Genomic DNA, 144,179 nt, shown 5'->3' on the forward strand with positions numbered 1-144,179 from the left:
GGATGAGGGGGAAGGCCAACGAGGCAGATATCCTGCTGGGAGTCTGTTATAGACCACCCAACCAGGATGAAAAGGTGGATGAAGCATTCTACAAGTGGCTGGCAGAAGTCTCACAATCACTAGCCCTTGTTCTCGTGGGGGACTTCAACTTCCCGGACGTCTGCTGGAAATACAACACGGCAGAGAGGAAACAGTCTAGGAGGTTCCTGGAGTGTGTGGAAGACAACTTCCTGACACAGCTGGTAAGGGAGCCTACCAGGGGAGGTGCCTCGCTCGACCTGCTGTTTACAAACAGAGAAGGACTGGTGGGAGATGTGGTGGTCAGAGGCCGTCTTGGGCTTAGCGACCATGAAATGATGGAATTCTCGATCCTTGGTGGAAGTAAGGAGGGGGGCCAGCAAAACCACAACCATGGACTTCCGGAGGGCGGACTTTGGCCTGTTCAGGACACTGGTTGAGAGAGTCCCTTGGGAGGCGGTCCTGAAGGGCAAAGGGGTCCAGGAAGGCTGGACATTCTTCAAGAAGGAAGTCTTAAAGGCGCAGGAGCAGGCTGTCCCCATATGCCGTAAGAAGAACAGGCAGGGAAGATGACCGGCCTGGCTGAACGGGGAGCTCTTGCTGGGACTCAGGAAAAAAAGGAGAGTTTACCGCTTGTGGAAGAAGGGGCAGGCGACTCAAGAAGAGTACAGGGATCTTGTTAGGTCATGCAGAGAGGAAATGAGAATGGCAAAAGCCCAGCTAGAACGCAATCTGGCCGCTGTCGTTAAAGACAACAAAAAAAGTTTTTACAAATATATTAATGACAAGAAGAGAGCCAAGGAGAATCTCCATCCTTTATTGGATGTGGGGGGGAACATTGTCACCGAGGATGAGGAAAAGGCTGAGGTACTTAATGCCTTCTTTGCCTCAGTCTTTAACAGTCAGACCAGTTATCCTCAGGGTACTCAGCCCCCTGAGCTGGAAGACAGGGATGGCGAGCAGGATAAACCCCCCATAATCCAAGAGGAAGCAGTTAACAACCTACTACGCCACCTGGATGCTCACAAGTCTATGGGGCCGGATGGGATCCACCCGAGAGTGCTGAGGGAGCTGGCAGAGGAGCTCGCCAAGCCACTCTCCATCATTTATCAGCAGTCCTGGTTAACGGGGGAGGTCCCGGACGACTGGAGGCTTGCCAATGTGACGCCCATCTACAAGAAGGGCCGGAAGGAGGATCCGGGGAACTACAGGCCTGTCAGCCTGACCTCGGTGCCGGGGAAGATTCTGGAGCGGTTCATCTTGAGGGCGCTCACAAGGCATGAGCGGGACAACCAGGGGATCAGGCCCAGCCAGCACGGGTTCATGAGAGGCAGGTCCTGCTTGACCAACCTGATCTCCTTCTATGACCAGGTGACCCGCCCAGTGGATGAGGGAAAGGCTGTGGATGTGGTCTACCTGGACTTCAGTAAGGCCTTTGACACCGTCTCCCACAGCATTCTCCTAGAGAAGCTGGCGGCTCACGGCTTAGACAGGTGTACTCTGCGCTGGGTCAAAAACTGGCTGGACAGCCGGGCCCAGAGAGTTGTGGTGAATGGAGTTAAATCCAGCTGGTGGCCAGTCACGGGCGGTGTTCCCCAGGGCTCAGTTTTGGGGCCGGTCTTGTTCAATATCTTTATCAATGATCTGGATGAGGGGATTGAGTGCACCCTCAGTAAGTTTGCAGACGACACCAGGCTGGGTGGGAGTGTTGATCTGCTCGAGGGTAGGAAGGCTCTGCAGAGGGACCTGGACAGGCTGGATCGATGGGCCGAGGCCAACTGTATGAGATTCAACAAGGCCAAGTGCCGGGTCCTGCACTTGGGCCACAACAACCCCATGCAGCGCTACAGGCTTGGGGAAGAGTGGCTGGAAAGCTGCCTGTCGGAAAAGGACCTGGGGGTGCTGGTCGACAGCCGGCTGAACATGAGCCGGCAGTGTGCCCAGGCGGCCAAGAAGGCCAATGGCATCCTGGCCTGTATCAGAAATAGTGTGGCCAGCAGGAGTAGGGAAGTGATCGTGCCCCTGTACTCGGCCCTGGTGAGGCCGCACCTCGAATACTGTGTTCAGTTTTGGGCCCCTCACTACAAGAAGAACATTGAGGTGCTGGAGCACGTCCAGAGAAGGGCAACAAAGCTGGTGAAGGGTCTGGAGAACAAGTCTTATGAGGAGAGACTGAGGGAACTGGGACTGTTTAGCCTGGAGAAAAGGAGGCTCAGGGGAGACCCTATTGCGCTCTACAACTCCCTGAAAGGAGGTTGTAGTGAGGTGGGTGTCGGTCTCTTCTCCCAAGTAACTAGCGATAGGACGAGAGGAAATGGCCTCAAGTTGTGCCAGGGGAGGTTTAGATTGGACATGAGGAAAAATTTCTTTACTGAAAGAGTGGTTAAACATTGGCACAGGCTGCCCAGGGAAGTGGTTGAGTCCCCATCCCTGGAGGTATTTAAAAGACGAGTAGATGAGGCGCTTAGGGACATGGTTTAGTGGGCATGGTGGTGTTGGGTTGATGGTTGGACTCGATGATCTTAGAGGTCTTTTCCAACCTTAATGATTCTATGATTCTATGATCATGTACATATGCTGCAATCTTACCTCCAGGTATGCAGTGTGTGTGGTCTGAATATTTCTCTGATACCCAGAGAAATGAGAAAACTTCAGGTTCTTGCTTTAAGTAAGATAGAATGAGTATTTGATGGTGCGTGAAGAGAGCACCTCATTTGCCAGAGCGATGAAAGCAGCACAGTATTTCCAGATTTAGAACTTACTAGATTCTTTTGATAATGCTTCAATAAATAAGATGATTGCAGTCAAAGGACTATTAATGATTGTTTTCTCAAGTGTGGCCCAGGTCTGTGGGTGGAGTGTCAGCAAGGAGCAGTTCTCTGACAAGCAAACAAGCTGACAGTGTTTAGAACTCCCTTAGAGACACGGGTCCTTTGTTTCATTTCTTACTCCACAACATGACAGAGGAAAAATTTAGGTGGAGCTCATGTAAACTAGGAAAACATACCATGATCTTCCTTCAGTTTGCATCCTGGGAACATGAAGAACAGGGTCGTACAGATGATGAAGAGCATGCTCCTTCTCCTCATTTTGCTGGGAGTAGTATCTGGTAAGAACATGATTTCATTACACTGCTAAAATTAGAACACTGTTGGCTGTTATACTTTCTCTTGGGAGCTTTATAATACATATTTAGGGATCAGACACAGATGGAAAAAATCAAGTAACAATTATTTTCCTACTGAAATAGATTGAGCTCTGTGGTTACAGCAGTATAATGAAGAAGAGAATATGACTCCTTGCTAAGACGCTTTGCTGGATGAGGCACTTCATGTGCAATAGCCACTGCTCAGTGTGACAGTGTTGGAGTGGGAAAGGAGGTCAGCTCTCCAAGAAATAATATCTAGTATTAATACTCCAGTATTCTCCTTTCAAATATTGATAACATTTCTCTTCGATGAAGTAAAACAAACAACCAAACAGGACCACACAGGAAAACACTTGTGGAGAATATTAGTAGGGTAATTTCACTATCTTTGCCCAGCGTAAAAATGTGGGAGATTTGCCAATATGAATATGTGCACGTTAGCAACGTAAAGTAGATCTTCAAACTGCAGTCTGTGTGGCTCATGGAGCACTTGGTGTTGCTTGTAGTAAGCTAGCTGCTCAGGTAGCGTCACTTTGCACTCAAGGAGTTCTGTCAACCCTCAGGAACCTGTCAGTATTTAGTGGTTTTCCTAATGTCCCTGAAACTGTGGTCAAGACACTGCATGTGAATCTCAGCTTTCCTTGAAAAATAGTGTTTTTCTAACCTGCATGGTTGTGGAGAGAGAAAAGGTTGAAGGTGTGACTGAAGCACGCTCTAAAGACTAACAAATCACAGACAAATAAGACTTAAATATACATATACTTCTCAAAGCCAGTCTCATGATTGCTCTGTCTTGGACTCAGCATTTGTCAATGTTTGGGGTTGGTAATTCTGATAAATAATGTACTAAATTGCTTCAGGCATGTTTTGCTCTCCAAAGTAAGGAGGTAAAAAAGGACTTGTGAATATGTAAGGAGGGCTTTTGTAAAATCAGTTGGAAGAAGAAGAAGCCATTTAGATGCAGTACTGAAAATTTCAGTTAAAAATAAAGAGCAAGAAGTAAGAACTTGTGATTTAGAAAGACAAATCCTGAATAAACAGTCAATGAAATCTTTCAAGATAATATAAAAATAGCAACTCCTTTCTTTCTACATTTCTAAACGTTATGAATGATTTCATGGATTTTATGAATGGTTTCCATTAATGAACAGTGGCTTGCTGAGGGAACTGGATTCGTCAGGTACTGTCCACAGGAGATTATATTCGAAGTTCAGCTCCATTTATGGAAATGTATCCCCAGAAGCCCCTCTCAGCCCAGTCTCATTTGCATGGGCAATTTTTGTTGATGATGTTTACCAGAATCTATAAGAACATTGATAAAAACCCAGTCCTTCACCGGGTCCTGCTTCCACTGACATAAATCAGTATCAGTAACAGCTCAACTGAACAGCTCAGCTGAACTCAGTCCTACCGGAGTGTCAGTGTGACCTGTTCAGATTAACTCTTACAGGCAGTTCCCACCTCACCAGTCTCCCACATCCCAGCCTGTACCTCACCCGCCTGCAGAGCATCTCCAAGGCTTTTTTTTCCATCAATACCAGAGTAATCCCAGCCAGATCAGTGATCCATGGACCTGCTGTATCTGGAGTGTGGGAGCATGGGAACCTCCATGCAGCTGTGGAGAGGCTCCAGGGAAGTGCCTCAGCTCTGCCTCTTACCAGTGAGGCCCTGTGCTCAGAAGAGGTCTTCCCAGAGACAAACTCTCCCACCATAGCCTAGTATGGCTGGTTACGTGAACAACACCCCCTGTGCTCCCTCCTTCTCCTCCCCACAATGCAGTGAGTCTTGCAGGCTGCAAGAGGAAGAACTGGAGATGTCTGATGGAGTCATGCTGCTCTAAGAAGTGCTCCAGGAAACACTGCAAGGACAAGTGCCGCCTGGGGTGGGATGCGGAAAGAGGGGAGACCATAGGACTCCATGCTTTGTCTTGTGGACTCATCTACTGCTATTAGTTTTGCTTCTTATGTAGCAAAGGCACTGGGATCCTAAGTCTTCTCTGATCCTATAGGGAACTGTTATTTGAGAGGCCAGTAATAGGAGCAATGTCTATCACACAAAGGCTATATGTGGGCTATCTCCAAAATGCTCCAAAATTTTTCTAGGGATGTAGGGAAACAAGATTTTTTGATAGTTTGGGGAAAAAGTCACTAAGGCTTCTTCTAATGTCATTGGAAAGTATTGGAGCTGAACTCTCCCCCTCCAGATTAGAAAGCCTGCTGCAGTTGGAAGTGCATGGAGTGCCTCTTTGGTAGCTTATGTGGGCCATCCTTCCCCAGCCACATGAGAAGGGGCAAAGGGAGATGGTTCTGTCCCACACCACAGAGATGTTGCAAAGCAGCAGATTTCCCCTTGGCATTGCGTTCCCAAGCTCCAGGCTGAGCCTGAGCATCCAGCTGGAAACATGCTACAGCCTTAATGGCCTCAGATGAGTTCCCAAAGCAGCTTTTTACCTTGCAGCTGCCCAGCAAAAATAAAGACTTCATGGAGCTTTTGCTACAGTAATTGCTGGTGTGTGAACAGCCTGGCCAGACCCTTGAGTGAGCAGTATCTGCCTCCGTCTTGGCACACAGTATGTTGGAAGTTTGACTGAACACAGCCAGCTTTCTTGGCAAGTGTTTTGGACAAGCCAGCGAAGCCCCCCCAAGCAACATTCAGCCCTGCCATAGTCTCATGTTGAGGTACATTGCCAGGTTAGGGATGTCCTGATTTATGTTTTCTAGACAGTCTTCAAGAGATAAAGCACTACAGGCCGTTGTTAAAATAATAAGAACCACAAGGTAAACAGCAGAGCAAACACAGGTTTTGTTCTGGGGAGTCCAGAGGTCTGACTGAGAAACAAGGACCTCATGCAAACCTGCTGGATGTCACAGTGCTCTGTGCTGCTTCCAGGCAGTTTTGAATGGTAGGGTGCTTTTGTGGGCTTGCATCTCCTCCAAGGAATGGAGGTTGCTCTTCCATGCTCAAAGCAGAAGACACAACAGCACAAAATTCCAAAGTTGTAGCTAACTCACACTACTGACGAGCCAGCCATGCACATAGCTGTGCTAGAAAGAATAAGAATAGGGAAAAAGGAGGAAATAGGCGCTGCAGATGGCGTAATTCACGAAAAAGATGGCTTCTTTAACATCCAGCCCTGTGTGATTCAAGGTGCTTTTTGAGGTGATTAGTGCACAGAGGCAGCAATTAGCACAGGGGGTGAAATGAAATAATAGAAACATATTCAGTTTCTTTGCTTCTATAAAAAGGCATATATGAAGGCAAACGATGCAGTAGCAATACTACTTTAACATCAGCCACTCTAGATGTATAGTATAGTACTGAATTAGAGAAAAGATTGATTCTTTTGCCATTAGCACTGGATTTACTACCGTGCAATGCCACCATTCATAAGCAAAAAGAGAATCAGGCCATTTTGTGCTCATTAATGGAAGCTCTTGGCACAAGCTGTGTGCTCCTGCTAGCCTAAGATTCCCAGAAGTAATTTTACATTCATTTTCATCTTGCAGGAAGAAGAAGCCAGTTGCTTAAGGGCTTACCTGCAACAACCACTGTTGAAGAAAATGCAGCAGCTGGTGTTTCAGTTTATACCTTTAATGTAACTGTTTCTCCATTGTCTTCTGAAGGTGTTGCAATACCTACCATAGTAAATTCAAATCCACTTACAAAGGCTTTTGATATTGAACCAAAAGGAGATCTTGAATACAGGGTGAGTTTTACGTTTAGCTTGAGCAATGTTCAGTCACGTAGGCTGATGTTTCCTGGATTACTGAGCACTGACAGCGTACAGTGACTCATCTTTTAACCAGAAAAGAGTTGCAAATGCAGACTGTGGTAGTATTTGGACATGCTGTAATAGATATGACAAATGAGTAGCAATAGTGATTATAATTTTTAATTACATCTAGGCAAAACCCACCTATCACAATAATTCCATTTATTCTGTGATAGAAAAAATGTGATTTTTGGAAAATAAGAGGTGAAGAAGGACATATAGAACCTGCTTCTGTTTTAAGGATTTGTCCATAGTTTTTCAACTGAATTTATATGAAGTCACTGTGAATTTAAAGTGGCTTAGTTAAACAACATGCAGCTTCTGTTTGGCCACTCTCACCTAGAACTAAAATGAATTTGACTCACTTCCAAAATAAAGTAAGCTGAGTCAGATCAAAGTCATATTTAATTCTGAACGAAGGCTGTGATACATGAGGAAGTTATCTTGAGGTAAGAAGTTATCACACTTCCGCACATCTGTGATCTATTTCTATCTATTGCATGCTCTTGTCCTATGTCAAATGCAAAGCAATTTCTATTACTTCAGGGTAATTTTCATTGCTGGATAAATTAGCAATTATTAGCTCACATTTGTCACTGGCAATGAGTGTTCAGACGCATGATAACCTGTCATCCCATTGTAACTTGCTTGTATGTCTGAGCCTGAACAGTGACACTGAAGTGTCTTCAAAAGATATGGATAGACACTGAGTAGAGACTTACAAAGTTAATTTGAATACATTTTTCTGGGTGTTTCCAAGGAAGTTCAGGTTTTCACAGAACTGATACAAGGGCTCCTTTCTTGTTCTCTTTGCTGATGTTTCTGGGAGAAAATTTGGGGAAAGTAAGACTGTGAACCCAGGCGGTTGCAGCTCATTGATCCAACCTGCCTGGGAGAGCTGCTCGTGTTCCATGTTCCCACCTCCCGGAGGAGTACAAAGCTCAGTTGTGCCAGCTCTGCTGGTTCTTTAGCTGCTTCCCAGCCAGATCAGTGAAATGGTAAAAAAGCCTCTCAAAAAAGCCCTCTTTTGCCTGTGAAGCATAGCATGTGGCTGCACAAACACCTGAACTGGCTCAGCTGAGGGGATGTAACAGACAGATGGAAATGGAAACGTCCCTTAAGCTGGCTTTGCTAAACAGAGAATTCATAATGTGGGACTCCTTTCCTAGGCTGTATTTTGGCATTTTGAGTTAAAGCTATCCCTTCTGCTGCAAAACGAAGCCCTTTTCTATACCTGCTTGTTCCTGTCCCATGCCATCTCTATACTATGCAACATAAGCATTTTATGTTGGTGCTTGTTGAGTGGGACTGACAAATTAATCTGGAGGAAAAATAACCCTGCAAATAGATAAAAAGTCTCTCCTTGATTTTTTTCATGGCAGGGATGATGGAGAAATTCTTGTTCTAGCACAGTGCAGAGAGTGACACAAAGATGAAAATGAATGGCCGAGAAAGGTATAGGCTGGAGAGTGCTTCTCCCAAAGTGCCAGCTTATATCCATTTCATACCACAGCCCCATTACCAGAATGGCCTGTGAGAACCTGGTGTGTCTTCCTTGAGCTTTAGTTGTTTTCAGGGTTTCCTAGCTCACTCAAGGGACTGAAACAAAGAGGTTGGGCCAGTGAATATCAGTCATGAGAAAATTATAAAGAAAGCTACATACAAATTCTGCAAACTAGCAGTTGAGTGCTAATTACAACTTGTAAAGGAAGGATAAATACACGAGTGTCCTTAGTTCATTTATTTGATGAGCATTGCTACTTTTAATTATTTATGCTATGTGGTAGCAGATTGGTACAATATTTTGCAAAAGTAATGTGATCCAAAATGAGATACCTCAGCGCTACTTATTGCCATTAAATCTTTGCTAAGATATAGAAAAAGGAAATATTTAATGTATGAATTATGGGGTTTGCAGATTAGCAAAGTACCTGTTAGCACAGGCTCTTCTGTATTTATGAAGCACATTTACTCCTGTTGCAGCAAGCCAAGGCAATATCACATTTCTTGATATGTTTTGAGATTTCTGAGAAAGTCACAGTTTCTGAGATCTGAGCCCTGCCCATTCCTCCTCACCTTACTTGTTTAAAGAATCCCATGGGCAGAAGATGTGTTGAATGCATGAAAACATACTGATGCCTGAAACTACCTTGATGCTGTTAGTGATGCTCCCTCTGCATCCTGGGAGTGAAGGGGGCAGCAGTAAAATTCTTAGGTGGAACGAGGGATAGACAGTTATGGGGTGACTCTAGACCCCCTTTCACAAAGTCTGCAGCTGCTTCTAGTGTGTACAGTGCTGCCTTTATTGGTAAGGATTGCTCCTACCTGGAGAAGAGGTGAACTATGGCTCACAGCCTATGCCAGTGGCAAGCTGTTCTCAAAAGCAACCTATAAAGAGACCGTCTAGATTCACATCTTCACTTACAAAGTCTCTATAAAGGAGGGTGGAAGATGTGTTTTTAGGCAGTCTGGCTGTAGTTACACCACCAATGAAAATATTTGGCTGTGAACTGGAGGGGTAGTCCCCAGAGCACATAATTTCTGCTTAGAATTGGACAGTTTCTCATTTTGAATTCATTGCATTTGTTTACTGTATTTAGATCTCCAGCAAACATACAATTTGGAGAGCAACCTTCCCATTGGTGTTACAAGCTTTTGTAGAATGTTTTTTTCTGTGTCAGTATCACTTTTATGGGAAACTTCTATCTGCACAATATAGGAGAGAAGGAGACCATCCAGGACACAGTATTGTAACAAAAAGATCCACAAGGTTCCAGAGAGCAGCTGTTTGACATACCAGAAGGCATAAAACATTTGTGCTTCTGTTCACTCTCCTCCAACTGTCTTTGTTAATTGGCTCTATTTTGGCTTCTGTCTTCTAATTGTGCTGACATCACTTTTGCATTTGTCCTCTGGCCATGGCATCTCATCTAAAATCAAGGATTTATTTCATCGTTCTCCTTCTGCATCCTCTCGAGGCTCCTCCACTCTGCAGTATTTTGAATACACGGACACACTCCTTGTCACACACACTTGTGATCCCCAATTCTTCTCCTTCTCCAGTTCCACAGCACCCCCGCTACTGGTGTTCAAGCTTCAGAGTTTTTTAGCAGCAACTTTAAGAGTCATCTTTTCCTTTCATGTCCAAGAAAGGAAAGTTCTTGTTTCTTTATTAGTTTCAGCGGTGAATATCGCGGCTGTCTTGGTTTCAGCTGGGATGGAGTTAATTGTCCTAGTAGCTGGTATAGTGCTGTGTTTTGGATTTAGTATGAAAATAATGTGGTAACACACTGATGTTTTAGTTGTTGCTAAGCAGTGTTTATACTAAGTCAAGGACTTTTCAGCTTCCCATGCTCTGCCAGTGAGGAGGTGCACGAGAAGCTGGGAGGGAGTACAGCCAGGACAGCTGACCCAAACTGACCAAAGGGATATTCCATACCATGTGATGTCATGCTCAGTATATAAGCTGGGAGGAGTTGGCTGGGGGGCAGCAATCGCTGGTCGGGGACTGACTGGTCATCGGTCGGTGGGTGGTGAGCAGTTGCATCAATTTTTTTTCCTTTCCTTGGTTTTATTTTGTTTTTCTCTCTCTCTCTTGTTGTTTTACTTTCCATTACAATTTTTATTATTAACTATTATTAATTTTAATTATTAAACTGTTCTTATCTCAACCCACGAGTTTTCTTGCTTTTGCTCTTCTGATTCTCTCCCCCATCCCACTTGAGGGAGGGAAGGTGAGCGAGGGGCTGTGTGGTGCTTAGCTGCCAACTGGGTTTAAAACACAACAGTGGCATACAACTTTCAGCATCCTGCTGTTGCTCTGGACTCATCCTAAATCCAGAATGAATGTATTTAATGTTTTTTCATGGAATGTCAGTCTTGTGCTTGTACATCTTCTGTGTTAAGAGGTGATGTGCAGAGCTGGAAGTCCCCAAAGCAAACGTTTGCCTTAAGGCCTATGTTATTTTTTAATTAGTTCAACATTTTCACCAAACAGTTCTGGTCCCTCTCTCATACAGTGTGCTCGTGCAGCTCCCCCCTTTCTTTGGTTTCCTGCAAGTCTTCTCCCAGACACAGCTTATACAAGGAAGGGACTGGTACCTGCTAGACTATACAGTCCCCTGCCCCCACACTCCTTATTGCAAGTAAAAGGTCTTCCCCCTCGTGCTCCTGACTCATAGAAATAGTGAAGCTGCCCTTGCGTCTTGCAGGGCTTCCTCCCAGTTTTCAGTCTCATCACACCTCGACTGCTCCTGGAGCTTGGTGTGGAAAGGTGAGGACTTGGCACAGACAAGTACCTGCAAGATGTAGTCCTGGCCTTGAAGGCAAAGCATTGCCTGTGAGGCAGGACAGCTCCTTCCAGACTTTCTCCTCCTCAAACTGTCACTCACACAAGAAGTCCTTGAGTTGCTCCATGAAGCCACAACATTTTGGTCTTTCCACTCTCTTTTTCTCACATTTCTGCCACTGACAAGAAATGTGCCAGCAAGTAGAAGATGATGTAAAATATTCGCTGCTTACTGATGGAAAGCGTTCCTTCACTTGTATTCACTCGTATAGACTATAACTTACAACTCTTGCATCATGTGCTAATAATAATTTTTCCTTTTCAGATTGTTACCACTGGAAACCCTGTCCTAGATTATGAAACTATGCCAAAGAGCTTTGATTTACAGATTTTTGTTGAAGACACAACTGGGAGAACTGATCTTAACATACTAACAGTCCAAGTAACAGATAAAAATGAACGTCCTGTATTTCGAGGAAATATGGCAATTCAAAGTAAGATAGTGGTGGTATTTGAAAAGAACAATACTTGAATAAATGACATCAGATTAAAAAAAACTATAGCTGCATACAGTGCCTGTAGCTGAAGTGGTCTAAGCATTTTCCTTTAGGAAAACAAGGGAGAAATAGGACACTGTTTTTATCAGAGCTTTATTTTACACAAATATTTTGTATGCTTCATCTCTGGAAATGCCCTTTTAGTTTTCTTGAAGCTTTGACTAAAAATGATTTAACCATTTTAAGGCACCTGAAGAATTATAAGAAAAAAAAGGTTTTTATACTAATAAATATATATGATTTTTTTTTATGAGATGAATACCTACCTAGAGGTATGTATTAGAAACCTGAAGTTTGCTGGGGATATAACCACTGAGTATGGGTACATGTTTCAGTAGTTTGTTGAAAACTGGACTGATTTGGAGAAGCAAGATAAATTTAACTTAGTGTATATTGTATATGTGCAAGAATTTCTGAGGGAAAACAATAAAAACATTGGTCTGTCACTGTTTTACACCTGCATATTGCATTTGCACCCGCAAATGAGAGAGTAAGTGGAAAATCAGTTTGAAGAGTGAGATCTCAAAGATTGTGATCTATGGTGGTGCAAATGGAAAGAGGTAGAGAGTTCTGTCTCCCGCGTGGGGCAGATGGCCTTAACCAGGTTTACTTTCAGACCACTGGCAAAGGTGCAACAGGGAGGAGTTTGCAGTAGCCTTAGGAATGAGGCTGGAGTGTCTGGACCCCGGCTGTCAGTGCAGGCTTTGCATGCCATGCAGTACCTAATACGAGTGACAACGCCATCAATAAGGACAGGAAATAATTGTCTTACTCTCTGAGCAATCTTACTTTGTTTATTTACTCATGAGAGGAACCTGGAAAAATTGTACCACGAGGTGACAGAGTATAGCAGTGTATTTATTATGTGTTCACACACAGACAGAACAGTTCAGGTAGTAAATAAAAATATGCTCTTATTATTTCATGAGGTACTGAGATCCTGTTTGAAGTCTTGATATTCTAACAGCACTGTATGGAAGAGCATTCAATAATTCAATATTCAATTTTTTTTTTCTACCCAAAAATATCAAACTGTGAGTGTTTGTGGTAAGTATTCGGAGCTGGCTGCAGACCCCTCCCCAGTTCTGGACTAGCAGCAGCGTTACGTAGGCTGTGACTCGCAGCCCTTGGAGTGGTCAGTGGTGCAGCGTGGCTGCAGCCTCGACTTCTGTCTGCTGCAGAGGGCAGGCCTTGTCTGCCCGGACAGGTTCAGCCCAGGCCCACTCAAATCCAGCCTGCTTCACTAATGCCTCCGAAGCACATTGACATTCCTGCTTCCATACAATACTTAGTTTGTAAAGCAAATTAGCTTCCCCTAGGGAAGAGTCTGTGTCATCTTCTCAGTATAGCTGGTGTCTTGCATATCATGGGTGCTGCTGGAATCTAATAATAATTAAATGTGACACTTCAGGGGATCGGCACAGCATGAAACACACTCTACGTGGGAGCTTGTTACAAATAAGTGCATCAGCTTAGTGCTCAGCTAGAGCTGCCATAAATTGGTGAGCACAGATGTCTGATCTGTCTAACTGTGTGGCTTTAGTTAACAGTACCAGCTACAATTAGACACTAATTGCGCATTCGCTGGTTATGAGAAAGCATCTCCCTCTCATTAAACTTTATATTCATACTGTTGTCCTCTGGGAACAACTCATTATGCTGCTCTGGTATTCCCACTGCTTTGATGAGAAGCAGCAGTCAGCAGGGGTCACAGTGGAAATTAATAGTCCAGAAACAGCGGGTCCAGCAGACACAAAAGGGCATAAAGCAAATAATGTGATCTAAAGATCTGTTGTTCTGTTAATCACTATACCCAAGGAGAGCTAAGCCTGTTGCCAGTGGCCCAGTACGGGATGGCCCAGCTGTGAGAATTCTGGCATGAAAAGAAATACACCTTGCACTGAATTAGCACCCTTAATAAGGCAAAAATTTAAGTCAGTGCAGACCATCCACTATTTATTCACCTCGCAGGTGTAAAGGAAAAGCAGAAATGAAGAGGAAAGGCTCTGAGGCCTCCTGGCAGGGGACAGGGGGTGGACAGGGAGGGGATGGCGATGAGGACCTAGCACAGGGCTACGTTCTCCCCTTCTGCATAGTAAAGAAAGACACAGGTGTAGCCCAAATGCATCATTTTACTCCACACCCTGTGAGCAGCTCAAGATAGACCGTATGTAAAGATCAATCTTTCTCCTGAAGGCGTAATTCATATTGCAGCTCACAGTGATGGTTGCCTGTTTACAGATATGCAATTGGTTTCTTTTTATCTTTTGAGTATTTGTGATGATTTTGGAATTACACTTGTGAAGTGAGAAGACGCAGCAGGCATCTGGACAGCTTCAGTGTATCAGTATGTTTGCTACCGTGTCCTTTATTCTTACCCAATTAACACTGAGTACACTTATATCCATGCAGCTGTAGCGATCTATGTCTTGGAAGGAGCACCTCCGGAATGCATTTACCAAGTCGATGCAGCTGATCCTGAAAATGCTGAACTCAATGTAAGTTGTGTTAAAGAAAAAAACCCAGGGATTATATAATCCACTGTATCTGAAATGCTAATTGCCAGCATCTTTCAACAAATGCCTTCCTTATCAGGAACACAGGAAAAGGTTTAGTCAGGAAAAAAGAAGCATTTTCAATAATAAACTAAGAAAACCCAGCCTCAATATTTGGACACAAATTGTATTTTGAGTTCTCAGCCCTCCAAAATTAAGGGATATTGAAGGCAGAGTTTGATATAGTTAATCAGAGATACAGAAGAAATTGTGTCTCTTTTAAAAAAAAAAATGGCTTGCAAAACATTTCTTGTAGATGAGAGTGACTAAAAGTAAATAAAAGTTTTAACCTTCTGTATCGCAATGTAAATTCTTTTAAATGAGACAGTAAGGAAATTGCTTACAAGGCAACTGAATCTCAGCTTTTTGACAATCCCAGGGCAAACTGTGACCTTCAGTTAAGAAAATGTGTTAGTTGATCTGAAAATACTCTTGGTATCAGCAAAAATTTCTGGAAAGTGATGTTTGTTTGCAATCAGGGGAAAAGTAACTGCACTTACCTAAGAATTGTGTTGTAGCTTTCTTTATTGGCTTTGGCTTTATAAAGGACAGCACATTCAAGAACTGAACCTGAAGATGCTACTTCAATGTGTAGCATTATTCAAGAGCACAATTACCTTGAAGTCCATCCTGAGGCTTTGCCCAGTCAAACCACCAAACCCAAGCTGGTGAGGAGGGAAGCAGAGGCCTGGGGTTTAGCTCTGCTTTGTTTCTGAAAGCAACGGCAGTGAGTTCCACATGCCTTCTAACCCCTGATGAAGCTCAGGCGTAATAAGATGCTGCAAATATAGAAATGCTGGGCAACAGGTAAAATAATAATCTGGAGAGTGAACTTAGAAACGTCAGCTGGCAAAAAAATTGTTAAAAGAATTGTAATCACCTACCTGCTTTTTTAAAGCAATTTCAATTAAATCTATCATTGTGGGAGGCAAGTTGTTTCACTCAGCTCTCTGTACCTCCTGTTTTTTTCCAAAAAGTAACACGAGAGCAGTTGCATCCCCTGGACAGATCTGCTCAGTGGATTTTGCAGAGTACTTGTACGGTGCATGACCATCTGTTGTTGCATACTTCAGACTTTATGAGTATTATTAGCACCTGCACTAGCAAAGGAAATGTCCTTGAGGGCTTATTTGTGATGGCCTGGCAGAGGCATGTGGATGATAGCAGGGAGGATGTGGTGGGCATGTGGTAGCTACCCTGCAGCCATGGGGATCAGGGTGCTGCCTTTCTCCCTACTGTGTAGGGTGTCAGGGTGCTCAGCTCCCTCCCACACCCATGCACTGGTGCAGTACCCATTTGTGTTGTGCAATGCACAAAGCGGCAGCTGCTACATGCCACCGCTGAACAGCTGCATTAACACCAAGCTGTTGTGAACACCTTTCAGCCTCACACCCTCACGTACTCCGTGAAAGTCCACTCTCCCCTCCTTGGCCTCTCCCATCATCTGGACCCCTAAACTTCACTGCCTCCTGCACGGTGTATCTTATGCCCCCCAAATCCAGCCTCACCCCTTCTTCTCTCTCTTCTCCTTTGTACAAAGCTGATTTTTGCCTACTGCACTGTGTTTCTGCTGGCTGACCTCTATGTTAAATTCTCATTGCAGAGCTGGAGTTCGCAGAGGTAGAGAATAGTGTGGGCTTTAATGTAGTTCAATGTCTGTGACTCTCCACTGGCTGTCAAGCAAAGCATGTACGACCAAGTTTGAGCTACTTCAGCTCCAATGATCAAGGCTTGTGCTGGCATCTGTATGTCAGCATGTTTCAATATGCAAAGTTTTGAGGCAAATACTGTACTATAATTTGGCCCATTTTACAAGGCAAGGAATGAATACAAAGACTAATTTCTTGCTCTCTTCATTTCAGTATTCACTGCTCCCTGCACCAGTGCCATTCTTGGTCTTGGAAAGCGGGGCCATTTTTTCTACGAAAGAGTTGGATTACGAGAAAGATCCACATTGGTGAGAATGCATTTTATTCACGTGGTCTATTAGCTTACAGTAGGCAGAGAAATGTTTTCCTACATAGCCACAGAACGATTCTTGTTTTGTTTTCTTATTTAACAGCTACTTTTTAAATATAACAGTGACAGATCCAGACGGACTCAGCTCATCTAAAACAGTGACTATAAATATAATTAACATCAATGATGAAAGACCTTACTTTACCACGTGAGTGAAAAACTTCTGTTGCACTCAAAATGTAGATGTTTTCCCAGCTTTACTGCTTTGGCACCAATGGGAGGGTGTAACATAAGGGCAAGTAAATATAACAACAAAATACTACTGAAAAAAGTATTTTAATTTTTTTATGATTCCTGTTCTTTTACTGGAAAGCTTTGCCCTCATCTCCCTCTTTTATTCTTATTTATATTCTTAATAGTTTCAAGTTTTCCAGGCTCTGCCTTCATGCTAAGAACATGCATGCAAGCTTGTTGTACTTGTTAGCATTTTGAGAGGTTAAAGCTATGCAAAGACCTTTGGACAAGTTCAGACAAGGAGATGAATTTCACCCTGTGTGAATACAATCATACAGAATTTACCCTTCATGCAGATGTGCATTTCACCATAACGATGTTTATTCATGCAGAAATGTCTAGACATAAAAAGGTCTCACTTTTGATCTGTCTTCCTCTTCTTCCCAGACACACACACTTGTAAACAATCCCAGTGATCTTTGAAACATTGTCATCTCTTACTGTGTCATAAGCAGAAAATTGTGTTATAACACACAAGTCAGAAATAGCTTTTGAAGACTAATGGAGTTTTTTAGTTGGAATCAGGAATATTGTTGAAAATTTGGAAAAGTGGGAAAGAATATACATGTACCACCAGCAGACTGTTTTGGGGTGGAAAGTATGATGGACGACTGTTTCTGAAGCGGGAGCTTGACATTATTACAGTCAATCTGCTTGTGTTGCTGATTTATCTTTGTCACTTGCATGAGACACTGATTGGATTCAAGATACTCTTTATGTCTCCTGATCCTGAGAGTCTACAAGGTCCCTGCTGAGAATATTTATGATGGCTGCCCTCCTGCTGTCTATCCAAAGGAGAAGACAGTGTAGCACCTGGGCCATGCCAGGAGGTTTCCAGCCACTTGTTTGGAACAATCTTCTGGGTGCTTTGTGGAGCCAGAACAATGCGTGGCTCTTGGGCTGAGGCCAAGGGTCTGGACCTTCCTGGGTAAAGGGGTGGAGAATCTGAAGAAACAGAAGAATGAAATGTTAGAAACAGACATGGATTTTTTTTTCTTGTTGCTTCTTATTTAATACTTGAACTTCATGTCTGCAATAATCAATAAGGTTAACATCTCGCTCCATATTACTGTACTGCTACAAGCAGAAGGAATCCTCTTCCCAGTGCCAACGTTTGCACATTGTGTTCTAAACTGATTATTTCCTCCAAATGTTGCCATTTCTGTTTATTTATCCTTATGTCTGGAATGCTAAAGGAGCTTTTTTAAGTATTTATCTACTTGTTTGAATTAGTGAAAGCTGCAGTGACTTGAGCATCTATAACACCTCAGGTCTAAGACTCAGTTCTCATATGGCACAAATAAGGCCTGGTATTTGTTTGAATCTTCTCCCTTTTAGATTGACACTACAGACCAAAAAGAGCGGCTCAGTTTGTAAAGAACTTTAGATTAAATTACACTTCATGAGCTGTCCTCAGTATGCGCGTGTATGGCCTCTCCCCTGCTACAATGTGAGCTGCATGCTGGGACTACATACTTTCTGACACTAAAATAATTAGTGCTGGGGTGGGAGCTGGGGAAACTTGACGAGTTAGCAAACCTTCTTTATTTTCTCCCGATCAAAGCTGTCAAGAATAGAGTTTCAAAGGGTCTTTTTAATTGTCCCCATAGTATATGCAAGCACATCTGGTTTTGGTGTTCACAACAATACATTGGCATTCAGCCTTTTGAAATTCTGGCTGTTAAAATCAATGGAAAACTTGTGGAGTCAGGAAAACAAAGGAGAAGACAAGAAAACAAACATATGCTTCTTTCACAATTACATTGCAGTATCTAAAAGGTCTGCTTGAACCATCCTGTAAAAAACCACTGGCAGGTGGCAGACAGATGGACAACAGGACACAGCTCAGATGTAGCTGTGTAGGAAGTGGCCCCAACTCCTCCCCAGCTGTACTAGTACTCGGTGCTACGGGGATGTGCTTGAAAACATCCTGTTTCTTCCCAAGAAATCTGGTGGGGACCGGACAACGGCCCATGCAGGGCGCAGGGGGGCTGGCAGGGCTGCGAAGATGGAGCTGTGGTGCATTTGCTGTTCACAGAGAGGTCTAAGTTGTGGTCCCTGTGGGCATAGGGAATTCACTACTTCGAGCCAAAACCAGTTAGAGCTGTCCTTCCCGTATTCCCCAGTGATCAGAGAGGCATTTTGGGGTGGCATTTTTGGTAGCAGTGAAAGAGATCTCTTGCTATTTGTTTTGGTTTTGAGTGACTCTGGAAGCAACAGGAGAACAAGGAAGGAAGAGATCCAATGCCAAGAGTGAGATAGAAATTTAGTAAATACACTGACTCCGCAGCCTTCACAAACTCCTTGTTCACTGTTGTAAAGTTAGGTGCTGTAAGTTAGGTGTTTTTACTGGGAAAACCCTATGTGATTTCTCTCCTGCATGCTTTTCTCTTTTCATATAAGCTGACAAAACAGTTGAAGATACTGTGTTTTCTTAGCCATTTTTAAAATTGCTTAAAATGTTCAAAAAGGATTCAGTCTTGAAACATACTCCTAATGCTTTTCTGAACTCTTGAGCACCTTCAAGTCCCTTTGATTTCTAGAAGCAGGAGATGTTTTTGTGTTTGTGTGTGTGTCAGTAGAATAAGTCAGCTGTCATAAATTCCTTGCACAGTGTTTGTGTGCTTGTCCATGCCTGCTTTTGTATGTGGTTCAAGTACCATAATTGCATACCTGAGTACCCATGTGAACATGCAACTGCAACCATAATAAGCAATCCTGCGCAATTGCCTGACAGACCATATCAGAGCTATAAAACTCACTTAATTCATGGGAAATTTGGGAGCACTGGCATACCAAACAGCAGCAGTAAAGAACCATTTTCTCTACGTAAAATGAATCAGACAGACAGATGTTGCTGGGAGTTTGGAGCATGTTCATCTGGTGGGCACCCACAGGAGTGCTCTTCCCTGCTTCCACCTACTGCAAAGGCAACTCGGCTTTTTAGTAATACTGTTGTCCCCCCAAAGCCTCCAGCATTCATTCCAAAAGATGATTAATTACATTACTGCTTCTACTTTTGTTTTTCTCTTGCAAAATGAAGGAATTAAAGCAAGTGGCTTTACAAGCTGGTGGCTCTGTAGGGAGATGGACTGCATGACTTAACAGCCCCTTCCATCTTCAGTTTCCATGATTCTGTGAAAGTCAAATTGTTTTTACCATGAAAAAGTTGCAGGGGAAGGATACGTGCCAGTTCAGCTATTGCTACATGTCCAGCTGGCAGAACCAGTGACTGGGATATTTACCCTGACATGCAAATAGCCATCTCTGAGCCCAGCGTGGCCATGGCTCTGCTGCTACAGGTGGCTGCTCAGCTAAGTCTGTGCTCAGCTGCCCTTGCAAACACAGATGTGAGCTTTGCTAAATTCTGTTTTATCTTGTAGAAAACAAAGAATCTACAGGATTCCAGAGGAGCAAAGCCCAGGCACCGTTGTTGCCAATATAACAGCTAAAGATCCTGATGATGAAGACTCTTCCGGCAGACTTTTCTATAGCATCCAGTCTTCTGATCAATATTTCTCCATAAATCCATGTAAGACAAACAAAAATGTGCCTTCTGACACCCAAAAAAGAGAGTGGCTACATTGGAGAAAATGTTTTTGCCTTTGTTTTAAATTGACTTATTTTATTCTGTGGCTACCCCTAAAAATAAGAAATGCTCAGTATGTTATCAGGGTCAAATTATTCTGTCAGCTGACCAAGATTCAGTAAGATGTCTTGAAGAAAGTAGGCTAAAGGTGACTTATTGACAAATATTGACTTATGGCTGGAGGGTGGAAGTAAGATTAGCTGCTTTCTTTTTAATCTCTGAGGACTGCAGTGACCCTTCTGGGGCTCTTGAAACAGCTGCACACAGTTAGAACATAATGTCCTCTCTCCTGCCTGAAATCTGCTCTAGCGTTGAAGTGCACAGCAAATCTGCACCTTAGCTTCATTGCTTGATCCATGACCCTCCTCAGGCAAGGCCATCCAAAAGAGTCCTCTCTCATGCTGGTCCTGTCTCCCCATACTCTCTGGGGTGCATACACCAGTGCCCTGAGGTTTTTGCTCCAGGGCTGGCATTCAGTGACTGCTTTGCTCCTTGTCTGCTATTGCTTTAGAACTGCTTATCACAGCTATAAGAGGTGCCACACAGCACAGTGCTGTGGGGGATCAGGATGATCCTTAAATGCTTTGGGCTCCCTATGTCCTTTGGCCAGGTATTGCCACCCTCCCCCTCAATTACACTCCAAAAGGCAGAGGATATATACACTGTTCCTTTACCTCCTTTGTGCTCTGGGAATAGTACTGTGCTCTGCCACAAAAACCGTCTCTTTTCGAACAAAGGCTAACAGAAGTGAAAAAAAATACTAAGTGAATGGCTGACCAGAGCACTTGGCGCAATCTGTCACAGCTAAGAGCAGCTCCGTTGATGTGTGAGTAGATTTAGAGGTGCTGAAGGATGCTTGAATGATAACAGTAGAGAGTGAAGCGGTCTTACTAGCTAGAGAACAAGGACAGCACAGGCATTAGCAGCTCATTGTCCTTGATGCTCTGTGACTGCACTCAACTCTGACTTGTACTAGCTCTTTGAAAGCGTAAGGGAAATCTAACTGCTTTCCAAGCCCTCTGCTGAGGCCACCAATGGTGTATTTTTGAGCAATGGGTATCTATCCATTAAAGTCTTACACAGAACTTTCAGAGCCATTTTGTATCATTTTAGAAAATAACTAAACCAGCCATGATTTGCACAGAACAGAATACTTTTTATTCTGCTACCTGTCTGCTGAGGTACCCTGTCCTCTTGCATGTACATCACGAGTTTGTTACTTCCCTCCATGGTGAGCATCTAACTTCTGGCTGCTTTCTGCCCAGCGACTGGAGTCCTGCACGTGACTGGGAGAATTGACCGAGATGCCCTTCCACTGCGTCTCCATCCTAACATCTCAGTGATAGTTCGGGTGGAGGACAGTCCCAGCGGTGGTCATGCCAGAGAAATGGAGATCACAATCATTATTGACGATATCAATGACAACCCACCAGGATGCAATCCTTCTACCTTCAGGTATCGATGCTTGTCATTGCCTTAGTGCTGCCTTCTTGCCCCAGACCAGTGTGCAGTCTAGGGCACATCAGTTGGGGTCCCCAGATCTACCACAGCTAGAAGTTCAAATGGACATTTATCTTTAAGTCTTTAAAGGTTAGTGTTCACTGTAAGTGTCTTAGGGCACAAAACTCAATTTCCTGACATGTTCAAACTGGAAATTTGGACTAAAAATATCAGTGTATAGTCAGATACTTTATCTTTCTTTCAGATACCTAAACCCGTAGGATATCAGAGCCATGTGCTATAGAGTTACTTTTCTGACCCATAGAGATCCAGGCTCCTCCTTTCTTACTTTATGCTAAACTGTGGGGAATCATTCACCAGGGAAAGCTTGCCAGTCAGTTCTGGAGTTTTATTTTAAACTTCCCGATCTTCTCTTCTAAACCTCTCCCTGGTGACCTGCATGGTTTTTACCTAATGCAATCTGTAAGGTCTTCAGAGCCCAGATCACCTCTTGTTATAGGTGACCTCTGTGCATAGTAACTTAGTCATGGACTTTACTATGGCTATGAATGCTCTGAGACCTTTGTGATGATCAGGTAGTTTATATTTGCAGATGAGGACATAACATTAACTCCATTTTACAGATGAAGTGTGTCATAGAAAGACTGAAGTCAAAATTGTTCATCTGAAATGTTTGATGTGCCTGGGCTCTGATCTTTCAGGGTACACTGCATTGCATAGTGCAGTTCTTCAGGTGCACTTACGGTAGTTTGACGGTCCTGCAGATAAAAATCCAGCATCTCAGGCCAAGAACCTATGCAATGAGGAATACCTGGTTAGTGGGTATCTGTTTAAATTGTTTGCTCACTATCTAATAGAAATGTCTTGCATTTAAATCACATACTTTTACATACTTGCAGGAAGAGAATCCAATTCTTCAGAGCCCTGCTTAGTTACATCATCCATGACAATAACACAACAGTCTCTCTGTTATCTAGTGAACTTATATTTTGATCTGAAGGAGGCAAAAATCTTCAGGGAAAAAATGTGATCAAATAAAGAACTAGTCTTATAGGGATTGCACAAGGGAACAAAATCAGGGCTTAATGATATTTCAGTTGGTTCTTCATTTTTTTGTATTTAATTCTCTTGATTAAAAAAAATTAAATTGACAGCCTCTGCCCCCAATTCCATTATGTGCATCACAGGGACCCTCGCTGTCAACAGCAGGGCCAGAAATGCTAGTTTCACAAAACAGCAGAATGGTCCAGCTATTAGTTAAGGAGAAAAGAACAAGCTTCTCATCAGGAGAACATTATAACATACTGAAGAAATGAATGTTGTAAAGATGTTTTAAAATACTGATTATTAATTGAACTAATCTGGAACATTAAGATCTCGTGGCAGCTTCTGAAGTTTAGCTGAGTTCCAGGTTTATGGTTTGGATCTGGCTAAATGTTTATGTCCTGCCCATTGTACAGGGCTGTTGTCCACCACAGCGTATGGATCAGACACTGGGTTGCTTCATCAGCTGTTGCCTATTTAGTGCTAGGATTTCACTTAGAAAATAAATGGAAGTCAATGTTTTGGCGTGTAATATATGAAAAGTTCAAGAAAAGAAATATAAGTTGCTCTGATGGGAAATGTGTTTGTTTTAAACAGGAAAGAGGCAAATGAAAATATGACTGCTGGGACATTTCTTCTTGGTCTTAGAAATTACTGTAAGGATATTGATGTTGATCCATCAAACAATCGATTTAATTTCACTGGATTATCTGGTTTTGGAAGCAATAACTTCGCTCTGGAGTCCACTGTGTCTGGAAGACTTGTGGTCAGTCGTTTGTGGCTTTATTTTAGATTGTCCCATTTCAGAAGTCAACTTATAAAATATTATAAGTTCTTTGAATTCATTGTCTGTACAAGAAAAAAAGAAATACTGTAATTCATGTCACAGTGGGTATGATGTGGAGAATGACTGTTTTGACTGGATGTGAACTACATACCCTTTGATAGGATGCTTTCTATGGTTTCTACAGAATTTGGTGAACAGACAACTGTTTTCTCCAGTTTTAAATAAATGTGCTAGATATGATTGAAAAAAAAATCCTTCTTTAGGGAGTGTGAAGCACCAAGTTTGATATGGATAAACAGAGAAATTTGATGCCATTTCATACCCATTTATTCATGACAGACTGTGGAAGATCCTTGCTATTCAGCATAAAGAATTGAAATACTTGAGAAACCCCACACTCAGTAACTACTTCGCAGCTTCATTGGTCAGAATTGTAAAACCACTTTGAATGGTAAATTTTCACAAAAGTGTGGTGGGATTTGCACTTGTGTTACTTTGCATGTCAAAATATGGGTTCCTTATGCTGATAGCTGCTGGCATATTTGCATTAGCCAGAACCCCCACCAGTTACTGGACATGTGCAATGGTGGTTGTTTTGTTGCTTTAAAAAGAGTCATGGACAAATACAGAAAAAGGGAAACATAGCAAAAAATAGGAATTCTGTCTAAAACAGGAGCAGTAAAACAATTTTGTATGGCTTGCTTTAATTTTTGATCTGAGGTATAGATGTCAACGAGCACTGCCCTTAGCTGCTTCATCTGCCAACATAAAAAGCATTTTCATTGCTGCACAGGATATGATTGTTGTCAGCCCTTTGATCACCGTGTATGTATAATGTAACAGGCTATCTGAAGTGTCCTGTCCCTGCAGGAATTTCCCTGTAGATGATAAACAGTGGATGCTTGTGCTTCCTGGTTGCCCCAGAGTTTATGAGGCTCCAACAGAAAGACAGAGAGTTCAGGAGATTAGGATTTAAATCTGCGTGAGCCACCATTTAGTAACAACTTGGTTCCTGGATAAACATTTCTGGCTGAACCTGATACCTTTAATACATGTCTGCAGGCATGAGCTCAAGGAGTAACTATTACTATTTAGCAATAGCAGATTCTTGTTGAGCCACCAAAAGGCACAGCAAATAGCCAGCTCATTACATACTCTTTGAATTAACCAGATAAAAGGTCAAGACCTTATGATCCAAATGATAAAACTTCCTGCACTTAAGGGGAAGATATTTTGTTGGCAGAAGGAAAGAGTTTTGAATTGCCAAGAGACACCAGGGCGTGAACATGTAGAAAAAGCCTGGAATCCAATCCTGTAATTGATTAATAGCCTATATTACTCGTACAGGGGAATTCTATATATCCAAGGGGGAGACCACACTTACAGAACGCTGAAAAAAAGTAATTGCCATCATGTGTATTGTGACTTTATGTAAGGAAGTATAAATACAATTGTGTTTCTTTTTAATTTAGATGACTGAAAGTATTGATTTAGAAAACCCAGCTAATCTAGGAGTTGAAGTTTATTCTTTGACTGTCAGGGTGCAAGATATTGCCTGTCCTAACTACTCAAGCAAGTATCCCTTTTACACTTCTTTTGATATTTTCCTGTGCTGTAACAGCATGGAGAGAAGAATGCCATATGTATTTTGAATATATGCATGAGAAAATTTTGCAGCCATACTTAACTATGATTTAATCTTCTGTTATATTTCCAGATATCATCTACATTTACATCAGGATAAAGCCAGTGAATGAATTTTTTCCAGTCTTCAGTAATTTATCATATGAATTTAATGTTCCAGAAATTACTAAAGGTACAGTAAGTAGCACCTACATGATAGAAATAATGTTGTCATGTTGGTAAGTACCTTTTTGCTCCAAATGGATTTTCATATATTTGAATGAGGAGAATGGCTCAAAGTTCCAGTTCAACCGGGGTCTCACCGTACAACCACCTACTACCCTTAAATAGACAAAACTGGCAACAACTCCAGTTGTACATATGGAAGCTGAGACACAGACAAATTTGGCAATTGCACAAGAAATCTGTGACAGAGCCAGCAACTGAACTCAGATGTCTTGTTTTAGACCGTCTTGCTAAATTAGCCTTTTGGAGGGACTGTGACGGTGCAAAGAAACAGCTGTAGACTGACACAGATGAGTGAGGACTCCCTTGGCCCAGGCATGGTGCAGGATGGCCACTCCACTGTCCCCTTAGACCCAACTCACCTCGGGTGTAGTGGGTACCCTGGAGATGGGGTGGGATGGGAGTGCTCAGAGGGGAAGGCTTCGCTCAGCCAGACGGCAGCCAGAGCAGCTTCTCGTGCCCAGAGCCAGGGTCCTTCCCATTCCTGCAAGAGCCCAGGACCAGCGGCTGCAAACGTGGCCTTAAAACTGAATTTGTTGGAACTGTTCACATGCTTGACTCCCACCCCAGCACCCTTCCTGTCCCCTGGTGAGTCCTGCATCTCATGACTTCGCAGAGCAGTGTCATGGCATCTTGCCTCCTTGGTAATCCTCATGTGCCAGGTGCAACTGCCAGCCTGCTCTGTGCTGTGCTGCTTGGGGCACAGAGGAGTTGGCACAGGAATGGCATCTTCTCCAGCTTCAGCCTCTCCCTCATATGATCCAATGTACCAAATACAGGCCTTCTGTCCCAGGACCTCACTTACTGGCTTTATTCTGTTAGCTGAGAAAAAATTGAGAGGTCTGTTAGATACATGCTGGATAAATCTTGACCCTCATTCTGGACTTCCTAGGGTCACAGAAAAATTGAAGATGTAAGGGACCTCTGGGGGTCTCAAGTCCAACTCGTGCTCAAAGTGAAGCTAGTTTCAAAGTTTGATCAGGTTGCTCAGGGCCTCATCCAGTTGAATTTTGAAAATCTCCAAGGATGGAGACTCCACAACCTCTCTGAGCCCCTGTTCCAGCTGAGTAACCTTCATTCCAGGTAATTGTACCTTGCACCCAGATGGAATTTCCTATGTTGCAGCTTGTGTCTGTTCTCTGTTGCCCTTTCACTGTCCCCTTCTGAGAAGAGTGTATCTTGGTCTTCTGTATTATTGCCCTTTAGGTAGTGGAGCAAAGCAATTAAATGCCACCTCCACCTTCCCTTCTCCAGCCTGAACAAACCCAGCCTCATCAGCTTCTCCTCCTGCATCCTCTGCTCAACCCCCTGACATCTTAGTGGCCCTTCCCAGCCTTTCTTCAGTTTGTTAGCATCCCTCTTGTACCTGGGCCCCCAAACTGGTCACAGGTATCTTTATGAGTGCTGAGCAGAGTGGAGCAGTCACTTCCCACCATTAACAACACACTTAATATAGCTCCAGTATGCGGTCTCCATTCCCCCAAGGGTGCCCTGGTGGCTCATGTATAACTTGTCCACCAGGGTCTGGGGTCCATTCCTGCAGAGCTGCTGCCTGCTCAGTCTCAGCCTGCGCTGTTGCATGGGCTTGTTCTGGCCCAGGTGCAGGACTTTGCATTTGTCTGTGCTGAGCTCCACAAGTCCTGTTGGCTCATAGCTCCCGCCTGCTGGGCCCCTCTGAACGGCATGTGTCCTCCAGCACGTCCAACACTGCCCCAGGCTGCTGTTACTCACAAACCTGCCCCAATGGCCATGTCACCAAGGAAGATATCCAACTGTATCACTGCATCTGAGTGGAACATGGTGAAGCTGCCCATGAAACTCCAGGAGATTTAGCAGCCAGATAATCTAGTGTCTGCTTGAATTTGTCAAATTATTCTGGCCAGGGCAGGCTCAAAGCACAGGTGAAGGCAGCTGTGGCTATGGGCAGCAGACCTGCGGGCTCTATAGTGCTTCTGTGTCCATTTGCCTAAGCCAGGAGGCAGGGGGCAGGGGGAGGAAAAGGCATACTTCAAGCAGCCCCGCCATCCTGCCCACAACCTCTTCTCCCTTGCCATGGGCAAAGGAGCAAGCCCAAATTTCCAGCCCTCACCCTCAGCTCTCTGTTTTCTTCCTTCACTGGTCAGGAGGATCCTGACAAGGTCCACAGGTCTGCAAAAATCACTCCTGCCTGCCCTGTGGAGAAGCCGTCATCTGCCACTGCTGAGTACGGCAAAGCTGCAGCTGGTGTAGGGATGCACGGCCTGGGAGGGAGCTGGGGAGTCTGGGGGTGGGGGGGGCTGGGTCCCAGGGGGATCTGTCTGGCAGAGGGACCCTGGTAGCCCTGGCTTCTGCAGGAGCCAAACTGCCAGGAAAGCAAGGAAGGCTAAGGGGGGACGAGGAGGCACAGGATGGCCACTCAGCAATCAGAGGACCCCGACCTTCAGGTGTTCATACCAGCATCTTGCATTGCTCAGCAGCCTGTTCTTCTTGCCCACCCATATTTCTATGGTACGTGGATGGAGCTTGGCTTTCTATACTGTTTCCCAATGGGCATGACATGGTGAATTTTGTAGCATTTCCTATTCTGAGTGTGTCTCCTCATACCACTGACATGTACCTTAGCAATATAATACTTGAAACCCACCTGTGACATGGATATATCTGTAAACCTCTCTGTGTCAACCACAGAACTTTGCTGGATACTGAGACTATCAAGAGAAATAACACATTTTTTGGACTCAGACTGCCTTTTGTTTTAGGCTGAGTTGACATTAACAGGGTGCTTGCTATTGCCGTACCAAACAGAAGCCAACAATTTGCAGTAGGGCTGGAGTTCACCGGGTCAGGAAAGAAAAAAAACCTCCAACCCTTCATTTACATCCTCATTCTGTCTTACTTTGTGCATGTGGACTATTCATCCGGGTCATGTGGATGCATTTAGTGTTGAATCAATGGCTGCAGAGATGGGCGTGCACGGTCCCATCTTCGTTCTCACAGTTTACAGCACTGCCATTTGTAGTTTGCTTCATAAATGCTCGGCACAAAGGTAATTCAAACTGCCTTTCAAACAACTCGGAAGGAACAGCAGCACTTGCTTTTCAAAGCAGACAAATAGCTTTGTTCCTCCAACCAAGCCAGCGCTCGGGCTGCCACAAGGCAGGAGTTCGTGCGTGTCGGTGCAGGGCTCAGGGTGGCCTTCACTGCCAGAGCACTTCTGTTGTGGTTTTCTACAGACTCCTCATGTTTTGGTATTTATTGCTAGTAGGCAAGCCTGTACATGGGGGGAGCCATAGCACAGCATGGTGAACCAGTATTTCTCACACCTTTGCTTTACTTTTTTGGGGTGAAAAACTCTAAAACAAATCTTCAGTTCACTTTCATCAAGTTTTGGTTGGAACAAATACTCTGTACTTCCTTTTCCTTAAAATGTTAATGAAATATGGATTTTCTGTCTCTCAGTTGGATCCAGCATTGGAAGAGTGAATGCCAGAGACAAGGACTGGCCATCCAGTGTCATCACTTATTCTATTGTAGCTGGAGGAGGCAGCAGGGATTACACAAATATCTTCTGGATCAGCCCAACCAAAGGAGATGTGAAGATTTTAGCTAGATTAGACTATGAAACAACTCAGAAACACATTCTTACAGTACAGGCCTCAGACCAAGAGAAGACTGCAACAGCATCTGTGAGTAAATCCACTCTACTTCTCCCCCTTTATCTACATTTTTCTCTCTTCTTCCTGACAGGAATGGTAAGACATTAGGCAAAGCACTTTGGTCTGTAAAAGGCAAGTCCACCCCTGCACAGAGCTGTATATTAGTCAGATGAAAGAGGTGGTGTTCACTCAGCCTTGCTTTATTTCTTAGAAAAAAGAATTAAAGTAATATTTTTTGTATTTTTAACTCTGTGGATTTGGTTTCTCAGTCTTCTTATTTCACCTGGGCAATGAAATTGTTTTCTGTGCCCTAGACAATTTAAGATATTCTTTTTGGTTACATATGTACTGGCAAATAGAAAAAGGAAAGGGTCTTGAGGCCAGGTAGCACAACCTAATTTTAGCCATGCTTAGTGCCAAGTCCTTTTTGGACCTTGTGTAGTGCCCCTTGACCCTCAAACATACTTTTGATTTTGTATGTGATGTTTTTTCACTGCAAAGTGCCCCAAGTAATGTGAGAATCATGTTGCAGCCCATCAGAGTTGTGTTCTCATGGGTTGGGACAGAGGAGATGTGCTGCATACTTTGGGGATGGGATGAGGGCTTGGGCAGCCTCTTGGGATAATGTCAGAAGGCCCACCCAGTATAGCTGTGTCCACATGGCCTACTGGGGATGGACCCTTACACGTGCCTTCCCCTGACCGTAATCTAGTTTTGTCCCCGATGGTGCTATCTGGCAGGAGCCAAGAGCATGCGAGGGACCGTGATAACATTAAACAGTAGGGTTTTGCTCCAGTTTGCTGCCCAGACCTATTTTATTCAGAAGAAAAAATACAGATGGTATATCTACAAAGGTATTTTAGAGTCACTTCTTTCAAACAATCCCAGTGTCCTTCACATACAGACTCCTCTTTACTCCTTTTCACATCTTCTCCCTCGTGACTGCCTTACATTAGATTTTTGCACATCTGTTGTGGGGGATACAGGTACTAGGCCTGCTTTCTATTCCAGCCAAGCACCACCCATGGAGATGCTAGGTGGGAGGTACTTAATTTCTTTATCAACTATAATATTTCAAGGTGATTAAGGAAAATTTAGCATCAGGAGCTTGTAACGATGACAAGTTTGTCTGTTGTATGTTAAAGACTAACGGACATTAGAGGAAAGAGCTTTGAGAAGGAGAAACTTTTTCTCTCAGCCAGCTAATCCCAGCTGACATTAAACACATCTGGCGCTACCTGGGGTGCTCCCAGCCATGCAGAAGGCCGTTACCAGCATTTCTCTCTCACTGGGAACAATCAGTCTATAAGGAGTCTTCCTTCCTTCCTTGGATCATGCTCTGCATTATTATTAAATATGCTAAGAAACCTAACTAATGACAGTGAAGCAATTTGAGAGGTTTGAAATGAAGTTAAATGAATACGTGGTACTATTATTATTTCTCATTCTTACTATGACACACTTCAGGTAATTCAAATAGTCGGACACATCAGATCGAAACCCCTGCGGTTTTGGAAGATGGTTCAGGTTAAGGAACCTGTTCCCAGAAGAGTGCTGATCACAAGAAGAATTTGAAGGTCAAATGATCACAGACAGTTTCTGGTAGAAACTAGATTGGAAGGGAGGTTCATTGCTCTTCAACTGCTGTTGATCGAAAGAGCAAAATGGGCAAAGCCAAACAGTTTTTGAAGTTAATAAAATTCTGGCTCAGCACAGTGGAGGAGCTTCAGCTTGCTATCGCTCTTTTCTTTCAGGTAACTGTCAATGTTTTGGAAGTAAATGATGAAGAACCAGTTTGTTCACCCAATTTCTATTCATTTCAAATCCCAGTCAGCTTAGCTGTTGGGACCAATATTAATGGCTTCAGGATTGAATGTCAAGATCGTGATTCTGATCCCAGGTCTTTCCGTTACTTCATTAATGAAGGTACTGTGTCATGGTATGTGAACTGGGAGCAATGCAAAAATTAGCAAATGCTGATGGTTTGCTTTGATGCATAAAGAAAAGTCTTGCACAGTTTATGTGCTGTGTGTCATGGAGGGCTAGTTGTGATCCACAAGTTTCATACATCATTACTTTGCTGCTTACCAAAAGAGAGGTCTCTCCACAAGCTGACTACTGGTGCTACCACCTAGAACCATCCCCTTGCAAAACTGGATTGCCTACCATGTTAATTAATAGGCAATTAATTGCATATTGAGAAGGACTTCAGAAGAATGAGCTGGAATGATATGCAGGGTCAAATTTCACTTCCAATTACAGCTGAGTAAATCTTGAGAAAGGATGGTGGGTTCTGTTACTCTGCATACCTCACCTTTAGTTGCTGGTACACCGTTCAAAACAACTGAGCAAACCTGCATGTCCTAGGTCCATGCTGTATGCATTAAACCCCCATTTTAAGACCATGTGTTTGAACCTAGTAATCAACTGTATTCACTCGGAGAACTTCTACGGTATGGGATGACACCCAGCTTCGCAAAAAAGGGAACGTACTCTCTTGGGGCAATTTCTTTTTTTGTTGCTGAGGTGACTGCTGAGAAGGAGGGAGCAGATTGTCCAGGTGCCAGTAAAAAGCTGTGAGCATAAAAAGACAGAACCTCTGTCCTACTGCAGCCCCTTAACGCTGCAGAGGACCTCTGCAGCAGTGGTATTTACACATGAGCCCACACAAAGGCTGTGTTTGTATCAGTAAATCAGGGTCTGGCCACAGGTCCAGTATTGGCCCAGACTGCTGAAGCATTGTTTGGTTGCTGGCATGATTTTGGTCTGTGCCAAGCAGTACATTCCCAAAGAGATCCTGGGCATTGCTGAGGGACCCAGGACCTTGCCCATCAGGCACTCTGTATGGGCTGACCAGGGTTAAGGCTCAGGGGTTTGGCTGTTCGGACGTCAGCTGTGCCATGCAGTTGGCCTCTGAGCCACAGAGCAGCCCATGGCCCATTTTGTGTTGTACGATAGACATGGCTTTCAAGGTCACCTCAACTCTGGAGCTCTATGGGGCAACGAGCAGAACCAAAGCACATGTGCTGCCTTTTCACGGCTTTGATCTCTCCTGTGCGTGGTCTGCTTGGAGCCTAAGAGCTGGAGCTCGTCTACCTGCAGCACCGGCCACTAGCAGATCTCCAGTTACATGGACAGAAATTCGGGGGCTGAGAGGCCAGCATCACTGAACTCCTCTCTGCCCCCACAGTGCAGGCGAAGTCCTGGAGGCAACTAACGTCCCCTGAGTCATTAGGTCTCTTCTGGGGGACCTCTTCAAAGGCCTCTGCCTCTGGGCAGAGGGAGAAGCCATAGGGAAGGGCTGGAGGGGCCTCTGGAGACACTGGTGGTGTCCATGTGGCCTAAGGGCCACTCCAGGGACACCCCAGTAGCGGGAAGAGGCCAGCAATAGCACAGGGTCCTCGCCCCGGCTGGGTCCTGCTGCTTCTGGGTGCTCTCTAGGCTGTAAGGACAGGTCATTCAGGTGACCTCTTGTGTGCCCTATGGCTCTGAAGTGTTTCCACAGCCTCCTCTCAGCTGTGTCCCCATAGAGGGTCTTATTCCATATTTTAATGCTTTTATGACTATATTGTTTTATCTGATTTTATATGATATCAGGGAGATCAAGGAGCCGTTCTTATCAATGGTATGTCACTGCACAGGTGTATAGTGACCCATAACAAGTTGTCAGTAGAAACTGATCTTTTTGCTTGTTCCAACCATTTACTTTAATGTGGGATTGCTTTTCTCTTTTATTCTTTTTTTTTTTTTTGGCATTGGTTTGGTGTTTTGCTGCTGCTTGCAGGCAATGTGAACAATCATTTCACCTTTTCACCAAGTGCCGGCTCCAACACATCTCGGCTGATTCTTGCATCGAGGTTTGACTATGAGAGTGGACTTGATACAAACTGGATTTACAGACTGCGCGTCTATATAACAGATGACAATTTACTATCTGCCAGGGACAAAGCTACATACCTTATTAAAACTGGAACAGTGACTTTAAGCATCAGAGTTATCCCAAACCCAACTACTGTCATTGCCACAACAGTAAGTTCACTGAAATTTATGTCTACTCTGTGGTTCTTTCATGGGCTAATCTCCATAGGAGTGAAGAAAAGAGGGTAGATGTATGCAAAAGGGAAGGAAAAACCTACAGTGGGTCCAGTCCTGGGAAGTGTTGAGCCCCATGCTCTTACACTGAAGCCAAAGGTGTTTGGTATGCTCAGCATCATGAAGAATTGGTCCCAGATATAGAGTCATAACATATGTTTTGTGTTTTAGTTTCTAAAACAAAAAGGGCAAGTAGCCAAAGGACTGGGCATGCTGCCTTTACCATGTAACTGGAAAGTTAAAGATTTTGGCAGCTTTATTAATAAGGAAAGAGCAGGGGTTAACCTTTGCCTGGAACCTTAAAATTACCTCATGCATTTTGCACTATCCCTTTTTTTATTCATAGCTATTCACTCCCCCAGCTGCCTTGCACTTCTATGTGCTGCTTTAGCAGTGGGACACATTAATCTGTGGCTACCAAAGTTGTAATAGGCAACAACAACAACAAGAAATCCTCATCACTTGGAAGGGGCTTTTTTCCATCCCTGAAGTCACCCTCATGTAAAACTTCGAGCTGCCTGTCAGGAATTGAAGCAGTTGTGCACAGCCTCAACGTGTCACTGAGGTTTCAGACAGCAAAGCCAGAGGGGTGGGATGGGTCTTTCCTGAGCTCCCTGCCCGCATGGTGGTCCATAGCTGAGCCAGGGAAGCCTGCACAGCTTTCAGCAGCCCGAGTGGGGTCTGGCTTCCACAGTCTGTGGAGCTGTGGGCCTGTGTCCCGGCAATACAGTCTACCCCTCTGCACAGCCATCCCAGGCAAGCTCTGGCTCGCCGGTTTCGTTTTGGAGCTGATTTCCATCAGGCTGGTGCAGGACGTTAGGAGAGATTGCTTTTGTCCTGCCTGCAGAAGCGGCACAGTCTGAGGGTACAGACCACTCTGTCCCCATCCTTGTGCCAGTTGCTGCCTTCATCCCTTGCTGCACCATCTCTCCATCATCCAGAGTCCATCCATTTTCTACCTGCCTGCAGATGGCATTACCCTTTTCTCCCTCGCGTGCAGGAATGAAAATATGAGGATGCTGGTGAAGGGGTAAAAGAGCTATTCACTGTGAAATGGTCTGGATCTGCTAGGGACTACTGGAAACTGAGCCAGAACCAGGGGATCCTGCAAACAGCAGGATGCTTTGCTATGAAAATGCTGAAATCCAAACTTGCAGACTGATTAATAACCCTGTTATTATTGAATGCTCTGTTGGGAAGGAATAAATGATTTTCTCACAGCCTTCTCCTCCCCCTACTTGATGTGGAAACAAAAAGTTAAGCTGAATAACAAAACTTATTCTGTATTTCTTTCCCATGCTTTACCACAAATACAAACAGTCTAGGCCACATACCACAGCGTTAAATCTGCCTCTCCAGAAATATAAGCCTTCCACTTTCAGTCTATTTTACAGAAGAGCATTTCCATTACAGCAACTTCTCTCATCACTACTCCTTACATGTGTTCAGTGCAGCAACTTGATGAATCAGATGCTGGAAGGCTGGTAGTGTAGAAAAGAAGCCCCGTCACAAAAAGTCACTTGTGACTTCAGTCCCAGTGAGGATGGAGTGGTGGTGGTGATCTTGAGATTATCTGAGAATTTCTCTAAGGACTGGATGTATCTTTTTTTGCAAGGCTAAATAAGTTATTTTAAACATATCCTTAAACAGGAAAAAAATAGGTACCCTACTAAATTTGATACACAGTGTCTTACAGAAAATTAAATAAAAACTAATAGTACCACACTAGGTAATGATCCAGGTAGAGCAGATGAGTAATTTCTGATCCATGTGAAGACAGTTTCATGATGGGACCTTAATGAATGAGTTGCTAACACCAAGTGCCATGCCAGCTCAGAACCGTGTCTCCTGGCACTCAGGAAGATGTGGGAGATCGCAACTGCTCAGGAAGTGTGTTTTTTCCCTTCTGGAACAAGTCACAGGGTAAAAAAAAAGGAGCTTCATTTTTTTTTTTATACAATAACCCAAATTCCTTGGGGTTCAACTCCTCTTACGAAGGGGGCCGAATGATCACTGCAGTGAAGATGACCTACTTCCAGTTTTGCCTTAGGTAATAAGAAACCATTATCTCAGTAATGGCAGTATTCCCTGAACTTGCTTACCCTCCAACAGTTCACTCACAGCTTCTCAGGCAACCTGAGGCTTTTAAACCCCACCATGGCATGCTTGTTTTAATATAAGACATTGAAACATGATCTGGAACCTCCTTTTTGCATTGTGGGTGGGCTCCATTTCACCTGCCTTTCGATGCCCCAGGAGCTCAGTGGTCCATCTCAGTCATCCAAGCTGCCTCGGCAGTCAGCAGGCAGGTACGTGGGATGAATCACTGTCTCCAGCAGACACTATCTCCCTCTGCCCATCATCTGCAGAGCCCCGGGGCAAGCTTGGGCCAGGTGCTTCAGTGCCGATGTTCAACCAGATGAAAGGTGCCATTGGTGTCAGTAACCTTACAAGTATGCAGCCTTGAGAAACTTTTCCTATCTTGTTTTAAAAGCCTGGCTTCACTGTCGTGATGAAAAGGGAAAACCTCTACTCTGAATCGGCGTGGTACGTGCCGTTTGTCATCACCCTTGGCAGTTTGCTGCTCCTCGGACTGCTGGGGTACCTGGGGTTCCTGCTGGCAACGTGGGTCCGCACCTGCTGCCTGCCGGCAGGCAAAGCAGACAGCGCGCCTCTGTGAGTCCTCCCAGATGTCACGCTGGGGAAGTACCCAGCAACACCTGGCAATGACAGAGACAACTCGGGCCTTTCAGCCATAATGAAATCTATGCTTTGAATATTTTATAGCGGTATGCCCTTCTCTGTAGTAAATGCTATTACTGAACACAGTGATATTTGGTGTTAATGATATGAAATCAAGGAAGAATGTCCATGGCATTTTTTTTCATGGATTTACTAACAATAGCATTAGCTGAAGGTAATAGTGGAATTAACAATTGTGACCTCTAAAGGCAGCTATGTTCGTGAGGTGCAGTCAGAGTCTGTGCCTGACTGCACTGACCAAAAATACACACATTTTTGGTTTGTATTTGGCTCCCACTCCAAGGGAGCTCCCATCTAGGTAGTTACTGGATGCATTTTCCTCCCTCTCAGCTATGGATCCCAGAGTCCTTTCCAAACCTTGGTGCTCATGCCAAATTCTTTGTTCTGGCAGAACTTCTGCAGATTTCCTGGAGTTTTACCCAAGCCCACTGCAAGGCTCTGGCCCATAAATCTTCGTGGTACCTCTAAGTGCTCGTGCTTGGCAAAAGCCACGGAAGCACCTGGGACCGGCTCTGGTTCATTGTGGAAAGGGGCAGAGATCCCCGCTGGCTGCCTTCTCAGTGGGCTGGAGCCAGACTGCCTCTAAATTGACTTTTTACTTCACAAAACAAAGATAAGTAGCTCTTTAAGTGGACTGGAATAAAAAAAAAAAAAGGATTTCTGTGAGTATTACCAGGATTTGGACCTAAATTCAGAAATTATGGTAAATGTAAAGAGGTAATATATGACTGTGATTATAATTCAAATGGTGTGTGCAAGGAATTTAGCAATTTGTGATAAAAATGACAAATGAATCTAGCAGCATATAGCTTGGCTATTGTTATTATTTATTAATAGGGCAAATGATTCATTGGGAGCCAGGCTTTCCCATTAAAAAGCAATTTCTGTATTTTCAAAAACATTTACAACCTTTCAAATATTTTAAAAGGTAATATCTGAGCACATCAGATCCAAAAAATTAACCTTCCTCCAAGGATGGAACAAGATGACAATATTTGAAAATATATTGTTCCAGATTATATAAATTCATCATGCTATCATCAATAAGACACTTTTTTTAATATCATCCCTTCTTGGAGGGTTGTTAGAGCAATGCTCAGGGCTGTTTTCCTGTTTGAGAGCAGCATTAAATGATGCAGGACCTCAGTGAAAGCAAAACCAGAAACCAAACAAATCAAGCAAATCCCAGAACTCAAGGAAACACATCCTTCTTGCCAAATGAAAGAGAACAAAGCATGATATTTTTATGTAGGCAAAAGTATGACATTTGTTAACTACACTCTTAATCTGTTTTTCATTACAGGATAAATGCTCCAGGTGTGTACCTCTTTTCTATATTTTAATACTTCATAACAAGACCTTGTTTATGATTCAGTGTAAAATATGTAAATCCATTTCTAGACAAATAAATTTGACCCCATACAAAAGTACTGAGATTATATAACCCTGGCTGATTATGGGAGGCCTGCCTAAGTGATTTCATGGTCCTTTTGGTCTTCAAATCTATTAACTATTAGGTAAAAACCAAATTCAGAGCAGCCTGGTATTCTGGCATGGATGCTAGAGAATTATTGTATTTTTCACATGCAATTCATATGCTATCTGTTAAAAAATAATCCCATCCCTCTACAGCACCTGCAAGAGCCCTCTCCACTCTAATTCCCTGTTCTCTGATCCCTTCATTTGCTTCCTTGACACCATTACTTCATGTACCTGAAGATTTATTTTAAAGTATTGGTGTTTTAAAAGGGGGGTTGTATAACTTAGCAGGGGTATTAGTTGCACATAAAAAAAAAAGTGTTTTTTTAAGCAGTCTTGTTCCTTTTAGTTCCATTAGCTTTCTGCTAGCAAGCATGGCTCATATGGGCTCAGTAAGACCCTGCTTTTATAACTTCCTCTCCTCAATCAGTATCTCCCAGCTTGAAAAAAAACATGACTAACAAAACCCAACAAAATTAGCTGTTCTCTTGGTTGCCCGATTTGAGACATTTCAGCATTGGCTGGTTTCCAAAAAACGGATGCTTGATGCTTTCTGAAAAACTGGTTCCCAAATGCTGGGCAGCAAAGGCCAGACAGAACAGGTTTCCCATCAGTGCTCAGGTTGAGACCCATCTGCAGCACTTTAGAGCATTGCATGCCCGGTTGTAAAGCCCACTGGTGGCCAGGCATACAGTTCTCCAAAGAAAGGCCATTAAACAAATTGGCAAGGAGCGAGCAAGAAGAAATCATAGCAACTAGTTGGGTATCATCCACAAATGCATGCTGTCAAGATGCCCGTGGCACTGCTGCTGCATTTGTTTGCATGTGGGATGAGTTAATAGTGTGGTAAATTCACACATAACCAAACTGTTCTTCAATCTGAATTTTACTTGACTGGATCTGCAGCACTTCCCTGTTTTGTCTCCAAGCGCATGGCTGAGTGCACAAGCTTTGCGACTACAAACATTTATGGAAAAAAAAAATCTACTACATTTGTAGTTCAAATATCCCCAAAGGTGAATTTCTATATCTGTTCATATTATTTAGAAAGGCAAATTTGTTAAAGAAACCATTGTTATTTATTGATTACTGAAGGAGTAAGACTTTTCAAGGCTAAACTTTTGATTAGTCATTGGCAACTGTGGATTCTCACTCCAAAATACTATGAAGGAGTTCGTGTTTCAAACAGTATGAGGGATCAGCCTTTGAAAAGAAATAAGGCTCATTTGAGATGTCTCAGAAGTTGAGTACCAAGAATGTCTATTTGTTTGAGGAAATCTTGGCTTTAGTGTCTATAGTCACTGTCAGAAACATCTGATTCTTTACAATGTGCATTTTCCTTTCTGTAGAAAAGAAGAAACCTAAGAAAGAAATGGTTGTGGTAAGTACTGCCAGCCTCAAAACAAAACCCAGTTTTGCCCAGCCCCGTCATGCAATATGATCGTAGGACCCTTTCTATGAAAGGTGTCTGTTTTCCAAAGAGAATATAAAAATGATAGGCGAGGAAAACGGGATTGCCCCCAAGCACAAAACACTTCAGTGCCCCATCTGGCCTCTGTATTTGGAGGCAACACTGGGTGTGAGGGGTGCTCACCCGCGCTGTGGCCCCTTTGCTTCCAAGTGCCAATTTCTCCAGCCTCTCTGGCAGCCCCGTATGTGGGAGGGATTTGCTGCAGCCGCAGAGGCAGGATGACAAGTGCCCCAGCTTCACCGATGGCAATGTTGCACTGCTGAGACACCACTGACCTGTGCAGCTAACCCTGACCCGCCTGAGTGCAACCAGTAAGGTATACAAGTTCACCCAAGCTGTAAAGAGTTTGGTCTTGATAAGCCGTTTGCAGGAAAATGCCGTAGTTATTTCCATTGTAATAGATGTTTCTTTGCTCCTAGATCCTGGGGCTCCTTCCTTTTTCATAGCCATAATAGCATAAAGGCTGCAAGGCACTTTCAGTAGTGTACTCTCCCTCCCCAAGTTCGTCAGACAGGGGATTCCCAAGCCTCCTCTGGGCGGAGGTGACCTTCTTGTGGATACACACGTGGAGGCATTTAGCATGTCAGACCTTATTAATTCTCCTTTGAACATCTCGTGGCAACACCCTACACCACAAATGGCTTTTGTTGCCAGTTTTGATTAAACCTAGCCTACAGGAATGTAATATGCAGGTCATACAAATCCACCTCCATCCATGTAGGTCACCATTTCCAAGTCAATGCTCCTCCTTCTTACTTAACTAATTCACAGGATTCATTTCACATTTTGTCTCTCTTCACAGACAATGACAAAGCTAAACACTGTCTTTGATGGAGAAGCCAGAGACCCAGGTAATAAACAGTGGATATGAATATTTGGCTGGAAACAAACTGGATTAGTTGATTTAAATATGGTTCGACATTTGCTTTTCATATTTCAGATTTGCTGTTTCCAAGGAGAATGGGAGCTATATTTCACAGATAGTGAAAATCAAGACAGTGCCCTAGTAACATTTCTAATGGTAGAATATACTTATGGCCCTTGAAAGCACATATCCGATGGCCAGATTATTCACTATTCCTCTGTTAAACCTGAATGTATGGATCTGGTATAGGAAGGTGGCGGGGAGGAGGAATTTGCTGCAAGCCTCCTGGTCTGGTGCTGTCATGGCTACGTGGTTTCACCCTTCCCATGTCTGGGAAACGGCCGGCAGATTAATGTAGCTGCAGATGTACTGACTTCGTCTCTTAAACCTCTCCCTGGATGCAGGACGGGTGGGTGAGTTACTCATTCTTGCCCAAACCTCCTCCTTTGCAGCAACAGTGCATTGCTGCTGTTTATCTAAGGCTCGGGCATCACTTGTTGGGGAGGAAAGGGAAGACCATTTGCTTTTAGATACAGTTGTAGTGGCATCAGCTACTGAGTGAGTCACCAGGCTCCAGCTATGCTAAATCTGAGCATATCTGATTAACCAGCTGGGAAAAGTGAAATTAAGGTGAAAGCTAGGAAAACCAGGATGACCCAGGAGGTGTAGTGCTTATCCCCTTCCCCAGGTGATGGCCACTGTGCTCTGCAGCAGGGTTCATTACAGAAATTTTTTTTTTTTCTAAGGGTTGATCTGCCTTACTTCATCCCCCTGAACCACAGCCCCTGCCTGAGCCCCGCACCGTGATGCTTGGCCTGGTATCAGGGTGCCCAGCCCTGCGTCTAATGGCTGAGGGTCTCAGCATGGAGAGGGGTGGCTGGTAAAATGTGGCAGTCAGTTAAAATAGGTCTTTAACAAATACATCCGAAAATAGGTCTGAAAAAATACATCTAAAAATTATCCAGAGGAAGGCAGGCTTGTTTCAAGGCTTGGATTCATCTGGCCAAATTTCCACCCAAGTGCCTGTACCTTGTGTTTCTTATTAGCTGGCTCAGAGCTGTCGGATGCCATCAGCTAATGCGAAACACTAGGCATGGGGACTTCAGTAGAATTTGGGCAAACAAATGGGACCCTACTGCGCAATTAAGCCCATCCACAAGGCTGCTCAAGGCCAGTTTGGTCCAGGTCCAAGCCCACCTGCTATTTATAAAGAGATCTGGAGGAATGGGCTCCAAAGTCCCTGCTTTTTCCCTGTGTAACTGCATTTGTAATATATTAAACACGGGTGTTCTCTAGGCCACTGCAAAAGCTGCTTCCCGGTGTTTTTGCAGGAGAGCTGGTGGCTCCCTTCCTCAGCAAACCTGACCACACCAGACTTAAGAGTATCTGAGCCCATCCAAACTGCCTTCCAGAGCCATAGCATTTGTGTCTTGCCTGACACAAACATTAAGCTATAACACAGCTTTGTCGTGTCAGCAGAGAAATGTGTGCTTTCCACTCCTCCCCTCTCCCCTCCACGGCTCATCCGAAACCTTAGAGGATCAAGTGCTGGCGGTTTGGAAATGACATTTAATAATTCCCAGGACATCACCTGTTGAGGGATGGTCAGGAGCTGCTTCCTGATCTGGGCTGCTTTAACAAGCAGTCAGAAAAAATAACATGTAAAGAGATCCAGTTTCATCTTTAATTGCTCAAATTGTGTTAATGTGTTAGAAACCATTAATTCCGACACAAACTGTAACATGTAGTAACACGTAACCTCCATTTCTTTCCAGCCCTTAATGGTCTTTTGTTTGTCTCATATTAATAATGTTTAATTACCAGAAGTGCCACTATAGCTCCTGATTGTCTGTTTAGCAAGAGACAGTGATTTAGACTGTGAGGCAATCACACTGGACCCATGGCAATTTTTCCACCTATCTCTAGACAGTAAATGAACTGAAGGAGCAGATGCTTGCTTTTAATGTACAAAATCTTTCTAACAAGGAAAGGTAGCCATGTGTGCTAAACAACCCAAATTTAACAATATTTTATATATATGAGGGAAGCATGTACTTGCACAAATGGAAAATATATAATATTTCACTCTATTAATGACAATGTGCACAGCAAGCCTGGAGGAAAGTATTTTGTGCAAATGGAGAAGCAATGCATACAGCCAAAACTCATTGGGGATCCCAGATCTCCAAATCTTGGGTCAACCTAGACAACCTGACATGGTCTGGAAGATGTATGTAGCATATTGTGCTCCTAGCAGGTTTTGCCACCTCAGGTAGGCAACTCTACTTGAAAAAATAGGCACAAACATATACAATGGCCTTGCTCAGCATGGCCAAAGGCAAAAGTTTTGGGAGAGTTAGTGCTAACAGCTAAGGACTATGGATGTGTTTGTTACACTGCCCACGTTAACCCATGGTAGCCGTAACTTGGATAGAGGTATAGGATGATAAGAAGGTCCTTTTTTTGGAATAGGAATGTTTTGAATATTCCTATTCCCCGAACTGCAGAGCCAGTTTTTATACTGATAGAATAGCATCTCCCCTGAGCGGCCACCACGACACCCAGGTCCCCCACACTTGCTTGCAGAAATGAGGCTTTCCCTCTCGGGGCTACCTCCCCAACTCAGCTGATTTTCCAGGTGCTTCACGTTTCTCATTTCAACCCCATCCTGAGGAGAACTGTCATGTCTTAATCTGCTAAAGCAGGAATGATTTTAATCGGTTGCTTTTTTTCCTTGCAAGTTACTGGCAAAATGTATGAATTCAATACATGGTCAGGGGCCCGGAGGTGGAAGAAGAGCTCCCTTCAACTGGAGCCGGCTGTGCAGGTAACATCTAGTGCCACAGACGATAGTGGCCAAGGGAGAGACAGAGTAGAGGCACCAAGCCAAAAAAAGCCTTCAGAGAAGAGGAAAGAGCCGACTGCAGAGACAAAAGCAGCTGCCAAGCCCTTGGCACGGCAATCAGAAACATCAGGCCAGGATGGGCTGAGATTACAAAAGCAGAAAGAGGAGTCTGAGGACAGGGGGTTATCCTCACCAGCCCCCCAAGGCAGATACTGACCTCCTCTTCCAAAATGAACACTGTGTTGCCATTAAGCCAGCCTTAAAGCAGAGTGCATGAGACTCCAAGGCGCCTCCCAAACAAACCCTGCTCTGAACAGCCAAAGAATCAGATGTGATTTTCTCTCTATATATCTCAGCTGCAAAACATAAGGTGGCCATTGCTGCATAAACTGGACCCAAAGGCAGGATGAAGCCGGACTTACTTTTGGCAGGTGCAGGTAAGAGTGGGAGAGAAGGGAAGGACGTGAAAGGGGGAGAAGAGGAAACGAAAGCAGAGTCACAGACAGAAGCATCTGCTACCCCTGGGCTACAGGCATTGGCAGTTTCTGTCTGGAAGAGCTCTGCACCCCCAAACTGACACGGCCATATCCTCTGACTGCCTTTGGGGAGGGCAGCGTACACATGGACATACTTCCTCACCAGTGAATGGGTTCTCCTGACTCTGCTGAGCAGCAGAATGGGTGAAAAGCACATCAGGCTTGAAAAGTTTGCTGGTAAAAGCCAAAAATATTTTCTTCTCATTCAGTATTTTATTTCAGCCCTTCCTCGCCCTCCCATCTTGCTGTAGAAAAGACCATGGCTTGAAAGCAGTTTTGGAGTGGAGAAAACCCACAGCTTGTTATGGTATCTCAGGCTGTCATGTCAACGCTTTCAGCCTATTTATCTTTTGTAACACTAGCAGCATTCAAGATCTTCACCTTTGGTATTTCCTCTGGCGTATTTAATGTTTTACAGAATCAAGTGGAACACACTCAAAAGAATAATGACAGTAAACACATGGGGTGAAATAATCTTTTCTGAGTGTGGGCATGTGTAATGTAAGTGCTGTCTAAGAACCTGATATAAAACAAGCAAACCCTACAAGATTTCAGAAAATTATTTTAATCTGAAGAAAATGAATTATAAATGATTACTTAATACTCCATGTCTTGGCTTCTTTTCTTTCCTGATTACAAAAAGTTCTTCTGGCGGCAAGGGACTGCTATCAGGTGGCAAAAGAAAATACTTGGTTTAAGTTGAGCAGGGACAGTCAGTGAAGATTTTATCCAATCTGTCACATACATTGGTTTTTTGTCGTACAACGGAGGACCTGGATGGAGAGGCCCAGGGTAATTTCACTGAGGATCCTATGTTTTACAAAACCACCCGTCACGGTGCTGCGACTCTTTGCTGTGCTCCAAAGGAGTGGTTTGGCTCAGGAACAACTTCCCTTACAAACACCAAATGTCTTCAGTCAAATGCCATTTCCTTGTGCAATCAGAAACCCAGCGTGCCATGAACGCCACAATGATAGAGATAGGAAAGAGTAATTTATCCCCTCTGAGCGTGTTATCAGTTTACTGTGTCTGTGGCGGTTGTTATAGTGTTGTTTGACTCTCCAGCACCAACAGGGCCAGCCACACATTCAGAGCTCCAACCCACCATTGTTTGCATTAGTTTGCTGTAAATACGATATATTCTATTTCTCTGCAGGTGGTTTTCCAGTGACATAGAGAAATTCTGTGGTAACTGGTAGTACTGCTGTAACTCTGACCTTTCTATCACTCTGACACCAAGCTACCCTCAGGCACGCCTGGCACCTACAAACATTAAGTCTTCGTTACCTGAAGAAGTTAGCTGCATTGTTTTCATGACAGGAAGACACACAGGCTTTTGTATTTATTTTCCTGGGCATTTCTCTAGGGCAGCCGCTCTGCTTCCTCAATTTCTCTCATTCTACTTTTGTGATTAAGAGATAATTACCTTTTTTTAAGGGGAGGCAGAGACAAGCTGTAGTTTTAGCCAGGAAACCTGGAAAGAGATGGATGAAAACTCATCTTTCTTTACTACTGTTCCTGCTGCTGAACTGCACAAACTTCTTTCCTTCCTTCTCAGGAAAAAAAACCCCAACAGCAGTGTAACACGGTATCACAGCATGCTCTGAACATCCATGTATGCAAACACATTGCCATGGCCAACACTGCTGGTGCTGTAGTCTCTCCCAGCTGGCCAACAGCTGGGTGAAAAGCAACTACCCTCATAGTGGTGCTCATATACTCTAACCTCTGAACAACTGACAGCTCTACAAAGAGGCACCATGGATCTAAGAGCTGCCAGATTTAAGAGCTAACACTGCCCAGGATGCCTCTGTCCAGTTGAGGTGAGTTTAGCTGGTGTACTTGGCCTTTTGGGGGCAGGTTCAGGCAAGATAAGGCGTCTTGTGAGTCCCATGCGACTTGCTGCATGGGGAAACAAGTGTGCTGACCATAAAGCACAACTACGTCCTTCCTTACTCACACTGTTGCTTCAATACATGCAATGCTGGCCTCCAGCTCCAACTAATTCTTCATCCTGATCTTCACTGTAAGACCTTATTTTGGCCATGCACAAAACCACTTTCCTTGCTCGGGATCTACAAAATCAAGGAATAACAAGGCTTTATTGGAGCATCAGCTTTATGCAAAAGCAGCACAATTTTCCTATCAACTGCCCCTATGCCTATTGACTTTCCTCCCTGTGAAGGAATCAAGAATGAATTCGGGTCTCACTGCACTGAAGCACAGCCATTCATTTCTTTCACCTGTCTTTGGTAGGGCAAAAGCAGAGAAGACAGAACTGACTGACCTAGATGTACACTTATTGCATATTGTATGGAACAATATATGAAAAGATACTTTGAATATATGTAAAAGAAACATATATCGCTTCATAAAATACAGATTTTAATATTTATGCTGTGCAGTACAGCTTTAAATGTTGGAAACCATCTAATTGCTAAATCAGCTTTTGTGCTTTTTTCATTCAGAAGTGTCTGAGAACACAGATTCAGTGTTGAAAACTGACACTAGATGGACTGAGAGCAAGGATTAAGTGCAGGCTCTAGACAATAAAAGCATTTAATTATTGGAACAATTAGCTAAGACTGTGAGGCCTTTCCATCATTTGAAGACTTCAGAAGTCAAGAACGGCTGCTGTGTGCTGTAGAGGGTCAGACTACATGATGGGAACAGCCTCTCTAGTCTTCAACAGCTCTGTTAGTCTCTGTGCATATAGTTACACGGTATGGACTTCGGTGCCATTTATTTTAGAGCGATGACACCAATAAGGTGAGACTAGAAGAGGAAGAAAGGCGCCTGGTGGTTCAAGCAGAGTGGCTGGGGGCAACAGTTCCTGACATCCAGCTGCCTGTTACACGTTAGACATTAATTTTATCCAAAGTCTACAAAAATCAGTGTGAATGCTGCCACAGCTTTTGATTGCTGTGTCTCCACCTATTACACATCTCTGAAGTGCTTTGAGACCTTTGGATTAACATCACTCTGAAAGTTTCAAGAGTGATTATGAAAGAACACAGGTCACTTTTCCTGACTGGGTCTAGTTCCCCCAGTAGTTTATGTGTGATCATATTACTGATTTTTGGTGCTTTTCTGCAGAGTGAATGTACTTCTAACGCATAAATGCTCTCCTTTCATGTTGGTATTATAAATAGCTCTTGCAATAAACATCAGAAGTCTCAGCTTCTGGCCATATAACTTCATTTATATCAAGGTATGTAAAAGTGCTGATGCTGTACTTGTTCATGGTCTCCAAGAGACCTACACAGGAGAACAGTTTCAGCTGCAGAGATGGAGAATGTCTGCCCAGGAGGCTGCCACTTCGTGACTGCTCACTAGGAGCAGGACAGGGGGCTTGGACCCCCTCAGAGAAGGGGGCTCAGACAAGGGGAACGATCCTCCTTCTCCTGAGCAAAGAATCTAGCTGCTAGGTTATTTTATGAGACCCAGATTGCAACACCATAATGGAAATAACATTTTAACAGCAAGCAGCCACAACTGCATATTGCACATGCCCTGGCTGATCAGTTGTCTGAGATCCCCAACCACAATAGGCCTTTTGCAAGGTTCCAGCTGAAAGGCTGAACACAGGCTTGGCGCCTGCTGGGCTTCACCCGCACTTGCCTTGTCTGAGCTAGTTGCTGCAAGCTCCCCGTGTAGTCACTGGGGAGAAAGAGACACTTTGGGGGTGACTTATTGCAAAGCAGACATCTGCCTAAGAACAGATCAGATGAACTGTGCCCTATAAAAGCAGCTCTTTCTGGCTGACTAGATCAGATATCAATGCCTACGTACCACACACGCAAATGTAGATCAGCTGAGTCTCAGCCCAGGTTGTTCAGGTGAGGACAGGTCTGTGCTACTGCACCAGTGCCCAAAGAAGCTGAAAATCAGCAGGGAGCTGAGCACAGAGGTCAGCCCGGCTCTGCTGCTGCGTGCTCAGATCCCAGGAGGAGATGGGGCACCACCCATGCTTTATTAGTGCTCTGAGGTCTGCAGGCTGTTTTCTGGGACCTGCCTTTGGGGTCATTCTGCATCTGGAAGCACATTATGTCCTTCAAAGCAGCCAAGTAGAAAAGCATGGGCCTGGCCAGGAGATTGAAGAAGACAAATACCAGCTTCAGCGAGTTTCTGCAGCAAGCTCCATATTATTGAGTGAAAGACACACTTGAAAACAAAATAGATGAATAGATCTTACTCTGAATGTTATTCAAGGATGCCACTGCTCTGCAGTTCCCTGGTACCAAACTCCAGCTGCTGCAGGTCAATAGACCCCCTGGGATTTGATTTTGAGGCAAGGTCCTTGCTTAACTTCCCAGGCTTGAAAAAAACAGTTGACAAATGACATGGGCAAGGCAAGGCTTGGTCCAGCCATGCAGTTGTGTCTGATTTTCAATTCCTTCCTGCAGATACTAGCTGGGGCCATGCAGATAGGAGCAGCAGCGCCATGTTGGCACAGGACCTGCCTGGATTAGCCCCACTGTGCCCAGCACAGCCTGCCCTGCCCGGGTGTCTGCACCGGGCTCACCCCACGGCGCCCTGCGTGCCAGTGAGCCGTGACAGCTGACTGTTTCCAGAGGGGCTGTGCATATCCAAGTGCAAATGAACCTCAGGGAGGGTCTGCGGGCTGGTGCCTGTCTGTGTAGGCAGCAGAGCTGGGGGACCTGCAAGCTGCCGGAACTGCACACTTGGCAGAGCTCTCTGGGCATGGCATCCGACAAGGGCCAGGCAGACTGCCAGGACAACACGTGCACATCTGGCTACACAGGACCCAGGGAAAGGAGAAGCATCAGCATCCTGATCCATGCTGGCCTGATCCCAGCTTGCTCTAGCCATCTCTCCTCTCCTGTAATTACTAAAAGCAATAGCAAAGAAGGGGTCTCTGCCATCTGGTCAGTGACTAGCCAGCTGAAGACTCTCACCAGGGCCTCTGGGCACTGCTGATGAAGAAGAGGGAGACAGGTGATGTACTGCATTTTAGACAGGGAAACTGAGGCACGGGGTTCCTTTACGGAAGACTGCGGCGTGTCCGAACGTCTCAGGCTGAGCCTTGCTCCTGCCAGCTCGCATAGCTGCCAGCAGAGCCGTGGTGGCACAGGACCGCCTCCCCCCGCCCTCCGCCGCGGCAGCCGGAGCTCCGGGCTCCCACCGCCTCCCCGCGGCCGCTACCCCCGAGCTGCCCCGCGGAGCGCGGCCCGGCGCTGCCGCAGCTTTAGCGGAGCAACACTGACCCCCGGTGGCTCGGCCGGCGGGAGAGGCGGGGAACCGGGCCGAGAGACTACTTTTCCTCCCGGGTGCGAAATTGTACATCTATCCGTACCCGCCCGCGGGGGGCGCGGCGCGGCCCCCCGGGGGCCGCCAGCCCAGGGGCAGGAGGAGGGAAGGGGCCGGCCTGTGCTGGGGCCCAGGAAGGAGGGCAAAGGCAGAAAGAACAAGTAAATTGGAGAAAAACAAGGGAAGAAAAGCCAGGTCATTAAGACACCGTAACACTGTAGACGTATCAAGAAAGTGATGACCCTGTTATAGGATTAATTTTCTTGCAGAGCATACCATGTCATTTCTGGAATGATCAAGTGCCCTATTTTCTGTTTTCTTTGAGCTTTTCCCTTCACCACGCTGAATTGAACCCTTCCTTACTACTTATGTAAGCCACAGGATGGATGCTCCTGTACTTCATCGACTACTCTCTTATATCCGTGCAGACTGGGTGCAACTATCAGGCGGGGAAGGATGCTCTGGCATTTCTCTGCACAGCCATGGACAGCAAAGCCATAAGGAATCGGATCCAATCCATTTTCACATTGAATTTCTTGAACGCTCCTCCCTGCAATATCCAGCCTGACCATGTCTTGCTGCTTCATGCAAGTGCTATTACCACACTGATATCTACAGAGGAGGCTGAGCTTTCCCCATTGACTGCCAGCAACCAGGGCTAACTGTCTAATGTACTTGCTCTGGAACGGCCCTACAGACGTGAGAGCATACAGTCAATCACTGCCCCAAAAGCCTCTCCAGGTGCCTGAGCATGCACTTCTGAGCCTGCCCAGAGTCCTGACAATGTCCAACAGCAATATATCAAGCTCAGTGAGGAATTTGCCCAACTACTTTGCCTGATGCCAGGTGGTGTTTCGGAGGTCCTACCTACTCCACTAGCTCTGGAAGGGATGAGAGGAAAGGGGGAAGCAAGCAGAGCATTCGTGTAACACTCCCTGGCTGTCTGCACTAGGTGGATAGTCTCCATGGGACATCTGACAGCTAACCCGCTTTAGTGTAGCCTTCAAGGCCAGAAAAGCTGCAGCTGGTACCTTATACCCTTTCATCCCTTCTCCCCATCCCTGTCGTGCTTGGCATGAGGGAGCCAGCTCAGATGATCAATGAAGAACTGAAGTGACAGACGTTTCAAGCCAATATTTCAGTGCTGTTCTGACAGGTAAGTCAGGACAAAAGTGGATGCTCCCAGGGATTTCCTCACACACAGCCAGGGCTGAATCAACACCGTGTTCTTACATGCTCCTGAAGAGGTCCTGCCCCATCACTGAACCAGAAGCTTTTTCCCCCTGAGTTAAAAGAGCATGAACTTACCCACTTAGTAAAATAAAGCAGCAGCCAGCCCCAGGGTGCATCCAGCCAGAATTCAGCTGTAATCACTCTGCTGGCTCTTCTCGCATGGAAGATTCGCTGTCCTTTCAGCTTTGCTAACTGTAGGTTATGACATGTGGTTGCAATCGAATGGTCCCCTAGGGGATTCATCCTGAAGGGACTGGTCCTTCACAGTCCTGCCCATTTTGGGGCACCAGCGCTGATGTATGGCAGGTAAAACTCTGTCATTCCAGACTGAAGGCCTATTACACTTGCTGTAGATCCATACAAGTAACTGCACAGCACATAGGAGAATAGGTTCATGGTTCTTGAAGATGAAAGCAGAGATCTTCCAAGTTTGCAGAAGTCCTGCTCTATTTCCAGCAAGGTTAAAAGCTCTGAAGCGCCCATATTGGCCACATGTAAAAACAGCCAAGCAGTGAAGTTCAAAATTAAATTACTTCCTCGATTAAGAGCTTTCAGGGCCTCAGGACAAGATGGTAATATGGGCCTTCTGGCTTTTTTGATTTTGCAATGCATTTCTGAAATTCATTTCTTGGTCTAGCTTCATCCTAGAAATGCTCTTCATGGAGCTAAGTGCAAACCTCACAGCCTCCTGTGCCTGCCAGTCCTTTCTCATTACTTTTGATGCACAGTCTCTGTGGAAACTAAAGCTAAAAATAATCACCCTCATCTCCTCTACTGGCACATACTGTTTTCTTCTCTAACCATAACTGCTTGATCTACCTGCATTCATGATCTTCTGGGAAGAGACCCTACAAGTACCATGCCCATTTCTGCATGAGTCCTCTCCAGGGGTACTGCTGGTGCTGTGCCTGAGGTCATTGCTTGTTGTGAAGATGCCTTGTATGCCACAGTCACTACTGGGAACCTCCGATAACCCTGAGTTCAGCTCTGAGCTTTTGCAGCTTGAAGGACTGTATCTCTCTCTTTTTCTGGTTTGGATCCACTATTAGCATATTGTGTCCTTTTCTCTCCTCTTCTGCTTCTGATCAGGGATCTCTTCCTTGCTGGCCAGCTCAAAGTGAAATGTTCGGTTGGATTGCAGGCTGTTTCCATGGTGTAAACATGATTTGTTCCAGAAGCACACTGGGTCAGTAAAGCGCCCAAAGGCAATGCTGGCCCCTTTGATCAGGGGAAGGCTCCTGAGATGCAACACTCTTGTGTAAGAATAGTTCAATTTCAGTCTGAAGGCATCATAGCCTCCTTTTGCTGTGTTCAGGGTAGGATATTGCATGGACCCAGAAAAAATGTTTTTTCATTAGCTAGCTAGTGTGTGTCCTTTGCAGTTTGCCAAGTCTTCTGTTTCTTAGCTAGACACCAAGCTTTTTGTCACTGCAGGAAGTGACCTTGACAAGCCACTAATGCCACCCAAATGCCACTAACTGCTCTAGCTGAAGATCTGAGCAATACAAAAGAATCAACAAAAAAAACCCCAAGATCTTCAAGGCTACAGGCACCTCTCTGTGGAAGAAGGGATGTTTCATTTCAATCCATAGGACCAGGGATGGTATAGAATAATCGTTCTCTACTTATTGTAGAGCTTATGAAGTGAAATTTGAGGATAAAATTCCTGTATTACTGTGACTGTTGTGGAAGCAGCTAAAACATTTTGTGCTGATAGAGCCAGAGTAAAAGCAGAAAACTGCTTTGATCTGAAAACTGTGTTTTAAAAGAAAATACTAAGAAACTTGAAAAGTAGTACAGTCTAGTGGCTCAAAAAGGTAATAATGGAACACAGTATTTTCAGTTCAGAAAAAGCAAAAGAAAAGCCACAGAAGAAGAGAACGGCAGAATCCAGTAGAAGGATTAACATGCACAGTGCAGCCATTTGCCCTAGAGCAAAGGAGAGCTCCAAGGGAACCTGATCGTATTAAACGTGAAGCTAAAATTAGATGCTTGCAAAAGCAGATCAGGATGCAAAAATTAAAAATAGCTGCTGTATCTGCAGAAAGTGGTGGAGAATTAGATTTGAAGTCACCGGAGGAAGATGATTTAGGGGATGATATGTATAAATGGGAAAAGAAAAAGGAGCTGGGAACAGCAGCATGTATACCAACAGATAGATTACCATCCCAAGGCAGGGGGTGCAGCAGGTAAGACTACTGCTGCTTTACAAGACAGGAAATGAGCCGAGGGACTTGGGACAGATAGCTGCTGGTCTTGGGCCACAGAAAGCAAGCACAGCTGTGGACTAGAGTGTGGACCTTTAAGATACTACTTCAAATTTTGAATTGAAATTAAATGGGCAAATTGATTAGAGCTTGTGCTAACACCAGCTTTTACTCAGATTGTGAGTAAAGGATCAGTATACAGCCTCCTTGATGACTGCGTTAAGTCAAATTGCTGAACAGACAGGTAAGAAGAAAATGCAGCTGGCAGCACTAACATTAAGTCACAAGCCAAGAAAAGACAGAGCACATTTTATGAATAAATGAGGAATTGCTCAGATATTGGCAAGATGTAATACCAAGTACAAACCACCCATTGCTGATGCTGCACCTGCAGGTACCTGCAGCCCTCCTGGCAGCAACAGCAATCAATCAGGTTTCTTGAACAGGGGACAGATTATGAGAACTGGCTGCCCAAATACACCCCCACTATTTGCAACAAGTGCTGGTGTAGCAGAACAAGAGGGAACCTACCTAGAATCAGCTAGAAAAATATTTTGAAATGTTACCAAGTATTATGGGTTTGGTCCAGGAGGAAAAAAAAAGGGGGAAGTTCCTGTATTGGCCAAGCAGGATCCACAGTGAAACAGTAACTGAAGACATGGATAGCAGAGAACAGGGTCTGGCTGAGGCAGATTTTCTTAAGGAAAGAATGCAAGAAAAATATGGTCAGGGTCAGCACAGATTTCTCTAGGCCCTAGAGTGCTTGCCCTGAAATGAAGGGCAAAACTGACTGCATCCATATGGGCACATACTTTAAGGATAGCACAACCTAGCTCTATATTGCTGCCTTCCTGACTCAAGAAGAAGAATGAAATATCCAGACAAGAAAAGTACTACCAAGCACAGGCAAGTTTTTGGTAGTTGCAAGTGAAAAGTATAAATAAAGCTTCTAAAAACACAAGTCAGAAATTTTTATTTCTTTTTCCCTGCTCTAAATACTGAGTGTCCATAGGAGGGCTGTATTATTAAGGGCACACCTGGGTTCACCTGACATGCCAGAAAAGGGAATTCCACATTTGAGTCAGGCTCTAAAATACAACTCTGAATAACTGTTGCTAGCATACACAGACTTGATCTTAACCTTGAAAGAAACTGCCTCATTCACTAATATTTAAGGGGGGGGGGGGGAAGAATGCACTCCTATGCTGTAACATTCTTTTGAATAATTTCATTATTCAGGTTAATATTTAAAGGTGACTAAGCAGCAAAAACCAGCCTCTGACTTTGTGACAACAACTTTGCTTTAGGCTATACAGCAAATCTGCTAGGAATGAACACTTCCTAAATACTGCCACAAGAATAGAAGTAGATGATCCAGGGTGATCCAGAATGTCTGATGTGCAGTCATGACTTGCTCAAGAGTCAGGCATTTGTGAAAGCATCAGGGATTATCTTTAGACAGTTTCCAAGAGTGAGATACGCTACCAGCTCCCCAAGAGTTTGCAGCAGGGCAGGCAGCCAAACCAGCACGGTGCAGCACAGCACGGCCAAGTTCCCCAGCCTTACATGCTGCTCAGTTCTAGGGCATAGGGGAAAATACAGTCTGTAGCTACCCTGTATCCTCAAGCAGGTGATGAACCCACAGTCTTACAGCTCTTCACATCAAGAAGGCACCCATCCTCTTTTTGGCCTTCAGTGAGAGCTACACACCCACACCTTCTGCTGCTAGCAATAGGAGGTGTGCAAGCAGAGACAGAGCCCTGATGAATTCACTGCACATCACAACACTGCTTAGCTCTAGTACAATGTAAGCTACTAATACTGCTGGTCTGTCAGCTGGCATTTCAGTGTCCTGGCTCCAGCCTGTGTTTGAGATGGGTTTGCTCACTGGGGTGATAGTGGGCATAGTGATACAGATCCCGGAGTGACTCAATTCAGCACTGCCTGCACTGGCCTCTGGAGATTTGACAGTCAGATCTCTCTTGGGCTTGAGTTCCTATGGCTTCTCCTCCAGGTTGGTGGCAAAGCTCTCAGCCACCACTGACACCATGCTAGCTCCCATGGCAGGGACTCTTCTGGGAGTAAGCACACACAGTATCATAGAATCATAGAGTCATTAAGGTTGGAAAAGACCTCTAAGATCATCGAGTCCAACCATCAACTCAACACCACCATGCCCACTAAACCACGTCCCTAAGCGCCTCATCTACACGTCTTTTAAATACTTCCAGGGATGGGGACTCAACCACTTCTCTGGGCAGCCTGTTCCAATGTTTAACCACTCAACCAGTATGTACATTTCTCAGCATTGTCACACAGTCCTGACCCTCAGATCACTGGTCACAGCACCCTAAACCACAAGTTACTTGGTTCCTTAAACACCTGCTAATGCTGATGGGATTCTATTATCTGCCATGGAGTTCCCTATTACTATCCCATATTGACCCTGCAGCTTCATTTTCCTTCACTGCCACCATCCAGTCTTTCTTCCTGCCATGGGTTTCTGATCACAATTCTTCTCTCTAGTATTGCACCATGCATCATACTTCATTTCACTCGCTAGAGCTGCATAACTATAGCCTGCTATCAGAAGAATTCATGCAGTGCGAGAGGATTTTCATGAGCTTGCTCCATTGATGGCTGCAGGAGAGATTGCTGCCAGCTGAGGACACCTTACCTATAGAGCCTGGCAGATTTCCAGGCCCTTTGTTCCCTCAATACAGAGGGATCAAGTGTGCTGCATCTCCTGATAGCAATGGTGATTCTGGTGCAGTCAAGATAAAGCTGGTAAATCAAAGAGTCTTTTTTTTTTCTGCTCTTATGAGTAAATAAGACACTGAGTATTTCGGTGCTGCCAGCATGAATGTGATGTCAATTCAAAGGCAAAGGCTGCTCAGCCCTTTGCAGCTGTCCAGGGTAAATGAGAGCAGCTGCTTGCTCCTGCTGCACGATGCTTTCTGTTTCATCTCAGCTGCAGGACTCTAGCAGACATCAAAGCTAGCAGTATTCTGTATCAGTCCCTCCCCCTTACGAAGGAAAACAAGTCTTACCCTAATGAACCAGAAGGGGACATATGGTTATTTTTCCGTTTTAAAAACTTGCTTGCTGTTGACTACACATCACGCTCACCTTAGCCTGCAGAGCCAGGACACTGTTAACATTTAGCTGTGTAGAACACACGCACATGCAGCTTTAATTTCTACAAAACATAGACACATATCTGTTGATCTATATTTTACCAGCTATAGTCCTGCATGCCATATTTGGTCTCCCTGTCTTCTGAAGGAAAGCACTCTGGGGATGGGATGCACTTATTTCATCTACAAAACGTGTAAGAGAAAGTTTCAGCCCTATGGAAAACAGGAATGCCTCTTTGAGTGCATATGAAATTTAAGTTTTTGTTGAAACAATCAGAGTGTGCTAAGCTTTCCAACTCAGTTTCAGTTGTCGGCTAGAGCTTAGCCATCAATGAGGCATATACTGATCTAATCCATTCCTGCTCTCATGTGCGCAAAAATACACACAGTTACCGTTTTATAACTAAGCCATCCCAATGACTCCAACAGGGCTATTTGTGACAAGGTCAGTTTGTCACAGAACTGGAGCTTCAGTTGGTAGATAAGCACATACTAAATAGACAGGAACATAGTTTTGTTAAAAATATTAAGGTTAATAAAAAGTGTTTTAGCCACATCATGTGTAACCTTAAATCCCAAAGAATTGAGATTGAAAAACTTTATTAATCTATAATTAGCAGGGTTTTTTTTCCTTAGGCAATATAAAAAAATTCATAGACATTTTAGATGTAAAATATGTATTTCATCCTAAAATAAGCATGCACAATGATGCAAACAGAGCGTCTGGCTAAAAGACAAAAAAACAGGGGGCAAAAGCAAACAATGGCCCATCAGGTGTTAGGAAAAAAAAAAAAACAAAGAAAACCCCCCACGAACATTACAAAGAAGGGACCTCTGAAAAAAACTTGGTTCAACCTCTTGCTCAAAGCAGTGCTAACTTTGATCAGATGACAAATAATAGTTTGCTTCAGGTCTAGCTTTGAAATTTAAAATATAGTAATAGAATTACCAGAACATGTAGATAATGATTTTAATAACCTTATACCAGTGATCCTATCATAGCTCACCATGATGAAATAGCACAGAGCTTTTTATCTCAGGTGTCTATAACTCTGTTAGGAAGAGAGCAACAGAGAAGGTCCAATAGTTTTGACTTGCCAAAAAAAGAAAAAAAGAAAAGAAAGGAAGAGTCCTATGTGCAGCAACAAAGTAATTTTCTTTCTGCAACTCTTCTCTGTCCCTCTCTTCCCAACTATTCATAGTGATATAGATATAACATTACAAATCAAGCCCTCTGTGACAACTGTCAGTTCAGGGCAGCGTTAGGTAATACATGAACTCACTTCAAGGAGGAATGAAGATTTAAGGTTTAAAGTTAGTATTTGGAACACGGAACTGATGCAAGCGGTCAGAAAGGACACCACAAAAGTCATTGTCAGCAGGGGTTCTTGAGAGGAAGGAGAACAGCTAGCACAAAAGCACTTCAAAATAACACCTCCTTATATTTATAATCAACTATCTGACTCAGTACTTTAAATCTCAATAGAAGCTTTGTATTCTATGTTAGCTAACACCAAAGCATTGTAATTGCTATATACGCAGCCTTTCCACAAGAATCACGCTACATTTATAGCTCAGTGCAATTCTGCTGGGTAGGGCCTGTTAGCAGAGATGAAAGAAAAGATCACACTCATCTTTTATCATCAATACTTCCAGTGAAGCTTCAAGACCCGGTTCAGACCACTGAGATGACAGAAGACTACCCAGCCATAATCCATTTTTTGATGGTAAAGAAAGTGCAAACAGCACGGGACTACTAGAAGAATGCATGTGCCTGGGCCCACTCGCATATAATGTCTACCCAAGCAAGGATGCGGAGAGGGCTGGGTCAATCACTGCGTTAACATCAATCTGCTTAAAAGACCTTTGAGTGTGAAGCTAAAAAACATTGCATTGTCAAAACCATTTGGCAGTTTCATCAGCTCTTTGGACCATAGCCCAATGTTGCTATCAAAAAAAACCCCAAACTAACCCATAATAGAAGTAACTGGTTTCATATCTCACTTCTGAATGCAGGAATGATATTGTCCTTCCTAAACCCTACGCCCCAGTCTTCTGCTGAGAATTGCCTCTTGGGTTGCAGAAGGTCCAGGACACAGAGGGAAGGTCCTGAGAAGACTACATTATGATTTTGAGTGCCACACTTTTGATGCAAGAGTTGGAACCACGTACTGCTTTTCTCTTATCTTCCCTCAAGAGGCCTTTGTAAGGTGGATAATACTTGGTACTTGAGTAACCACTGAGAAAAAGCAGGCCTCTCTTCTTGCGGCAGTAACACAGCTAGTATTGTTAAACAGGAAACAGCAGAAGCTCATTGCTTTCAAATCCCTTATCCAGGAACAGGGAAGAAACAGAAGAGCATGCTTTTAGAAGCAGACACCTGAACATTGCACTTCTTACCTCTTCCAAAAGAAAATTCAAGTGAAATTTTGGACAGTTACAAGTAATAAAAGCCCCCACTTTGGACTGACAGAAAGGAGTGCTGGGCAGCACCAGGCAGCTTTAGTCTGCACGAGTGACAGATAGTGCTCTCTACAAAAAACTCAAGGCATCAGTGTAAGAACCCTTCTGTAGCACAGATAACTCATTCAATGAGCAAGGTCAGCAATAGCTAAAGCCATGTATTGGCCTTGTAGCTTCTGGGACATTTGCATCACTGTTAGAGCAGTAAGGACTCAAGGCACATTCTTTCAGCAACACTCAGTTTATTATACACTTTGGACTGGAAGTATACTATCAGAAAGTTAGTAGCTCTGGCACACTGAACAATTAGGATTGTTATATACATGCTATTATGTCTATTTTCATCACAAACAGTTTAAACAAATCCAAAAAACCTGAACAGCTTGTTTCTTAGATTTGTCAAAACATTGAGCAATTCACAGTGTCAGATATCTTAATAAAGAAGTCCACATGAGAAGAACCAAATATTGCTCCCAATGAATAAGCTGAACAACATCAATGAAGACTTAGTCCTATTCAGACATCTCCAGTTATATCCTTTCACACACAAGCATTGTTCATGCACCTCAAGAGGAATTCATAGGAGCCCAGACACTAGCAGTTGGAATATATTAGCTTTGATTTCTACAGTATTTGTAAGAGTTGCGGGCCATGCTTTACTTCCCCCCCCCTCAAGTGTTTAAGTCATCTATTGCACACATATACACACTCTCATCTTTGTTAAATGATTTTCTAGTGAAACTATAAGCTATCTTCTTGTTCAGAGATTGTCCCAAGCCATTAAATAGTAACAACATATTAAACACAGATGTAATGTCCTTCCAGACAGGCCTGTCAGCAGATTTGATACAGTAATCTGAATGGAATATCTGGAAACCTACATGTGACAGCTGCAACTCTAAACAGAGCTATGAGTTCTACTCAAAGCTTTTGCAAGGTATCAGTGATAGGAAGAAGCTGAACTGCATTTTCACATGTCCTTGTTGCATTTACATTTCATTTTTCAGCCAAGGCTTGTTAGAACTAAAGAAGTTGCAGTAATAACCCAAATGCAGTTGCTTCTTACCCATCCCTCCTGTGAGGCTAATTCAAGAACCTGAAAGGGTCAGCATCCAGATAACCTCAACATTTTGCTCTTCAAAAACTGTAACAAAAAGCTGCACAACTTCAAAAGATATATTTCAAGATAATCAAACACTTCAATTGGAGTATCCAAGACCTTATGTCAAACCATAGTACAAACCAGAAGTTTGTATGAAGTATTATCTATTATTATTGAAATAAATCCTAAGGGCTCCATGCTCTTGGCAGTGTGATGTCAAAGTGGAAGCACTTCAAAGTATCATCTTGTTTTTATATTCCTCTTTGAGTTGGATATATTCCTGGACTTTAAGAAATTCTGTTTGATTGGTTGTGAAGGTTGATGTCCTTATATACAAACCAAATATTTCCTCCCCATAAAACCATATTAAGCAAGCCAAACACCTGTAGGTTAAGAAAAAAGGTGAGATTAAGGTTTTTTATTTGTGTTTTTTTTTTTTAAATCAGAATACGACTTCAAGGCAAGCCAGAAACAACCACTATCTTTGGCACCCCTTTGATTTGGACAAGACATTTCCACATGCTTTAGAGTATTGCAAGCTGTTTTAACAGACTTCTTTGGAAGTCAGATAGTCAACTTACTCTGTCCTTTGCATGTAATTAGACAAATTATTTTCAGTCACTCAGCACCTCTGCATATGCACATCCAGAGCACATGATTAATTATTACTGGGCCAATGAATAACAGCCAGAGTTTTGAAAAGCAGGATTCACTAGGAAGATCATACAATAAGCCTCATTGGCCCTGCTGTGAAAAATTCTTTCTAAGAACATGGGCTTTATATCATTGTATTACAAGGAACCTCTACTTGATGTGTAAAAATGCTCACAGTTGATTAAAAAGCTAGGTTCAACACCAAAAGACAGAGCAGGAAGCGTCAACAAACCACTTGGGTGGCCCAGTAACATATTTTAAGGTGCTCTTGGCTACAAACAGAAATAGAGATGCAAATGTGTCTGGAAATGCTGCATCTAACAGCTCTAGAGACAGATCCTACAAGTTGTTTCTCTTAATTTCTTTGAAGAAACAAGTTTCCTTTTAAAGAAAAAAAATTTGGTTGGTGTTTTACCACAGTATTAACGGGCCTGAGAGACTGATAACCCATAAAGCAATCTTAACACAAAGCAACGCATGCAATCAGTAGAACAGGGCTCTCAGGTGCCTTGGCTATTTTATAACACATTTATTGTACCCCTGTGGTGGAAGGCATACATACCACAGACACATTCAGAGTTCCCATGCTGGTCACAGAAGCAAAACGACAAGTTGTTCCTGGTGCTTTGCAAGATTCAATTCCTGGAATAATGCTGGCCCCTGTGGACATTTTGATGTCAGCAAGTGCCTTTGCCCAAGCAAAAGTACTGACCAGCCACAGAAAGGCTGTTATGACAGTGATAGCCAGGTCCTACAGAAGAGAAGTACTCGTTATTAGGTTAAAAAAATTTGCATGAATGTGCATAAGAGAGCAGGGCAGAGACAGTATTAATTATATCATCAAAATAACTGCATCAGTGCTAATGATCACAAGCAAGTTTAGCCATTAACAATGTTGCAGTTACAAACACAAGTTATATTCTGTGTTGATAATCAGATACAAAACTGTATGCCTTTTGCATCTATCAAGCATAAGCAATCTTCCTTTTTTAAGAAATTAGTTTCTAAAATCAGATGCCTAGCACTTTGTTATAAAAGTTTAAGTCAAAGTTTAGAAAAGTGGGGGTGACAGGGTAGAGGATTTAAATCTGGATGGCTGATATGCTAAAACTTGGCTTGAAAGGTTGCTAGGTCTGTTTCTGGGCATGCTCTGAGACTTCTCATTCTGAGGATCAGGGCTTTGGTATTTAAGGTGACTAAAATTCACAAGATAAGTAACTATTTCCCTCTGCCAATTGCATCTGCACAGCAGGTGCTCTACACAGGGAAAATTCCTAGAGACGAGGAGGTTCCACTTATGGCACAATTGTATATTCAAATACACAACACAAAAGTTGTGGTGAAGACACTGCTCACCTGAGAAGGTGGAACTTCATTCCACTCTGCTTCAATAACTGCATAAGGAATGATGCCATGGATGTTCAAGGGCTTTGGGTCCCCTTTTCTGCTTGAGTGCTGTAGTGACTAGTCTGAGATACTTGTGTTTATGCTCCATCTAACTTTTGGAACTACTGAATGTACATAAGTTATTCAGATATTCTTGTGTTAGCAGTATTTCTCATCTTTTGTGGTTTCAAAGGAAAAACTTTGAAATATCTTAGTATTACTTACAGTTAATGGAAACTTGCTATTTTGCTGATACACATGCTTATATCCAACATATACCACAAGGGCAGCAATGCAGTAGAGGAACACCAACACCGCAAGTGTAACAAAGAACTGTGCAGAGGAGGAGAAGTTGCCCACAAGATAGACGTCAGTCCAAGTACCACCACAGCGTTTTGGGTCTGGTGCACTAAATACAACAGTATTCAACCTGCAAAGATTATATCCTTGATGTAGTTAAAGTTTGCTATACAGTGGAAACTTCACACAGTCATGCTTCACAATAAGTGCTTCAGCTTTCTGGTTGTGTAAGTTTATACAAATATAAATTGTCTTTTAGAGTAATGTATCAGTTATACAACACAAAGATTTGTCAAGATATCTGAAGATTTTTCCCCATCCTACACTGAGATATGCAACAGCAACTTCAGGAGAAGAATCTTATCTTTAGAGCAACTGAAGAAAGAAACTCCGAGCTGGAAGCAGACTTAACATTATTTTGGAGACTGGCAGTTAAATGAAGGGATCAAGACTTAAAAGGCACCTGGTTACATTACAGCTACAAGAAAATGCAAGCACAGGAAATTCAATAAAACCTGCGTGACTAGCAGTGACCAGCACAGAATCATTTCAGATTCCCACTCTCCCCTCCAAGTGCTGTTACAATGCCGGGTTTTGTAACCAAATTCTATACTTCTGTAGTAGTTTTAACAAGCTGGCTTCTGAATCCATTTCTATACTTACACCTATGCTTATTGAACACATATGGAACACCGACTCTACATTTGTTGTAACTGTGAAGCTGTGACAATAAAGAGGAAGCCTTCCTCCTCGTGCTCCAGGAAAGGAACTTGTCTCTACAAGAGCACTACAATGACAGTGGAGTATTTAGTTTATACGTACCCAACACCCTCACCAATATATAATTGGAATAAACTGAAAAGTAAGTATTTTCCATTCAGTCTTTAAACAAAAATACGATAATGGCACATCCAAAATAATCTTACCCAGGCCTCCAAAGCAACTACAAATTGATGAAGAAATAGGCTGTTAAAATTAATCGTATTGTTTTGCTTATTAATTACCTTCTGTAGCATTCACGCACTGCTAGAATAGAGCTTAAGGTAAAGTGATACAAAGCAGTAATACAGCCTATTGCCATTTTCTTCTACTTCTTTCTATAGGGCACTGACAAACACAATGCTTTGAACAATTACAACTAATTTATTGCTACTACAGAGCAAGCCAGAGGTTTTACATGTTCATTCAGATATATACAGTAAGTACATATGCATAGGGAGACAGATGGGGAAAAGAGTGAATAATAAGTAATTAGTGTATGAAAAACAACTTAAGAGCTAATACTCACCTGAATGGATAAGCAAAAACAGCTGTAACTGTTTTGTTTACCACACCTTTGCAGGAAACTAGAAGGGTAGTTTCACCTTGAAAGCCTCCACATGTGGCAAAAGCAAAGATGGAAAAAATCTGTAGGAATTGATACATAGACATATTACTACATGCCACTAGAGCTCAAAGGAAAAACTCAACATTTAGCTGAAACAGCTAACGAAGGCAAGAAATAGGAACAAAACTAGCAATGGTAAAGTATAAAGCGATGTCAAGAGGTAATGAAAATGTTGAGTTTCTATAATCCAAAAACATGAGCAACTTCACTAACAAAAGCCCATTTAAAAGTTCTTTTTGTTTATATTTTTCTTAGCTCTACAGTAAAAGGTTGGTTTGTTTTGGTTTTTTCCTTTTTTAATGCTAAGAGCCAGCACAGTACTTCTTGCAGTTAGTAAGGGAAGTATTTTTAGGAGTCTCAGACATCCACAACTGTAGATTAGAGTAGCTAGAAGGTACACACTCAGAGTATTGCGCATCAGCTTGACTCTTTAAGTAGCTCATTTTCCCTTTGTTCACTAGCAAAGCCCTAAACACCCAATAATTAGGCCACACAACACACAGCAGCACAAGTTACTATGGCAAACTTGTAATTAACACATAGATTTTATGTATCTGCAGAACTGTTTTCTTTCCTCCCAGTCAGAGGGCTTGGCTGAAGAGCAGCCTTGTGTTGAACATCCACCACCAGCAACATGAAGCAGGGAACAGGCAACCCATTAGCATACACCTCTTCAGGCCTACCCAGCTAAGACACAGGAGCAAAGCCAGGCCTAGGAAAGGAGAAGAAACAGCCCCACAAGGAAAATGAGGCTTCCCCCTGTACCTCCCCAGCCCCACTCACCCACTCGAGGACCTTAATAAAGCCCAGAGGCTCCAAGAGCAAGCCAAAGTCCACCCTCAAGCCAGCCATCCTGGGAGACACCAGAGCAACCAGCAGGAACCCACACCACCACCTGTCCACACCTGTAGCCCTGCACAGGCACCTCCCTATAGGGCCAGCCCCTGTGCTCCTCCCTGCCACACCCCTGCCGCTCCCTGTTACCTCACACCACAACTGGCCCCACCCCCTGTTACCTCACACTGGGGCTCTTCAGCCCCAAATCAGAGGCCAGGGGAGGCCGGCCCCAGTGGGAGGGGAGATCCCTGCTGCGTGAGGTGGGATCCCTGCTGTGCGAGGTGGGTGCCACTGCCATGGAGGACCTTGTCTGTGGGCCGGGGAAATGTCGCAATAACTGTCACAGGAAGGAACAGCTTCAGCCATTTTGTGGAGTAAAGCAGCAGTGACGTCCTTCCTCCCTTCCTCCCTTCCTTCCTTCCATTGGCTGAAGCTAGAAGGTGCTGCCACAGCGAAGGCCATGATTGCTGCAGTGTTAGGGCTATGTGTCCTTGTGGCCAAGCCTCGCAGGAGGGACAGCAGGTAGCAGGCAGAGGACAGCATGCTTCGGAGGATCTGTAGCAGCAGATCTACAGCTACAGAACAGAGTCAGTACCCTGGTAGCAGACAAGGGATTGGGAGCTTTTGCCAGTGAATCCTCCGTGCCAGCTGAGCCTGAGCTACACAGGAGCACCACAAGGAGGAGGTGACTGACAGTAGAGGGAAACTTCCTCCTGCGTGGGATGGAGACCCCTACCTGCTGACCTGGGCTGCTGTCTAGGGAGGTTTGCTGCTCACCAGGGACTTGGATCCAGGATGTTGTGGAGAGACAAGCTTCAAACTGTTAATCACTGCTGCTCTTCCACATGGGCACCAACCATACTGCCAGGGGAGACCTGGAGCATTTCAAACACGACTACTACATTGGTCTGGGGTGGTGATCAACATCTTGGGGCCCGGGTGGTTTTCTCCTCAATTTTCCCAGGGAGGAAGAAGGGCTTGAGGAGGAGTGAAAAGATCCTGCAGGTCAACAGTTGTTTGCACAGCTGGTGTTGACAAAGAGGATTCCGCTTTTATGACCATGGAACCCTCTCTGAGGACTCAGGACTGTTAAGAAAAGATGGGATCCACCTGACCAAGTAGGGCAAAAGCATCTTTTCCAACACGCTGGCCAATCTGCTGAGGAGGGCTTTAAACTAGGAGGGAGTGATTGGGCATCAGGGGAAGAGATGATGATCCACATTAAGTGTAGAAGTGGTGGACTGGTTTGGTAAGCAAAGGGCGCGGGATGACATGATTTCAAGGAAAGACTTTGAAAACAAGAAAACAGGGCAGAAGCTTCCCCCCAAGCATATGTATGCGTATAAGGAAGTGCCTACAGAACAGCATTATGGGGGAAGCTCTCATACCTTTTCTGGGAAGTCAGTATGAGAGAGTGCCTGTCTAAAGTGTCTATATAGTAATACACTCAGCATGGGAACAAACAGGAGGAATTGGAAGTCTGTGTGCAGTTGCAGGGCTACGATCTCATTTGGTCATGGAGGCAGTGTGGGATAGCTCATGTGACTGGAGTGCTGCCATGGATGGATACTGGCTCCTTAAGAAGGACAAACCAGGATGGTGAGGTGCCCTTTATGTGAGAGAGCAGAAGGAATGCATGGAGCTCTGCCTTAGGATGGACGATGAGCCAGCTGAGACTTTATGGGCTAGGATTAGAGGGCAGAACAACATGCGTGATGCTACGGTGGCTGTCCACTATAAGCTACCTGATCAGGAAGAAGTAGAGGAGACCTTCAGGTAACCAGAAGGTGGCCCTGGTCCTCAAGAGGAACTTTAAGCACCTGCTGGAAGGGCAACACAGCAGGGTACAAGCAATCCAGGAGGTTTCTGGAGTGCAGTGATGATAGCTCACTCACACAGGTGATGGAAGAGTTGACAAGGTGAGGTGCTCTATGGACTTGATACTGACAGATAAGGAAGGACTGGTCAGGGATATGGAGGCTGGGGGCAACCTTGTCTGAGTTTGGTCTGTGACAGATGTTACTACAGTAAATAAGTCGTGAGAGGCCAGCCAAGGGTGGGAATACATGAGGAAGCTTCCCGGTTGGAGAATACATGTGAGAACGATAGCAAAGTGTCAGTCTTTCAACTGGCCTGGGGCTGCACTGCTGCAAAACATTGGCAGCAGGGTCTGGTGTTCTCACACAGTTTGCCTCCCCGTTCAAGGAGGATTTTTAACCCTAGCTTTCTGTACAACAAGCAAGAGAGGTGCTGAGATCTGCCTGCTGCTATGGGCTCCTGGAGGTAGTCCAAATTTAAAGCTGTGGAAAGGATGGCTCTTTCCTTTCACTGCTACGTTACAAATACAGCTGCTGCCCAGCCTGGCAGCTGCCTCTTCCCTGGCTGGTGTCTTCTGCTTTGTTCTCGTTTGTGCTTGTGAGCATACCATGGACTGCGCACACAAAATATGGTCAATCCCCAGTTGTCAAATGTTGATGTGCCTGTCCTTGAAGGTTATATAAACTCTTAAAATGAATAGAATAGGCTCCTTTATTACATAAAAATGACATCATTGGTACTTCAAAATACAATGAATTATTATTACTGATTCTATTAATTCCAGTATCTGTAAACAGCTTTTAAATCTGATGTAACTGTAAGCTTGCTAGCATCGATACTAAGATAGTTATTAATGTATGAGCTTGCTGTTAAGATCAACTTACAGATTAGTAACTAATTAATTAGAAACGACGACTAGTTGGCCTGTCTATTGGAAATCTCCAAGAATATGCATTTGTGGGTACAAAGCACACCTGGTGCAGAGTGCACTGAAGGGTGCGATCTTGTAAGGGTCTGTCATAGAATTAAATGAGCAATGTCCAATCCAGGAAAACGTACCCTATGGGAGACTATCTATGCTCCCTACTCTCAATATAGTACATGAATCTCACCCCCCCCCCCCCCCCCCGATCCAGACAAGCAGTGCTGAGGGTTCAAGCCACCTTGATTAGCTTAGCTGCCTGAATAACCAATGCTTTTAAAGGGCAAAATAGGAATAAAAAAAAAGGGACAGACCAAGATAAGAGATGGAATATCTATTTGCTCATCATCCTCCATGCCCAAGAAAAACTGTTCCATATATAAGTGGCATATAAAGTCTTGGTTCAGTCTAAATGAACCGAGCAACTCCCTGCCCCCTCATCCAATATATCTCAGTATTTTTTTTTCTCTTTCTTCTTCCCCATCTTCTACTTAAACCCTACAAACAATGTATCTCCCTAGAAATACATCTAGGCACTTGTTTGATTCCTCTCCTTTTCCACTTGTCAGTTAAAAGCATTTCGTTATTTAAAGCACTCTTCAAAAATGCTCTCAGCCCTGATTGATATTTTTTTTCTCCCCCAAGTCTTTTCAGGTGTCAGATGTCTGGTATGGATGTACTCTGAACTATATACAATGTTCTAGCTGTGGGCTCATTAATTCAAAATTGGAAAAGGCTCTTAATTTTTCATTCCATATAACTTATCTCTCCACTGGGGTTAAAAGTATTTTGGAACATTTTTGCTAGTGGATTGCATTCCAAAGTGATATCAAACACTTTAAATATAGATAGTACTTCTACAGGGCTAATTTCATAAGCTCTAACCAATTCTGAATCAAATATCTGCAAGGAAGAATTTAAGCAGGTAGACTGTATACTGTTTAAGAGCACTGAAAAAGCCCACTACAGAAAGAGTTATTTGGCTTGGAAAATCAGTTTGGCTTAGACAGAAAATGACAGAAGTATAAAAATTATATAACAAATGGGAGAAAGGAGAAATTGGTAATAATGAATACAAATTAGAAGGCAGCCTATTACAGTAAAGCCTATCTTACAAAGATAAGAAAGCAAATGGACCAAGGGACCAGTATATGGTCTACAGTCTTGCAGACAACAGCAACGCATTTTTGAAACACAGGAGGAAGAAAAGAGATCGTACCAAAGTGAATAGGCAGAAATTATGGAAATCAACTAAAAAAAAAAAAAAAGGCAGAAATGGCCAATACTGTATTCTGTATTTGGGAAAAAGCAGGAAAGCATTAATATGCTAATTGTTTAATAAATCCTTTCCACTCCAGCAGGGCTCAGGGGAGTGTTGAGTCACATCTGCTAAAGCTTTTATATCAGTTGTCAGTACCCAGCAACCCCAGTTTGGACAGGGCTGATAAAGGAGCTCTCTTAATATGAACAATGATTGCTGGTCATCTTTTAAACACCGGTGAAGATCCAGGTGTCTGATGTTATGGCAATGTAGGCCTACCCATTTATCACTATTCCTAAGAAAAAAGATGGGGTGACTGATGCAGAACCCTCTTGATAGAGAATTAAATTACATGGTCATTTGGGAGTTAGTTTTTGCTGATTAGTCTATGTTAAAGCCTGTGCTTAAGCAGTGATGAACAAAAGACTGGGCTGATGCAGTTAATAGTTGCCACTGTAGCATACCAGATATTTGACCTGGTACTTGATGAATCTAGAAGGATATAAAACTCATGTGAAATACTGATTTAATTAGAAACTAGGTAACAGATAGGTCTTAAACTGAAAATCAGTATGATCAGTGAAAAAAAAAAAATTCTCAGTATTCTGAGTCCCATTCTTTGGAAAATAAAAAGGAGGACAAAACTGTGAGGTTTATATAGCTGGTCTCATGGTGTCTGAGGAGGCTGTGGGAGGGACCAGTGGGATTGCCGGCTGCCCTGGGGAGGCATGTCTTCAACAGAGACAGCAAAGCACTAGTGCCCCTGTGCAAGGAGCGAGTGAGCTTCTTCTGGAGCATTGTGCAGCAGTCTCATTTACTAATGCAGAAGATTAATTCAAACTACCTGGATGATTAAGGGTCACGGAGAGCTCATTTTCTCAGACTGAAAGAACTTGGGTGGTTTAGCTTAGCAAAATGAGGGGTAACTGAAGGTATTACTGCTGGCTTGAAGTACACCAAGGAATAGATGCAGGGAAGGCAGAGATTCATACTAAAAGACAGTTTTACTACAGGAATCACTGCATATAATCAAAGAACATAATTTTTGCTGAACATAAAGTGTAAGTATGAGATTCTGGAAATGTCTTCCAACAGAACGCAAGCACTGGAGGTTGTTTTAAGGGGGAGTTCAGAGCAGTTGTGATATTGTTGCTTGTGACAGCAGTGGAAAAAAACTTGATGATTCATGATGTTCTTTTCCCATCCTAATCCCCTACACAGTCCAAACAAGGATTAGTCCAGGGAAGTCCTGAGCTCTGTGTTTATAGATAAAGCAAGAGTGGATGATTAAGTTAATACTTATCTGGCAGGGGAGACACTATTGCACAGGACCGCTCTGCCCACAATACAGTCTATTCAGTGAGTCTGCCGTAACTTTGGAAACTCCAGGTGGGGAAAGTGCTTTTCTTCCTTCTCAATTAAATTAAACTCACCTGCCAAATAGCTGTCTACAGGTAGTTTCTTGTGATGTAATAGGCTGCATTTTTCTGTCCATTTTGTTAGCTGTCTGTTTTCTAGTATCTTTGCATAATTTTATTTGCAAATAAATATGCAAATTTTGCATAAAAATTATTTGCAAAAGATTTAAAACATCTTTCCTCTTTAGACCTATTAGTATATATATTATTCCATTTATTTCTCTTTTGGCTCTCTAATGACAATGCTAAGTTATATTGTTCCTTTTCCCTGATTTCTGTGGCACCCCTTTGCCTTTTCTCCAAGACTGGAAATCACTGTTTAATGTTGTCTTTTGCTAAAAGTCCTTGAGACATTTTTTACTGCTTGTGCCATTCATTTATCATATCCAAGCAGGTTTTAAGTTCTGTGGTTAATACAAGTTAGATCTTTTGAGACACTGTATCAAAATTTTTAAAATAAATTCTGGGCATTTTACACTGCCTTTATTTCATTTACTCATAGCAGCTTAGTTACTTCTGAACTATTACGTTACTTATTAGTACCCTTGCTGCCTTAAATTTTAATTTTCGACTGCTGCATGTGTAAAAGTTCTTGTTATTCTCCTTCATCCCCGTGGAAGCCACTGGAGGCAGGCAGTCATGTCCCCTACCCCCCGCATTTCTGTGTATGTTTCCAAAGGGCAAGAGGGAGTGCAGCCCTTTCCAGAGAGGTGGTAGCTCCTCTGGAGGATGCTTCAGAGCAGAAGTTTCTCATAGCTGCTCTTGCCTCCCATGCAGTGTGATTTCCACGGGGGATCACAGTCTACAAACGAATCCTGTGGCTTAATTTTCATAGCTCATCACTTTGTAGGTGTTAACTAGGTAACTGTGGGACCTACCCTGTACAGTATGCTGATACGTGCCTTGTTCTGTAAATACACCTTGGAAAGTCATCGCTGAAGACAGAGTTCTGGAACGTAACAATTAACTGTAAAGAACAAAGAATATGATGTATGCACTTGGAATAAAAATTCTAAATTACACTGTAGACTTATGAATCTTCAGCCAGAATTAATTTAGTTGGTTACTGGAAGGACTTTACCTGGGAGTGCTGGGGGGAGGGGGGGGGGGGGAGCCTGCAGAACTGTGCAGACAGAATCCTGTTGCACCATCTAGTGGCATGTTGTGATAGTGCACGCTATGGAAATTGCCCATTTTCAGGATAAGGCGGTTATTATTAATATAATAAGTTATTATTAATTTATGTTTGTCATCTGTGAAACCCAACAGAATTTCTTGGATGAAGGGGGGACATTAAGAATGCCACAGATGCTGATTTAAAGTGGAAAGCATGGAGAAAAGGAGGTAGAACATATTCTCTGCTTCAGCCAGACCAGTTAAGCTTGGTGTGGGCATCAGTAGCGTCCCTTAATATACATTAGTCTCACTGAAGCCTAGCATTTACTACTACATGTGATCTGTATCTTATGGTAAAGCACACCTCTGTAGTGCTATCATTAATTTACTTTTTGATGAGTCTAGAAATCAACACACACACCCCTTTCATTTTCTGACAGCAATCTCTGAGAATTAACCCAGTAAGTTCAGTTTTGGTCGTATCATGCCACTTTCAGGCAATATCTGTCCATCAGTACTTCAGCCCACTGCTGTGTTTTCTAGTGCTTTATGTGCTGCTTGGTTGGCGCTGCCAGTTAAACAAACATACTCCATCCATGGCTGCACTGTTCTCTGCAGCAGTTTATACTGTCACACATTTGAACAGATCAGGATGAAAAATAGGTTATTTTTTGTACCAAATGGATGCAAAAAAACTTGTTCTGGCATAAGACAAGAGGTAGTTTGGGGACAGGAACAAGCAGCTGGAGGGTGGGAAATACCATTTTCTCAGCTACCTTAGGGATTTCTCCTTAAGCAAAGGCTAAATTATAAAAGACCCCCCAAAAAGAGATGTCCTGCACAAAAGACATCAGGTGTCCCACTGCAACAAAACGGAAGATAATTCCCTTTCAGAACAACACCCTAGGAGTTTTCTGAACACAAAGAGCAGGCGAATTTGGCTCCTAGCAGAAAATGCAGGGTAGGATGAAATCCCTTGGGAACTCCCAGATATACTGCACCATCCTGAATTAGGCTCAAGATCAACTCAGAGCTATATACCAGTTTCAAGTTTCAAAGGGCTTGTTGTAGCATTCTGAGCCTGAGAATTAAAGAAACTTTAAAATGTGTCCATTTATCTGATGGATGGATAAAATGCAGCATCCGCTCTACATGCTGAGCTAATGCTGCTACGCTGCTGTGCAGCTATAAAAATTGTTTGCATTTCTAACCAAATCTCATTAGAAGTTTATGTATAATTAATTCTACAACTGAGCTGAATGCATTACTTTTTTTTTTTCTTCTTTATTTTTCTTGAAGGTTCCAGATTTCCCAACTGTTGACAAAGGGTGTGTTAATGACATCATTATGAAGTTCTGTTGTTTACTGTTTTCTTCAACAAGTAGTAATTTTATTGACTTTGGCAGAGAGATTCGTGTTTTGCATGATTTCAATAGATTTTGTGACACAGACATAATATAAACCAAGATGTTCCAGAATAAACAGGACTATTACTACCAGATGGAAATTGTCCTGAAGCATTATTGGGCTCGAAAAAACAAAAACATTTTAGGAAAAACATTTTAGGAGTCAGTTTAATCATCTTGAAAACAATATCTATGTATAAAATACTGTTTTTTGAGAAAACAACAGAAGGATATAAATAGTAATTATTTAAGATCTTACTACTTTATTGTCTATGCACATATTTAGAATATGCTAGTCTTTAAAAGACATGCCAACACACTTGGGTTAGTGAGCTAACTATACAAAGTAATTTGAATCTGAAATGAGATATTTCTGATCATAAAACAAATAGAGGGAGCTGAACCTCAGAAGATACTCTGGTAGCAAACGTAAATATACATGAACTTAGAGACAGTAGATGTTGGCCGACGTTATTTGTAGAGCTGGTCAAATGATTAGTTGAGATTTTCAGATGAATTCTAAATTTATCCTGGTAACAATAGCTTATGCAATCAGTGGATAATGAGCCCTGACACAACAGGCTTATAACTCAAATCCGGGTCATGGACATCAGGCCACAAAATAAAAAGTAATCTATTCAACAGTACAAATATTTCTCATTCTAAATGGTGAGAAAGGAAGTCTTGTGTACTTGGGTGGAATAACTGTATACAAATACAGATGGTCAAGCAGGTATTATTTGTCTGCCAAATGAGACACAATAGATATTCTTAAAGAATCTGTTAAGAATTTGGAAGCAATGAAATGCACTGCGTAGATTGTATCTTTTAGATCACAAATTGCAAAAACACATATGGGTTAAATAAAATGTAAACAGCAATGAGAAGTAAAGTGAAAACTGAAATAGAGGGCATAATAAAATTGAAGTGTTGCTATGTAGTTAATTCAGTTATCATCTGACTGGATTAAATTTTCTAGAAAACACAAACCAAACAAGTCTCAAGCAGCCTATGTAAATAAAAAAGCCTTTCTTAATGTCATTAAATGCAAATGCTACTCACTGAAAGAAAATAGTTCATAAATCCTTAGTCTAAAAGTTCATAGCCTTCCAAATGCAAGGGTGAGCTCTCTTTTTGATGCAAGCTGAGAGTTTGGCCAAGTCCAACTTCATGTAGAAAAAGCAAACTATACTCTCGGCACTGTAATTTAGTAGCTACATGTTTAACATCTTTCCTCCCAGACCGCTTCAACACTTGACATTTAGCAGAAACAAACTGAGTAGGTGCATGGTGACCCCTGGCCTTTTCTTGCTGTGTCTAGAGTCAGGGAATAAATTTGGCCACTGCTGATACCTGCCAGTCACACTGCGGGCTTCAACAGGAACATGATTTTGGCAGAATATGGAGCAAATGAGGATACCAGTTGAGAAAGAAGATGTTGCAACATCGCCAAATTATCCTAGGAAAACAATATCACAGAGAAAACAGATGAAAAGGATCTCCTATAGGCTATCTGACAAGTCCAGACCTTCAAATACTTGGGCTGTAAAAAACCTGACCCTCACAGAAAATTTTTTAAAAATCAGGTTTAAGATTTTCCTTAAGAATTTTTCCAGTTTAATTTTTAAGAAGTCTTCTTATCTTTCCAGATCCCTATTAATGTGGCGAGCGGCAGTATAAATGCAGTGTAAAATGTAGTATAAAAAACCAGAAGAAAACCTTAGTTTCCCAAGATGCTTCAGCTGCAGTAAACTAAATGTGGCTGGGGACCTTCCTGGACACAGAGGCCAGCTGACGTGGTGTTATCTGACTGTCTGCTCATAAAGCCTCAGCCTCCAAACCATGGTGGCTGTGTGACCTGGTGGGAATGGTCTCTGGACCATCCTCACTCCTGAACTGTGCCTGGGAATTATTTGGGAGCATGCCCATGTGTCTCTCTCCTTGCCACTCTTGAATTTTCTCATATAGAAGCAGCATTTTTGTGGGAGGGCTGGAGCACCCGTAGAGAGAGAAGAAGTTGCCTGGGATTTCCTTCTTGCTCCCTGTTGCAGTGACTGTCATTGCTCTCCCACTTCTCCAGGTGCTTAACTGCTTGTGTCAGTCCTTGCAAGCCTGATTTCTCCCTTCAGCCATCACCTCCCTCCTTCATACCACCTCCGTTTTTCACAGGATCTCTCTCATGTTAATCAATTCTGGGGGAATTTTTCCAGCCTCCTGTGATGGGAGATAGAAGGCAGCAGGAGGCTGGCAAGAAGCCAGGCAGGCAGGGGAATAATAATGCTGCCTTGTCTGCTCCAAACCCATTTTATTGTAAGCGTCCTGCTATACGAGCCATTTCATGAGCCATTCATCATATTCACAAATGAATCCTTTAGTCAGAGAAAATTTTGAAGAACAGAAAGCTTAGAAAGAAAGTCTAGGTTTCCTAATTATGTGGTCGCTCTGGGGTCATTTATACATACTGGTGCCACTGTCATTGCAATGTGTCCTCCAGCAAATATCTGCATGTCAGTAGAGCACAGCCAGTAACACGTGCCTTACCTGTGTACAGCGCTTTAAAGCCTCCAGCTCTGCCATGCTGTAAGAGACACCCATTGTGCTGTCATCTCACCGTCATGTGCTGCTGTGCGTATGTATGAACGTGTAATTTAAAACAACCAAACCCAAGAGTTGGTTCTAGGAACTAATACAGCTCGTGTTTCAGTGCTGGAAATGCTGTTTTGACTAGCTTCCTGGGGATTTTTCCAGTAGTTGGTTTAATCAGTCGTGCTGGTAGTCTGTTGGCCCCAGGCAGCATTTTGGTAGTGCATAGTAGTGAAACATAAAGGTGGAACAACCTCTGGGGGCCACGGGCGGCAAACTGTGAGGCTGTCCCAGCTTGGCTGGTTCTGCAAAGGCTGGATACTGCCACTCACCACTGTTATTTCCTCCCTTCATCCCTTCTGCACTGAGCACACACCAAATTCTGGGCTATACATAGTGCCTAAAAATTCTACCTTCTCCATGCTTTCCTGTTAACATCCAAGAGAGAGGGTTTGGGGTTTTTTTGGAGCTCCCTCAAACAGGTATATATAGGCTTGGCACATAACATATGTGCACATAATCTATATTAAGCTCTAAATTTCAAGCACCTGATTAAAATGCATATTGTTAATGGAAGGCAGAATTTAGGGCCTAAGTGTTTTGACAAAACCTTCTGTAAGATGGAGCTTCATTCAGTTTTTTCATTACGTTGATATAAAACAAGAATAACTCCCTGGAAGTCATGTCCTAAAAAATGGATGCCATCGAGCATCTCCCATGGAAATAGGTAGCTTTAATTGAAGAATTTGGCTTCAGTGCAAAAGCATGAAGGTAGAAATCAACCCAAATGAGAGCAGTCGAATACAGAGGTGTGCGTTCCTGTGGGAATACTCCATTCTTCTCTGTATACGTAAGATGACGTTCTCACCTGGACAGGTACTACCAAGACTGGATATAAGGAAGAAATTTTTACAATGAGGGTGGTGAAACACTGGAACAGGTTGCCCAGTGTTCAAGGTCAGGTTGGACAGGCGTTTGAGCAACCTGATCTAGTGAAAGATGTCCCTGCCCATGGCAGGGGGATTGGACTAGATGACCTTTAGAAGTCCCCTCCAACGCAAACCATTCTATGATTCTGTGAAAAATTATGATCTCTCTCTAAGTTACATGGATTCATCTTTTCCCACCAACTTTTCTCTGGATGAGACATCATGACAGCCATAGGACTCACTGAGACATACAAAAGATCTCCTTTTTTGCTACAATGCTACTGGTGAATGGGCTCCCTCAGCAAATCCCATGTGTCACAACTCATTTGAGGCTGGGAGAAACACTTCCATAGTTTTAGGTGTCTTTCCCCTGGTTTTGGGCACTGCCAGAGAACAGACTATAAGGTCAGACAGGCTCCAGGTCTGATCTAGTATGGACATATGTGGGCAGTATAAATTTAAAATTCACCACACCACATTGGTGACACTCCTCTTCACGTGCTCACAGTAGACTAACTCCTCAGTAGCTTTTTTTTTTAGCCTCTTTTTGGCAAATGCCCATTGCCAAGTGAGAGGGGCTTAATGGCAAAAGATTCAAGGGGTGCTGGAGATGTCCCCGCTGAACTGTGATTGAATGTCAGCAAGCCATTAGCTGAGATTGTTTATTCCATGCTGACCACTTGACTTCCACTTAAACTGTTCTATTAAAAATAAATGTGCTCTTCTGATGGCAAGCGGACAGTCCTCACACAAGGCTCACTTCGGTGCGAAGCCCAGCAGCTTGCAGCACAGATCTGCGGGCAGCGCCTGGCTCAGCCCCAGCCCTCCTGGCTGGGAACACAGTCATGGGCTGTCATGTGCCTGAGGCCAGCCTGGAGCGCTGCCTTGCTGGCTCAGACGCAGTGCTGTGGTTTAACCCCAGACGGCAACTAAGTACCACAAAGCCGCTTGCTCACTTCCACCCCTTTGGGAAGGGAGACAGAATTGGAAGGGTAAAAGTGAGAAAACTCGTGGGTTGAGATAAAGACAGTTTAACAGGTAAAGCAAAAGCCACGTGCGCAAGCAAAGCAAAACAAGGAATTAATTCACTCCTTCTCATTGACAGGCAGGTGTTCAGCCATCTCCAGGAAAGCAGGGCTCCGTCACGGGTAATGGTTACTTGGAAAGACAAACACCATCACTCCGAACGTCCCCCCCTTCCTTCTTCTTCCCCCAGCTTTATATGCTGAGCATGACGTCATATGGTATGGAATATCCCTCTGGTCAGCTGGGATTAGCTGTCCCGGCTGTGTCCGCTCCCAAATTCTTGTGCACCCCCAGTCTACTCACTGGTGGAGTGGGATGAGAAGCAGAAAAGGCCTTGACTCTGTGTAAGCACTGCTCAGCAATAATGAACACATCCCTGTGTTATCAACACTGTTTTCAGCACAAATCCAAAACATAGCCCTGTACTAGCTACTATGAAGAAAATTAACTCTATCCCAGCCAAAACCAGCATCCACTGCAATGTCCTTTCACACTCACAAGACCCTGACGTGCCTCTGTCCAAAGAGCGCTGCATACTTGGCAGCCAGCCCGCTTGTGATTTTCCAGTGGCACGTGTTCAGTGACTGCTGCCGTTAGCTTTGGCAGATGCAAGGAAAACATTTTGTAAGCCTGGAAAATTCCCAGTACTCACACCCATCTGACTGGTTAACAGCATCCTCCTCCAATGGCATCTCCGGACTGAGAAGCATCAAGGACTGTAAGCAATAAGCTAGAGCCTTAGAAAAGAAGGAAGAAGGGCAGAGAGAGAAGAAGGAAAAAGCAAGGAACAATTTTATCTCTTTTCAAGAATTTGATATTATTTCTTATTCCACGTATTCAAAAGTTAATAGTTGGTCCTCAAAACCATGCTGTTTTTAAGCCATGCAGTTAGCTTAAAATATAGCTGAGATTCCTTTTCATTTGTCTTCTGATCCTTTGCCTTTAGGAGGTGACATTTGCCAGCTTTTCTCTGCAGTCTCAATGGCTAGAAACCTGCTCTTCATTGTTGTGAAAGCTGAGATCTTCACATAATTGTATGACTCCAGAAGCTGGAGATAGAAGTAGTACATTGCGTCCCACAGGACCAGCCACCATAGTGCTGGCAACACTGCACAATTTCCCTGGAGAGCTCATCCTGCTGTGCTTAATGTCCCAAAGGTAATGTGCAAAGTCTCAGATGAGCTGAAGGAGCAATCTAAAGGTCACATTCAGCCCCGTGCGATGAACCAGCACAAGTCTATAGATCACGTACCTCTCAAGTAGGACCTCTCCATCTAGGCAATGCTGACATTCATGTTGACGTCAAGACTGGATTGAATTTCAGTCAAAGTGCATTCGGAAGAACCAACAGCTCTACTAGTGACTGCAAAAGTGAATGGAAGCAAAATCTCAGAACTAGAAAAGGGTTTGGGTCTTCTTTTTTCTTTTTTTTTTTTCTTTCTGATAGATGGCTTATTCCCCCAAACCTCTCTTGTGTTGACCAAAAATTGTATCTAATTCAGAAAGTATCTTTTGGATGAAGGTAATGGTATGATATATACAGAGAAGAAAAAGATATGAAATATTTTTATTAATATGTTACATATATATAAAATATACATGTATAGAAATAAGATTTCAATTTTACATGTTTTCAATTAAAATGCTGTAGTTTTTTCATTTTGAAACCATGTTTTATTCTGAAATTTGCCTTATTTAATAATAAGAATAGATTCAAACCTGATCAGACACAGAACATGTCATTTTGGATCCAACAAAATCTTTCAGCTGTGTGTGAATAAAATGTGGTTTATTTCAACTGCCATATTAAGAATATCAGTCCTCGGCATGGGACTCATCTCAGACACTCTGACAATGCAGAAGATTGTCCAGGAGCCTGTGGGGAGCCAGGGCTGGAGGCAGCAGAGCCCCCAGAACTGCCCCACGCTGCTGCAAGTCATTAATGACACTGTTGCTGCAAGAGCTGCCTTGGGCAGAGGAGGTCACATTGCACCCAGCTGCTGCCTCCTGCTCCAGCCGGTGCAAGGGCACATTGGTTGAGCCAGAGCTTGTGCAAAAGCTTGTGAGGGAGCAGGGAGTGCCTATGAATTTTGCAATCAGCTGGCAGTGTGTTTTCTGTATTTCTGTGTTAGGGTGAAACACCCAAATGCCCTTGCCGATAGCCCTCTCATGGACATCAGTGGCACCACACCCAAGCACAACCTACTTCTTTTAGGATGCAAGTTAGCTCTTTTGTCTTATTATAAGAATTATTACTAAGGAAAGGAAAAGCAATAAGGGGCTTGTCAATATTTGTGTTTTTTCTCCATTATTTGCACAGCCAGATAGAGGGTTTCATTATAGAGGGTTCTGGAGCAAGTTCGGACTGAAGGTTGTGCTGAGGGTTGGATTTCTTGTCCCCATTTAGGTTGACAGCTCTGGGAGGAAAGGGCATATGCTGCAAGAAGAGTCCTCGGCTACTCTGAAAGTCCAGAAAACTCTGCCTTGGCAGCACGTTTCTGGGAAAGGCATTTGACGCAAGTACTGAGTAGGTATTTTGTGGCACATTTTGCCTCCATGATGTTTACCCAGTGCCTTTCCGGTGGCAGGGGATGGGGTAGAGTGCCCCAGCACAGGGTGAGGTGATATGCCTGGTTGTGGTTTAGCACAAAAATAAAATGCTGAATGATGGAACACGCTCAAACAGGAAATCACTTATTTCCTTGCACAGCTGTTATGACAGCAATGTTGATCTTCCCTAGCTGAAAGAAAAAAAGTTCAACGAAAATAGGGCCTGATTCCTGTACGGATGAGTTGTCGCCTCACTCTGGAAGGTGGTTTTCTACAGCCCCTGTGCACAGAGCATCAACCATGCATGCTGCCAGAGGTAGACAGCTGTACATTTATCTTCCTTTATCTACAAGATGCACAGCCCTGAGTAAGGAAAAAAGTGATTTAATTCTGTTTAGTTGAACCCAGTAAGAAACAAGGAGGGACTTTCCAATAGCACTTGAGGCAGTTTCATTTCCATTGCCCTTGAGACAGAAATTTATAGTCCTGTCACTTGAGGGCAGCTGCTTGCACTCTTAACTCCTGTGCTGCCTTTGGGGAAGAGGGTAATAGTCTTCAGTGACCAAAAAATCTTCTCTGGTCATTTCATGTGGGAAAACTTAGGATTTCCTGGCACCAGAATTGGGTCAGTTGTAATTTTCACTGCAGTCGTCGTGATTCCTCTCAGAAAGATGCTACGCTTTCTGCTCAGCCCACTGGCAAAAAGGACAAACCTCATCTTGGCAGATATGTGTTTGTTTCTTTTTTCCCTTGCAATTTGCTCTCCCTGTGTCGCCGAGAAAAGAAAAGACAAAAAGAGCTATTGTTTCGTCAACCTTTTCTCGAGCACTGCAGGCTGTTTTTAACTTTTGAACAAAGTGGGAGTAGGGAGCATTTGGGAAGTTGTGTGGCAGCAATTGACTGTAGAGGAAAATCAATGCTCCCCATCAAACCAGTTCAATAGTCTTGTGTGCATCCCCAGCTGTTTTGTTTCCAGATGCTACGTTTTGCTTTAGTAACGTTTCCAGTTGTCATTATCAACCTGAGCTCTGTGTTTTACCTGCAAATGTTTCAACTTCATCAACATATTAACAGGCTCAGGTTAATTCACCTTCTTTAAAATGTGTGGAAAAGGAGACCTGCACCAAAGAGTTGGGGATTCCTTGTGAAATGGCATACAAGAGACTGAGCAATGAGGTACAGGCAGCAGTAACGTGCATCTACTGACTTGATGGGACCTATGTCTGATTTATAGTGATTTATATGAGACCAGAGTCAGGCACAGCCACCCTGGGGGTTTTCAGGCCCAGGAGGACAAAGCCTTGTGGCTGAGATGGTGCCTCTGTAGCTGCCACATGCCTTGGACTCACAGTCTCCAGGGTTTGTTTGGCAACTGCTTTGCAGTTCCCTGCCTTGCTCATGGAAGCAAAGGATGAAGCAGCAGCAGCATCCCCACCTCCTCCAGGGTTTCCTTTTCTTGTTTAAAAATAGGTCTTTTCTTGAAAAAACATCCTATTTGTTCCTTTTTGTCTGCATGGTATCTCCTTCTCCTTTCCTTGAATCCCTCCCAGCCATACCTGCCCTCCCACGTTAAGCCTGTATGTGCCACAGTGGCCTTGTTAGATTTATGGGCAGTGGCCAACCCGTGCTGGCTTGTTTTCCAGGAGGCTGCCACAACCCCCGGACTTGTCCTGGTGGCTCCCTGCCAGCACTGGGAGCTTCATGAAATCCCTCCCTGCGACTGTGCCCACCACAAGCATGCATCCCGCTGCTCAGTCCAGCTGTGGAAAATTTGCTTGCATCCCCTTGCAAACAGGGCAGGTCATAGCCAGCGACTACCTGGGTTGGTGGACACATGTCTCCTGGAGCAGAGGCACATCCATACATTTCTAACTAACTGCTACTAAATTCAGCTTAGCCTCAGCAGTATGAAGTTGCCCAGCAAGACTGAGCCACACTTTGACCTTCCCCTGCCTGAAATCACTCCTCTGGGGCTTTAAAGTCCATCTACTTTCATTAAAAAGAAATGTGATCAGGGAGGGACCAGTGTTGCACTGCAGCAGTGGTGACGAATGACATGGTGATGTGCATGACGCAGGGACTGTCTTGTGCACTTGCTGTGCAGTCATTTGTGCTGCCACACGCTCTCCAGGGGAACCCCGTGGTGAGGATGGTGGTGGCAGCGTCTCCGCCAGCTGGCTGTCGGCTGGGGACCGGTTACCCAGCCTGGGAACACAGAGAGAGAGAGATACCGTCCCCTACCCTCCTGCCCACAAGTGCCCCAGCACAGGAGTGAGGAGGCAGGTAAGAAACCTGCTTGGACCATAATGGGATGTGGGGAAAGTGCTCACAGAATGACATGGCCCTGCACATAACCGAGGCTGTAGCTAAAAACGCTGAGATTGATTGATACCGGCTTCTCCCACAGTGCACATCCCATCCCATAGTGCCAAGTCAGACGAGCAACCTAGCTCTAACATGCTGCTCAACCCAGCCATGAAGGCATCCGGTTGTGACCCATATGTCAAAAGACATGTATGTGCTGTTGTGCGCACAGGATTACTCCAGCAGGTCCCAGCATCCAGGAATCAACGCCAGCCTGAGAGCGAACCCACCACTGAGTATGAAGACTTCACTGCAGAGGTGCAGCACAGACTCAGGATTGCACTGGTGGGGACATCCTCATATTTTGTTGTCCTTTGAGGAGGACAAACCCAGTCTTTTGCTCCAGGAGATGTCAACTCTGGCTCTTGGCAAGATGAATTTCTAGATCCTAACTAGAGGGTTCCTATGTGGGTTTCTACCTAATTTCTTTTGTGCTTAGTAGAGGTTACGAAGTATTTCCCTGTAGAAGGCCTCATAGACCTACCGAGAGAAAATGCCCCCAAAAAGCAAGCAGGCAGGGGCTGCTCAGGCGGTATTACGGTCAAGAGGCAAAGCTGGGTGTGATACACTGTGCCTGTGCCACGGGGCTACAGCTGAGCACCTTCTGCAAGCCCAGCACTGGTTTCTAGTCTCAGTAACTTAAGCAGATCAGCCTCAAAGCTGCTAGTTGGGTCTGGAGTCAAGGCAACATTTTTTATACTAGTTTGGTTGTCAAAATAAATATTCCAAATAAATAGTCAAAATAAAGATAGTCCTCAAAAGAAACCAGTTCCATCTAACAATAGAGAAGTTCAGAAAGCTGGACGGGGATAGTTATTTAATAGATTCCTCCAGTTCAGTTGCTGAAATAAACTTTCTTACCATGTTTTTATAGAAAGCAAAACCAAGTTAAATAAAATACAATTTCATACTATTGCTATTTGAACTGGGGCTATAGCATGGGCTGGATGTAGGACTGCACTAGACATCCCAGGTGGCAGGCAATGCTCTGCAGAGCTGAGGTCAGGCTCATCTCCCAGGCTGGGTGCTGTGGTGGCCGCTGGGCAGGAGCTGGGCTAGGCTTCCCGCCTAGCACAGTGAAGCCCAAGCCTGAAGGGACCACACCAGCCTAATCTACAACTGTTATTATTTCTTCCACACCAGAGGTGGGCAGGACAACCCATAGATACATAGAACACAAGCTGACATTGACTTGGCTTCAATGGCATTATTTTGGGCTGCAAAATTACATCATTCGGGCTGCTCTGCTCCTCTGGGCGCCTGCCAGCGTGCTGTAGGTGGCTGGGGGACACCCAGGCCCAAGCTGGGGTGCCCAGGGTCCGAGTTTCACCCCTCCCACCACCCCACTGGCTGCCTTGGGAGCTTTGTGGCTCCTGGAGGGTGAGGATAAGCCTCCAACAGCCCAGCCGAATCCTCCCCCTGCAACTCCCAAGGACAGTGCCAGCAGGAGCTGGGAGACAGAGACTCCCCATCACCAATGAAATCCCAGGTGATGGGAGAAGCTGCTGCATCACCCCAGGTCTCGGTGGGAGGACACGTCCCTCTTGCCCGCTGTGGGGGACGCTGGATTCCCCCCACCCCTCAAGCCCTGGGTGCAGGTACAGGCACTTGCCTGATCTAGCTGTTTGGGCACTGTGATTTTGGGTGACTCTCTGAGCTAAGCTCTGGGCGCCGAGCTAGCGCGGCTGTACCAGAGGCTATGGAGACAGTTGATGAGCATCCACCAGCGGTATTGTCCATCAGGAGGAGGACACTGGGCTTTGGTGTGAGCTCAGTGCATAGATAAACTAATTACCAGGTAAAATGCCTACTAGAAGAGAATTAGGAACCGCATGATCCAATGATTGATTAATTAAATGTTTATTAAAGGCATCCCTGGTTGACACTCTTTGGGTTTGGACTGGATTTACTCCAAAAGCTCCAGAGACTCACATTTTTTATGGCGGTGAATTTTTTATGACCCTTGAATTATCTGTTTCAGATGTAGAAAAGCCTTCAGATTTCTCTCTCTCTCCATTATATTTATTAGACATGTTTAAGCATAATGCTTAAACATAACATAAACACTTAAACATAATGCTGATTCTTGGCTATTGTTAATCACACATAGCTCTATGAACTTAAAAAACCCCGCGATGCCCCTTTATTCCTGGCTATTCAGGAAAATGTTAGGCTAAGCAGCAAGGAGGCAAAAAAATAAGCGATGGGTGATTTTTTGAAGAGCAGACATTAATTCCGGATAAAGTAGCCTCATGCCCAGCTGCCAGGGAGAGCAGTTCAGAGATGATCAACTGAGAGAAGGAATGGTTTTGTCTTTCTGGGTTTCAAACAGATACATCTCTTCCTCCAGCTGGGGACCTGAGCAAGGGCAGGTTTGCACTGGGTATACACTGCCTGGTATTAAAATGTTGTTTCAGCCCTAGGAGGATAGAAATCAACAGCAGCAGCTCTCAGGAGGACTTGCAGCAGGATGCATTGTCAAGAAACGAGGAGGAAAGACAGGCCACTTAGTGTCTTCTCTAACAAACACAATCCAGCATGTTAATTTGGTACTTAGGAATTTGAATGAGAAGGGCACAGCTGCACACAACCCGCTTGGTTGCAACCCTGGTGGATTATGAAATGTGCTGTGCAAATATAAGTCATTATTGTTGCCTTTTTGGCCCTAAGCCGCAATAAAAGATATTTGAGATGAGCCATAGTTTCATGCCTTTGGTGTGCCATGGGGCTTAAGGCCAAAGGCAACATCATTTCACCCAGCCGGGAATCACATTAGTACCTTGCCAGTGCAGGCTCTGGAGAGTGTTATTCCAGGATGAATTCTTCCTTTTTTGTTTTGGCCTTAAACATCCCACTTTTTCCAAAATTAGAATGAATGTAATTGGTTTTGTGTGCTTTCTCTGGTGCAGAAAGTAGGGAGGAAAAAAAAAAGGGAAAAAGACAGTTTCCTCACCTATTTTTAATTATTTCCTTTGGTTTCCCTCACCCACCAATTATTCCCAATGTATTTCCTGGACAAAAATACCTTTAACAGAGGGCAGAATCTTGGCTGGAGCTTTATCTTGCTCTAAACATGCCTCACAGTAGTTCCAGCTCAGAATACTTTCTTTTGGGGTAAAAAGCAGAAAAACAGTAATAAGTCTTCTAAGGCTAGTTAGTGTTGGTTAGCAAGACCATATGCCTTTAGCTTAATGTTTGCTCTTTTTTTCATTAGACATCTTGCACTACCTTTGGTGAAGAGGGGGAGAGCCAGAAATGGTTCACCTGTTGCTTTGAACCTGCGCTATTCTGAAAACGGAAAACAAACCCATCAAATAGGGGCAGATCAGTAAAACAAGTACAAACAAGGGCAACTCAACATTGCCCCAGGCCTCCCTGCGCCGCATGCAGGTTCAGGCAAACCATGCGATGGCTGTGTCCCAGCTCCAAGCTGCTGGGAGAAAATAGTCATGAGGCAGAAGGGGCTTCCTGATTTCTAGCTGACATTATTTTTGCATCAGTGTACTAGACATATTTATTTTGTGTGCAGCTCTTCAGATGAGGTAATGGCTGCATGCTAGCCTGTCCAAATGCAGAGTTCATGCTTTGCCTGACCATGGTCATAGCTGCCAGTCAGGGAGTAATTCGAGCCCATTTCGGAAGAGATACCTGTAAAGAAAGCGATGCCATTGCACAAGGTCGGCAGTTTATTCTAGAGCACAGGTATGAAGTCTCACCCTCCCGGTCCTCACCTGCCATGCAGCTTTCCTGCCAGGGCTGCTTATCAGTCTCCTCCTGGGAGGGGGTGAACTTTCCACTCCCCAGAAATCCAAATTTCAAAGCTGTTGTGAACTGATGATTACAATGTGTTTTAGATTATGTCAGTTTAAACATTTTGGTTTTAAATAATGCAAAAATACTTACTTTTTATTTCAATTCTAATTATGTTTTATTATTAATTTTTTCAATTTTTTTAAATTCTATTTTTTTTAACTCCCAACTGTAGATAAACTTCATATTTGAAGAGTTATGCTGACAAACTCAGCATTTCAGCAGTTCTAAAACTTTTCTAACCAGCTATCAAATGGACAGATTCACTGAAACCAAGCCTTTCTGCAAACTGTTCTGGTTTTAGCAAACTGGCATTTTTTAAGGAAAAATATGCTTCACAGGAGAAATTCCAGTTCTCTTTGCCCAAATTATTGTATAAAGGCTTTCATAACACTCAAAGGTCAGTTTGTTTTCTTGGAGAAAGCAAGCTCATATTTTCTTCCACTCTCCTCCTCTAACTCAAAAGGAAATAAAAATAGATAAACATTCCCCTTTTGGTAGTAGAAGTGCCATTTTGTACTTCTGTAAGCACTTTATACATTTGAAGCACCATAGAAAAAGTAATTAAGTAGCATAAAACTTCTGTGGTTGAGCTGGTGAACCTGAAGCTGTGGAAACACTGAAGTCCCAAGGCTGAAACATCTCACGCTTGCTGGCTTGCAGAGGTCGTTGTCGGCCACCAGGCTGCGAGGAGGTCCAGTGTCCTGCGGCTCCACACAGGGTCACTGGGTCGGTGGTTGTGCTTCGGTCGGCAGAGCCCTGCCAAGGCTCCCAACGTGCAAAAATCATAGAACCATAGAACCATAGAACCACAGAACCATAGAATCATAGAATCATAGAATGGTTTGGGCTGGAAGGGACCTAAAAGATCATCTAGTTCCAATCCCCTGCTATGGGGAGGGACATCTTTCACTAGACCAGGTTGCTCAAAGCTCCATCCAACCTGGCCTTCAACACTTCCAGGGATGGGGCATCCACAGCTTCTCTGGGCAACCTGTTGCAGTGCCTCACCACCCTCATAGTGAAGAATTTCTTCCTTATATCTAATCTAAATCTACCCCCTTTCAGTTTAAAGCCATTACCATTAAATCCCAAAGCTTACCTTGAACTTGGGGATCTGCTCAGATGAAATCAAGCTCTCCTGCCCCCAGATTTACCCTCAGTTTTCCAGAGCCAGAATTTTGTCCTGGCTGGAAACCTTGCTGTTCTGACAAGGTCCTAAAGGTCAGCAGCGCTCGCCCACCTGGCAGCCCTGCATCCCAGCCCATGCTCTGCTGGGGCCACGCCACTTACAGACAGCCCAAGTAATTCATCTCTTCTGAGCATTGCCCTGGTTGCAGGAGGTTGTCTCTGTTTAATGAATGTTAAATTCTGGCGTAGACGAAGGAAGACGCAGTTTTAGCACAGCACAGGCGGCATTAGGGGAATCCTGCAGGTAATTCTGCAGGCTTGATGTGAAGTTATAGCTGTGTCTTATAGCTCATTCAATTAATTATTGCTTCTTTATTCAATTATGAGGGGTCAGGGTCTCTGTACTTTAAGATAAGAGATGATGTAAGACACCTTGTGTGTAATGCAGCAGGGCAAGCAGGAGACAAGCAGGCAAGAGGGAGATAACCAAGCTGCCCCTTTCAGAGGGCAGTGTCTGCTAATGGTGCCCAGCTGCCAGATGTAGGTGTTTGCAACAAGCAATGTGTTAATGCTGGGAATGGTGTAGGATATGCAGCAATGATCCACTGTGAGACCCTTCACACTGAAACCATGGAGTCACCAAAAGGCGTGTGTGGGCATTATATTTCTTGCTTTAAGCAAGACTGTGTTTGCTTGCGAATGGGGCACAGGAGATGACATCCAAGCTTACAGACAGACTCTGCCTGCGTAAGGAAGCGGTCAGGTCAGTTTAAGGAAGACTGTCTGGACTTTTCCTGGGTACATGCTTATTCTCCTGCATTTTGGAGGAACAACCTGGAGGGCATTTCCAAAACTGTTGTTGATGCCCTGGATTGCTGATGCTCTGAGGAGGTAAATTGCTCAGAAAATGAGTATCATTTACTGGGTACGTAGGGTCTGCTCAGCCCCTCACTGGAAGCTCAGGGTATGTGCTCCTTCCCACTCAGCATGTTCCCAGCAGAAAAGTCGCAAGTCACAAACAACTGAAAATAGCAAAATGATCTCATAGATCAGTTGCTAAAAATACGGAGAAGAGTCTAGTTACAAACACTGTGGCCGGGTGGTTTGTTATTCACCCGGCAGAGGAAGGCGTCAGAGAATCCTGGATTCTTCCACTTTCAAAATCATTTTTCCTTTCTGGTGTTACCTGCTGCCCTTTCTTGACCGGCAGCAAGCTGACACTGAGCCCGTTAGCGAGGATCTTATTCAGAAGGAAGCGTCAATGAATGAAGCAAGAATAGAGCACATCTCACGTGGGCCACTGGCTCTGCCAACACTGCCCATCACCCAGGGGTGCCCTGTCCCGAGCCTGCACCAACAGGAGGGAAAAACCTCACACCCTGTACTGAGATGGCAGACATCTCCCCAGGGGAAATAATCTCTATACAGACACAAGGCAGCTGCAGTGGTTTTGACTAGAAGCCTGATGCTGCCTGAAGACCTGACTTAGTTTTGACCTGAGGCTGCTTACTCACCTTCAGGACTTACCTGGAGCCAGGAGTGGAGTCGCTCCAGGGGCTGCTCCTTGCTCATGCAGGGCTGTGGGGACAGAGAGGTTCCTCCTGGGAGCAGCATCCAGGCAGCAACTGCTGATGGAGAGGACTCGCTGCAGGGCCCAGGATGGCCTGGACATGCCACTTGGCTTTGGCTTGACATCTTCAGGGAAGCAGCATGCTCAAAGCGTGCTCAGCTGGCTCCAGCTCAGTTCCTTCCCTCTCACCTCCGCTTGGACAGGTGTGATAGTAAAGGCAACGTGTGTTTTAGCAAGTTACAGCCAAGATTTTGAAGCTGAAAGGTCACTAGAGAAAGCTATACAGTCCTCGTCTGTGCTTAACAGGATGCCCACAGCAGTGCCTGTCCCTCTGGCTTTTCTTAGATGCAGACAGAGGGATCTGGTGTCCTTGGAGCAGCCATTTCCCTACAGACTCCCTTGGTCTGTACAACTTTGCTCTCCCCTAGCTTGCAGCTAGGCTGACCTGGAACTCAGTTCTGAAACACAAATGCACCTCACATGGTCAGCTCGGCCTGGCGGGAAGCACCTTGTGTGCTAAATGATGACTGCCCATCCCTGCTCACACCTAACTGAGCAGGAGCAATGTGGAAGAGGAAAATGCACTTCATACAAAATCCTTTTTTTTTCCCCAGGGTATGCTGGACGTTTGAGGGGAGTTTCCTCTTCGCTCTTGGTTGTTTTGCTGACAGTTACTCCCCACCTTCTTCTTGACATTATACTTCTCTGGTCCAGATCTGTGTTGTATCTAACTCAGCAGTTTAAATTTCATCCTGCCATCAGCCACACATTCACTCTGGAAATGCTAATGCCACAGTGGCGTCTCTGGTCCCAGGGGCTGGGAGGACAGCATGGCAGCTCCACCAGAGGGTAGAGGAGGAGGGGGGAGACCGTGGGGTTGCTCCATGTCAGTGGCTGTCCTGCACAGCTGAAAACCACACCAGGCAGAGCGCTCTGCTACCCCACGGGGGATCTCACAGCCCCTAGGGAATTGCACGTTGAGGCTGCAGTGGGTGTGTGAGTGCTTCTGTAGAAGATGAAAACTCCTGGCTCCCAGCGTGCAAGCAGGGCTGGAGGAACCCAGGGAGGCAACCAGGGCAGGCTCTGGGAGGTGTATTATGGTGCATTATCTCTGTTGCACTATAGATAATCCCAAAAGACAGCACATATTTACGTCTGAGCTGCTCTAAAAATGCACAGGTTCCTCTCCCAGAAAGGTCTGTTGTCAAGTCCTGCCTGAAGCAGTTCAGTCTTTGAGCTCCTCCCTTCATGGAAGACCTGCTCTCTATGCAGTTACCTGGCACCTGCAAGCTTGGGAAAGGCTGGGACTTTCTTCTCCAGACCCTTATGGAGACCTATTCTGCAGGAAAGCCCAGTGTCAGTCAGATGCAGCACACCACCTCGCCTGCTGGGTGGTCCCGTTACTGACAGTGGCTATCCCACCCCTGTGCCCACAGCATCCCAGCACCCCAGAGCCCTGCATCCCTTTCAAACAAAATTCCTAAGCTTGGGTGATGGCATTGCTGGCTTTCCTTGAAATACAAGCAGACCCCAGACTCATTCTTCTATGGCCATGTGTGCATTACCTTCAGGAAATCAGTCCTGACAGAAAACCACCTGGGCCCTCTTGTGTGTATGACTACCACTGGCATAACAGGGGCTGGGGACTGGCTGCCCTTCCCATCGGAGAGCAGGTATCACCGGCTTGCCCTGGACCATGTGTATCTCAAGAAGTTGAGATACACTCTCAACAGAGTGTACAGAGAGAAGCTCTCCTTTAAAAATGTTGTTCCTTTACTGCCTTTTCCTACCTCATCAGCATTGCTCACTGTTTTGTGGTAACTTTTGGCACATAAACATGGATGAACACTACATTTATGTTCATTTCAGAAGCTTTTAAATGTTGCTGGAGCAGCATGTTGGGGACATATCGTCAACTAGACTTAGGTCCACCACAGCTATCTTCTACCTTCTTTATCACCAAAGTACACAGGTTTTAATTTCATAGAAATATAGCTGCATGATCATCTGCCGGTTCTGCCTGGGCGCTGAGTGCCTCCAAGTGCCCTGACCTGCCTCATCTGGGACCTCCCCTCACCCCCAAGCCCATGGCCCAGGAGCCCCATTGCAGCTCAGCTGCAGCCCCAGTCTTGTGGCTCAGCAAGTTTGGTCCAACACAGACAATTGCCCAGGGACGGATGAGCTGCCAGGTCTGGGCTGTGCTGGGCAAGACAGTCCCCAGGGTGACGGTCCCCACCTCTCGCATGACTACCTAACACACAAGTCCCACTTCTCCCCCAGGGCTGTGTTTTCTCCAGCCAAATATTCCCAGCACATTCCTTACCTGAAGGTATTTCCTTTCGTCATTAGGAATTGCAGTAGAAACCAGGATTTGGCCGGCAGCACTTCCTGCTCAAAGCTAAAGGGAGATGAGATCCTAAATGGAGAACATCTATAACCTTTCAGTTCAGAGCACTTTACTGGCTAGTAGTGACAAAGGGATCTGAATAGGGCTGGTGTCTTTTTAATGATGGGATTGCACGTCTGTTGAATAAAGAAAACCATCGTAATGCAATGTTAATTCCTCCAAGGCATTAGTACAGCACTGTATTTGGTTTTAAAAACTTGTGCAATATGGAATTACCAGATAATTAACTACGTGGATTAAAACCCGGTTCTTTCACTGATCTCAAAATATTGATCACTGGGAGTCACCAATAAGCATGACCACGTTTGGCAGCGATGCCAAAGGGCTGGGGTCTTTTTGCCCCAATTCAGTTTGTTCATTGGTGAACTAGACAATGGCATAAAACTTCTGCTGATAAAGTCTGTGGAAGACATGTAAATTGGAGGGTAATAAAGAGGGACAAAGACAGGCTACTGTTATGCAAACCTGACTTGCCCTGGTCACAGTCCCATGACATCCACTGGCAGGTAGCTAAATATCAACTTACACAACACCAGAGACAGATGTGCAAACTGTCTTGGCAAGCAATAATTCAGAGACAGATTTAGGAGTAATCATAGATGATCATTTCAGCATAAGCTGCCAGTCAGGTGGTAGCTGAAAAGGCTGCTTACACAACCCTTTCACATACAAAATGAAGCTATCAGGAAGAAATAGGGCAAGGATCCCTGTACTCAGAGTTTGTGAAAGATCATAGCCCATGAAAGATCGCTATTAGAATGCCTTTAGTCTTTATGGACATTCCCTTCTATAGATATATACACATCTATATACATCTGTCTATTCATATATAGATAGTTTGCATGTTTGTGTGTGTAAAATATATATGTATATATACGTATATTTATGTGATCCCTGTACAGCCAGTATATGTAAAAGACTAACTGCCGGTGGTCACTTCATGCCCAGCAAATATGCCAGAGGCACTGCAGTAGTTTCAATATACCCTCATTTCAAGTATAGAGATGACCAGGTTTGTATATCTATTTTTTCAGGACATGAGACATGCCCACAGAGCCTTGCATGGGGTCTAAAACAAATAGCTCTTTACTCAGATAGCATAAGACAGATATTTAGACAAAATAATCAACAGAGCTACATGCATTTTCTAGCCTCAGTTTCCCAAGTACTCTGGAGTCTGGTTTAGCCCAGAGTCCCTTGTTGAACACATGAACTTCTTTGGAGTCCAAGGACAAGCACTGTGCAAACTAGGTTCTCTCTGCCGCTAGTCCAGATCAAATTTCTTGTGAAGTGGCTGGTGAGGCTGCCTCTTTTTTAACGTCCAGCTTTCCTGCTCATGCCAGTCCCTGAGAAGCATCACCAGGTGACAAGACTCCCACAAGTTGGTCTGTCACTTAGTAACTGTCCCTCTTTGATTCAAACCTGAATAGATTTGTTCTAATGGCTAGCCGTTGTTCTTATCCCAAGGTACTCACTCCACTGAAATAGGTGACTGTCAACACATGAATAAAACTGCAGAACCTTGTCAGCATTGTGCTGTTTGCCACTGAGAACTGTATTGCAACACAGCAAAGACAGCAGGAGAACAAGGATCAGTTTCACAAATTCCCTGAGTTGTCTGGAGTCAGATTTTCCAAATTTTCAAAAGACTTTTGATCTTGTGGACAAAGGCATAGAAAAACCAAGGGGGCTGGACGCTGAAGGTGGACAAACTTAACTTTGAAATTGCAGTGGTAGGAATGAATTTAAGCTCCTGGGAAAGACTCCACAAGACGTGCAAGAGAGAGTCACTTTCTTTTAAGTCCTTTGAAGGAGTCAACAGGTGTGTGAATAAGGGAGACCCTTTTAATATACCCTACTTTTATTTCAAAAAGGCATTCAACAAGGTTTCTAATCAAGTCTTGAAGGAAGCTAAGAAGCTCTGAGACATGAGGGGAGGTCCTCACGTGGATACAACATTGATCAAAGGATACAAAACAGAATAGGAAAAATACACAGCTTTCACAGAGTGTGAAACTCCACTTAGTGATCTGTGCTGGAACTCATGCTGCTCAACATGTTATTAAACGATCTAGAGAAGGATGAGTAAGTAGGTGACAGTTTGCTGGAGGTGCCGAGTTACTCAGGGTAATAAAGATGGGAGCTGATTGTGAAGAATTGCAAAAGGACCTTATGAAACACAGTGACTGCAAATTAAAATGGGAGATGAAATTCAGCATAAACATAAACTGATGTGTATAGGAAAAAATAATCCTAACCTGACACATGCAATGATGTGTTATGATTCATCTACTACTACTTAAATACAAAATCCTGGGGTTATAAAAAATAGCTTCATAAAAATGTCAGTATAAAGCTCAATAGCACTAAAACCAAAAATACCCCAGGCAATTCAAATGTTAGGCAAGAATAGAGACTGTAACACAAAGCTTTACCCCATTGTAGGAAAATTACACATGGCTGCTTGGTGAGAGTGGTGCTTTCCAAATTCCATGTGTTTTAAGAGAGTAGTAGATAAAGAAAGTCAGTTGGAAGAGAACCAGAGGCAGCCTTAGCCAACACAGATCTCAATACCCTTGCCTTTGCTGCAGTGTTATAACAACCATCTCAGTGACAGCATTTGTGTCTATTCAATTGACTGGGGAAGGAATCATTATTTACAATCATATCACAACCTGCAAAGTCACTCCCTCTTCTCATGCTGGTTTACAGCACACCACATAGTCAATAACCATATGGGTTCTTGTCTCAAAACGCCTTTGGGCAGGACCCCGTTGTAGCATGGAAGAAACTAATGAAACTCTGCCCAGGTCTTGCCTAATCTAGTACAGGCAGTAAAAGACTGACCAGGGATAGAACACATACATGCTCTCTTACAACAAAACAGCCATGGGAATAGTCTCCACAGCTATAAGCAGAGCCAGAACTGAGTTAGGCTCACCAAAGCCACCAAAAATGCTTTTTTAACTCCAGGGTTCAGGATGGCAGCAGGACATGTTATTTCATACAGCATTGGACTTCCTCAGCAGACACAAGACCCGGCATTGTGGTCTCTATATACCCGAGTACTCTGTCTTGCTATTCTGTGTGCCAATACAGCCTCTCTCTCTGATGGGATTAACTGTGTGTAATGCGCGTGGAATCCGGCTGTGACTGGTGAGTCAAGAAGCACCTGCAGAAACCAGGCTAAAGTGTTTAAGTATTCAGCTGTTTTATTTATTATTAGAAAGATCCTGTGTCTATGTTTCAGTAGATGGCATTTATAAGGAAACCAGTTTTTAAGAGAAAAAATTCACTTAATTTTGCCAGCTCTCATGTGTCTATTAACATTTTCATGGTCACAACTCAAGACAAAAGGCAGCAAAGGGACAGCTTTCTCTTTTGGTTTTACTGTGTGAATCTATCTGCTTTTGTATGAAGGTGTAAAGACTGCAAAACCTTGAACAGAGGTGAAATCTTCCTTTTTATCTTCTGGAGATTTACAGTTGCAATAAAAGCAAATAATGGTCTTCAAGCAGCAGTGCTGGAGGTGAGGCTGCAAAAACCACAGTGTGGAAAGAACAGTAGCTTTAATGAAGTTTGTCACTGGCATTTGGCTTAACAAGTAGCTACAAGCCTTGAAAAATGGATTAAGGTTAGACTGGGGCACATTAACAGGCCACTGCTTTGTTATCACAGGGAGACGGCAACACTGTTTTGGTTGAACAGCCTCAATGTTTTCACAGCAGATTATAGGATAGACTCGAACCTGCTCAGCTGAGAGAAATCACAGGGAGGCACCCTCACCAGAGGGAGATTAGTTGTCATGCTCTGACCTTTCTGTGACTTACAGACATATCTCTACCCAAAGCCATTTCGCCCAGAGATTATCCTCTTAAATTGCTGGGGTATGTCATCCTTCTGACGCATCCAACAATGAGCTGCAATTCCTTATGCTTAAAATAGAGTAGCATCTTTTGGAATAGGGAAAACTCCCTTGAAAGGGAAGAGCATGCCAGCCTTGTTCTTTACACTCAGAAAGCTGAGGAAACCGCATCCCAAACGCTCTTCTCCCTTTTGTCGAAAGGGAAGGAGGTTTGAAACTGATGTTCTTCACTTTTCCTTAGAAGATAAAAGGTTTAAAGTCCATACAGTTCACCTGATGTGAGAGTGTATTACTTTCACTAATCTTTTGGTGATATGAATACTCAGCCATTATAAAACATTTCCTCATGTCCTTTCGTATAAAAGGGCTGATGTGAAAGCTTTAAATAGCTACCCTAATAACCTAAACCAGTGACAAAGAAGTAAAAATGTCCAGCCCTCAGATCCTTCCATGCATTCTTTAACTACCCACTCAAATTTCTTAAATACTGTGATTATAGAAACTTCTGAAGCCATTTTCAATAATTTATAGTTACCTGGCTACATACAGTATATTTACTTGACGCAAGCATAGGAACAACCACCAAGAATCAGATCTTCAAATCTCAGACCAGTATTAATCAGTGAAGCATAAGAAAATGTAAATAGTTACACATACTAATAAATTAGAGTATGCTTGTGTAAATATATTTAGTGATCTAGAAACAGCTTGAATTGATTTAGATACAATCTAAATTGCTGGAAAAAAAGGAGTTATACAACCCATATTTTCTGATTTTTTTGGCTCAAAGGTAAACAAGCAAACTTGCCCTTCTACTCAGAAGAGTTGTATAAGAGGGTAGTAAAAATATTGCTGGAAGCATGATGGCTCCCTATCCATCCTTAAGAGACCTCTCTGCTCCAGCCAGGGGCAGGAGAGAGGACTGCAATTCTGATTCCAGGAAACCTCACCATAAATTGAAAATTCTAGAAATTCTATTAAAAAAGCAGTTAGGAGTACTCAGATAAAGATTGGTAAGGAAATTATATTGAACAAAATATGTTACTTGAGAAAAATCCAGCTGACTTCACTCCCATATCCTTTGAATTGCTCTGGATTATGTTACAGCAGAAATCCGGGAACCTTTCAACAAAATACTGTGCCACAGGAAAATACTTTTTGGAAATGCTCTATTGCTAAGTGCTTTTCATCCCTCACCATGAATTAAAAACAAACATCCTTAGATAACTGTGAAAAGGTGTTTTAAAATCATTAACAAGGTCAGCTGTGCTACTAGTACAACAGGGAAAAAAAAAGAACGTAAATAACACCCATGGTTAACAACTGTGATTTCAGTCAGTGTGATTTTACAGAGCATCTTTAATCTCAGTATTTCCTTATTTCTGATCACCAGGCTATTTAGAAGGCATGCAGCTCTCCACATAAGGTGCCTCTGTCTACCAGGCTTAAGACAAGAGGAGCATCTTTCACTCAAGAGTTTACAAATTTCACAGAGAAGGTACACACCTACGAGACCCTGATGGGACTCTCGTGACAAAACAAACCCCATATGTTACCAGGCAGAAATGCAATTACCATTGCTCAAATGCATCCTCACAGTTCCTGCCTTGAGCAGCTCAGCACAGATACTATTTTATTTATTACAGTAGAATTAGAGGACATAGGAAGAGACACATTTGTGAGCCCCTTGCCTTCTCCTGCACAGTCTGAGGCCTGGAATTTCCCTGCAGACTCCTCTGCGTGATGATCTGGGAGCCTACCACTGCACACTCACCATTAATAATCATTAACTTGCACAAAGGCTGATTATGAGTGAGAAAAGCTGGAGTGTTGCAGCTGGAGGTTTTTACCAGCATGGAGAGGAGGAGGAAGAGGCCTTGCCTACCACTTAGGCTGTGCGTGTTCTCTGTAAAGATAATGTAACAGAGACTTTGAATTTGAGTGCTAAAAGGCCATTATTGTAGGCTACAGGAGCCCCTTTTTATATTACAGTATAACTTGAAGGGACCAGCAACAAATGACGGTAAATAATCTTTACACTAGGTGCCTTATACGCCCATACTAACAGCATCTGTGTTTGTAAGGTACCCTCTGCAATTTAAAGTTACATAGGAGTTAAAAGTGTAACTTCTTCCAATTATGAAAATCCTGTCCAAAGGGACATGAGACATTCTCTCTGTTGAAGAGCTGGCATTTTTTGACAGATACTTAAGTGAACTAAAGGCTGCAACATTTTTGGTTAATTTGCTTTTAAACAAGCATTTTTAGTAGCTTTAGAAGTAAGATTTAAACAATGAATCTTTATTTGAGAAAGGATTATGTGAAATATAAATAAAGGCTAATTCCTTTTATCAAATTCACTTCCAAGTACTTCATTTTTCAGCACAAACACGCAAGATGCTGAAGCACAAGTGTGTTCACAGCCTAAAAGCCACCCCCTTCTCTTCAACTGAGCTGACTGTAAATTCAATCACTTAACCACAAACAGCATGCAAGCCAACTGAGCAGCTCTCCTACAGACGACTAATGACAGCACAGCTATGCTCCAGTCTGTGTTTGGCAACAGAGCGCACAGGAATGAAATCTGATGCCCAACATTACAACTTTAAGACACGGTCAAATGGCTATTATTTTCACTGCCAGAACTAAACTTTATTTCCATGTGTATTACATACCGGTATTTGGTGCCAAGTACATTAAAATTACTTTAACAGAGGATTTAAGTGAGGAATATTTATTCTTCACTAAACAGATTAAGAAGGAATGTAAAAACCTATAAGAAAAAACTGTTTCAGCTTCGTTTTGATTTTGGCAAACCAAACAGTTAAGCACTCTTCTGTTCTCTCCTCAGATCTTTCAAGGTACCAAAAAAGCATCTTTTCATAATCATGCAGCTCAAGAAAAAAAATAGCCTTATAAAATCCATTTCTTATGCTAAATATGATTACAAATAAGAGTATTAACACGAAACTCCCAATTCCTATTTTTAAATACAAATACTGTATTGTATTATATTATGAAATAGGGATAATTAAAATATATCAACAACTACAAATCTAGTAGTTTAAAGCAAACTTAAACATGCTGTTTGCTTTCATGTGGAAGAATTAGGATATTGTATGGTTCAAGCACTGCAGTAATTTCTGCCAACTCCTAGATGCCCAGAATGTCAAACTGCCAAACACAGAGACATATTCAGGTCTGAATAGCACCAGGTGTTTTTCTTTTTTTTTTTTAAGTTATTAACATTTAATAAAATGAGTGACATGACAACTTTCTGAAAGCGACATGCAATAGTAGACAATTTGCTTCAAATCTCCAACTAATAAGCTAAAAGTTTTAGACAATACAGAACAATTACTAATATATTTCATGGTACACAAGAAAACAGTGCTTCCACAGTATATCCTCAGTTCTCAAGTACAAAAATATCAGTTATGGGTAGTCAATAGTTATCAAAATTTTTATTGGTACAGAATGAAAGCAGCATTTACTTTATTGTTTTTTAAACCATACATCATAAAATTCCCTAGTACACACGTAGAGGAGTGAAATAGGCTCTGTACTATTTACCTGCTACTGATCCTAGGTCCAGATTTAAAATCTTTTCTGGCCAAACAATATCATTAATAGCAAAGGGAAGGCAGTTCCTCAGTGTGAAAGGTCAGCATTTAGAGTCTTACTAAAGCACTATTTTTGAAACAATACATCACTTAAATGTATAATTACATACACTACAAGTGGAAAACAAGTTTTTATCAACAAGAACTATTGAGACTGGGCATAAATGTCTTAACCACAAACCCTGGAAATACTATGGGTGCTTTGATGTGGCCCTTTTTGGCGAGAGAATAAGAACAATGAAGTATGGCTTTTCAATCTTCCTTTAAAAGCATGTTTTATAAAATTTCGTAGGCTTAAATTATTTTAGAGGACCCCTAACATTTTTCTGTAACATCATTTACTAATTAGAAGCATTAATTACATCAGTATATAAAGCCATTGGCTGATAGTTGGTCACCAGCATAACACAGGAACCATTTGCTTTTGTTTTTTAAGTAAGGGAGGTACTTTTCTAGTGAGAGCCATCCTACAGTACTACCAAACATTTCAGAGGTTACTACATAGCTTCTCAAATAAAATCCTCAACCATTCTGTTTTCCAGCAGATATTAAAATCAAGCATATGCAGAGAGCAAATACAACCAAGTGCAGACAGTTCAAAAGTATCTCTCAAACATATTGTTTTACAGTTACCCTCTGGAAAATAAAAGCGCCTCCTTGCCCCAATGAGATGGGGCAAGAAGGGGAAACAGGTCTGCCATTCATGTAGGAGTTTGGCTAGCATAAAGTTTTATTAAAGTTGTTAACAAAAATAGTTAAACATTTTTACAATTTAACATCCAGTCTTGACAAAAGGCAAATCAATGAAAAAAATACAAAAAAGTAAAAAAGTGCACTACCTAGTCCAGTATTTTGCTTTAAAGTCGTCACTTACAGTATATGAAAAATAAACCCAGAAGTGTCATTACTTTAAAATACACCGCTTCCATATTTCAGTATTTTACACATATATTCTATAGTGGAAGAGGAGATCTCTTAAAAACTTTACTCTTAAAATATTGAGGTGCATATGCCAAGTGGGATAGACTTGGCAAGTTAAGTTGCAGTAAAGAATCCTTTCAAATTTGGCATTTCATTTACATACCTTACAGTGCCAGCAAGGTCTGTAGTACCTAAACCTTCTAGTAAGAACAGTAATTTTCTTTAATGCACATTTACTAATACAGACAACTACAAGAAACGGTGAGGTCAGCAATTCTATGGGATCTTAAGGAGATACGAGTCCTGATTTAGTCGTCAAATGGTACAATGTCACAACAAACTTTAAGGCCATGTTTTATTTGCTGATTAATGGACAAAAGGCAATGGATTCCCCCCCCCAAATATTTTCTTGAAAGTCTGTGCTCATAAAAATCATGAAAAGTTGGAAAGACTTAATTATTGAAACTTTAAATATATTTTACACAATCTTGTTTGTACAAAAATACAAGTTAAATATAAACATAAAGCAATCATGATAATTTTATGTAAATCCATTTTGTGATATTCTGTTATATATAAAAAAGTTTCTCAGCTCTGTCTCATTTGTGAAAAGATCAATACCAGATTGAATCACTACTGGCAAAGGGCCCTAAAAATCACACTTTAGCATTAAATATGTTTTACAATGTAAGTACCATTTCCTGATTTCATCTTTTCTAAAGACTGACAAAAGATAGGGCAGTATGTCCATAAACCAACAAATAATTTGGCTACAATGTCATAGAACACAAACACACAAATCTGTACAATAAACCCAGTAGCTATGCAGTACGTACTTGTTACACGCACACATACACAGACATGGAATGAAACTTAGTGAGACGTCACTTCTAGTTCACTGTTCTTCAGCCTGGCATTTTGTCTTACTTCATCAAATGAATATGACTTCGTTACCTTTCCATTCTTAAATACTGTATGAAGGAGATCCTGCAAGAAACACCACTGTTTTAGCAAGAGTGATTTGGCAAAGGAACAAACAACATAGGTTACACAAATTCAAAAGTGAGACCCAAATCAAGCCTGGTAAGAGTAGAGCTTTAGACTGTCAAGATACTAAATCTTTACAGCTTCTTCTGGCACCTTTCACTAATAGTTAGACAGAAGAAAGGATTTAGGCCATCCTGTGCACAGACAGAAGCTTTGCGCCAAGCAGTCCCTAAAGTGAGTTGTCCACATCTGGGCAAAGCCAAAAACACAAATGCCAAATATACCCTGCTAGAGCAGCTAGTAAGAAAGGAGATGCTCAACCAATTAAATACAATTCAATTACAGAGGTTTAAATGAAGTCTTTATTTCCTCTAGAGCAACTATGAAAAGAAAAAAAAAACACCACCAAACTTTCTTTGCAGTCCCCTTTGCACATATATTTTGTAAAACAGTGTTTCAAAAAGTGCTTGCAAACAGCACACTGAAAGAACAATAAGCACAGCTTTGTACAGAAAAGTTAGCACAAAAGCAAATGTTGAGCAGTCGCTATGCTTGATGACTTATTGCAAGGACCTGTGGCTTTAGGGAAACAGGCCCACAAAAGAGTACATTTCCATGTCATTTCCCAGGAAGCCCCAGAACCTGTACCACCCAAATGACCCTCTCTAATATCCCAGGACAGAAAATTTCTTAATGAATTATTTCACCTGTCAAAAATGAAGGAACTATATATTGCCTAATTTCAGAGCGAAAGTCTTGTGATTTGTTTTGAAGAGATTTCTCACCATTAGGTCCCTCCCTCTCTTCATATACATATATAGATACATGTATATGAGAATGTTCATCACAAACATATACACATGCATATGTGTATATATAACTTTGAAAGTCTTTTTTCTTAGATCTTTGCATCCACAGCACATTATCTACAGTGTATATAACTCAGTTTGTTTTCCGTCTTGAAATTTCTCAGAGAGATCTGTTTTATGCTTACTGTTGCATAAAACAGTATGGCTAGTAGCACCCCTTTGCCGAGTAGCACAGAAATGTGCTTCTTTATACCAGAAAACTTAAGAAACTTCCAGCTTCTAAAGGCTGAAGAGCAATTTGATAACTTATTTTCAATCCTCTTAATTCAGGAAGACACTCAACATGCAGTTAAACATTTCATTGCTTGCACACTGAAAATGTAAGAGATATCAAACTGAAAGTCTGACATTGGCATAAAGTTTGTGCTTATTTTATTGAAATAGCATTTCATTTTGCAATTGTAAAGAATTAACAGGGAAACTGAATTCCTGGTTTAAATTTACATCTTTGAAAACTGGGCAACTACTCCACATACAGAGAATTAACACCTGAAGGAACTACTTAAAAATCTCAGTGGGGAAGTAGAAACAAGTTTTAGTTATGTCTGTCCCTCTCCCACCTCCAACTCAGGTCACTACTCAAATTGTGCAATATAGCCCATACAAAACTGCTTGGCTAGCATATATTCTGCAACATTGAGACATTAGTTTTGGGAAAAAGCAGCAATGTTCTCTTGTTTCTGAAGACAAACAAAAGAGAAAGATCTCTAATTGTAAAGCCTGAACATTCTACTGGCATTCTAACATTCTTACTGAATTTGGGGACACTTCTGAGGTAGTAAGATGGGAGTTGAACAAAAAGACAATAAAAAATAAATTCTGAAATGAAGTTGTAAGACTGCTTTTTCTCAGTATATTTTTGCATGAAGAATGAAGTAATACATTTTGAAAATTCATACCTGTCCATACTCTTCAAGATCTCCCTTGCCTTCTTCAAGCGTCACGTAATCTCCAGCAGGTGTCCTATGCAACGACAGTCTGCCTTTCTTTGACCTCTTGTTCGGATCAGCAACCGGATCCTTGAAGACATTTACCTAAAATGAAAAGAGTATTTTTTTAAAAGGAAAGGGCTTTGTGGGGCTTGCGTACCTAATGCAGATGGCGGTAACGTAACAGGAAATGTCAGACAGGTTTTGAAGTGGGGAGGCCTCTGTTGAAAACATAATGGTAGATGTTGTACAAAGACATACCCCGAGACCGTTGGTCACCACGTAACTACATTTGAAGGAACAGTTTAAGAGATCTCTGGTTAGTTTCTGCAACAAAGCTCCACCAGATCCAAAGGCAATATTCTCAATACTCCATTTATTCTTCTTCATTCCCTCCACAATCTAATAAGAAAAAGAAAATGATGATGGAGCATACTTTCAGGCCATGCCATTTTTCCATAAAAATATATACTACTTAAACAAGATGCTTTTACAGACAATTAAACCAACTAACATTCAGTTTCCAGGAGATGTGCATAACAATTCTGTCAATACTTGGCACACTGTTTGCATTTTTATTTGTGATTCCAGCATGGCATAATTATAGAAAGTTTTTGCTGTAAAAGCATTATCATGCCAGCATATACGTTTTCCAAACTAGGGTAGCACGGTAATGCAATGCCCAGACAATCAGAGCTCTAAAGAAAATAAAAGACTTCACGGGAGTATTTCAGAGCCCTCCGATTTCTCAGAATTATGGAAAGACCTCAAAGGATAGCATGTATCCTGAAACAAAGCAGTCACCTTGCTCATCAACTCCAGAAAGTTATTACCCACTTTGACCAATGACTTCCACAGAGCAGTTCTGAAAATCACATTGACTAGAATTAGATTAGCAATTTCGAAGATGGGAAATGGAAATACATAAAGCTGCTCAAAAAGTTTGCTTTGCCACCTTCTCAGGCAGATACAGATCAACGTGAACTGCACTGCTATCAACAGTCAAGTTAAAACTTATTACATCATTTCCCCCCACCCTCATTCTATCCAGACAAACATGACATCCTCTAGCCTGGAGTAATGGGTGCTAGTTTAGTCATGCTCATACATGGCCAAGATTTGTTTCCTTGACTTGTCACCCTTATGACAGCCTGAAATGATGGTTATAGCTCCAATAAGAGAGTGTTTGAACTCCTATCTCCTAACCATTTTACTAACAAAAGCGGGTGAGAAAACTTCAGTGGGTGAAATAGCAAAATCCCATCCATCCAGAAAAAAAGGAAGATGAGAAGCAAAATGGAAGGACATAATCTATGGGGAACAGTGCAGAATTTCAAAAAATCAACATCATCACAAGTCTGGTAATCTTTTGTGCACTCTCAGCCTCCTGCATCAAAAGGAAATGCCAGAGTAACATTGAACAGGACTGTTTCAGGAGCTACTGATGTCAAGCCACTTTTTTAAGGGACAACTAAAGCAAAAATAAAGTTTTGTAGGGGAAAAAAAAAAAAAGACAATTACAATTTCACACAGTGGCAAATGGCTAACTAATGTAAACAAAAGAGTATACTAGTATTTTGTTTATCCATTTAGTCACATGCAGACTGTCTCTTCAGATACTCTCAAAGTCTGAATGCCCGACAGAGGCCAGCCAGAGGCCAGCCAACAGGAGAGGCAGACTGCAGAGCCATAACCTTCTGAGGGTATGCTCTGAACACCCTCCCGCTACATTTTTAGCGGAGATTTCCCCGGTAGAGATCTCATCAGTGAGTTTCCATCATTCTAATGGTACCAGCTTATTCAGCCTCATCCAAGAAGCCAAGCAAAACAAATCTCAGGCCCTACCACCATGACCTTCACTTAAGGGAACCCTTTGGAAGGTTTTTATCCTGAAAAAATACCCCCTCAATATGTGACAATCCTGTGAATTTTAGCATTAGCCATCATATCCTTTCAGACAGAGACCGTACACAAAAGGAATCCGTATTTTCAGGTGATTAGGTTCTCCTGGAAGCAGTTAAAAGGGGTACCCAGGGAGGATAAAGGATTGAAATGAGTGAAATTCTCCCTTAAGCATCTCAGAAGTAACTGAAGATGACAAAGGAAGGGTAAGAAAAGGGATTTTGTATACCCTCTCCTTAAGCATAAGGCTCAATAGTACCTTAAGAAACCAGACTTGACTGGGCCTGGATATGGACTCTGCTCATCTACACTGTCTTTTCAAAAGGCAAATGTAGGTAAACTCCACCTGGACTCTGATCAAGTTCTGTCCAGATGCTGACCAAGCCTGAAGCCATGTGAACTGCTGGCCAAGCCTGACCCAATCTATTCTGCTCCTTTCCTTATCCAGTTTTATAGATCAGGTCTGACATTGAACTCGCTTGAACATACCTGCAAGATGTAGCACAAACTACCTGGTACAAACAACATCCTACCAAGGTACGTGATGCTTAGACTTCATGTTCACCGATACTTGTAGGTTAACAGATGCTAGCACAAGTATAGCGTAGCTGGGCCATGGCCGCTTAACCTTCTTGCCTGGGTGAGAAGAAACGTGAGGTCCCACTGAGCTAGTGTTCCTGCTCTCATTTACAGACGGTTTGTTCATCTTGTGCCACAGGCACAACTCCTCACTTACGTGAAGAACTGGCTTCTACTTTTCCACTCTCTCCCAAGGGATTTCCTTACTCAGACTGATCTTTGGCGGAAAGGGAAAGGGAAAGGGAATCGAGACTAAGTTGAAAGACAGCTCTGACTGTACCAGTGACTCGCAGCAGAGGCCCAGATAACAGCTTCCTTAGGTATGGGGAAGAGATGGCAAACAGCAGCAGTAACAGGGAAGACGGAAAGGGGGAGATCTGAAACAAATGAAGCCTCCCACAAAGGAAAACAATACAGAAGAATTTCTTGTCTCACACTTTCAAACCTATACAGGGAGAACAGTTCAGGTGTCAAGGTTTTTACCAGCTTCCTCTGACCATTATGAGCATGATTAATATATCAGCTGTGACTCCAGATTAGAGGATTTTCTTTGTATAAAAATTTAAAGACATCTGGAAATTGAATGTTCAAAGAAAATCCTTTGAAAGTGTAGTATATTGTGGAGTTAGCAGATTGGAATGATTTTAAAAAGTGAAAATGCTAGAAGAAAGTCAGAAAAGGTTCCTTACCTGTTCTACCAGCATCCCCTATTAAAACAAAGAATTTTAAAATCCAGTTTATACTCTGAGTTGTTTTCTATATTGTTGTTTCAGCTAGTTTGGATAGTTAAATGAGACTGGTCAGTCATTACTCATTCTAGATTTTCCTATTATACCCATTACCTTTCATCTGGTCTATAACAATAAATCATGCCTAGAATCTAAGACTGATATGGAGCAATTAGAATAATCACTTGCATAGGCTGTAAAGTGGGGGGGGGGGAAGATGCCACAACAATACATTCATATTTGTTCATGTAAATTCCTTTTTGAAAAGGATGAATTATACTTCAGGGTTGGGTTGATTTTGGGGTGGTTTGGTGTCCCCCCCCCCCAAATGACAAGCTATTACAAGTCTTCCAAAAGTCAGCATGGTAACCATGGTTTTGCTGACATAATAGGATAAAGAGACCCATGAAATTTAAAAATGACTAAAATTAGGCTGCAAGATCATGGTCTTTTTGCTCCAACATAACTTGCTGATGTCAAATGAGAAGTGTTTCCTTCCTGCCTGATTCTCCCAGCTCAAAACAACAGTTCATTTTCTCTCCTGTATTGTGCTGGTGAGCACTGGCCCCTTTTTTGGGCCAATTTAATTCACTAAACCACAAAACTGATCACTTGGCTGAGTTAGTTTACTGCTACACGTGTGGGCTAAATTAGTTTAATGACCAGCGGTTCAATGACCAAAGCTGACATGAGGTGCGCAGCAAGATTACAGAGTCAGCAAGAGATGAGAAGGCGGACACTAGGCAGCAGCGAGTTATGTCTGCTCTGTACGTCTTGTGGAACTGGATCTTCAACTCTCTTCTACTACGTATCGCAGGTAGATTTTTCCTTATAATCAGTTACAGTTTGATGAGGAAAATATGTAAACAGGCAGATCATCTGAACAAAGCTCCTTCTGTTTCTTATCCTCTCCCATTAGCTGCTGGAATTATTTTCCTGCTCTACTTAGAACTTAGAGAGCAGTGCATTTTTTCCTCTAATGTAAAGATTTTAAATCCTAGTTTTAATATTTTGATTACAATTGATGCTGTATGAGCATCCTTTAATTTTGTCCAGTATAGCTTACAGAAAGCAACCTTTGAGTTCCTTACAAGGAAGAATTAATAGTCCAGTTTCTTTCCTGTCATGACTCATGAAAATCTCAACCACAACATACTTTGCCCAACACAGGCATCAGTCCTGTTAAACAGTTGCTGAGAACAAGGAAAAGGAGGAAGGAAAAAAAAAATCAGGAAAAGAGAAAAAAAAGAAAGAAAAAACAAAAAAAAAGAAAAAAGAGAGTCTCTTCCCCTAGTATTTAATGATAAGGCTTTCTTTCCAGCTATTAACCTCTCATGCTTGTGTAAGCACATTAGTACAGTTGTATATTCTCAAAAAGCCACATGGGACAAAAAAAAGTAAAATAGAATTTGCTTTAAAGGCTATTAGAGGACGAACAAAACTGTGGTGCGTGACTGCACTACAGTTGGCATATCAGGCAACAATATTAACTGCTCTTTAAGGATCTGAGTGACAAATTTGAGTTCTGTCATTGAGGTTCACATTATGTGCCCATGTTAGATATGCAGACAGTTTCAGACTAACTAAAAAACAAGCCTGATGTCTCTCTCAATCCTAATTTTGAGGAGCAGCAAAAGTCAACTTTGTTAAGAAGAATCTAAAGATGTGTCAATCTAGAAAGCTAAGACAAGCATCAATAAAATCAAGTAAAATTCATCTTAAATTTATCCAACTTATTTCTGTTTTTGAACTCTAATGCAGCTGAAAATGAATGATCCTGGACAAACCTGATAAAGTCAAGTCCTCCTCCTTTTACGTGCCCCTCATCATCTGTGATTACTGCAGTCTGTACCTTTGTAACCACATTATATTACCTAGTATCTCCATCTAGTCAATATTGGTGACTTTGTGACTAGTTTCAAGCATGCAGCATCTACTAAATAACCATTTTTTGTCTCGATGAAATTGTATTTGACTCAGACTACTGTCTAATCTGTTATACGTATTTTCTGGGCTTTCAACAATCTTTATTCCACTAGTTGCCAAATCAATGAACTTTCCTCTCTCACCCTTGTTTTTAAAAAGTCTCCTTCAAAACTACACCTTTAATATTTGAGTGGAAGGACACTTCAGATGGTACATAACTAATGAGCCAAACCAGTCAATTACTACTATTGCTATAGCACAGCAATCATGCAGTGTGCCTTAGATATCAATGAAAGGACCAAACGCTGCCAGGTTTTGATCTGAATTAGACTTGACAAGCAGGATGAAAGCAAACAAAAGGAGAAACAGTGGGAGAAGAAGGGTTACAACAGGGGGATTAGGAAACGCCTTTTAGTTTTTTTATACTTAATAATTCCCTGTAGAGTTTTAATGAATTTGTTTTACACATTAGGATATCACTGCCAGTGTCTGCAATGAAGGGCAGGGTGGGGTCAGCAGTCTCTGCTGCAACATCTGACTCGTCATAACAAAGTCCAGACTAAATATCAACATTGCCAGTGTCACCCTGACACATGAACAGGATCTCCTACCTCTTGCAATGTGTTGATATCCACACCATCCCCTTGAATAACTCTGAGATATGGTGGCAGCAACTTGTAGCCCTTTGAGTTCTCTGTAATGGGAAACTTCTTCCCTAAGATCTCCAAGACCTATTGAAAAGAGAAGGGAGACAGTTCAAAATAAAAACAAAAACCTGCCATTCCAACAAAGAAACACAATTTCCACATTTGAGTCATGCTCGCTCTCTCTCTCAAAAAAAAAAGAAAAATCCATAAATATACCCACATATCCTGCTCTAAATCTATCCACATAGCCACACCAACAAAAAACATGCCAGCCATCGTGGTGGAAGCCATAAGATTAGAGCAGTCACAGACCATATGGCCTTTATGAACTTGCACCCGAGAGCTGATCAGAACCATGCTTCCCTCCTTTCTCTCTTTGGCTGCTGCGAGTTTTTGATATTAAATGTGTCAGCTGAAGATTCTGCTCTTCTTTTGAGCTCCCTTAAGACGGTGGATGAGGCTTTCAGCTTTCTGCGATTTTGTTAGCCACCAATAATCAAAATGAAACACTTTGGAGTGTTTCTTATCAGCTCTGATAAAGATTATTCAAACTTCCTATTTGTGATATGTCACTTGTCCCAAAGGAAAAAAAAAAAGGGTTAAAGCTGTATGGATCTGATTTGATACAGTACCAACATAACTAAAATCTCCCCTACTCTCTTACTAAAACAGTGCTGACAGCTACTCAAATTCAGAGGTATCAACAGCTTTTATTATAGAACTGCAACAATCATTACGCTCTCTAAAGAGCTACGAGGCAAGAAGCATTTTTCAACTTGGAGGTCATGTGCCACTGACTTAAATGCACATCTTACAAAAGGGAGAAGAGTGCTGAACTTGTATTCGTAGCATAAAATGGTGAATTACATTAATACAGGATGCCAAGATACCTAAACTTGGTGGTAAGAAGTCTTATTGGCCTGGCATTTATTAATACTCAAGTTGCTTCCCATTTTATTTGTTATTAAGTGATGAAAGTTTCTCTTTATAGAATCATTATACCAGCAAAACTGGTAACTGTTGTAAAAGCTTCAAGAATGGTATGCAAGAACAGGTTTGACAAAAAAGATTAAACTATTCAGACTGCAGAAGAGTTTCCATATGTATATTGAGATGAGGTAAATGTTTACATTTTTCATAAGTCCAAGTTATCCAGCGTCAACTGTATACTATGCATACCAAGTTAGAGCATTATGTTTCCTACATTTGTTTGCCGGTAATTAACAAAACAAACAATTGCCCTTCCCAATCTTGTATACAAATGACTTCAAGAAAGAATTACCTTTAAAACAGTGTCAAGGGGATTCCCAGAATCTGGTCTAATAATAAGTGGTGCCTCTGGACTTCGGGCTTCAATTATATGCCTTAAGTCATCACCCCATATTTTTTCACAAGCATTGTAAATGTCGTAGCTGTCACTAACCACAGATACAGGCACTGAAGAAAACTGTGTCACTATGTGTTCAAAAGCATCTTTTTCATGATCTTTTCCCCAAGCTGTTATGGTACTGTAAAGTCAATTGAAAAATCCATATTAGAGCAGCATTTATATGTTAAATCACACATTCTGTATTTCCTACCAGCAATAGTTCAAGATAACGATAGGCAATATGATTACAAGACAGCATAAACTATGTGCTTATCAGCTCTGTGTTGCATGGATAGTAAATATACTATACACTAAATAAACAGCACCCTGGATTTATCTTTGGCGACTCAGACAAACAGTTGACACATGAAACTTCTTTCACATGTAAATGTGATTTTTTTTTTTTTTTAAACATTTGTGAGATACTTTCTCTTTTAAATCTGAAATTCAGACAGTTAGAGAACTACAGATGCAAGAACAGAACATCTGCTCTGGCAACTTCAGACTACAAAATGGGAAGTAGAGAACTAGCAGCATATTTTAGAAAAATCTTAGAAGAAAACACAATTTATTTTCTTTTTTAATAGTGATTCAAAACCATTATGCTCACTCATACAAACATTCTTCTAGAGGAACCTCAGGGCATTACCCTTGGTACAAGGGTACAGGCAAGCACATAAAACAGAGTTGCTAAGAGAGGTAATAAGTTATTGAATGCTAGCTGATCTGCAGTAGCTGTTTTATATGTGGCTGTCACAGACCAGCTGACATAACTGACTTTACTAACTTGTGTGTGAACATCTAAAAATGCTCTCATGCAAAGCATAGGTGTGCAGTAAGAGCTAGTGGGCATTGAATTTTTACCATAAAATGCTAGCATTAACTACTGTCTGGACAAGCCCCAGATCACAGTAGTGAGGAGACAAAACAAAATTTGTTTCAAAGAGGTTAGGGCAGTCCGAGGAGCAACCCTGGTGGTGTGCCAGAGGCAAGTGCCACACTCACACCACCACCTCACATTGGAGGTTGTGGAACAGTAGAACAATTCCGGAAAAATTTGGGTCTCTGACACGAGACCCTTTTTGTGTATTTTGGAAAGGGTGACTGCAGTCTGCATTTGGCAATGCAAACTTTAACTAGGGCAGTTTAAGCTGTCTGCTCTCACACCACCACTTCAATATGCTGTGCGAAAGGCACTTGTTCTCTGACTCCATGTGTTTGCTTTCATTACAGAGAATTTTATAGTTGCTTGGGCCATTATTTTTGGATTTAACTGTAGTGTTAAGCTAAGCTAAGAGAAGACGTTTCAGACAAAATTTGTCACTTCTACTGATCAAGCAGGAGTTCCAGAACAGCACTACAGCAATGGTCCAGAAAGTTATCTGAAGCAGTGTTCCTTTAAAGATGATCATTACCCTATGAGGGCTATTCATGTAAGCCTTTCCATTACCTGTCTTGCAATCCCACGTGAAAATATTCGCTATTTAAAAGCACTAGATTTTGTACGAAATTTTTGTAAGAAAAAAAACAACCGTCCCTTCCTTTATATTCTGCTCATTTCAGTATGCAGACATGCAAGTGAAATCGAAGTATGTGCATTCACTCCTGACCTTGTACAGGATTCGGATACAAAAATGAGAGCTCTTCATCTCAAATGCCTGTTTGAGATCAGTTCCTTACTCTCAAAACCTCATTCACAATTCTTAGCTAGAGATCAAGGATCTACCATTGGCTGAATTAGTTATGCTGATGGGAAGCTTTAGAGCAACGGCCTCTTCTGAAGGGAGAACATGATCTGGGAGAGTCCAGAATTGCAACTTACATGGTTTTTCATTTTATGATGTTTGAAACAAAATTTAAAGTTCATAATGTGAATCCTCAATATCTACTTTAACCTGTAAACCTTCAAGTCCATTCTAAAAAGAATCATCCAAATTTACTTAGACACTGATAAGAAGGTTATAGTTACAAACATTTAAAAAACATTTATAGTTAAGAACAACCATGCCACTGTTGTGCCCCTAGAACATACAGAAGCATCAGTATTGAACTTCAGCCTCAACAGCTGGATCAGTCATGGCTAATACTGTATGATATAAGTGAAACGGCTTAATATTTCTGGATACAAAGATGGATAAGAAAAAATTACATTTTGTTAAGCTATTTTAAAAAGGCTTTAATAGCCCAATATCTTACCTGTGTTCAGCAGCTGGAATAGAATATCCTGGAACCGGATCTTTTGTACCGTAGTACTTTTTAATTAATGCAATTCCTGCTACAGTGTCTGTTCCTTTGAAGTTCACCAAATGAGCTGAAGCTCCTATTCCTGCAGTCTGAAAAAGATGCAACTTTCAGTTGCCACGTCAAATATAGAAGCCTAAATCCAGTCACCGCCTAGCACTAGTTTGTAACAGCAAAACTGATTCAGTTCCCATTTCACCAATACCCTCTTCATGCATTTACACAGGAAAGACAGCTTCCATCCATATAGAAAAAAATTCTCCCAGTCTAGTGCTCACAGTTTAGACACATACCCACCCCCCACCCCAGATCTCCCCCCCTCCACAATAAGTCCAAACACAGTGCTCTATGCATTCACAATTTCACTGCTGAACAGGGACACAACTGTTAACAGATACATGCTACAATCTTTTATAGTCAAGAACAATTAGACAAGTAGTATTACCTCTTGTGAAGAAACTCCTCTGTAGCCGAAGTCATGCAGTTTATACTCCAGTCCTTCTAAGCTGCCAGAAGTCTCTAGCAAATATTTGGCCAAAATCTTTTTCTGCTCTCTAGAGTTTGTAGCCACTGTGATTGGATACCATGACTGCACAAGAATAGTCTAAAACAAAACCCATCACATTATTAGGTGTATGCTTCCTTCGGACTTAAAAATTCCCACTTAGCATTTAATCAGGCACAAAAAGGTCTATTTATTTTCATCGCCCATTCAGAAAGTACTGATGCCTCCAACAGTTTGCTTTAGGGCTAAAGTAATTAGCCTTTTAATACCTTTATAAGGTAGGCCAGGTATTGACCATCTCAGGAGTTATCACTCCCAAGCTACAGACACAATTCCCCTCCTCCTCCTTTCCTTGTGGATAAAAGTACTGTTGTGAATTTCCTGCAAAATTATTACAATCCCTTGCCAGGTAGGGGGAAAAGGTCTGTGTAAGAGCACTAAAAAAAGAATCCAGGCTTACTTAAAGCAGAAAATGAAAGCTGCCAGAGATTCCCCTTAAACCAATAAGGATTCAGCCTTTAAGTGCATTAATATTTACTTAGAAAAAACAGGTTAACTTTCCAAAACTGACCTCAATCCAATTTGTGAGCCAGTAGCACTCTGGATCTGTGTTTTCTACCGTAAAAAGAACATTTCCTCTGGGAATTACAGAGCCCTCAGGAACAGCCTTTATTTCTATAGGAAGATGGCCATCGTATTTCTGTGTAAGAAACAGTAATATTGTTAGACAACAGGAAAGGTTAGGACCTACCTCTCTTTTATTTGACTGCAATGGATAAAAGTCAGGCTAGGAGTTTATTGATAAAGCTTTCTTCTTCTTCATTTCTTTCAACCCTAAGAATAATTTGGTTTGTTTGCACACCTACCAGCCCAAATAAATAAAAAAAATTCCACATTTACCAAAAAAGGAGGAAAATCCTGTAACATAAAAAATAGTCTCTTTATCAAACTAAATGATGGTTATCAGTTGTATTCCTTGTGCAAATTGAGTCAGGAAGGCTTAAATATTCTATAAAAATACATAAATTCTACCCACAGAACAAGAAATATTTGCTACTTAGTTTTCTTCAGTGCTTTCACATGAAGTAAGCTAAAAAAAGTTTAGCTATTCGCCTATTAGCCTTCCAAAAAATCTAGTTTTGCTTAGTATAGATGCATGCTTTGTTAATTTATTAGAGCAGGATTCATTTAATATCTATTTTAAAGAATATTTTGTCATCTCAATTATTCACTAAACGTGAGATCTAATCTTGAAGTGTCATTCTTTTGTCAAATTCAGTCTTTCGTCCCTGAAGGACTAAACATTGTGTGAAATACGTCTTTTGAAAAAGACTAAGTTGCAAACAGCAACTCTAAAAGAGTAATTAGAACTTTCTGAAAGAGCCCTGCAAGCTAAACTGATAACACTTAAAATGTTTTGTATATTAATATTTTTTGACAGAAAGTGTCTCATGAGATACTCTTTAAAGGCAACAAAAGCTGCATCAATTCGGAAAAATTACACACATTCATAAGTAGCATCAAAACGTATTCTCCAGTGCCCAAAACACGTAAGTCTCTTCTACACTACAGTTTAAAAGTTTCTTCGAAAGTGTAATATGCTGAAGCAAATTGTTTTTATATACCACACAGGATTTAGTTGTCAGACTTGGAGGTGTCTGTTCTGGATTAACAAAGGACAATGAAGCCTTCAAAAAGGCTCAAAATAATTTATTAATGATTCAATGAAGACAAAAATATAGTTAAATGAAAAAACAAAATAGATTTCAAAGCTGCTATAGGTGTTGATTTTGTCCATGGAAAAAAGCAATATGGTCATGCTATAGCATTATATTATAGCCCTTTTCAAAATTTTTAGGTAGAATCAACTTGTACAATTCAGGGCTTACATCCCTATTACTCATCATCAATTCCTGCCAACTTCCAGCCTTTATGCCACCCCCTTGTTCTCCAGGCAGCCCATTTCTCTCTTCCATCCCTTCACCCTATCAGTATTTACTCATTCATTTACTCTTGGTACAAATTCATGCGTGTACCTTTCAAATTCATTTTGGCACTTCACTCATACAGCCATTGCTCCCTCCACTTTACCTAACACTACACATTAGGTAACAGAGCCAGAGAGCAAACAGTGGTAGGTATGTGAATATATACAGGAATTCAGTGAGCAGAAGCAGGGTCTCTGTGTGCATATAAGGGCATACAAAGACCCGAAGTGTACATACACGTCCAGTTTGAGAGCCATCACCATCTAAGATCAAGAAGTGGAAATCATATTTGTTTATATATATATATATGCACAATTTTAACAAGAAAATCTGACAAAGAAATAAACAGCGTATACAGGGGGTATTGTAGGAAGGCTTCTTTTGACTAAACCAAAAGTTGAACGGAATTGGTTAAACCACATTAAAACTCAGTGTGGACAGACATGCAGCATTAAAAGTGTATTAATTCAGTTTAGCCAAAGAGGGATCAAGATTACTTTAAATACAGATGAGAGCAGTTCACAATGTATAATGCAGCTTAAACACAAATATGGATTGAATTCACATCTGTAGTTGTTTGAAATGGATGCAAGTCCTCTACAAACCTCTCCGTAACTCCCTCTTAGAAAACAGTGGTTTTATTTACCTTGCTGCCATTTGCAGCATTTAGTTGCAATTCACTTTTCTTCTGCACACCTTATGGTCACCCCTGGTTGCAAGATGACATCCAGGTATATTCACAGACAGGTGCCACCATAAAATACATACAGCCAGGGTATCCAGGGAAAAATAAACGCAAAGAACTAAAAATTGTGTTTTCGAATGCCAAAAGTATCCATTCACTAGAACCCACAATGAAACTCAGCATTTAATTAATCTGCAGAGATTAGAACAGCTCTGATGAATGCTATTAGTCTGAATCTGCTGCTTTTACAGAGAAGAGATGTTTGCAATTACTTGAAGACTGACACCTTTGTAAACAAAAGGGAAAGAGGATAATTGTGGAAAGACTTAATTTGGAAGGATTTGTGTGTCAGATGTGCTCAAGCCTTGTATTTCATAATAAAGTTCAACTTAAGTATCTCTGAAAAATTTAGGAAACAATTGAACAAAACGTATTTTCTGGAACTATTTACACACGCAAGAAGTTGTAATGCTTTCTGCATGAGTATAAAAATGGTTATGATTAGTTACAGAAATCAATGTAAATATGCAAGCAACCACTAAGTACTATATTACATATGGAGACTTGCCAACAAGCCCCCACTTACACTAGCTGGCTGACGGCAGCCATAAATCCTTATTACCTGCAAAGCTGTATTTGGCATCTGAAAGGATGAAAATTACTTTTCCCTAAGGAATTACAATTATATGATTATTCTTTGACAGCTGCTACTCCCTGTACACTAAACATAAAAAGCTAAATTTATTCAGTCTTTACTATCATGGTTAAAAGGAGAGACTGCTGTATTTATTCTACAGTTGATTCATAAATCCTTCATGATGATCTCATACTCTTTTCACAAATTTTTACCTCCAGAATATAGTTCCATCCCTTTTCATTGAAGACATCATCTTGAAAATGCTCCCTATATACTTCTTTGGCTTCCTTGATTTTCTCTTTGGTCACCACTTTACCTGTGGTTTCAGAAACAGATGAAAGCTTAGAAACTTACAATATTCATCAGTTTATAAAATAAATAACAAAAAGGTTCAGACACAGAAAAGTCACTTTGCCTCCAACAAAGACATGGAAGTCATGTCAAATGCAGTATACTAGCTATGTTAAAACCAAATTTTACTTTTGTTTATTATATAGATTAGGATGCTCAAGAAACCAACAGGATAAAATACACTTGTGGTTTGCAGGTGACTCAGGAACAATTTGAGATTATTACTCTTTTATGACAGTCAAAAACCTGTCAAGAGTTTTAGTAGCAGTGCTTTTCCCAGAGGAATGTGATGATTGTGCAAGTTGGCACATCCAACAAGACATAACCAGACTAGCACAAGGGTTAAGCTACACTGCTGCAGGCAGAATCCCCGTGGAGAGGCCTTACAACCAGTCTCTGGTTGACCACCTTGCGATAGGAACTGACAGACTAACCACGTTATTTTAATAAGCATTGCTACTGCTGTAGGACCAATCATCTACTGGAAACATTAGGGAACAATCCTCAGATTGCTAAAGAGAAAAGAAACAAGATTAGCAAGTGTTTTGATTATAGTGGAATTCCAATCTTTGGCGGAATTGGCAGAGATATTTACGGATTCTGGATCAAGACAAAGATATGTAAGCCATATGACTTAAGTTTTCCTTCTAAAGCTTGGCAGAAGGCAACTTGCATTCAGGTCAGAACAGGTGATATTTGCACATAATGCAAAAAAGCAAACAAAATCTTAAACGGCACCAAGGAGTTTTCAGATGTTACTCTTAAAATTGTCAATATTGAAAACACTTTCACACGCAGCTGCTATATTCAATGATCTAAGCTGAGTGGCAACCAAAATTTAAGGGAAATTAAAACCATTGTTAGTTTACACAGTAAGTAAACCAACAAATACAGACTAAAGTTTATGTTCAAAATGCAAAATGTATTTTCCCTTGAATCTTCTATCTTCTTGTGATTCTATGCACAGTCTCGCTCTACTTCCATTCATTTCAATTTAGCCCGTGAAGTTGGGATATGAACACCTCTTCATTTTTAATAAACCTCTGGCATAAATAAACATAGTAGAGAGGTGTCTGAATTAAGAAGTCAATACCATTTTATGAGGGTGGACATCTCATTTTCAGAATCACATAAATAAGACCTTATGCATGTCACTACCTACCCTGTACCAATATAACCTGGAATTGTTTCAACTATAATTTTTCTCAAGCCTGGAGTCTTAAGGTGTTTATTTACAGGTAAAGTTTTACTGGAATTTGAGACAGTTACCTTTTAAGTATTTATTCAGAATGTACTGCAAACCATAAAAAACAGTTTCTTCATATTTCACTTTCCTTAATTTGGAATTTTCCGTCTTCTTTTCACGACATTCAAAGTAGGAATATACTTTGCTTGTATTAGGTGGATATTGCTTGTAGTGTGTAACCTACATTAAGAAAAACTTCAGTAAGAGCTCAAAACATCACTACAAAGCACAAGAGAAATCATATTTGTACGTTAAAGCTTAGAGTAACTCCCAACTCTTCTGGACTATTATTATTTATCCATTCACATTCTATGCAGTAAGTATTTAGGGGATTTCCCCTTTTTTAGCCGCCTTCAATTTTCAGTTCAACAGACTGTCTTCCCTATCTCATTCTTTGCTTCTGTGTCAAGCCTTTCCCCCTAGAGTAATCTTCATGGTCAGCTCTTCCACTCCCCTGATGACTTTGCTTTGATTAACTGGGAGAGACACTGGCTAGGATTTTAGGAGCAGCACTGGGCACCAACATGCCGGCTCAGTTTTCACTCTCCCGCGCTTTGGCCAAGCCTAATAGCTACAGGAAGCACAAAATTGCCTGCCACTACCAAAGTGGAGGTACCTGCTTGTATCTGATTGAAGTTTTGAAGGCTATAATCACGAAGTTCAAATAAAAGTCACCCGTACTCAAGAAGGCATTGACAATGGCCTTTACCCAAGCATCTCATTCACCATGAGCAGAGTGGGTTTCTCAAGCCCTGGTTACATCAAAGCCAGCTTACAAACCCGTTATTGTCAGTAATGCTGTTAAAATCTACCTGAGGCTTGTACCTCCCCACAAAGTTTGCTAGATGGACTTTTTTCCAATCTTTGAAAAAGTGCACGTTCAGCATAAAGGAAGCATGAAGAGTTGCAGCCTGTAAGTGTGTATTATATGGAAACTGGTCATATGAACACACAATGTTATGCTGAATTCAACCATTACAGCTTTTTTTAGCTACTGCTAGTAAATCTACCTAGAAATTTACTTTGAGTAATGTATCATTTGAGACAAGTACACTCTAAACATTAACAACTTAAACCTGCAAAATTTTATCTCCTAATGTGTAAAAAGCAAACTCCATGCAAAATCTAATTCCATATTAAACAAAAAGAATACGCAATGACATAAATTTCATACTATCAATGTTTAAATTACAGGATACATAAATCAGCTTAAGGCATTCCCCAAAGGTGAAGCTATCAAAAATTTTCTTAAATTATGACAAAAAGAAAAGTCTGAACAAGTCTATACATTCCATAAGGGAAAACTGTTCCTACGGCTGAGTAAAGCACCATCATACATCAGAACAAAAATCAAAAAGGTGTGAAATTCATGTCTGAATTTTTCTCAAAGCCCCAGATTTATAGGTTAGAGTATGAGTTCATTATAAGTTTCTTGCTGTTACTTCTTACTCCAAATCACCTTAAAAATTTTCGTTTCTAATATCAAAAGGAATTGGAAAAAGGATCATTTTACCACTTCTTCCTTATTGTCCTGGTTTTTGAAATGTACCTCTGACACTTTCAAAATAAAATATTTGAAGGTTTCCCTTACCTGTATTGCTAAAACTGTATATTAAATGATTTTAAAAATACAGTTTTCTTTTTCCTCTCACATGCCATTTATATTTAGTATTTCACTCAGTTTGGACAATGAACTAGACCGCTCAACTGAATTTTTCGGTTCTCCTATACCAGCACAACACTTATGGTTGTGTTTCCAATGCTGCAAGGAAACATTCAAATAACAAAAAGGTCAATTTTCGGATCTTTCCATTATCTTTACTTGTACGAAGTTTTCAAGGCCAATCAAATAAAACCCAAGCTTGTCATTGCAAGTTTTCTGCCTTTACTTCAAACAAAGCACTGCAACGCAGGCATTTAATGGAGCACAAACATATTCTGTTCCAATTCCACAGCCACTCAAAAGCAGAATGCTTAAGAGTAGCAATGTTAGACCCGAAGACAAAAACCTGGCTTTTCGATTTAGTTCTACCTATTAATAAATGTCTCACTCCACAAATTATAACATGTCCTTTCCTAGTTCTACGCAGAACTTCCAAAAAGTAAATCACGCTGCCAGCTCACAGAAAACTCTCTTCAGGATATCGTCATGTTTAAAGGAAAAAAAACACCCAAACCAAACACACACACACACACCCCGCCTAACCTCCCCACCCTTACTGTGGAGGAGTCAAAAATATGCTCTGTTTGACATGCCTTTCTAACTAAGGGGAATATGCACACACACACACACACACAACCCCCTTACAAAAAATTGTATTAAATGGACTCCGAGAAAAAGAGCATGTAACAAATCATTAGAAGGTTCATCCACTGTAAGGCACAGAGCATAGAAACTCCTTGCTTCACACTGTTGTCACTTGAGTAAGTTACAGCAACTGTATGAAAAAATTTGCTCTTTTTTATGACTGGGACTGGACTTTAAGTTGGTGCTTCTTTATGATTTGATTGTATCACCTGGGAACTCTGTTTAACTTTATTGCCATTCTTCATCCTATTGGCATGCTACAGCTTCATGATTTCAGAGTAAACGCTCAACACAGAGCCCACCAGCTTCAAGTGTACATAGCAGACATCCCAGGAACAATTCCCCAAACCACTATCTGAATTCCTTGTGACAAGCTCTAGAGCAAACCAATGTAACACTGTTGTTCTCACCAAAACATTTCAAGCAAAACGAAGAACACTACATCTGCGTGAGACTGCCTACTCAGGTTTCTTTAAAGAAGTTCAATTATCCAACTTACAAACTATGGGCAGGTTGCTGAAGCCAACACCTATATTATAGTGAAAATTTGCGTGATCTTTGGCTACCATCTTTAACAAAATTTGTCTTTTGCAGTTCAAAGACATCTCCTCCAGATAAACGCGTCTCTCTATCAAATGGGTTACAGTCCCAAATTAGCTCAAGTGCACACACTGAGTTGGTGCCACCTTTTCCTATTGCATTTAAATACAGGGTTTTTTTAGGTACCTCCCATTCTAGCTCTGCTTTGAAGCATGATCACAAAACATGGTGCTCTGGCTGCAAATCAGAACTTGAGGGCTGAAATCAGGCTGGAATGCTAACAGCCAGATTTATCCCTTATGTAGCATACCTGGGGAAACAGCTCCTTCAAACTACCTTGCTGGCAGTTTCAACCTAAAAAAACACACTCAAGTTCCTCAAACATTAAATCACAGGTTTAGCTAATTTTTCTGACATTAGATTAGATCTTAACCTGAAAATATATACCGGCAAGTGTCCAGAAAATAGTTATTTCTAGGGATTCAAATCTAAACAAAAATTTTTGTGTATGATAGAAATGTCATGTTATCAATTAAATTGCTTCAAGTACTTGAAAAAGATAACGAACTAATTTTACAACAGTTATATGTAAGATTCAATTATATTCTTCACACATTAGAATTTTAACAGTGAAACATACACATCCCTATGTGCTGGTTTTGGCTGGGATAGAGTTAATTTTCTTCATAGTAGCTAGTATGGTGCTATGTTTTGGATTTGTGCTGAAAACAGTGTTGATAACACAGGGATGTTTTTGTTACTGCTGAGCAGTGCTTACACAGAGTCAAGGCCTTTTCTGCTTCTCACCCCACCCCACCAGTGAGTAGGCTGGGGGTGCACAAGGAGTTGGGAGGGGACACAGCTGGGACAGCTGACCTGACTAATATCAAGAACAGATGAATCAATATTGTGACCCGCAACTGTTAACAGATATAAATTCCTTAATGTGCTCTGGTTAATCTGTTATTATCTCAAACCCTTCGTGCCCCACGTCAGGCACCAAAAAGGACTGTCGTGGTTTAACCTCAGCCAGTAACTGAGCCCCACACAGCTGCTCACTCACTCCCCCCCCAGTGGGATGGGGGAGAGAATTGGAAGAGCACAAGTGAGAAAACTCGTGGTTGAGATAAAAACAGTTTAATAATTGAAATAGAATAAAATAATAATAATAATAGTACTACTACTAATAATAATATACAAAGCAAGTGATGCACAATGCAATTGCTCACCACCTGCCGACCGATGCCCAGCCAGTCCCCGAGCAGTGGCCCCCCCGGCCAGCTTTTCCCCCAGTTTATGTACTGAGCACGACGTCGTATGGAATGTCCCTTTGGCCAGTTTGGGTCAGCTGTCCTGGCTGTGCCACCTCCCAGCTTCTTGTGCACCTCCAGCCTTCTCAGTCGGTAGAGCACGGGAAGCTGAAAAGTCCTTGACTAGTGTAAGCACTGCTCAGCAACAACTAAAACATCAGTGTGTTATCGACATTATTCTCACACTAAATCCAAAACACAGCACTGTACCAGCTACTAGGAAGGAAATTAACTCTATCCCAGATGAAACCAGGACATGACCCCAACTGACCGGAGGGATATTCCATACCATATGACGTCATGCTCAGCATATAAAGCTGGGGGAAGAAATAAGGGGAGGATGTTTGGAGTGATGGCATTTGTCTTCCCAAGTAACCATTACCCATGGTGGAGCCCTGCTTTCCTGGAGATGGCTGAACACCTGCCTGCCGGTGGGAAGGAGTGAATGAATTCCTTGTTTCGCTTTGCTTGCGTGCACAGCTTTTGCTTTACCTATTAAACTGTCTTTATCTCAACCCACAAGTTTTCTCACTTTTACTCTTCCGATTCTCTCCCCCATCCCACTGGCGGGGAGTGAGCGAGCAGCTGTGTGGTGCTTAGTTGCCAGCTGGGGTTAAACCACGACACCCTGGCAATTAAGATATTTACATCTAAGCAAACTTTACAGCTGTAATTTTAAATTACTTGTGCTTCTTTTGACATTCCACAATGCTATCAGTTTTATGTAAAAAGCTGAAACACCCTTTGGGTGTCTGCAAGGCTTCTCACAGACTACTCAGTATTTAAAGACAATCACAATCTTAAAGTACGACACTTTCCAAGCATTGCTTACTCCAAGCATGCTGTATAGGTATGCGAGAAGTTAAGCACAAGACCTACGTCCCCTGTTCACTTATCTGGCCATCTGTTTTGCTTCCAAGCTCTCAGGCAGGGCACCATACCTAGCAGGAGCATCTGCCCACAAAACATCACAGCAGCTCTGACCGTTAGCTGGCATTTCTGGACTACTAAGATGTGGGGAAATAATACCCATCCACCATAGTGACGGTCAGGAAGTTTGGCATGTAGTGAAATGCCTGGTGGTAAAAAACAATCTGAAAACAGATCAAGCTCTAGGGAGCAGGAACAGTTCACAGAAGACACAAAGAATGCCACTGAAAACAAACCAACCAAACGAAAAAAACCCACAAACCCAACACTACAAGGCACTTGGACAACGAAAACTATGCTTCAAAAAATGCCTGAACTTTCCTTGTTGTCAGGTGAAGTTTTGCATATTTCTGTATTCTAAAAGAAGAGTGGAAAGAACAACCAGTGACAATGTACAATATTTGAAATGTATTTTATGTGACTTGCAGATCGAGACAGTATTGATAAATCTATGCTTTCAGTTAGGGGATGACAGAAGCAGGACTTGTACAGACAGGCTCTCGATAAGTAGGAGTGACTATAAAGTCAATCCTAACATCTTCTCTACAGACCCCCCCCCCCCCCCAAAAAAAAACCAAACAAAATCCCCTACCAGGATTAAGAGACCCTTACAAGAAAACAAAACCCCAAAATATCTTCAAAGGCCTTTTGATATTTAGTTCAAAGGCTATGGTTTAGGTTTTGTCTACAAAAGTATGAAAAACAGCCTTGGAACAACCACCTACAACAAGATTATGTACTTTGACTGAAATAGAGCACTTTTATTCCAGTTGTGATAGCTCCTTATTGAATTTAATCCAAATAAAGGCATATTCTGAACAAAGAATACCTCCACAAGGACTACATCTACTTAACTAAATCAAGTCAGCCATTTGAGAAAAACCACAAAGCACAAATTGCATTTAGATCAGCCATACAAAAAACCACCCCAAACACTAAGAATGTTAAGAAAAAGGAATTAACAGGTATTCATCACAACACAGGGATGACTGAGGTAAAGACTGCATTTTTATAGGCTAGATAAGAAAACCTTTGGCATAAAAGCCAAATAATTTATAATCTACAAGCTTTGTTGTACAAGAGATTGCAATGAAATGACTTTAAAAGGTTATTTAAGTCTATATAACTCAACCATTTGAAAACATGAGAAAACCAGGTCTGACATGAGTAGAGAAGTCAGGCGTGGCCAAATTCTCCATCGGTGGTTTATTCTTGGTGCTCACCTAGGTCAGATGGGTGCTAATATGAGCCATCAGAAAGATGCTTCTGAGCCCTGTCTACAGTGAAGAAAACAAAACCCCAAATATCTAGCCAGCAGGATTTTGCCTGTACTGTAACTCTACAAGTGATGATACCAGTTCAACTAAGATGGTATTTGAACTTTATGGAGTTATTTTGAAAAAATCTTTAGTGCAAAATGGGTACAGAACAACCCAGCTACTGAACCCATGGCACTGTACAGCCACAAACATGAAGAGTCAGAGGGACAGGTGGAAGATAAGCCAGAAGAAGCATGGCCCTGGAAGCTAGTAGCTGGGCCACTCAGCTAGGGCACTTCAGATCTGCAGCAAGTAATTAGGGCCCAAGGTGTGGGTTGGTCACTGTACTGCAAGCCTTGTTCGTACACTGAAGTGAGCTATATCCTTTCCAGTGTAGGTGAAAATTGACCATAGCCTGGTTTACGGGACAAGTAAAAGAGAGCTATGGTTGTGGGGTGCAGCATCAGAATGGCTTGTTGATGCTGGAAGAGACCTATTTGGGAGATCCTCACCCCCATATACAACTTCATGAGTTAGATGATTTTACTGCAGTGGTGCTTCTGGCATTTACACTGGGGAGCCTTCTGCGAAGCAGCTCTAAGATCCCCATTAGTTATGGTACTACACATTATTTGAAAACATTGTGGAAAGAGGCCGTGATTTGAAAGACTGCTTTACCTAAACCTTTATGAGGTTTAGCCAATGGAGTGGTTAAAAACAAAGGTTGCCAATAACCTATATGGAAAACAACATTGTTAACAACAACGAGGAGATGAACCTGTACTTGGGAACAAAGGGAATGCTTTATCAGATACACCTCACTGGGATGAGACATAACTAACAGCAGTTATAAGGTAGTGTTGACCCCCTTCAGGGAAAAAAACAAAACAAAACAACAAAACACCACCACAAAAAACTACAACTGTGACTAGCAGTTACATTCAACAAGGATGCTTTTGTAGCTTTCAAAGCAATCACAAAAGGAATGCACACCACAAAAAAAAAGTGGAAATGAAAGCCAAACCAAAAGTCAGTGTGGTTAAATGATAAGCTTATTTGAACAAAAGAGGAAACCTCAGAAGAATCAATCTTTAATAACTCAAGAAAAAGGGCATCCAACAATAGCAGGTAAAGTGCAAGACACTTGAAGTGAGTTAAAAAAAAATAAAAATCTAAGAGTCAAGTACAACCTTACTATTTTGGTTATACACGAGCTTCAAATTACCATAGGAAAGTAGCCTTACAGAGACTCCAGACACCTTATTAAAAATGCCTAAGTGAAGCAAATACAGATTAAGATAATGTTTAGGAACTAAAGTGAGGATATTAGGAGGTATCTGCTCTTATGAGATGAGAGAGACAACCTAATGCAGATTATGACTAAAGGTTGATCTTGTGCCACTTTTAATGTCTCTGTATGCTAGTTCTTCCATCATCTCTTATATGTGCACTGAAAAATAAGAGGACCAGAGGTGAGCAAAAAAAAGTTAAGAGATCAGTCAGTACTAAGAAAACTAAGGAGAGCACATGCAAACAACTGAATTCCTATGGAAGCTGCACATTATCAGCAGAGATGCTGGAAGTGACCACGTCCACATCCATTTAAAAAACAAGGTCAAGTGTAAGCACTAGAACTGAATGTATTCTAAATTGCTCAGACAAAATACAATGTTCAAAAAAAAGTAACACTTTACAGATTTCTTTACCACTAAAAATTTCCATGTGTTTTGCATCCAAGATTATCATAAAAAAAGATGACAAAACGCCTTATGTTTACTGTTTACACATTTGTGAATAGTCAGCTGTACTACTTCACATACTGCTACAAGTTTCCTGTTCCTTAATGAAAAAAGAAAAACATTTACCTTTTCAACAATGAAAGTTGCAATGGTTCTGGAAGGGGTTACTTTCCATTAATTTAAAAATTGGCTGAATTCTGTACAGTTGCAGTGTTCCTTTAGAGCAATGATGAGTCGGGGTTTGTAACAGGGCCATGTGACTGCAAATCAAAACTTGGAAGATAACAAACCTAGACAGAGCGAAGATTGCTTCTGACAAGGAGTGCTGAGCCAGAAGTTTCCAATGCTTTTCCACTGACAGAATTACAGGAGGTAAGAGAACTTATTCACACCCCCATCACAAGATTTTCATTAAAAACAAATATATATACACACATATATGGGCTGCTGAAAAGAATATTTTGCAGTCATTAAGTACTAGTCAAAACCAATAAGCTAAAGAGTACTCATGTCTCTTCCTTGCATACCTCTAGTCTTCTAAATAAAGAATATACAGGCTGTCAGAGCCTGGAATAAACACACACTCACGTGAAGTGCTTCAGAAGTAAGTGTTCTCCTACAACCATACAGAGTAAAAGAAGTCATTCAAAGTGACGAATACTGAAAATTCAACATGTAAGGCATACAGAGTTAAAACGTATCTTTTAGGCTTCCTTGAAGCGTCCAGAAAGAACTGAATTCTGAAACAGATCTCATTTACAGTCTAGATAGCAAGTCAGCTCCTCCTATGGGGTAATTGCATGGCAGCTTATTATAGCTATCAGCTTAATTACGAAACATTCCAAGCAACAGTAATACATTTCATTGGTAAAAGCAAATTAAACTATTATTACTTTAGCGAGCAAGGTTCAGTCCTCATTTTGATAGCCTTTCCCCACTTGCAGCTCATGGTCCATTCAACCCAGGCCTGGTATACACCAGTCACTGGTATCTTCTGACTGAACAACACAGCTCTGCTAAGCTGATCTTCCCAATATAGTTTCAGACTACGTATACCCTGGAAGATTTCTTGCCTGTGCAGAAATAAACAAACATGGGATAAACAAAGCATTGGGAATCAAAGAGAAAGAAAATGGAGAGGTGGTGTGTCAACAACGTCAGATGAATGAGGAACTGAAGGGCATGGACCCTTTTGCTTGGGAAGCGCAATGAGTGAACAGAACCCTTACTGTCACAGACGGGCAAGACTGCCGGGACTTCCTGGTATAGACACAAGAGTAAGACATCGTGCAGCATTAACAGTGAGGTTCCAGGAGCCTGCTGATATCCCCTCACTTGCAGCTTTCTAGCAACAAGGATTTTCTACTTCAAATGCTTCCCTTTTTCAGTAATACTGAGTCACTAGCAGAAAACTTTACTATTAAAAGCGTCATTGCTATACTGGACATTCAAAGAAAGAGGTTCCCCAGATAACGCCGCATTGATGAATCTCTTGAAAGTCTTATGATTCAAAGATTCAAAAAGACAGCTGTTATTTATCAGCAAGATGCACACAGACCATACCATGTCCCCACACCCAGACCCTGAGGGGATGGCATATAATATCCAGCACATGGGAGGAATTACACTGTTGGGGAATTTGGAGAAGCTTAAGAACATGCAACAAAGTACACAAGAAGAAAAAAAAACTGGACAATTTGAAGCCCGGCCTTAAAATCCTGGAGCACTTATACAATTCAGTAAGCCCCCGTTTGTAATGGAAGCTCAGTACTGGGTCCAGTGTGTAGCAAGTCTCTGAAATTCACCCACTGGGAACAATTCCTATCTAGAAATATCAAGTATACTAGAAATTATCATGATACTCAGTTGTTTTTCAAAAAAAGCTTTTAAAATTTTGAAACTGGATATTTGATAATCTTGTTTGACTTAAGAGGAAGTGTCCTATGATGCACACACACAGAGGAAGATAGTTTAGAGGGAGGGGAGACTGGATTAACTGTCAACAGACAAATCCTTGCCTACCAAATTAGTTTGTTTCTGAATTTTTATAGGCACTAAACCAGTAACCAATTTTCTCTCCACCCCAAATTTCCAACTGTAGCAACAGAGAACTGGGACACCGGAGCTAACACTCAAACTAATGAGTTGTGACAGATATGACTCTGAGATACCAGAACTTTTTACTCATGGACAGCTGCCTAAGCTAGGGCTGTACTGTTTAGGATGGTCTGCACATTTTATTTTCCCCAAGCTGTTTATTGGCACATGACTTTCATCACCAACATCAGTTTGTAGGGATCGGCATCTACTGCAATAGATTACACCAAGTAAGCTTCTGCACTGATACATGTTTTTCCTCAGAGTCTGAATGTTACATACGGTACTGCACACAGACAGATGCTACAATTGTGGATACAGCAGAAATACCTAAAAAAAAAAAACCAAACACACGCAGGATCAATTCTCATTTTTGTTTTAATTGCTAGTAAGAGTGTTGGTAACTCCTGTAAAAAGCTTGATGTTGCAAAACTACCAGATATTTTAGTGCAATTGTTACTGAAAGCACTCTCACTAAGTGTGCTTCATTGATTAGGAAATGACAGTATCATCCAAGGAGAAGGTAAGTGATGTTTACTCATATTACCTAACGAGATAAAAGAAGCTACTTGTTTAAGCATTGTTCAAAGACGCTGGAGTTCCTAAGATTTGGAAAAAAGCATACAGAAAGAGAGACAAATTGAACAGTCCTAATAAAGCAAAGGACACAATTTCAACTGTTTTTAATATAATACAAAATGCTCCTAGCTGCCACAGAAAACATCATCCAAACTCAGTTTTAAACTGGAAAAAAACCTCAGGCCTTTACTTGACCTCTTTAAGATTTCTACCACTCCTGGAATGTTACCAAATCATCTTTCCTATGAAACGGCAAACAAAACAGAAGCAAACTGGTCATCTGTCATCCCAGCGCTCCTCACTACCACTAATCCTAGAGCAGATCCAGTGGATTTAGGAAAAGTAGTGTGCAAGTTATATTTAAAATAGATACCGTTTAAAGCCAGGCCTACAGTATTTAATGTGATTAGTCTCAGACATGGAAGAAAAGTGGATCTTCCATGTCTGAATAAGTTTGATAACGAACAAACATAGTTCTTCAAGGGCTTAATCTAGCTACAGTGCTCTTTATGAAAGCAGTTTCGTGACCCCTCAACAGCAGTGTTAGGATGCTCTGAGTGAGCTGCTCTAAGATTTACCAGCGTCTTCCAGTCTTCCAACACACCTTCCCACAAACAGCAACAATAAACGTTAAGAATTTCTTCACAAAAAGAGCATCTTTATGTAACATCATATAATAACAATATCACAGAGGAGCTGGGAAAGGTACAACAGCGCAAGTCAGCAAGCGGAGCACATACTGAGGCTTGTACTTTGGTAGTTAGCCAGCAACAAGACCTGGCCATAACATCGTATTTTCTCTTTTCAACTCCTCTGTTTAGAAGTACCCTCCCCCCCCCCGAAACCCATCCGAGTGGTCAAATCTTTAAAGAGCTATAACATAATAAATGCTTTATAATGATAATCGGGACTGTTACTGTAGTTTTGTCTTGGGCACCGACAACCTCTTTGACATTGCAACGCAGCTCCTGAAGGAAAAAAAGTTAATTTTTCAGTCTAGGAGACACAGGGCACATCTGTACGACCAGACTTGGGGAGTCACACGCTGGCCCTGCCCAGTGTCTAGAAACCATATGCTTACATTAATGCAACGCTGCGCAGAAGCAGGACTTGGGCCTGGGCATTACTCACGTTGTGAGGCACATCAAGAGCTTCTGGGTCAGAAATCACCGGATCAGAGCGTGGAGAATGCACCTGTACTTGGCCATTGCTATCAAGCAACGCTATTTTCGAGCAATTTCACAGAATGAAGGGAGGACTGTGAAGTGTGATTCCCGACTCTGAATAAACACCTTGCCTAGCAAATTTGACACCGCAATGTCCAGAAACTAAGCAGAGGACGAGAAAATACGTTATTTCGACTCAGCCGGTTCCTCAGAGCGCTCTGCATCACAGCCAGAATCAAAACTGCAGGCAGCCAGCAACCGGCACGGTTTCGCCGCCCGAGCGGAGCAAAGCAGGAGAAACGAGACACGGAAAAAAAGGGCAACTGCTCTGCTCGCTTTCCGCCCTCCTACCGAGGCAACATGTGCGCCCGCTCCCGCCCCCGGCGAGGGAGGGAAAGCAGCCCGGCGGCCGCCGCGGGCCAGAGGATGCTCGGCGGCGGCAGGCGGCCCCCGCCTCCAGAGCGCCCGCCATGGCGAGGGGCGGCCTCGCGCCCTGCCCGCCCCGCTCCGCGCCCGCAGGGCGGCGGCGCCCGCCCCGCCCGCTTTCACTTTCTTTTCTCGCCCAGCCGCCGCCGGCGCCCCCCCGGCAGCGCGGCCCCGGGCACCCCGCGGGGCAGCGGGCTCGGCCGCCCCCTCCGCGGCACGGGGCTGAGGGGGGCAGTCCCCGGCCAGGCCTCCGCGGTCCCCCCCCTCGCGCCGCCCCGAGGCCAGGCACCCTCTCTCACGCCTCGGGGTGGCCTCCCGGCCCCGGCCAGGCGGGCAGGGGAAGGGAGCCGGTGGCGGCGGGGACGGCCTGGCTCGGCGCCCCGCGGATGGAGCGCCCCGACGCCAGGCCCGGCGGGTCCGGTGCGGCGCCGCCAGGGCGCCCGCAGAGGTGACCCCCTCCCGCCGTGCCCGCGCCCACCTTGTAGGAGTCGGTGGCGAGGAGGATGTTGAACTCGGCCCCCGCCGCAGCGCACTCCATGTCGCCGAGCCCGAGGAGGAGCCGCCGCCGGCACGGACGGGACTGGACTGGGCTGGGCTGCGCCGCCGCCGCCGCCTGGCGCTCGGTGCTGGGGGGGAGAGAGGAGAAAGGGGGGACGCCGAGGGGGCGGGGACAAGGGGATTACGGCCGGGGGGCGGGGACCTTGCGCGGCTTCCTGCACCGCTGATTGGCTGCACGTCTCCGCCGCTGAAGAAGGTGCCGTGAGGTCACTGGGCGGGTGGGGCGGGGCCAGGGCACCAGGCAGGCTCTGATTGGGCCCGCCGCCCGGTCGGTGCAGGGGAAGGGAGGAGGTGGCTGTGACATCGCGGGAGGCGGGGAAGAGCCCCGTGCTGCACGTTCTCTTTCATTGGATTCCGGGCGGAGGGCAGGAGGGGCGGGGCCGACTCTGTGACGTTGCTGTGCGGCCGGTGCGCGCTCTCTCGCTATTGGCCAGCAGCGCGGCGGCGGGGCGGGCGGGATGCTCAGCAGAGCGGGCGACGCCTCCGGCGGCGGGCGGGGAGGGGGCAGCGGGCAGCCGGAGGGGGACGGGAGCGGCGTGCGCATGCGCGGGGGGGGCCCGGTTTCGATTCCCTGCGGCCGCCGCCTTCGGGCGGCGGTTACGGGAAAAGGCGGGCGGCGGGCTCAGCCCCTGTGGGGGGCTGGCCCTGGCCAGGCATAGCCCCAGGTACCGTGCCCGGGGTCAGCTGCTCTGCCGAGAGCGCGGTGGCCGTGAGGGGAGGGCCGGCTCCCCGCCCTCCGCCCGCCTCCCCGCTCCCTCAGGCTGTGAGGAGCCTGGGGCCCTGTGCCGCACCGGGCTGTGTCAGCCGCCGCGGGGGTGTGGGAGCTGCCTCGGGGGGAAGGTGCCGGCAGCCGCACTGGTGGCGGCCAGCTGCTGAAGTGAGGGCAGGGCTGGCTGCGAGGGGCGGCTGCCCGGCGGGTGTGCAGCCTGGCCTCGCGTGCCGCGTGGGGTGAAGGGTCCTCTCTGGGGAGGGCTGAGCCCGTGAGAATGAGACGGTTCAGAGGACGAGTGCCCCAGGGGGGACACGGAGACCGCTGACAGCATGCCTGCCACCACACTCGTGCCAGGAGAGGACAACTGCAGCAGCTGTTGAGTACGCAATACCTAAGCGTGGGTCAGGGGCCTGGGACGTGCACGATGAGGAGGGGAAAGGTGCCTGGGGAAAGAGAGTAACAAGGTGGAGAACTTGGGGAAAGTAGAAAGCACGTGTGAGCGCTTGAAAAAGAGCTGCAGTTGCCGTATGGAGAATGATGACCAGACAGCGAAGTGCCGGAGCTGCTGCTCCGGTCAGGCCTCCCGTTACCCAGGTGCTGGGATTGCCGTATGGGAAAGGACTGCCTGGCCTTCCAGAGCATCAAAGTCTCTACCTCCACTGTTCAGAACCAGTAGCTCCAGTGGAAGAATAGGATACTTTTCTATAGAGCAATCCTTCCTAGCCCTCTTTTAAGTAGGTGTTGATCTGAAATGACATGTAAAGATACATATGCCTCCCAAATGCTTTCTTTTATACTCACTATAATTGTAATTGGTCTTCTGTGTAAATACTAGATGTTTTTGAATCATATTTAGCTATTGTTTGAATTGTTCTGTGACGAGGAAACACTGCTGCTTTTGGAGCAAGTAGCAAATACGGTTTCTGGCACAATCGTGGCTCTTTTGTGGTGGGAAGAGGGTCGTCTTGCTCTCTGCTAGATGCATGGACAAATAACAACATTAAATATTGACCATACTACTGATCAGTACTGCATTAAAAAAGTTGCTTAATTAGCCTTTTCTGTAAAACCACTGGTGAATTAACACTTAGGTTGACATTTGGTGATACTCAAATCCAAATCCAAAATTGTATAACTAATAACTGGTTATTAAGATGATTCAGAAAAGATGGTTTTCACCAGTCAGATGTTCATAGAAATACGAATATCCAAGAAAATGGCAAAGAGTAAGATCAGGAATGGGATCCAGGTATTTTGGACCTGATTCTCCATCGCTCCTGGTTGATCCATAATTGCACCACATCCTTTCAATTACCCTTGTGTGCCCCTGTTGGCTTCAGCGTGCTCTTGCTTTATGCCATTTCATGTGAGACAAGCACCAGGTCTTTTGTTTAATTGTGACTACTTACTATTAAACCATTTACTTTTTTTTAAAAAAAAAGTAAACACTGACAGCTACTAACAATAATCAAGCTATATGAAACTACTTACGTTAGTTTTCTCAGGAGGGAAAGGGTTCCCATGGAGCAGGAAAAAGTCGGTGAAACAGTTGGAAACATTAAGAGAATATGTATATCAGGAATTTCCTGTACACTTCCCTCTGCCAGCTTGTCTGTGTACTCTTTTGCAATAAAATCTGGGAGTAGCAATGGTAATTGCTGTTATTGCTATTATCCACCATGAACTTGCAACTAACTCTTCTCCTTGTCTTAGATTTTCCGCTTGCTCTTGTTCAGTCCCATGGACACGAAGTTATCTTCCTACTGTTACTTCCCCATCATAGCAAAAAAAGCTGAAATTTCCATTTTCTTTCTCAGGGCTCTCTGTAGCTCTTCTCCTTCTTATCTCTGTCTTGTTTGTTGCTGCATAGCCAACCTGGTCTGCTGTCTTCCATTAGCAAAAGTTATCTTAAAGTGCTATTTACTTGCTAGTCTAGAAAGCTGCTCTACCTTTTTCCACATCCTCCTTAAATATAAAATGATTTTTCTGAAGTTGTCTGGACTTGACTCCTCCTTAATTCCTTCTGAGGATTCCTTTCGTGGAGTGTCCCATCAATGTGGCAACATGATTATGGGATGATTTGAAATTATATACATATCTCCCTTGTTTTGTCCCAAAACTTTCTTCTGTGATGTCATTTACATCAGAATTTTCCCCATTACCGTGTCCTTTATCTGTGTGTTTTTCACGGTGAAATTTCTCTGCCACAAAGGACAAATCTTAATTTTTTTTTGGAAAGTCTATTTTAATATAAGGCAGATTAGTAAAAAGAAACAATAAATTAGTTTGATCAGATCAGTCTTTTATCTTAACTGTTGCAAGAAATTATAAAAGAGAAATACTACAGGGCTTGTTTTGAAAAAAAAATGACATTTCTCGCTACAGAATTCTGCTGGTACATCTTCAAGCCTTCAATAGAATAATTAATGATGAATTAATTTGCTCAGACAGAATTTTTGTCAGCATCTTCCTCCTCCTCCTGCTGGCTCGCTCTTGTATCTGACAATGTGCCAGAATTTGAATAATGGTTTAATTTAGCTCATATGAACATATCTAAAGCTGTATCTGTAATGAAATATTATAAAGTTAGGACACATCACAATATTAATAGAAAATGGTATTACGCTAAACAGAACTATATTAAATCACAGTTTGCTGGTGAAGAGAACATATTTTAAGTTTGGAAAAAATTAAATACAACTCTTGCAGCAGTAGATGGTGGGAGTATAGTTACAATGGCAGAAAAGAAGTAATCCTAGGAACCTCAAACACTCGATTCCTGTGCTGTATTTGTCATCTATTATCTGTGAAACTGAGTTTGGACTGTTCATCTGGTGTACTGAAATCAGGATTTGTAATGTATGTGGAGCTTAACTTCTCTCTTCAGATGGAACTACACCAAGAAATCATGTTCTTCAATTTAAATGCGAGTTCGGCTAAATTGTTTCTGATACCGTTTAGCCTACTGATAGAGTCAGAGTTCTTCAGTAATTATCTTCTAACATCTTCCTTTAGCCTGTGAGAGATTTTGAGAGGTACTCATTTTAGATATTTTTAATAAAGCTCTAATGGTAGCTTTAATAAATTCATGTTAATCCAGGGACATGTTTTGTTCCCCAGGGATTTCTTATAATAAATGATATTCTGGGTAACAGAAGTGTCCAGTCAGGATTTTATGTATATAAAGTCTATAATGTAGTCTGCTGCTGTATTTGGAGGAAGGCTATTCTGCAAATATGTCCTCAAGTTGATGTCTGAGGAGGTATACAAGGACAGCCAAATTAAGATGGGTATTACATGACATCCCTTCTTCAATCACTATTGCAAAACTTGATATTTATTTCATCTAGCCCTGAGAGTCCCATCACAGTTGCATAGGAGATCTATGTGACTGAAATTTCTGCACACGCCATGGTTATGCACAGAGGGTGAATTTTTCCCCCTAAAGAGTCTTTTGGTCAATAATTCTGAGCCCGAACCAATCCCCCGTGCTGCCTTTATCTTGGTGATAATTCCAAGGCATATTGACAGATTAAATGTCAACATTATCTCTTAATACTGTTATTTTTCTGTTCAAATATGCTGGCGAAAGAACAGAATTTTAGCTGTACTCCTTTGTGCTTTAGGTTTGGTGCAAATAGTGCTTATGGTGGTGTTTAAGCTTATAATGATTGGCAACAAGTCCCTCGGTGCCTGACAGCCAGGCTGGTATTGCTGGAGTTTATCAGACATCTGTCACTCTCCACCTTGGTGCATAAAATTCTTTGCTGTGGAGCCATGAGGAAAACAGAGTAGAGCCTGTAGACTTTTTTTCAAGGCTAAGTCTCCTAAATCTCCTTTTATCCTTCCTAAAGCTCCCATCCTACACCATTCTGCAGCATCACAGTGTTTCCTCTGCGTTCTTGTAGTGTTCTTTCACCCTGGATACCTGGCTGGGACTCCAGAGTTAATCAGTGCATAGGTGGTTAAGATCATGTAAGTAGATTTTAGTGGGCTCGAGAATTTAATTCTCATTGCTAAACAGTATCCATCAATAGTCTGGTTAAATAGTATCCCAATCACAAGGAATCATGGAGAGTTAGATTATTTTGCATAGAAGTGAATAAAAAAATCCTGACACATCATTTTAAATCATATTCAGTGAATGAAGCAAGCCTAGGATTTCTCCCCTGTAGTTTATCCAAAGGCTTGTGTAGAAGTCTGATTAAATCCTAACTCAAAATACTCTCTAGAAGTTATGTGTTATGCAGACTGTATAAATTACTGACTATAATATGAATGAAAAATAAGAGGAATTGCTTTATTTATGCAGTATATAGGACAAGGTTAAATCCAGTGCAAGATTCTGTTTACAGGAGATGGCAGATTCTTCTGGTGAGCACTCACACTAGATTATATGTAATTTGATATTTAGATCTTTTGTCTGTGTGTGTGTGTATATATAAAACCCCCTAATACTCTGTTGAGATACTGCTTGAAGGTCTGCCTACTGAAGTTCATATTCAGTCCATGGCATAGCATCTCTTTTCTGAACTCCAGCTACCAAGAGGTGTTTATATGACTGCAGGACCTGGGTCAGAAGATTCACAGCTCAGCACAGCTAACCTTCAAATGTTTGTCAGGTTTTGTGCTTCTGAGTGTGAGTCACAGCAAGTCAGTTTTTCTTTATACCTTCTTAAGAACTGTCTCTCGCCATGAGGTCTTATCTTTGGAAGTCAATGCATGTATTTCTGCTGGGAGTTGCCAGACGTGCTGTGAGACTTCTTGCCTTGATATTTGGAAGAGGTGAATTTCAGATTATGATTGTGGCTTTGTATCACAGCACGTAAATTTTTATTTCTTGGCGTGCATTGTATAACCAGTACTGAGGTTTTTGCATGTTCTTCAAAGAGTAACGAAAGTTCAATCACTTCATTGTTCAGAGTAATGTGAAGCTGAGGTAACTTGAAAATGCTGTAACACAGATGGATGAATGCCACAGGATACCCTGAAGTTTCCTGTGTTACAGAGATGCCTGATGGGTTCTGCATAGTCACTGTGGATCCAGCACAGTTTCCCACCTTTGGCTGAGTCCTGAGGCTCCCTCCACAAAGAACCACTCAGGTGGATCTGCTCTGCATTTTTTCAATGCTTAAGATTCCTCATGAGCATGGATATTTGAGTGCATCTGTCTAGCACCAGCTTGGATCAGGAAAGACCTTCCTGAGCAGGAGCTTGCTGGATCTAATGTGGCTCCATGAAGTTAAAGGTGCTGGTGTTGCACTTCTGAGTTTTCCTGGTTTTGTACTGTGGTCCAGACATACAGTGAAAGGAGCTGGCTTGGGTCAGTAGAGCTTATTCTTCGTGTTCCAGATCATATAAAAATGGCTAAACTGCTTCCAGATCTGAACCGACACTGAAAGCTGTTTAACCTTGTTTGTGCAGTGCTGCACCTGAGCCAATGAACTTTGTATAACCTCTGAGCTATACAGAATGTGTCCATGGCACAATTAATGTGCAACTGAAATTACCCTTTACAGCCAGTTAAGTGGTGGCTGTGGAATGTGGGGCGCAGTGCAAGAAGGGAGCTGACGTGAATATTAGACTGGATCACCTGTGCTTTGCCCACACATCAAGGTTCCCAAACATCTGAACAGCTGGGTTTCTTTTTCTTTTAAATCAAGTAAGCACAAAGTATTTTCTTTGCCTCCCAAACCAAATTTCCACCACTTCATTACAGTGCCCTGAGGCTCAGCTTGGGCAGATAAAGTACAGTTCATCATAACGAATGCATCTGGCTTTTACAGGAAGAAGAGTGAAATATTTCCAATAAATATATGTCAGGATTCAGAAGTACTTCTAAATAGTTTCTTCAGCAGTGTTTGGCCAATGGAGAATTTGCGATGTTATGACATAGTGTGAAGATTTTACTGCTGTTTGTCTAGAATAACATTTGTAATTTAATCAGTTTTTACTGCTCTGGACTAAACTCACTATTTTACAACAAATAGTGAGTCCTCTGGAGCTGAGACCATTTCTAGTCCTGTGTTTATCACCTGACATGGTGAGGACTGATTCAAACCAGAGCCTCTGCACTAACACAGTAACAACAGCAACCGCAGTGTCTGTGGGGCATGATTGAGCTTTGTATGGTGGAAGGATAAGAGATCTGAAGCTAAACTGATTGATTTTTGGGGTGTATTTCACAATACACAATATGTATTCAAATAGGAGAGAGAGATGTACAGTTGTGTGTCTAGGTAAAAATACAAGGTTGACAACACCCGCTACACCACTGAGTTAGCGGAACATGCAAAGTTCAACCGTGCTGCCACAATTGTGTCTGAGGATCAAATGACAGTTGTCCAGTCTGGAAAGACAGAAGAAGACTTTCTAATGATCCAGGTCTCTATGTTCGTTCTAGCAAGCTGAAGGTTATATTTCTCTTCATTTGATTTCTACCTACCTGGGAAGAAAAGAAAAAACCAGGAAGCCCCTAGAAATGCTGATTGCCCAGAATTTCTGTTTTCCCTGTGTAGAAAACATGAAAGATTATACATATTTAGTGATTGCCCAATTTCTGTAATATTCATGCTGGTTTTGCAGAATACCTGAAGCAAAACAAGATAAATCAACACGTTTGTAAAAAGCACTAGAGGGCCAGACACTCAGCATTTTGCTACAACCCATCAGTTAGAGGAGTTGCAGTTTCACAGCTTATGATATCAACCAGTCTCCTCACATGAACTTCAGCCTTGAACTGTCTTTTCTCTGGGGTTGTGTTAACACACTCAGACACTTTCTACTTAGGCTTGGTCCTGTAATATGCAGTGCTTCTCCAGTGAGCACTCTTGAGCTGCCACTGACTTTAGTATGCTCAGGATCTTGTATACTGTTTCTTTAAAGAGAGAAGAAAAGGAATAATTTATTTATGCTCTCTGAAAGAATAGTATGGAGGGCAAGCTGTACTGAACAGACAGTTTTCTGGCAGAAACATACCACAAGGCTACAAAATTTATTACACTACAAGTTTAAAGAAACATAATTTTTCCCTTGCACCCTTTCTAAAATGGAACTGGGAGGTTTATCAGGCAAACACCTTGCTCCTGCTGTTCCTGAGGAGTGTCAATATTTAGATTATAAAGGGATCAGGACAGAGCACCAAGTGTTGTCCATTTCCATAACAGTTCATCACAGATTATAGTTTGACTAGGGGACAAATTAAGACTGTTTCAGTAAGTCAGCAAAGGTATTTGTAACTGTGGCTGGAGCTGTGATAGTGCATAAGGAATGCGGGCTGTTCTGCTAAGTCATCCTAGCTGTAGGTGAGAAAACCCTGCATACAGATGCAGGATCATTTCTGCTCACTCAGTGCTGGCGCATGCAAACTGCTGCTGGACTGTGCCATGGCTTGTGCTTCTCCTGTGCAGAGGTGGAAAGCAGAATTGTCTAGGAGAACACCTTTGAAACCGGGGAAATCCTTATGGAAATTTATGTTTGGGTTTGTATTTTGTTGCTTCTTAAGGTAACAATGAAGGGAAAAGAGATGGATTTAGAATATTAGCCTAAGCCCATAACCAGCAAAAACTACCTCAGGTGCTTAAATTTAGGATCTTAGCAGTTTATTGACTTGAGCAGGATTAAAGTCAGCATGTTTGGTGAATAATTGCAGAAGTGATGAAGTAGTGAGTGTGTGTGCACTCATTTGTGGAGCTGGAGATCTTTCTTTTTGATGTCTCAAACAAATGATCTCTGAAAAAATGTTTTTTTTTTAAAAGTGGTCTTACACAATCTTTGCACTGTGCATAGGGCGCTTTGCTTCCCAGGATCTCTGTGGACTGATTTACGTGAAATGCAGAGTCATTGGAGCAGCAGACACCCTGCTAGAGCAGTGCCCCATAATCCTTACAGTTATAGATGAGACCTAAGTTTCTTCTGCTCTCTTTCAGACCCAATCCATCTTCAGTTCTCTCCACAGTAGGCAACCCTGAGTAAGTTGGCATGTAGCCTAGGCTCGCCCACAGCCAGCTGGTCAGGGAGCTGTGCTGGAGGGCACAGGCTGGGAGCGTCCACACGGCCCCTTTCTGCGGTGCTGCTGTTTAAATGCATGGGTGGTTTTCTGCTCTCACTCTCCACATGGAAAAAGATTACGGCTGTATTTTGTGAAGAGCTTAATCCTGTTAGTGTGCATGAAGCATGGCCTAGAAATGCCGGCTGGACGTAAGCAGAGGGATGTTGTCTGTGGATGCTGACGGGCTGAAGAGAGGTAGGCACTGAAGCAGTCAGGCTGTGGGCATGCACAGAAGCAAACTGATAGGCACCAAGAAAGTCTTTGGGCTATACAAATGGGCACCCACTACATTATACAGTTATTTCTATGAATGGTATGTTTGAATTTAGGTCTTTTTTTTCTATTAAATTCTACTGTACTCACCTTTGTCCTAATTTTAATTTAGTGCTTTGTAATTAACCATGAAATGAAAACTGGAGATCGGAGCCCGTTGTGGCAGAAGAGGAGACAGGGATGAACTTTATGCATCAATTTCAATACAGATCAGACTAATGCATAAATTAAAAAAACACATTACTTCAAATTATAAGGCGCTACAAGAGGTGCTGAGAAGTGGAAAAAGAAGCTGCCTGAGCCTAGTAGGAAGAGAGATGGCAGGTGTACTATGTAACAGCTTGTGCTGCATCAGGAATCAATGTGGGATCCCAGTTTGAGCTATTTGATTTGGATTGCACCTACCCAACAGATAGCTGTAGGGTCTGGCTTTTCCCTTTCACTTTGGTGACATTTGGAGAGTTTGCCAATCTGATAAGTTGCAGTGAACGGAATTATAGCATAGCCCCCTGCACACAGTGTTTTCTTGCCAGCTTCTCTTCTCCTCCTGGTTTGCCAGGTTCCCTGACTTCAGTTCCTGCCTACAGTCTCATTTCTTCCTCAGTGGTCTCAAGAAATGAACCAATAATCAAAACACACCCCTGAAATCCACGCTTGTTTTTAGCTAGTCCTTCCTCTGGGATTATTAGCAAGGTGTCTTTTTTATTTCTCTCTCTGTAAATTTCATCCTGAGATCTCAAAGTTAGTGGAAACAGGAGTGAGATTTTAGATTGCTAATTTTTAGAGGTAGGATTTATGTGTCAAAACAGCACTGAAGTTACTGCTTAGGATGAAACAATAATCAACTCTCTAGCAATATTACTTTTTAAACATGGAAATGAGATAGTCTTTAGCAAAAAAAAACCCAATCTGGCATTTAGCTGATCGGGAAGCAAGTAGTAATCATTCCACAAATGTTTTGGGAAATTCACGGTCCAATGAACCCAGTGAGGTGAATAGTTGGCTTGTGACAATCCTTGCTGTCTAATGAAATGTGAACCTTTCCATAGCCTCTGTTAATTTTACTATATTGAACCAGTCCCTTCCTTATGCTTTCATTTTCTCATTCATTTTGTCTTTCTATCTAAAGCACCCGTTTTGCTACTTCTGGCAGCAGTTTCTTTCGTCTTGCTGGGGAGGTCGAAGGTATCTGATGTATTTTTTTTCTGCAGATACCTCCTCCTATGGTTTACATAGTAATGTTTTCTTTCTTTTATAAACAGATCATAGTAGTGGAAATTAATCCATATTCCTGTTAAGAGGATTTATTTCTGTGTCACTTTATATTTATTACTGTTTATAGAATCATAGAATCATAGAATCATTGAGGTTGGAAAAGACCTCTAAGATCATCGAGTCCAACCGTCGACCCAACACCACCATGTCCACTAAACCATGTCCCTAAGTGCCTCATCTACTCGTCTTTTAAATACCTCCAGGGATGGGGACTCAACCACTTCCCTGGGCAGCCTGTTCCAATGTTTAACCACTCTTTCAGTAAAGAAATTTTTCCTTACATCCAATCTAAACTTCCCCTGGCGCAACTTGAGGCCATTTCCTCTCATCCTATCGCTAGTTACTTGGGAGAAGAGACCGACACCCACCTTGCTACAACCTCCTTCCAGGTAGTTGTAGAGAGCGATGAGGTCTCCCCTCAGCCTCCTTTTCTCCAGGCTAAACAGTCCCAGTTCCCTCAGTCTCTCCTCATAAGACTTGTTCTCCAGACCCCTCACCAGCCTCGTTGCCCTTCTCTGGACACGCTCCAGCACCTCAACGTCCTTCTTGTAGTGAGGGGCCCAAAACTGAACACAGTATTCAAGGTGCGGCCTCACCAGTGCCGAGTACAGGGGCACGATCACTTCCCTACTCCTGCTGGCCACTCTGTTTCTGATACAGGACAGGATGCCATTGGCCTTCTTGGCTGCCTGGGCACACTGCCGGCTCATGTTCAGCCGGCTGTCGACCAACACCCCCAGGTCCCTCTCTGCTGGGCAGCTTTCCAGCCACTCTTCCCCAAGCCTGTAGCGCTGCATGGGGTTGTTGTGGCCGAAGTGCAGGACCCGGCACTTGGCCTTGTTGAATCTCATACAGTTGGCCTCGGCCCATCGATCCAGCCTGTCCAGGTCCCTCTGCAGAGCCTTCCTACCCTCGAGCAGATCAACGCTCCCACCCAGCCTGGTGTCGTCTGCAAACTTACTGAGGGTGCACTCCATCCCCTCATCCAGATCATTGATAAAGATATTGAACAAGACCGGCCCCAAAACTGAGCCCTGGGGAACACCACTCGTGACCGGCCGCCAACTGGATGTAACTCCATTCACCACAACTCTCTGGGCCACACTGTCCAGCCAGTTTTTGACCCAGCGCAGAGTACACCTGTCTAAGCCGTGAGCCGCCAGCTTCTCTAGGAGAATGCTGTGGGAGACGGTGTCAAAGGCCTTACTGAAGTCCAGGTAGACCACATCCACAGCCTTTCCCTCATCCACTAGGCGGGTCACCTGGTCATAGAAGGAGATCAGGTTGGTCAAGCAGGACCTGCCTCTCATGAACCCGTGCTGGCTGGGCCTGATCCCCTGGTTGTCCCGCACATGCCTTGTGAGCGCCCTCAAGATGAACCGCTCCATAATCTTCCCCGGCACCGAGGTCAGGCTGACAGGCCTGTAGTTCCCCGGATCCTCCTTCCGGCCCTTCTTGTAGATGGGCGTCACATTGGCAAGCCTCCAGTCATCCGGGACCTCCCCCGTTAACCAGGACTGCTGATAAATGATGGAGAGTGGCTTGGCGAGCTCCTCCGCCAGCTCCCTCAGCACTCTCGGGTGGATCCCATCCGGCCCCATAGACTTGTGAGCATCCAGGTGGCGTAGCAGGTCATTGACTGCTTCCTCTTGGATTATGGGAGGTTCATCCTGCTTGCCATCCCTGTCTTCCAGCTCGGGGGGCCGAGTACCCTGAGGATAACTGGTCTGCCTGTTAAAGACTGAGGCAAAGAAGGCATTAAGTACCTCAGCCTTTTCCTCATCCTCGGTGACAATGTTCCCAATTGTCACCACAATCCAATAAAGGATGGAGATTCTCCTTGGCTCTCTTCTTGTCATTAATATATTTGTAAAAACTTTTTTTGTTGTCTTTAACGACAGCGGCCAGATTGCGTTCTAGCTGGGCTTTTTCCTTTCTCATTTCTTCTCTGCACGACCTAACGAGATCCCTGTACTCTCTTGAGTCGCCTGCCCCTTCTTCCACAAGCGGTAAACTCTCCTTTTTTTCCTGAGTCCCAGCAAGAGCTCCCCGTTCAGCCAGGCCGGTCGTCTTCCCCGCCCATTCTTCTTACGGCGTACAGGGACAGCCTGCTCCTGCGCCTTTAAGGCTTCCTTCTTGAAGAATGTCCAGCCTTCCTGGACCCCTTTGCCCTTCAGGACCGTCTCCCACAGGACTCTCTCAACCAGCGTCCTGAACAGGCCAAAGTCTGCCCTCCGGAAGTCCATGGTTGCGGTTTTGCTGGCCCCCCTCCTTACTTCACCAAGAATGGAGAATTCTATCATTTCATGGTCGCTAAGCCCAAGACGGCATCCGACCACCACATCTCCCACCAGTCCTTCTCTGTTTGTAAACAGCAGGTCGAGTGAGGCACCTCCCCTGGTAGGCTCCTTTACCAGCTGTGTCAGGAAGTTGTCTTCCACACACTCCAGGAACCTCCTAGACTGTTTCCTCTCTGCCGTGTTGTATTTCCAGCAGATGTCCGGGAAGCTGAAGTCCCCCACGAGAACAAGGGCTAGTGATTGTGAGACTTCTGCCAGCCACTTGTAGAATGCTTCATCCACCTTTTCATCCTGGTTGGGTGGTCTATAACAGACTCCCAGCAGGATATCTGCCTCGTTGGCCTTCCCCCTCATCCTTACTCATAAACACTCAACCGTATCATCATCACAATCATTGAGCTCTACACAATCGAAACACTCCCTAACATACAGGGCCACCCCACCGCCTCTCCTTCCTCGCCTGTCCCTTCTGAAGAGTCTATAGCCATCCATTGCAGCACTCCAATCATGAGAGTCGCCCCACCATGTTTCTGTGATGGCGACTAAGTCATATCTCTCCCGCTGCACAATGGCTTCCAGCTCCTCCTGTTTGCTGCCCATGCTGTGTGCATTGGTGTAGATGCACTTGAGCTGGGCTATCGATTTCACCCCTGGCATCGGCACGCCAACCCTAGGCTCATCTCTAGTGAGCCTGGTTTTATCCCCTTCCCCCTTCAAACCTAGTTTAAAGCCCTCTCAATGAGCCCCGCCAATTCATGAGCAATGATCCTTTTCCCCCTGTGAGACAGCTGGACTCCATCTGTCTCTAGCAGGCCCAGTGCCGTGTAAACCTCCTCATGATCAAAAAAGCCAAAATTCCTCCGATGGCACCAGCCCCTGAGCCACGTGTTGATCAGGTGTGTTTTCCTGCTCCTTTCAGTATTCTTCCCTGCCACTGTAGGGATAGAGGAAAACACTACCTGTGCTCCTGATCCTTCAACCAGTCGCCCCAGTGCCCTGAAGTCCCTTTTGATCACTGCAGGACTTCTCTCTGCAACCTCATCACTGCCAGCTTGTATAACCAACAGTGGGTAGTAATCGGAAGACCGTACCAGACCAGGGAGCTTCCTAGTGATGTCTTATCCTAGTATGTATTATCCAATCACCTAACTTATACCATCACGAAGATCTGCCATTTGATAATAACTTGATTTCAATTAAAAGATTTAAATTTAGAAGACTTTTAAGATTTAAATAACAATTAACTGATAAATGTGCAATATTTGTTAATCCCAAAGGTCTCTTTTACAGAGAGAATGGAAATGCAACACTGGAAATTTGAGGGGGGGAATGTCTGAGAGTGTAGCTCAAGAAACAGTGTTCTATTTGATGCTGAGATACTAAAGAGTCAAAATTTTTCCTCCCAAAGGGAAATATTCAGAGGACAGTGAGGGTCAACTAACTAGCATGGAGCAATGGAAAAGAGTGGGAGTGAAATTAAAGATTAAAAATAAACAATCCAGAAGACAACAGTGAGAATATATATGTAGAAGAAATGGTCAGTCATCCTTGTTTATGCAAACAATGCTGGAGTAATCTTCCCCACCCTCCCTATGAGTCATGGCTATGGGAAGGTTCTCAGGAGTTCCACTAGATCAGGAAATCAACAGAGGAGTTGTGTCCTGATTTATGTGTTGAGTCACACTGTGGTACGCTGGTGTTCTGGATGCTGGTTATCCAGTTCAACATCTCTTGTAGCATATGAGCTTTCCAAGAGAAGTACCTGAGATTATTTAGTATGGTGCACAAGACAGGGTCAGGGCAAGGAGGATGGCTATGAAGTTCCAGTCTCACAAAGGTGATATGGGAGCTCCAGATGCAGTCAGGAGGTGGTATGGTGCCAGATTCAGACCTGGGAATTAGAGGATATTCCTGGATGCAATGGTGTATGTGTAGTCTCTAAAAACATTATGTTATTTTGAGCTGGTGAGAGAGGAGGTGCATCAGGAAGGGAAATAGGTGAGCTGAAGTCTTGGCAAGTCCTGAGCCCATTTCTTTTCCCACCATTTTGTGTTGGATCTCAGGCAACTCACTTAAACTCTCTGTGATAATTCATAGAGCTGTCCAGATTGGAAGAGACCTTGTAAGATCTCTAGTCTGGCCTGCTGCTCAAAGCAGGTTGATAAGGAATTCAGACGATATTGTTCAGGGCTTTGTTGTGTCGGATCTTGAAAATTTCCAAGGGCAGAGGTTTTCCAGTGTCTCTGGACAATTTGTTCCAATGCTTAATTATGATTAAGCATTGTGATTGTGATTTCCCCCGCCCACTTATATCCATCTGGAACCTCCCCTGTTTCAATCTCCTTGTAGGCACTGAAAGGCTGCTATTAGGTGCTCCCTAAACCCTTCTCCAGGCTAAACAAGCTCAGCCTCACCTCACAGGGCATGTGTGATCTCATCACATTGGATGAGTCAAGATTTCTCAAGAGATACTTGCCTTAGTCCTCTTCCAAGGAGAAGATAGTTCTCCTTTACTCCCCTCTCTAGGCACAACAGCCTGGGAGACCTTGCTAGTGAAGGCTGAGGCGAAGGGAGCATTGAGCACCTCAGCCTTATCTGTGCCCACTGTCACTAAATCACATCCCATTCAGCAGCAGGCTCACATTTGTTTATTCTTTTAATGCTAATGTAGCAGTAGAAGCTCTTGTCCCCGATGGCCTTTGCAAGTTTCAACTCTAGCTGAGCTTTGGCTTTCCTGACATCATCCCTGAGCTCCTGGGCAATGTTTTAGTATTTCCTTTGAGAGCCTTTGTCTGTCCCATCTGTCCATCCATCCATCCATCCATCCATCCATCCAAGCATCCCAGAACTCAGCTTGTATGACTGATCTCATAATGTCTCAGTGATTCCAGTGATGTCATAGCTCTGTATCCAGATGCGGAGCTCTAGCTGCTCCTGTTTCTCTGGCTGCATGTGTTTGTGTACGGGCATTTGAGGTGGCCACTTTACACTTATTTTATCCTTCCCAGGGGGTCTCTTGCTCCTGTTACCTTGTCTCACCTACTTTCCACCCTGACCTCCCTTGCTTAACTGCAAGCTGTTATCACCATTCCTTGATGTATCTTGTTTGAAGTCCTCTTTACCAGTTGGCAAGCCTGTTCCTTCCCTGTAACATGAGGATGGTTGTACTTTTCTGTCTTACTGGCATATCATAATGATAAATACATGAAAAAATTGTGAGCAGAGCTGGTTGAAAGCAGAAGTATCTGCCTTGTGGGAAACTTGTGTGTGTGATGAAAATTCTTTATATTAGAAACAAAGGTAGAAATGTCAATATTTGATGTGGAAGTATTTATTAATTTTTT

General features: G+C 42.9%; 3 protein-coding genes and 1 long non-coding RNA gene across 6 annotated transcripts; 1 reads left to right on the forward strand and 3 right to left on the reverse strand.

The window, feature by feature from the left end:
* Positions 1–3,057: 3,057 nt before the first annotated feature.
* On the forward strand, positions 3,058–42,965 carry CDHR3 (cadherin related family member 3). Its single transcript, XM_076328571.1, has 19 exons — positions 3,058–3,127; positions 6,673–6,872; positions 11,552–11,720; positions 14,196–14,281; positions 16,201–16,295; positions 16,401–16,505; positions 19,975–20,123; positions 21,446–21,635; positions 23,283–23,451; positions 24,945–25,044; positions 25,190–25,288; positions 28,780–29,006; positions 30,731–30,902; positions 32,761–33,005; positions 35,563–35,744; positions 37,135–37,148; positions 38,660–38,691; positions 39,584–39,632; positions 42,388–42,965. Exons 1-19 carry the CDS (start codon positions 3,058–3,060, stop codon positions 42,705–42,707), a joined length of 2,673 nt encoding a protein of 890 aa, XP_076184686.1. The 3' UTR covers positions 42,708–42,965.
* SYPL1 (synaptophysin like 1) lies at positions 16,295–72,217 on the reverse strand. Of its 2 annotated transcripts, XM_076328577.1 has the most exons (6): positions 72,008–72,217; positions 62,069–62,187; positions 60,706–60,910; positions 59,657–59,845; positions 22,385–22,434; positions 16,295–17,536 (listed from the first exon to the last, which is right to left on the reverse strand). In XM_076328577.1, the coding sequence occupies exons 1-6, from the start codon at positions 72,023–72,025 to the stop codon at positions 17,377–17,379; spliced, it is 741 nt and encodes a 246-aa protein (XP_076184692.1). In that variant the 5' UTR covers positions 72,026–72,217; the 3' UTR covers positions 16,295–17,376. The 2 variants fall into 2 exon arrangements, with proteins under 2 accessions (XP_076184692.1, XP_076184697.1); XM_076328582.1 differs by lacking the exons at positions 16,295–17,536; positions 22,385–22,434 and adding an exon at positions 57,711–58,823.
* Positions 72,218–83,846: 11,629 nt separating this feature from the next.
* On the reverse strand, positions 83,847–85,389 carry LOC143155659 (uncharacterized). The gene is made up of 3 exons (XR_012994446.1): positions 85,310–85,389; positions 84,129–84,228; positions 83,847–84,045 (listed from the first exon to the last, which is right to left on the reverse strand). It is a non-coding gene; the product is annotated as an uncharacterized LOC143155659 (long non-coding RNA).
* Positions 85,390–95,801: 10,412 nt separating this feature from the next.
* On the reverse strand, positions 95,802–128,269 carry NAMPT (nicotinamide phosphoribosyltransferase). 2 transcript variants are annotated; one of them, XM_076328592.1, is made up of 12 exons: positions 128,146–128,269; positions 115,337–115,493; positions 113,929–114,032; positions 110,978–111,106; positions 110,347–110,505; positions 109,857–109,993; positions 107,574–107,799; positions 106,256–106,375; positions 103,680–103,697; positions 100,771–100,911; positions 100,480–100,614; positions 95,802–98,711 (listed from the first exon to the last, which is right to left on the reverse strand). In XM_076328592.1, exons 1-12 carry the CDS (start codon positions 128,203–128,205, stop codon positions 98,598–98,600), a joined length of 1,500 nt encoding a protein of 499 aa, XP_076184707.1. In that variant the 5' UTR covers positions 128,206–128,269; the 3' UTR covers positions 95,802–98,597. The 2 variants fall into 2 exon arrangements, with proteins under 2 accessions (XP_076184707.1, XP_076184714.1); XM_076328599.1 differs by lacking the exon at positions 103,680–103,697.
* Positions 128,270–144,179: the final 15,910 nt, after the last annotated feature.

This window comes from Aptenodytes patagonicus, chromosome 1 (genome assembly GCF_965638725.1).
Source record: "Aptenodytes patagonicus chromosome 1, bAptPat1.pri.cur, whole genome shotgun sequence".
In the NCBI taxonomy this organism is placed as follows: Eukaryota; Metazoa; Chordata; class Aves; order Sphenisciformes; family Spheniscidae; genus Aptenodytes; species Aptenodytes patagonicus.

What these genes read in the sequence shown, in the direction of transcription:
- CDHR3 (XM_076328571.1), top strand. Translation starts at nt 3,058, where the DNA reads ATGAAGAACAGGGTCGTACAGATGATGAAGAGCATGCTCCTTCTCCTC. An exon ending in TTTGCTGGGAGTAGTATCTG is followed by an intron (nt 3,128 to 6,672) that starts GTAAGAACATGA and finishes TTCATCTTGCAG; the next exon opens with GAAGAAGAAGCCAGTTGCTT. An exon ending in TGCAATCCTTCTACCTTCAG is followed by an intron (nt 21,636 to 23,282) that starts GTATCGATGCTT and finishes TGTTTTAAACAG; the next exon opens with GAAAGAGGCAAATGAAAATA.
- SYPL1 (XM_076328577.1), bottom strand. An exon ending in GTTTTTGCTTATCCATTCAG is followed by an intron (nt 60,911 to 62,068) that starts GTGAGTATTAGC and finishes TAATCTTTGCAG; the next exon opens with GTTGAATACTGTTGTATTTA. An exon ending in ATAGCAAGTTTCCATTAACT is followed by an intron (nt 59,846 to 60,705) that starts GTAAGTAATACT and finishes TCTCTTCTGTAG; the next exon opens with GACCTGGCTATCACTGTCAT.
- NAMPT (XM_076328592.1), bottom strand. Translation starts at nt 128,205, where the DNA reads ATGGAGTGCGCTGCGGCGGGGGCCGAGTTCAACATCCTCCTCGCCACC. An exon ending in GATGGAACTATATTCTGGAG is followed by an intron (nt 111,107 to 113,928) that starts GTAAAAATTTGT and finishes TTTCTTACACAG; the next exon opens with AAATACGATGGCCATCTTCC. An exon ending in ATTCCAGCTGCTGAACACAG is followed by an intron (nt 107,800 to 109,856) that starts GTAAGATATTGG and finishes TTGACTTTACAG; the next exon opens with TACCATAACAGCTTGGGGAA.